General features: G+C 41.4%; 1 protein-coding gene across 2 annotated transcripts; it reads left to right on the top strand.

Moving 5' to 3' along the window:
• The first annotated feature begins 5424 nt into the window (after positions 1-5424).
• Positions 5425-107051, top strand: PAX3 (paired box 3). 2 transcript variants are annotated; one of them, XM_069579483.1, is made up of 9 exons: positions 5425-5509; positions 6803-7038; positions 8385-8511; positions 9676-9810; positions 75962-76167; positions 85649-85814; positions 87196-87410; positions 106276-106522; positions 107017-107051. In XM_069579483.1, the coding sequence occupies exons 1-9, from the start codon at positions 5425-5427 to the stop codon at positions 107049-107051; spliced, it is 1452 nt and encodes a 483-aa protein (XP_069435584.1). The 2 variants fall into 2 exon arrangements, with proteins under 2 accessions (XP_069435584.1, XP_069435583.1); XM_069579482.1 differs by having other exon boundaries at positions 8382-8511.
• Positions 107052-126713: the final 19662 nt, after the last annotated feature.

Genomic DNA, 126713 nt, shown 5'->3' with positions numbered 1-126713 from the left:
AGACTGGCCTCTTCCAGCTCCCCAACCTGTTGCGTTTCCTCTGCCGAGTTGGCAGCACAGTCCCCACCCCTCGATTGGCTTTGAAAACCCAGGGACCGCAGGTCCCAGACTCACTCACAGCCTGCTGCCCTAGGCTCCCGGGGCCTCACTGTGGCTGAGTTTGAACAGCCTGCCGGATCTCTCTTGTTCCTTGTGTCACCCGCCTCACTCTTCTCCCTGTGAAATCCCCCTGGGAGAGAAATTGTTTGTGGACTTGGAAAGGATTCAGGTCGAGAGGCAGTGGTGGCTCACCATGCTGGCTCGGAGTCTGAGAGAGACCTGGCCTGATCAAAGAGAAAGGCCTAATAGTCCACCCTGCTCCATTCCTTTCCTGCCCACCCCTCCTGCTCCTATCCTGCCCCGGACCCCCCACTGGACACTGCACCCCACACCACTCCATCTGAATTCACAGTCCAGACACTCCCTCCAGGCCCCCTGGGGCAGGAGTTCCAGGTGTGGTCATTTGCCTTTCTTTCTGCTCCCAATGTCAAGGAAACCCCAAGACCTCCTGCTTGCCCCAGCGGTCATGGGCACATTCCCAGCTCTGCTCTCGAACCCCACTTCAGACCCCCAATTTGGCCTGCGCACCTCCTCTCTTCCTCAAGACCCAGGCTGCTCCCAATAATACCCCCTTTCCAAGATCCCTCAATCTTTACCTTCAACACCAGGATCCCTTCATACGGGGTCCTTCGTGTTTGCATCTCGTACACACACCAGCAGAGCAGTTACCGGGAATTTCTCTTCTAAATTTCAACAACACCTCCCACCCAGCCCCCAACACATTCACTCTTTCCTATTTGGGCAGGACATTTTTTTAAGGTAGTATTCTATGACTCTTCTCCCGAACTCCCCGCCCCACGCCACCCCCCCCCCCCCCAGCCCCAAACAGGCTCTGGCATCCTGCCTTCCTTATTTGCATAAAAAATAATTTTTGCAGAACCAAATGAACATGAATAGGAGACGAGCTGCTGTGACATTCATTCTCTCCTTCCCTCACCACCTTTCAAAAAATACTTTTTATGTCTCCTTTCTCTCCCTTCTTTTTCCTTTCCTCGTTTTCTTCTTTTCTCACAAACCATATGTTCTTTATTGAGAACCCCTTCTGGGGCGGCTCCCCCAGCTACAGGGGCAAAACCACTGCAGCTGATCCACTCCACATTTCAGTGAGATGCCCACACTTCCGTCTAGTCCCTAAATCCGACCCCATCCCAACCGATTTTCCAGCGCGGGAGAACAGGCGCCACAGCTTTTGACAAAAAACTGCAGGGAGCCTGATGACAGTTGCTAAGTCCGGCTCTGAGATAGGCCTGGGTTTATTTCCGAGCAATCACCAATCTGGTGCCCGGAAGAAATGCATGGTCAGGATCTGGCATTTTGATTTCTTCCTGGGGAACATTTCTCAAGAACTGACGGTTTCCCGTTGCATTTCTCTCAAGCCTTAGGACTGCCTCCTGAGATGCCTGAGACCTGGCGGGAGGTCAGATGCCTCCCTCAGAGGCTACTCCCTCCAGATAAGGCAAAAAAAGATCTGGGTGGCAGGCACCCTCCAGTTCAGGCAAATTATTTCATATAGATCATAATTTCCTCTAAAGGCCTGTGTCCGGATAGAATAAGGTCGTTGTCTCTCAGAGGCCCAAGAAGTCCATAGATCATGAAAGACTGTGGCCTGGGGCCCACAAGTGTGGGAGCTGTGTTCTGGGTGTCACCTGGCCCAGGCAGACTTCACTTAACCTGACTTGACTGTAGTAGACTCCTGCATCCAATCCTGCCAGGAGGGAGAACTTTCTAGGAGCTGGGTTTTGTCCTCCCCTCCCCCAGAACTGGGAGGGGAAGCTGCTGTCTATTGCACCTGAAGGGCTTTTGAAACGGGGTTGTGGGGAGGGGGGTGGAGGAAGCAGTGGTAAGTTATGATCCTGTTTTGGTTGAATTATCCTACTGTTGTCCTCAAGGCTCCAGTTTCATCACAGATAGTGCTGGAGGACATCACCCTCCTTCACAGAATTGAGCTACAGACTCTCCCGGCTGCTTTCTGGGTAATTTGTCAGCAGAAATGATGCTGCCTCCCAAAGCTGGATTCAGGGCTGCAGGGTGCAGGCACTCATCTTCTGAGCCCACTTCAGGGTTACTCCTTTGCCAATGAGTAGAATGCGGACTCGGTGGCTTACAGGTTCCAGGCAGGAGTGGGGCCTGAAAGAGACTCGCTTCCTGCTCCAGGAGTCAGGCGGTGGGCTAGCTTTGGCTTCCAGAGAGACTTTGGAAAGAAATAAGGGGAGGCCGAAGCTTTCGAAGACAGGGAAGGAGTGGCTGGAATGCAGAATCAGGTGCCTTCTTGAGAAACCAGGTGGGAAACCAGTAACCACTCCGTCCTCTGGTGACCAGCTGCTCACGTGATGCGAGACACTCCCCATCCCCCCTGCCTGACTTGGTTGCAGTGGGCACCACCAGCCAGGGAGTCTCAAGCAACATTGCTGTCCTGGCCCTCCTGACTCAGACTTCGGGTCTACCAACCTCAGAGAATTTGGACTCTGGGGAATTTGGAAGTGATCCCACAACTTTATGGGCTCAAGCACCTTAGGATGTCCTCCCATCCATCTCTGGGTCTTCAGGTTCCTCTAGCTGTTGCCAGGGTGGGGAACAGTCGAGTTAACTGGTAGCATATAAATGCCAGAGCAATCTGGCGGGTGGGGGGTGGGGGAGTCCGGGAAAGAGAGGCTCCTGGGCCACAGGTCTCCACTCCACCCTCTATGGTTTCCATTTGTACATTTTCATAGAAAGGGGTGGTCGGTTTATGGATGCGCGTGCTGGCCAGGCACCTATGGGCACTCGAAATCAATTTCAATTGGCAGTATCTCCATTCAAGGGTCCTGCCGGCTCTATGGTTGCAAGGAGGATGCAAAAGCTGGGAGAGTGAGTCTTTGGCTTTGTGTCCCTTCACAGATCCACGGGCCCTGGGGAGAGAGAACGCCCAGGGAGAGAGCATTGGGTCCGCGGGGAGAGCTTGAAGCCCAAGCCCCTCGGCTCTGCAACAAATGAGACACAGCCCTGGCCGTTAAGTTTTTTACACTATCGTTGCTGGCGGTGGGGAGTGGCTCCCAGGTTCCTTTTAACTGCAAGTTGAGTTTGCATTTGCTCCCGTGAAACGCACTTTGGGTACCTCCCTCCTCCAACAAGAGCCAGGGACCCTAGAAGGTGCTCTGGCTCCTCCGCTCAAGCTTTAGTGGCAGAAAACTTGGAAAAAGCCCAGCTCTTGAGAAGTAGCGTAGGAAACAGGACACAGGCTTTGGTGGCCCTCAAGTGTGCAAGAAGGAAATGAGAACGTTTTCCCCCTGACAAACTGAATCATTTTGTGTAAAACCAAGTTAAACAGGGCTGCGTGCTAAGCAGCATCCCTCCAGTGTAATGTGAATGCACGGGGCCTCCCCCCTCGGGTGGGTGAGGGGGTGTCCAGACTTTTTCTGGTGTCTCCATTGCCCATCTCTCAGTCAGCCAAACCTTTTGACTTTGGGCTGAGATGAAAGCTGCCTGCTTTTCCCACTTGCGAGTGGAGTTTTAAAAAGCCGGCTCCCACACAGTTGAGCAGCTATACTCCCCCCAACCCCCCATCTTGCCTTCTTAGTTTGACTTAATTAGGGGGTGGAGAGTTGGGGTTGGGGGGGCTGAGTTCACGTAAAAACTGTCAAATGAGTTGAGGGGGAAAAGGACGAGAGAGGGTGGAGAACTCCAACACAGAAAAAATTCAAAAATCGTAAAAGGAAAAGGGGGAACTTGAAGCCCAGAAGTCATTGTTTCCTTTATTTCAAAGGGAAAAACCTGCCCGATTCTCATCCTTTTGATTGATTAAGGCCCTGAATACCTCGCAGGCCCAGAGTGACAGTCTCTGAATAGACTCGAGCGAATAAAGCGCAGTGCAGAGCGCGGGGCTGGCACTCGGGGGTGTGAAGGAGGCGAGCTCACTGGCACTTACCAAGTTATAAATAAAAGCCTGTGCACAATAGCACCTTCTCGAAGGACAGACAGTCTTTACAACACTCCTGGCGTCATATCCTGCTGGGGACACTTCAGCTCCTAGCCAAGACTTTGCTCCTTTTATTTTTCCAGCAGTTTAGTCTGAATACCATAATAAATTCCTGAGAACAAACGCTGCAGCCGGGCAAAACTTTAACATATAGATGAATCTCTGCCGAAGCATTGGGGGAATCTGTACCTCTAGATTTAGAGCTGGGGCTTCTGAGAGAGGGTTTTTTTTTTTTTTTATCAAGAAGAGGAAATAATTTTCTTTCTTTTCCCCTTCCCAGGCTTCGGGTAACCAGGACTGGGGCCTCCGGCCACTACCTAAGTAAGCTTCAGTGTCCTGGCTGCCAGAGGGTGAAGACAAAAGAACTTATCAGCACATCCTGGACTCTTTCTGGGAGGAACCCCATAGGGAAGACCCTCATAATAAGCCTAGGCCAAGGGGCAGGGGCCAGAGGAAGGAAGACTAAAGGGGTCTGGGGGCTCCAAAGCCTTCTTATTGGAACCGCGCCCCCTTCATTGGCAGTAAGCCAAGAAAAATGGGCGAGAGGGAGAGCCACAGGTAGAAAAACAGACATAGAGACACAGAGAGACAGAATGAGAGGACGAGCCAGAGACAGAGAAGGACATACAGAGACACAGAGAGGGACGAGGGGGCAGACAGAGAAAGTCAAGGAGAGAGGCATACATGGAGTGACAGAGAGGCACGGACCCCTCTTCAGTCTCGACATCTCCTCCGCACTGTCTCTCCGGGCTTCCGTGGGTCTACCCTTCTTTCCCCAGGTTAGAGGCGCAGCGCGGGTCCCTCTCGGGGCCGGTCGAGGCTTGGGCACCGCCGGGGATGGGAAGAGAAAGTGGCCGCTGTCGCCCAATCAGCGCGTATCTCCGCCACCCGGGACGGTCTCGCCGTCGGCCAATCGCAGCTCAGGGCTCCTGACCAAGCTTTGGGTGAAAGAACTAATAAATGCTCCCGAGCCCAGATCCCCGCACTCGGTGTCACGACGGGAGGAGACTCTCAGGCCGGCCACGCTCCCGCCCCCACCCCCCCTCCCCGGCTCGTTGCCGAGCTCCGAGCCCCCTCCCCAGCGCTCCCAGCCGCGGGGCCGCCGGCCCAGACTCGCACTAAACTTTTCCGCCCTGGGCTCGGGATCCTGGACTCCGGGGCCTCCCTGCCCGCCCCCTTTCCCCGGTTCCACCTCGAGCCTCTTTTTGCACTAAGAGCGAGCAAACCCCCTTTTCCGGGTCCCTCCTTTCTCTCCAGCCTTTTCGGGGAGGGACTCTCCACGCTCGGGGGAGTTGCCTGGGGTCACCAGCGCCTGTCTCGTCTATTTCGCCTTCACCTGGATATAATTTCCAAGCGAAGCTGCCCCCAGGATGACCACACTGGCCGGAGCTGTGCCCAGGATGATGCGGCCGGGCCCAGGGCAGAACTACCCGCGCAGCGGGTTCCCGCTGGAAGGTAAGAAAGGGCCTCAGCGCCGCCCAGATCATGGGTCCGCGGCCAGGCTGCTCCACCCAGCCAGGGTCTCCACGGGCTCCTTCGACGCGTCCAGGAGCCTATTCCCGGGGTACCCGCATATCCGGAGGGAACAGTCGGGCGAGATCCCCTCTCGATTTTCTCTGGGTAAACGAAGCGTCCTTTTCACTGTGACTCCTGCTGGAGCTTGGCGGCCAGGCCTGCTCCTGGGTGGGTATGCTTTCCCCTGTTGTTTTGAAAATGCCTTGGTGGGGTAGGGGTCACCCGGCTTTTGAGCACCAGCAAGCAACTTCTCAGCACTTTGTGCCCCCGAAGGCATCTCAAAACTACCTCGGCTGTTCCTGTAGTCGCTAAACTCTTGTTAATAATTCTGGAAGGATTTTCTTAGGGGGTGAGAAGTTGTGGTGGCACATGCTGGTGCAGAATCGTGCTGGGGAATTTTTAGTATTAATTGATTCCTCAATTAGGGCCTCGTTTATCTCCAGCTTCATCTGGAAGTTTCCACAACCCATTTGGAAGACCGCCTTTCAGTTAGTCTGAAGGTTCTGGACTCCAGGGAGGCAGGAGACCTTGCAAGTCCTTTTTCGGACTTTCTAGACAGTTTGCGAGGTTGGGGCGCCTGAGCTGGGATGCTGACCTTGCCGGTGCCTGGGCTTGGCCCTCAGTCTGAAATAGGATGTATTATTAATAATAACCAGAGCACCAGTGGAGCCGAGGGGCCTGTGAGCAGACTGGACTGTCGTCTCTGGCCCAAGGTGTAACAGGTGACTCGCGATGACACCTGCGGCTTGCTTTCAGTACCCTCTTTGACCTTTGGCTGCAGCACTCCTAGCCCCAAACCCAAAGGGTTGTCAACTCCTCCAAGTTTCTTAGAAAGAAAGGCCCCCCCAGTTAGACAGGGTTTAATGCCAGCCGCAGAAGGCCTGGGTGAACGTCTCTCTGCAGGGAGGCCATTCTTTCACCAGCCTCTAGGTCTCCGCACCCCACCCCCTGTCCCTGCAAATTGTCCCCTTTCTTGGGTCCAAAGGGAAGACAGGTTCACTATAGCGAGTTCCTTTCACACAAGATTATGTGCCCTTGAATTGCTTAATAGTTTGAACAAGTGTGGTTGAAGTAGGGTCTCAGGTTGGGAGCCCAAATGGAGCAATTTCAGTGCTAAGGCTGTAACTTACTGATTGGCCAGAAGAGTGTGAAATTGGGGTTCATCTTTTGGGCTGCTCTCCTCTCTCCCCAAATGATCTTCCACTTGCCTCTCTTCTTGACTTCTGTTCCCAGTGTCCACTCCCCTCGGCCAGGGCCGGGTCAACCAGCTTGGAGGTGTTTTTATCAACGGCAGGCCACTACCCAACCACATCCGCCACAAGATCGTGGAGATGGCCCACCATGGCATCCGGCCCTGTGTCATCTCCCGCCAGCTGCGTGTGTCCCACGGCTGCGTCTCTAAGATCCTATGCAGGTATCAGGAGACCGGCTCCATCCGCCCTGGTGCCATTGGTGGCAGCAAGCCCAAGGTGAGCTCGCAGGCCTGGCCCTGGGGGCCTCCTGTCTGGAGTTAGGGCAGAGTGGGCAGTGGGAAAGGACTGCCAGCTGGGACTTTCTGAGGTGTTTTTTTGCAAGTCTGGGAAAGTGTGTGTATGTGTGTGTGTGTTGCGGGGGTGGTGGTGGTGAAGAGAACGGTCTACAGTGCTGTTTGAGCTGGTACTTCTTGATAAGTGCTAAGGAAAACCTCTAGCATTTTTGCAAAGGAGATAAAGCATTTGTTTTATATGCCTCAGAATCCTAGAATTCTCATCAAATTGTTTTAATAGGCAGACACCCAAAGCGTCCAAGCTGTACTCACCTGTTGCTGGTTTCTTCTCCAAGTATCTCCCAAGCTCCCAGCGACTATACTGCCCATTCCAAATTTAATCCAAGGAGCCACTTTGGGTTTTTGAATGGTTTCACTCCCAACTCTTCTCCCCAGTTGCCTCCAGTCCAAATTGTCTTCAAGGAGTCAAAAGCTAGGGTGATTTGCTTTCTTTGTAATGAGCCGATGACTTGGCTTTTAAAAGGCAGTTTGGTGCTATCCTCAAACTATTTTGGTTCTCCTTACAAAAGGAAAGAGAATCACACTGGCTATGGCTGAGTGGGAGGGGATTGCCTACAGCTGCCCTTTTTTCTGGATGTGGGGAAAATCCAGTATAATTTTCTGGTTGCCACAGGGCAAAACCAAAAGGAGGATTCTGGTACACTGAAAATTTCCAGACAACTGCCTTTCCTTGCATGCCAGCCCGCTTTGCAACCTCTCTAAGAATCTCTGGAAACTCTTTTTCTTGGGGAGGGGGGTGGTGGTGGTGGTGGTGGTAGTGGAATAAAGAGCCTGTCTTTCCAATTAATCATATTTGCTACCACTCTGATTTTTAATGGACACTCAACTTTTGCGTTTCATTTTGCTCTTCACTTGAGCTAAAACCTTGAATTCCTTTGAAAAGGCCCAAGTTACAGATCTAACCTGATTTTTTTCTGCTCCTCTTTCAAGCCTTCCTTTTTTAGTTTCGTTTTCCTGTTGATTCAGCGTAAAGGGTTGCCTTTCTTTATTCCCACGGATCAGAAAGTACACCCCTTCCAAGAGGTCATACCTCTTTTTATTTTATCCCAACTGTGAGAGCTGATCTAGGGAGGAGAGGGTTGGGATGGTTTTCTCTCTGCCCTTTTCTAAGGTACACTGCTCAGAGAGTTGGGGTCCTTTTGCTAACCAGGGGAAACTTGCCATGGGGCACAAGAAGGAGAATCCCACCAGGCCTGGAGGCGGTGAGGCCGCCACATCTGGCCCAGAGAACTGGGTACCAACGCCGGTCTGCCGGTTCTCTTAAAGCAGGTGACAACGCCTGACGTGGAGAAGAAAATAGAGGAATACAAAAGAGAGAACCCCGGCATGTTCAGCTGGGAAATTCGAGACAAATTACTCAAGGACGCGGTCTGTGATCGAAACACCGTACCCTCAGGTACCAGGCTCATCTGCGTCTTCCCAAGGCTAGGCGTCAGTCGCTATTACGCGGGCGGGCCATCTGAACCGTAATCACCCCCAGTGATCGATCTGGATGATCGGGAGGCGGTCCCTCCCGGGACTCTGAAATATTTACGAACTAGCCGTTTTATGGAGGGAGTGATCAGCTGCTTGTCCTGGGGTTGAGAGACCGCCTCTCAGGGCTCCCCAAAGAGGGTTTCTGTCGAAGGGGCAGGGCAGGAAACGCGAGGCGGAGGCCAAGCGTTTATTAATATTGATGTTCCCTTTTAAAGAGAAACAAATGTTTTGGTAACCCTAACCGAAGGGAGATGGGGCCGCGCCAGCCGAGGCTTCTCCGTGCGCTCACGGGAGGGGAGGCTTCGGCAATGGCCGGGAGATTTTTTTCCGGGAAAGTCCCAGGGACCATCCGGCGCCCCCGGCGGCCAGGGGGAGGCGAAGGGAGAATAGGGGCGAGAGCAGGGCGAGCACGAGGGCGCACGGGTTTGTTTTTAATTAGAAGGAAACTCCCTTTCCCCCCCCCTGCGAGAACGAGATATTTCAGAGGATGGATTTGTTTACCAGACTGGAATCTGGAAAAAATAAACGGGGAAGAGTGCATTTTCTTTTGATTTTTACAATAGGAAACGATTCTGCAGTTGAAATTTAAACCCTTTATGGTCTCAAAAGAAAAAAGTCGAATTGCAGGAGATGGGGCCGCTCTCCTTCTTCCTGCCATACCGCGAACCGCGGGGCGCAATGCCTTCAGCTTGGGGTGGGGGTGTGCCGGGTGGGCTGGCGGGAGAATTCTCTGAGACTGGCGATCTAGAGACCCGTCTGTGGAGTCAGGAGGGAGGCTTCCTACTGGGGAGAGAGGACCCGTACGGCTGTTCCCAGCCCCTAACCCGGAGGTGTGAGCTTTCCAGGCTGCGGTCTCCGCGATCCTAGAAGAAGATCATACAATGGGGGTGGGGTGGGGGCAGGTTGAGTGGGAGGGTGAGGCGGGGTGTAGAAGGGCAAGGATGCCCAAAGATGCAGGAGGGGACAGAAGCAAACTGCAGGGCAGGCCTTCTTCACTCCCACTCCGATTAGGAGCTGGGAGCCCCTTCCAGCATGATCCTGCAAATCTCAGTCGTTTGCGCCCCCTTCTTCCTCCCGCCCCCAGTGAGTTCCATCAGCCGCATCCTGAGGAGTAAATTCGGGAAAGGCGAAGAGGAGGAGGCCGACCTGGAGAGGAAGGAGGCAGAGGAGAGTGAGAAGAAAGCGAAACACAGCATCGACGGCATCCTGAGCGAGCGAGGTAAGCGGCGGCGCTCTGAGCGGCGCCCTGCGGGCCAGCGCCTCTCGGACTCCGAGCTCTGACCTTGGAGGCTCCAGGGCTGCGCCTCCCCGGCTCATGTCACGGTCCCTCCTCACTCGTATCCACTGCAGCCGGGTAAGAGCATTGAAGAGAAAGACCCGAGATGCACTTTCATTGAAAACAAAAATCTTTTTTCTCTCTCTCTTTTCTGTTTCATAAATCTTTGTTCCGCACCACTCACAGTCTCTCGGAATCTAGAACTACAAAGTGCGGTCTGGCTGAGGGGCTACCCTCTTGCCCGCAGGCTAGCAAGACTGAATCTGAGCAGTTTGGGGCCTGGGGGCCAGTCTTTGAGCCTCCTGAGGTTAAAGGAAATTTTTGCTCCCTTAGGAAGGGCCCAGAGTCTCCAAAGAGTTCCTTGGTTGAGGAGGTGGGTAGACAGGGGAGAGGAAGAGAGACTCAAAACTCTTGAAGGCAGTAGGTTTTCAAAGTTACATCACACTGATTGCCTTATAAATGTATATATGTACGTCGGTGGTTTTTCCTTTGTTTTAAATTGATCTTCAAGTGCGGTAGGGTTTGAACTGTGTGTGCCTGGGAAGAAAAACAAGCCTAAGATCTAGTTACAAGCAAGGGGTTTCTGGGTTCTCGGGTTCACAATGTGGGTGCACTTTCTCTTCCCAGGGGTGTCTTCTCCTTGGCTGTGATCTGTCAGCCTCAAGAGAAAAACCTCCCCTGTGGAGCCTTACATGTGGGCTTGGGGTTATCTTCAGAGCCCCACGGAAAAAGTCAACCCCGTGGGAGCTGAACTGGGAAGGGATCCTGGCACAAGGAGAGTCTCCACAGTTCTGCTTCTCAGCACTTTTTGCTTGGGGGATGGTTGCACCTCTTTTGAGGCCCAAAGGGTCGGGAGTTGCCCGGTGTTCCCACCCATGCATGGCCTTCCCTTGCTGGGGGCTGAGACTCCTGAGGCTGCGTGGACTTTTGAGTTGACCTAGAAGGGCAGACGGCTCTCCAGGTGGGCTTGGAGCGGTCAACTACTTCGACCTACTGGATCTGAGCCCTCCGCCAGTGGTGTCCTGGGCAGGACTGTGGTTCGGGAAACTGGTCGCTTTTTTTACTTTCATTGCTCAACTCCAGCGCAGGCCACTGGCCCTCCGGAGCCGGCAGCTTTACAAATCAATACCAAATCTGTACACAACTTCGAAGAGACACAGACTTAGATGTTACAAATCCAAACCGCAGTTTGTAGGGCTAAACCGATGCCTAGGTGCTCTGGCACACACAGGCAATCAAGACCTAAAAACCCAGGGCAGGTTGAGTGAAGAAGACACATACCCTGTGGCTTCCCTCCTTTGAAGCAGAGGTCTCACACAGACTCAGTGTAAGCCCTTCTTTTTGAAGGGGTGCCTTTCTGCCCTGGTCTCTGAGAGGATGCCTGGCTTTTAGTCCTGGTCTAGATGCTGTATTGGAGATGCTGGGGAGGGAAGAAGGCAAGAAGCCAGCCAACCCCAAACCCAACAGGCCCCTGCAGGCACTGAACCCAGAAGGAGGCTTGGGAAGGAGGGTGGAGGTGGCCAGGCTTTGCTACTTGTTGCTAGAGGCGCCTGCGCTGCAGCTCCATCGCCGCACCAGCAACCGAGGGCCTAGGAGACAAAACGCCCCAAATGAGCTGGTCAAACATTTGTACAACTTTTCCAGCTTTTACAAAGAAGGCCTTCTCTACACAATCTACACTTGGAGATGAACTTGGGAGACAAAGCCGGGAGAGTCCATTGAAACTCACACTTTAGCTCGGCCCAGACAAAGCTCCCGCTCGCAGCAGCTTGATGTGAACAAAGGAAGGCAACCTTTTTATAATTCAAGGAGAAAAGAAGAGAAAACAGCCCCACAAAGGGCCGAGAATAGACATTATGGGCTTGCAATGAGGGATGAATTATTCAATGAGCCCCAAGAGCTGCTGCGCCAGGAAGTTTTATGGACTCTCCAGCCGTGGAAAAAGTGGCCATTTCACCTACAAAATGTTTCTAGTCTTTCGGGCTGTCTAGCTGGGGCTGCTGCCATTCAAGGGCAATTGCTACCATTTTTAAAAGCAGAGTATTCTCCCCAGCGGGGCTGAACCGTTGAAAACACACACACACACACAACTCGGAGGCTGAAGTCTAATTTAATTTGGAGTTGTCAAGCAAGAGGCAGTGTCAGTCTCTTCAGCACCTCTAGCTCCTTTTCCAGATGAGCCCTGGAGGGCAAGAGGGGCCCAGAGAAAGGACAGAGGGGAATGGAGTTGGAAGGGAAGTTTAAAAATCTCAAAAAGGAAAAAAAAAAAAAAAAAGATTCCCGGTCGTTTGGGCAGCAAAAGTCTCAGGCTGTCCGGCTTGGAAAACAGAATGAATGTTGGTAGAGGGGTCTGAGCTCCCAGGCGGGCCTAACGAAGGCCGTTTGGGCGTCCTGAGCAGGGCGGCGCGCGCTTTCTGAAGGTTCCGGATTCCTTTTCGGCCTGCCGGCTGTTGCTGACTGGCTCTTCTCTGGTGCATCTTTCTACTTGTCAGAGACTAGGACGTAGGGTGAGAGGCACCCTAAAAGAGGTCAGAACAGCTCTCGTTTTTCTCCCCAGGGTCGCGTTCTAGATGGCCCCATTCACTTTCCCAACTTTGCCTTGTGTGTCGCCCCATCCAAGAAGACCGTGGCTGACCGACCCGGTGCGCGCAGGCCCGTGCGCCCTGGCACGGAACAGACTGCGCGCCCCTCGTTGGACCTACACGTCTAGCTGTTTTGCCAGGGTGGAAGGAGAGGGTTGGGCGGCCAGGAATCCCCCACCCTTCCCAGGACCTTCTTCACTCCCCTTCGTTTCCCTCCCCATTCGGCACCGAGAGCCGGCCGGGCGCAGCCGCAGAAACCCAGCCCCGGTCGCGGCAACGGGGGGCTGTGGGCACGGCCCGAGCCGCGGCCACTCAATGGGCGCCTCTGTTCCTCCCCCGGCGCGGCGGAGCGGGCCCGCGGGCGCCGCCACAATGGGCACGGCCCCCACTCTCGCGCCCGGAGCCAAAGCGCCGCGCCGCGCCGCCCCCTCCTCTGCGCTCCGGCCGGATCGAAGCTTAGCTCGCCCGGCTGCAGCCGACTCAATTGCCTCCTTTATGTCCCTCTCACTTTCATCTAGACACAACCCGCCTCCCCCTCCTTCTTCTCCTCTTTTTTCCCCTTCCTTGCCCGAGGCTCACATTAGTGAAATTTCTGCACCCTCCCCCCATTTTTCCCCCTCTTATTTTAAAGAAAGCCCTTAACACAAAAGCGGTGACTAATCAATAGAAACTGCTCCTTCATCAGCTCCTCCCCCCAGCCTCCTCCTCCTCCTCCACCAGCGGCAGGGTGACGCTTTTCCTGTTTGTGAGTTTTGGGAAACATTTTTGCTTTGTGCCGTAATGGAATTAGAGGACAGATGAGGACTGTAAATGGACACGCGACTGCAAGACTCTCGCTTAAATATTTAGATGCAAAGTTACAATTACTGACTTGTTGCAGCAGCTTTGAAGTGGCAGCTCGGGGGTGCAGGGGGAAAGAGGCCAGATTGCCAAATTGATGTTTTGATTGGGGCTGGAGATACACTTTCATAGGACCCTAACCCTTTTTAAGAATCACCAGCTAGCGTGGGAGGTTTGCAACAGTTTCAAAGTTTGAGCCAGGAGACCCAACCATAGGTCGGTTGGAGCTTACCCTCCTTTTATATCGATCCCTTTCAATTTGACATTTATGAAAAGCAGTTGTTTTTTGTTTTTGTTTTTGTTTTTTTTTGATTTGAGAAAGTAAAAGTGACAAAAGCTTTGCTCGAGTTTGCAAACTTGTGAGCTTTTCTAAAATTAACGAAGACGACGTCATCTTTTCAGCTGGGCATACGATAAAACAAACACGTACTGACGTTTTAAAGGTTCTGGAAAGATTTCGTTTCCTGTGGGATCATGAACATTTTATCATTAACGGGAGCACTATTGAAATCGAGGGGGAACTGAAGGCAGTTTGTGTCTGCCCCCTCTCTACCCCACCCCACCAGTTAGCAGGGAAGGACTTTTGGGCGCGAGGCAAAGGGCGGGGGTCAGGCGGGGGCGGGGGGGGGGAGGGGGGGAATCTTTCCCACAGATTAAAATCAGGAGCTATAAGATCTTAAGTTTGTGGCATCGGAACCTTTATTAAAGTGGACAGCCAGGTCTCCATTTGTCAGAATCACGAATTTGACCCCAATGCCGTCTCTTGTCTTGGAGGGGTGGGGCGGGTAAATTTAATGTTTTCTATAGCGCTTAAAATACTCAACAAGGAAATATCACCCATTTAAAAATCTATGGGAAATATCAGAACTTGAATTAAAATTGAAATAGCACGCTGTGTTCTTTTCGAGGAGGTAACGGTAAAGATTTTCCCGTTGGACCGATTTGAAAGGAAGCAGATCAGATTGTAGCTTTCTTTTTCGCTGGTTGGTTTTGTCTGGTTGACTGCTGTCGGCTTACTTTATAGCTTTATTGAAAACATGCAGATTTTCTAATTAATGCTTGAAATTGTATGTTTATTTTGAAGTTTGATTTGCTGGGTGATAGCACCGGAACGGGGACGTTGGTGCTTCAAGTGCGTAATAATTACTGAAGGGTCATTTAAGAGTCCCCAGGGCTATGCAATAAAACCCGTCCGCGCGACGAGGTGGAACCAGCAAGTGCGCCTGGGTTCAAGGGGTGGAATATATGGAAATTCATCAGGTGACTAGCAGTGTTGCCACCGAACTCAGGTTCAGCTTTCACGAGTATATGTATTTTTGAGAACAACAACAAAAATCCTTCGTAACCACGAGGTTAAATGTTAACGTACATAAATAGTCAATGAATGTTAAAAGCCTCAACAACAGCAACAAACAAATGGTGAGAGTTTCTCCAGGCTTGGCGGCAGAGAAGGTTCTGTTTGGTGGGGTCCTACCCCAGGTAATTTATTTATGCGGGTAAATAAAGATTAAAGAACCATTAAGAATGTACATATATAACTAACCAGACAGTAAAAGGCAATTAAGCAGTCAGTTTAATGCCTTATCTCACTGGCTGCTCTGGGGTTGTTTTACAACAAGGAATTAAAATCTGAAAAGGAAGTTTTCAGCAGCTCTGGCCAAATATTGATTAAGTAGCTGTTTGTTGATACCATTGTTACGCATTAAAAGGCCAGGATCGCGGCCTCTCAGTGGCCATCTTCCATTGTGAAGGATTCTTAACCACTGAGATCAAAGCGGGATCATTTCAACTTATCTGTCTTGGAAAATCCCCCTTTTCCTCTGAAACCTCTAAGGAGGATTGACCGAATTCTCTTTAAGAAATAGGAACTGAAACCAGTTACATGTCCTAGGTTTGTAGAGAAGAGATTCATGGGGTGTTTTTAATTATCCTATGGTGATTTCTTGTTTAAAACTTAAGCTAAGATGGTGAATTTATCATCAAATAGATTCTCCTTGGCCAGGAGGTGGTGGGAGGCATGGAAGCTAAGATCCCAGTGTCCACTAAATTTCTAAATATGGAAGTTTTACTGAAGTTGCTTTCCAAGCTGGAATGATGTAAAGGCAAGATGTCAGAGTTTTATGTAAAACTAGGTGGGGAATAATTAAATACACAGGAAACTGGGAGTTAGATTAACTGCATTTCCCTACATATGTTTCCACAGTTTTTCTGTTTATGAATGGTTAGATGAGTCCCATGTATATTTTTAAACCTCCTACAGTGTAGGAGCAGATATGTGTTTGTTTGTGTGTGTAGTTTGTGCATCGTTAGAGTTTATTTATAAGTCGGTCACTATGAATTATGCTGTCAGTAAACTATACCCAGTTGCACACACACACAGAAAGGTTTATTTGTCCTGTGGATTACACTTTCTAGAGTCATCAGAATTTTAAGTAACAGCACAGCTTCCCAATTCATACTCAGCACTGCTGTTGAATGCTAGGAAAAATATTTCCCTGAATAATTTTATGACTTTTTTGGACTGTTGATTTTTCGATGAACTGCTAGACTTTTTTTTTTTTTTTGGTTTAAGAATTTAATATATTTGGAAAGATTTTTCTTTTATTATGAGAGCTAAAATTCCTGCAAAGGCTCTTTTGGAAATACCATCTCTGTGCTTAATTTGCAAATTCCAACAAATCACTCTAACTGAGGTTGTGAAATTTATGCCAGATTCGGCTTTGAATTTTCAGCTGAGCATCATGGATCTGCCTGTGGGGGTGGATTTTCTGAAGCCCTTTCTCTGTTCACTTCTCTACTAAATAATTGTGCTTCGAGACTTATTTTTATTTCATTTGATTTTATTTTACTATGTCATTCACCCTTGAGCAAGATGAATCTTGACGTACAGAGTCAGAATCATTAGTGAGTATTTTCTAACATTTTCTATTATAATTCCCAATTAATTAATAATCTGTGCTCAAATGTCCTTTGAAATAGTCCCAATCATTGCGCATTGGGACAACTGCCTGAAATAGATTAAGCTGGAAGTGTGAGTCAGTGCAGATTGATTATGACTGCCTTGTCCTGGGTCCAGATGCAGTGCTAGAGAATTCTTTGCTGCATTTTTCACGTATATGTGTATTTCATGTTTCACATACATGTGGAGTGAAAGTGACTGTCCCCTCTTGGATATCAGGCTATGTGTTCATATACTGCTAGGGGGACACAGAGTCTTACTCTGAGTGGAGCCTGACCTCAGTACCAAGGCAGAATTACTGGCTTTGACAGTGGGCTTATGTTAATTATATCTCAATAAGGTTAGAAAAAATATTTGATGTTATTGTTGAAATAGAAAAGTGCTGGCTACCTTAGCTGGAGAATTGTGATTGAAGAAAGTGAAAGAGAATTTCAGAAGTTGCGATTCTCTTGGAAGATACACACTAAAGTGGGGACAGAGGACCATTCTCTACTCTGCTGGGAAAGGCTTCCTCACCCCATTCGTCCCAGTCTTGGGTGGAGAGTGGCACAGTTCAGCTTTCACCTTTATGTTGTGGTATTGGGCCAAATGCTGAACTCCAATAGTGCTGAACTTTTGCTGGAATGGGGTCGTCTCTTTTCTAAGAAAGCATCCTCTCACATTGTCTATGATGGAATTATGCCCTCAAATGAACAGAATATACTTTCCAGTTTGTATCTGGAACATGCAGTTATCAAAATGCCCATTAGGATTATAAAATCTTTATTTAAAACAGATGAGTTAGAAGTTTCACCATTGTCAAAGGGAATTATGAAAACCATGGAAAATAGTTGTTGAAGACAGTTGAGGAATAAAAGGCTTTATGAATTTTTATTGTCAAAGTCAGTTTTTCTTCCTTCCTGATAAAGACCAAGGAGACTGACATAATTTCTGCCACAGCAATGGCCACTTCCCTTTAAAGAAGTAATTGCATCTTAATAAAGGATAATGGTGTAAAATTTAGAATTTGATTTGGTGTACATTTGTCCTGGAAAAAAATTCCTGAGGAAGAGTTTTACCTTAGATGTTGTGTATAACAAAGTTCGTAACATTTAAATTTTAGCTGCAGGATTTTAAGTTTAAAAAAAAAAACCCAAACAACAAAGAACCCCTTCTCTCTGTGATGAAGCAGCTTGATCAAAATAGGTAGAATGAGTTTTTACTGCAGTGGCTGGGAAACAAATCTTCCTTCATAAAACAAATTGAAACTCATGACAGGCAATAGCAAACCAGCCGTGTTTATCTCCTTAAACCCACTTAGTGATTTCTTGATTCTTATGTACTTTTATTTGGCCAGCTTTACTGTATCTACAATATTATATTAATATAAACTTCTGATTCTAGGAACCAATTTCCCACTCATTCTGGATCTGATTCCATTAGATCTGTTTTAAAATAGCTGATCAAAACGCTTTGTGACAAGAGTGGGAGATTCTTCTTGGCCGGCTAACATAGGTTTGGGGGAGAGGAAATACCACTGACTTTCAGCATTAAAAATTTTCAGGATCATATTGGAATTCAAATAGTACAGCTAAGGAGGCTTAAGTGGAAATTTAAAAAGATTTTATAATCAGATGGTAGGCATATTTCTGGAAACAACTGCAGAATTCGGTGTGCTTGGCCTTATGTCATTAGATGGAAACAATAAGTATGTTAGGATAGAATAGCTAAGAAAGGAAAGTTAATGGCTTTGTGCAATTTACCTTATGGAATTGGTTTTTGTATACTTTCACAGTCAAGGCGTACATGGTCATGTGCAAATTTACATTTTTAATAGAGAGCCTGGCTTATGATTTTTACAAGTACACAGATAAAGGAGAAGTACAGCCACTATACTTATATCTTTTTTTTTGGCAAGCCCTAGTATAAGCATCAACTTACCCAGTCAACAGGCACTTAGGCATTGTCTGGGGGTATTGGCATAGTTTTTGTTTCTTTTATAGGGTTTATCTTTTTTTTTTTGGAAAAAAAATCTTATTTTATATAGACCCATAGAATCTATTTTCAAACACATATTAAAAAATTCTTCCAGTATTCAAATATATTATTATGATTAAGAAAATCTTGGCCACAGGGTGTGTGTGTCTTCCAATTACCATGGTTAAGCTTAACCTGAACTAAAGAAAATTAATTGGTCCAATTCATTTTATTATTAAAAAAAAAAAGCAACAGGTTCCTTCTTTCTGAATCCCCACTTGGCTGGTTTCCTAACTGAGGTTCACTAATACAATTGAGTGTTTCTTGTCTGACTTAAACACACCCCAAAGTCCTTTATCATGTCTTTGCTTGCCTTTAAGAGCATAGCACCCAAGGTAAAAGTAGTCTATCTTACATCACTAATTTTGCTCTAAAATTGAGACCAAGCACATTTTGGGTGTGATCCCTTGAACTTCAGTTTTGACAGCTGGTAAGATGGGGGCATATTATACTGTACCAATTTCCCTGAGAGGTATGAGAATGAAACGAGAAGGTGCAAGTTATACCTATCTCATAGGAAAACTCAAAACCTTGTAGAGGGAAAACCCTCCGAACTTACAGAAAGTGACTAGTCTGCTGGCAGATGGGCTCTGCCCAAGGGCAGATAAAAGCTTAATTCAGGCTTAGGAGCAACAATGAAGACCAACACACATACATGCACACACTCACGCACACCACAAACTCCACTTTCACTGAGTCAGAAAAAATTGAGTTTATAAGAAACTCTTTAATAGAATAGTCTGTATTGATTTAATAGATATGAAAAATAGCAAAATTCAAAAACCATTTGCTGGGATGTCAAAGATATTTCTTAATTACTTTTTTCTCCGGATCTGAAAGGTTATTTTTCTCTCTTAGACTAACTTGGTTGTTGAAAACTCTTCCAAATCAAACTTTGTTTTCTTTGTGTATTTGCACAAGCTTTCCCTCACTCCCCTTACTAACTGACAAATAAGTTGCTTTTTGAAAATGGATCTCGTCTATGTCTATACGTTCTTACTCCTGAAATCTTAGCGCAATCCTTTGTTTGTGTTTGTATAATTCCTCATCGTATCCCTTCTTCAGCCTGCTTCCTTGTTCTAAAATGTCTTTATGGCTCCGCATGTGAGATGGTGTGCATTCTTAAAGCTTTCTGCATGATTCTTCTTAATCTCCCTCCTTTAAAATTTGAGTTCAGAAATATTAAGGAAATTTTCCAAAATAGCATTTGTTAAGCTGGGGCGGGGGTGGGGGTGGAGGTGGAGTGGTGGCATACATTTCAGTGACCTCGCTATTCAGTTTTACTCTGTCTAGTCCGCAAAGCTGGGGACTTCTATGTGACTGGGGTGCTATGTGAGGGTGAAAAGAAAGTAGCCTGGTTTGTAAGACTGGGGTTAGGGGCGCGGCTGGAGAGCTCCTGCCCCGTGGTTCCCCCGCTGGAGCAGCTTGCCAATGCAGCCACTGGAGAGAAGGAAGGTTGTTTTCTTATCCCCGCATGCACTGGGCTGACCTGTCTCTGAAATAGGTCAGGCTGGGGCACCGCCAGTTTATGCAGCTGTCACGGCTTAGGCGTCTCAGCAGGCAGCCTGGCTCCTTGGCCAGTCGGCCCCCAGTGAACTGATAAAAAATTCGCTGGTGAGCCCTGGGCCTTCCTTCTGGACCGTGCTGGCCCCCTGAAGGCTTTTAGAGGCAAGAGGACTCCAGGATTATGGGGGCCAACGCTCAGCCTCAAAAGGGAAGCGATCTTTTATTCCAAGGATTGCCCTCTTGTCCATCTGAACACTCAAGTGAAATACATGCTTTGTCAGATGGCATTTTAATTTTTAATTGTTTATTTTTTGGCTGCACCACGTGGCATGTGGGATCTTTGTTCCCCGACCAAGGATCGAATCCCCGTCCCCTGTATCAGAAGCATGAAATCTTAACCACTGGATTACCAGGGAATTCCCCGGATTTTTAAATCATATTTATTTTTGACTGAGTAAACCTTTCACTCTGTGCATAATTCAAAAGATAGAAATGGGTGTACAGGGACAAGTTTCCTCTCACCCAAGTCACTCAGTAACTTGATTGTCTTTCGAGGCTGTATAAACAAGCAATTGTATTTCTTTCTCTCTTAAAAATATTCTCTCCTCTGTTTGCACAAATGGTAGCCCACTGTAGACACTTTTCTGCGCTTTGCTTCCCCCTCCGCCCCACCTTCGAATATATCTCTGCCATCACTCCACATCAGAGGCTGAGGGTCTCCTCAGCCTGTTTGTATAGCTGCATAGTATTCCATCCTGTTGGCAAATGATTTATTTACCAGCATTTAGAGTGTTTCCAATTCCACAGCACCATTTGGCGCGTGTGTGAGTTTATTTGTAAAATAATTCCTCCATGGTAGGGACAAAGGGTAAGACGTTAGTGATTTGGATAGCTTTAGTGGAGTTTGGGTCCTGGGTTGAGAACAAATGGTGAAGGAATGTTTAGTCAACATGGAGGGTGTGCAGGTTTGGCCGTGGCCACTTGTACGAGAAAAAAGAGACGCTTCCTTCTACCACTGTATGTAGCTAGGAACATAGGTTTTGAAATTTCTGCTTGGAAATTCCTCCAGTATTTTGGTATTTCTCCAAATGGAACATTCTCTAAATCCAAGGAAAGGTTTTTTTCCTTGACTTATTAGTGCCTCTTTTTATTCTATTTTTATCTACTGTTTATTTCACTCTGCCTCCGTCGAAACTAGTACACATATGTTAAGCACTTATTTTTCTTTGTATACTCGAAAAACTATTGGTAGTTTTTAGAACAATTCAGAGACAACTTATTCTGATTGTTTAGTTATAAGAGAAATTGTCTCTCGGGGTTACCAAATTAGATTTGAACTGGTAAGACAGCAGGTTATGAATAGTAAAGCTGTCTTCTATTTCTCATTTTTGAAAAAGTGCTGGCCTGATTCTCTAGGGTTTTCTTGAGTTTGGTAAGGGCTAGTTTTTAATTTTATGAACTTTTACGGGGGTATGTATCCATTCCCTTCTAGGCACAAAAGACTTTTTATATTTTTGCACATACCTTGCCTCCCTCAAATCATTTCAGCCCATTTTCCCTTAAATCTGATGCTCAGGAATTCAGTTGTTGATGCTGCTGAGTACCTGGCTTATTACCTAAGCTGGAAGTTCGAATCTGCAGAATGAGCCAGAAAGTACTGTGTTCCAACTGCATGAGAAAAACAACCCTCTCCAAAGCCCCCAGAGAAAGCTGGAGATGTGAATGCCAATAAATATTTTAAGGTCAATATTTCAAGTCATTCCTTCTTAGGACTGAGCCTTTCAGAAACAGGAGAACAAGTTAAATGTTAAGGATTTATTTTCGAAAATCAAAATCTTGATTCGGTTTTTAAAAATAACAGAAAAACAAACACAGGTCTTCTGTCTTGACTGTTCCTGCAGCCAGCCCCACAGCATGTAGCAGTGTTCTACTAGACAGGAGGCAAGAAAGTGGGTTTTCCTAATGCTAGAGCTTTTGTTTGTGCTTCGATAGAAACGGCTATCTGGGTGCCTTGGTTGTCTTCCTGCTTCCCCTCCAACTGGCTTATGGAACTCCAAAGGAGTCAGTTGGGGATGTAAACAGGCCTGGCATTTAGAGCATCTGCAAAGAGCTGAGAAGAATCAAAAGCAGCTTTTTTCCCCTCTCCCAGCTCTGTGCATAATTTGGATTGAATCAGGCCCATAATTTGTGACATCTGATTACTACCTGCAAAAGTATGCAGGCCTCCATGTAGGAAGGAGGATATTGGGAAGGTTAATCCCAACGAGGAAAATTGTTGACCTGTTTGTCAGCTTGCTGTGACGCTCTCAACAGAAATTTAGACCATATAAAATTAGTGGCTTTTGGGTCCATGTCTGCAGAGTAACCATACTTCAGATTCTCCACATATCCTCACGTTGTTCTGATCACAGAGGTAAAGAAAGTAGCAGGCTGAGGCGTTCTCTGGGGAATTGGCTTACTATTAGGGAGCAGGGGGTTCGTTGGGAGAGCTGCCCCCTCTGAATTTTAGATTTATAACTTTTTAAAAAGAGACCCATGAATTCATCTGGAGAAACGCTTCAACTTTCCATTGCAAGATTCCCAAGTGACTGGGATCTCAGTGCCTGGAATTATTGGATATATTTTGGAAACTTTTAGAACTTATTACATCCTCTCAGACTATTTCTAAAGGGTAATGATAGCCCATGTCAGGAGGTTGAGCAGGTAAATGGGATCTCTCTCAGTGCATCCTGGGAACTTGCAGTCCTGCCTACACAGTGCATCAGGGTCTCCTCGAGGCATCCGGGGAACCTGCAAGACAAGACGCCAGGGCCGAATAGGATGTGGGACGCTAACCAGGATGGAAACTGTCCAGGTAGTAGATTTGCCCTAACTTTATTCCTACAGGACACATCTGGGGCTCGTGTGCACGCAACACGTATTTATCAGGGACCTGTAGAAAAGCAAATTGTGTAGTCTCTTACCAGAAGCCAATGTCTGCTTGTGGTGACTGGCTAGCCCTGCCAAGCTCGGAAATCTTGCTGAAGTTTTGTCTGAAACAAGAAAAGAAATGAAGGACTGCGGACTTAGCATCGGATCAGAAACTGTGAAGAACCCGGCTGGCTAAGAGTGCAGGGGTGAGGCGGGATGCCTGGTTCGGGGAATTTCTCCCATTCTACAGGGAATCAGTTCCAGGTAGAGGGCCCGGATGGTAACTCAAGCCCTGGCTTATTCTGGATTTAGCTCCTGGGCTTTTGTCTGAACTTTTTGAGCCTTAACCTCTGCCTTCGTCCTGCCTGTGGAAAGTGGGTTTTTTTGGGTCGTCATGAGCATAAAGCTCTTTGGGGGCTGGGAAGGCTGCCTCATTTTGTTTTCATCAGAGGTTCAATAAGTGGATGTGGAAACAAACAAATCGTGTTCAGGTCAAGTACTCATTCCCTGGCACACCTTTGTGTCATGTGGTTTGTCTTTCTAGAAAAATTGAAACCAACAGCCACTGCACAAGCTTTTATTCCCAGTGGAGTCCTAGCAGATACCTTGGGCAGATAAGGAGAGGAACAATTTCCTTATTACAAAATACAAATGACAGAGAGAGCCGAATTTGGTCTTCATTTTGCTGGTTGGCGAACTTTCATCATTTTATTGAATTACTATAATTTAATGTTACTTGTTTAAAAGTAACGATTTTTCCCCTGAAATAAATCCTTTTTATTTATTTATTTTTAAAATTGAAAGCTCAAATTAAATTCATTTGGGAAGACAATGACTATCTTTCACATTGACATTTCTGGTTCTTGGCAAATCCTTTTGGAAAAACTTTAGAAGATGGTCACTCAGACCATAGTTTAATAAGAAGTGATGTTACTAGAACAAGTTTGGTTTTTTTTTAAAGACCATTTATTTGGCTGCACCATTTCTTAGTTGTGGCATATGGAATCTAGTTCCTTGACCAGGGATCAAACCTGGATCTCCTGCATTGGGAATTCCGTCTTAGCCACTGGACCACCAGGGAAGTCCCAAGTTTGGGTTTTTCACAGGGATGTTTGATAATCTCCCTGCCCTCAATCCTCTGTTCCCAAACTCCTTGAAAAGATTTTGTCACTTGCCCTTCACAAAGGGCTTTATGGGCTGGCCTTGGGTAACAAGGGGGAGGTCAGTCTTAGCTGCTGTTCCCTCTCCTTTCCTGTCTCCCTACCATACTGCTTCTTTCTGCCTGGTTTACTCTCCCCTTGTGTACCCTGATTCCACGCACACACCTACCATTGCTTCCACTGAACTTTATTTTACCTCATTCACATGAAGACTCAACTGTTACCCTTCCTAAGGATGTTTGCAGTTTCTAAAAGGCCCCTGGGAGCTGGTTTCCTGGCATAGAGGAATGAACTCCCAGTGGCAGAATTCCAGGTACTCATGTAGGACAACTTTTTGATGGAGGCAAGGGGCAGGTTTCTGATGCCCCTCAGGTCACACCCCAGCAGATACCAGCTTCACTGTGGATGGGCAGGATTAGTTCTGCTCCAAGGAAGCTCTTTGCTGGTGAGTGTGGCTTTCCAGGGCATGGTACCCCACTGAGTACTCACGGGGAGGCAGGGCCAGGTGGGGCTCAAGAGCATTCCCCCCTGCAGGTGGATTTCCGATACATCCAGGATGGCAGGGAAGGGCCTTGGCTTGTGTCCTTTGGGCTTTCCGGCAAAAAGCTGGACCAGAGGAAGGACATGCAGCGTCTGTTCTGGCTTGGAGGCAGGGAGGGCACTTTGGAGCCCATCCTGCCTCTGTGCTCACAATCCTCCAAGGAAGCAGATATCTGATTTGGGTATCCGTGCTTCCAGTGGTGCCTGGATAGTTGTCAGTGGTCAGAAGAAGTGAGGTTCTCCTCCTCAAAACAGATAGGGCCCAAGGGGCATTTATGATGGATCCACTGGCTAGGAGAGCTTCTGAAAAGTGTTCTGAAGCACTTCCAGGAGTCTTCCGGAATGCAAGAGTTTCCTAAAGTCTCAGTGCTGGCATTCTGGAGAGCTCAGAAACATGTGGCTTTGGAGGATGTAAGCCACTAGGGTCCCAGAGGGACCCCTGGCATTTGGTCCAACTGTGATATGTGGGGTTCAGAAACAGCTTGCTGGGTTTGTTGACTCTGATGATCTTGGCTTACTGCTGAGCCCCCAAGGTTGACACTTAGACTTGATTAATGTTTTGCAAGTATTAACAACAGTGCATACGAGCACCTAGAAACAGCCCCCATCTCTCCTTGGCCCTCTCAAGTGAAGAATGAGAGAGGAGTCCTGGGCAGAGGTGGGTTTACCACAGAGCTGATGAACCTTCAGTTCCAGAGCCCCTCACCTGTGGGTGTCCCTTCCAGGGGCTCTCTGAATTATAAAATCTTCGGGTCCCATGAAACTGCATCTATCCTTGTCCTTGTTCAGTTTAGTGTGGGAAAGGTAGAGGCGGCCTGTACATACAGTATAGGCCTGGCACAGCTGTGTTTGAGAGCAAAGCAATGATAATAATAATAATTCTGATACTCAGTTACCCTCCACTTGTACCTTTGACTTTAAAAGTGTCCAGGATGCTTCCTTGTTTCTTATGCCCTACCTTGTGTGCTTATGGAGCCAAAGTCTGTGTCTAGCAATCCAAAGGTGCTGAGAATTCACCCACATGGCCCTTCTACTGCACAGTATTCTTCTCAGTCCTTGCGTGGAGACCCTTACAGGGATCATAGAGACCACCAGCTCCATCAATCTGGAGGAACCTCCATCCACTCACTGCGTACAGGTCGGTGGGTATAACTGTAATTCTGGGGGTGGAGGTGGGGGCTTGGTGCCCTCAGCTGTTAAGGTGTATTTGGCAATTTTTAGACATTTCTTGTAGGTATTTAAAACTAGGTAAAGGTGATGGTCTTTCCCAGCCTGGCAGGTTGTGGCAGCTGTGGTCACATGAAGCTCTTGATAGACTTTGGGAAGGCCCGGGCAGCTGTTTGAGGAAACAGTGGGGCCTCAGGCAGTCAGGGAATCAGCCTAAGAATGGAGAGGCCTGTGGCCCCTCAGTGTCTTAGACGGTGAGCAGCTCCTGCCTGTTTTTTGCCTCAGGGGAAGGATAGTGGCAGTGGGGCCTTGCTGTACTGTTGAGCAGGTGGACACAACTGGCTGTTCCCCATCCATGTGGGGAAACGCTTGCTTTCTTGGACCTCCTTTCATAGCTGCAGCTTCCAGATGAGGCTGGAAAGGCCTGGGGGTATTGGTTAGAGAACTTTGCTTTAAGTTAGAGTAGTTTAAGCAGGACGGCAACTTTCCTTCTTTCACATCATCTGTGCCTGGACATTTTCCCTGACACCCAGAGAGGGGCACAGATTTCTGGTAGCCGACAAGGTCAAAGCTAGAAACTGCCTGGGCTTGAGGAGAGAATCAAGACAATGGTGCGTTCACTTCATCGAATTCTGCTGTCATTTCTTAAACTTGAATTAGCTTCCTCACTTGTAGTTCTCAGAAACTCAGTCGGATAAACAAGATTTGTTTTTTTGTTTCTGAGTTATAGTACCGGAGAAGGCAACGGCACCCCACTCCAGTACTCTTGCCTGGAAAATCCCATGGACGGAGCAGCCTAGTGGGCTGTTGTCTATGGGGTCGCACAGAGGCAGACACGACTGAAGTGACTTAGCAGCAGCAGCAGCAGCAGTTCACATCTAAAAATTTTTATTGTTTTTATTTTTTTTGAGAACTTTGCTATGAAGCGTTTGAGAAACTTGGAGAGGATGTAAGAAGCATTTTTTTGTTACATTGAAAACAGTTCAAAACAAGATGTCTTAGCCTAACGAGGGAAGATTTCAATAAAATTTTCCCCCTCACTTTTTAACTTTTATGTTTGTGGAGGATAATTATTTCAGAAGTCAACACATACTACTTATCAACTTTTTAATATATATTCTGAAAATAGACAATGGTTCATTCAAATGCTACAGTCCTTAATTACAAAGACCAAATGACAAAATTAACAATGTAAAATGTGTTGTGAAAAGTCATTTTTTTATTTGAGGAATTTTTAGAGTATATAAAATAGCCAATCTAATATTTGCATTTATAACTTTTCTTATGTGTCTGAAATATGTGGCTCTAATTTTGTTGTAGTTTTATCTTAAGCGAATAGATTTTGTAAGCGAATACTGCTACAACGTATCTACCAATCTTTAAAAATAGAAGCAGAACATTATAAAATTAGAATATCAGGAAGAGAAACTGTACCCCATTATACATTCAGAATAATAAGTACTACTGTTTACCATATGAAAGAGCTTGTTTATATTTTTCTTAGTGATTATCCTGTACTCAGATCAAATGTTTTGCAATTTTGAACTTTGAATCACAAATTAAAATTTTTATTTGATAGGAGAGACAGTCACTACTTGACCTATAGATTAAAGAAGAAATCTGATCTCAACTACTTTTAGTCAACATTAGAATTTTTGTTGAGTAACTCCATACAAATCAAAACAATTCAAATTATTGACTCCTTTTTCTGTATCCATAAGCAAACGTCTGACTTATACTGCCACGTGAATTGAGTTCCATCAGCTTTGAAGAAGTCGAATTTGTGAGTTATGGCATTCATTTGTTTAACATAGCTTGAATAGCCAGATAACTATAACTTTTAAAACGGCAGGCATTTATAATGCCAAGTTTGGGGTGGTGAGCAGTATTTGATCTGAGTATTTGATTTCTTGTACTTATTTTTTTTTCATGTTTTCTTAGGGAAGTGCTAGTTGAGAATCGAAGAAGACTTGTTATTCTATTTAACTATATAAAAACATTAAAACATTTTAGGGAATGCAAAAATACATATGCTTCAGGTTAAAATATTGAGACATCTTGGATATTTTAATAACATTTCCACTCTAGCAAAATCAGACTTTTTAAAACTTTATACATGAGGTTACATTTGCTGATTAAAGTAATTTGAACACTTTGGAAGGACACTCAACTTTCTAGTGGTAAGACTTTTTACTGTTTTCCATGCTACTATTTATTTATAGATAGAGTACCATTATGATCATTTTTGTAATTGTTCAGAGGGACAGTTCTTAAAAGTCAATGTGAATGCAAATGTATATGAATGAAAGAAAACGAAATCAACAAATGCTAAAACTAAACAGTAAGATGACATTCTATAATGTAAATATAACTGCCAAACGATAATATATACATTACGTATTTATATTAATAATACTTATAAAGACTGTTGTACAATTCCGTTGGAATGTTCGAGAGGAAAAATATTCCTTTAGGATTTGGAGAAATTGAAACTGTTGCTATTTGAGAGGAAAGGGACCCACAGAGGAAAAAACGTTCTAGGGAAGTAAAAGGAATATTTAAACTTCAGAGGCCAAGGATTTTGTATCTTTATATACAGAAAGAAGAGTCCTTCCTGAAGTTGATTTCTCACATTAAGATTAAAAAGATAATTTCCCTAGAAAGTGAAAAACAAAACCCCACCAAACTCCACATTCACTTGCAGGATGGATAACAGTTTAGATTTGCTTTTACTCGAATGATGGGAGTTTTTTAATGAAGGGAAGTGAACTGAGGAGCAAATTCAAGAAATTATAGCACCAACTTTGTTATATTGTGGTTGATTTTTTTTTTACTCGATTATAGTCCCAAGAGCTGTCAAATTACCTAAAGAGAACAATGAGTTTCTCAAGAGAAAACAAAAAGGAAAAAGAAAAAGAAATTACCCAGAGATGCTGCAACTTACACAACAGTCACTCCTGCTAGGCTTCGTATAGCTTTAAATGCAATTGACTATTGATTCTATCAGACCTAGTTGACTTAAAAGCTAGGATGGATCAGGAGCTGATTTTTGGCATTCCTTCATTTTCCCACTCTTTTGTTCACTTGACACGCAGCTTTTATACACTAGCTTTGCAGGAACCACTGGCATGATCTCTGAACAATCTGTCGGAGGAGGAAAGGGCTCCTCCAACCAGCAGCCAGAGTTTTAATTAAATACTGTGCATCCCGTCTATCTCAACAGCTGAAGAAATTGCTGTTGGCATAAAGGTACCCATGAACTTATGTTCTCTGGGGTTAATATGGCAAGGAACCTTCTTGGTGGTTAAAAAAAAAAACAAAAAAACAAAAAAAACAGAACTCCAAGCTACCCCCAATCATATGATTATTATTTTTTAACTTAAGAGGACTCTCTGAAGCAACAGTGCCGATCTGTGGAGCTCAACTCAGTATCACGTTGAAAGGGACATGCAGGTTGGAGAAATTATTTTGTTTATTAATTCAGGTTACATGTCCTGCCAGGCTGGCTGGAAGAGAAGGGAAAGAGAGGTGTAACTTTTAAGCACACACTGATTTGTTCTTATTACATAACAAAAGTCTATTTCTTTATCATGTTATCATTCAGTTAATAAAAATTAGCTACAATAACAGCATCAACTTAAAAACCCCTCAAAGTCCAGGGGATTTTCTTTCACAATGAACATGAATACTGTTCAGAAATACAAACAGTCAAAGGATAACTTTAGGTCTGAAAGAGAAACCTGGCAAGGGTAATTGAATAAGCCTGGGTCCCTTGACTGTGTCATGGTGAGGGCAGTCAACATGTCATAATTAGGTTTATTGAGGGCCATTCCAACAATCTGCTTCTATTCTTCCTGCCTTATTGTCCACAGCTAGGCAAATAGCCAAGGGACAAAAGGAATCAAGTGCTGACAAAACATGAAAGAGGAAAAAGATTTAGCTGCTTTTATCAAAGAAACTGAGAAGGACTTTGTGTAAATAAAATAAGTGACTGGCTATCCTGCATTTAGGCAATGCCGTTTTCATTAGAATTAATTCTTGACATATTGGAAGAGTTCCAAGGGAAGGATTTCTACTTCTGACAAGTTTAATTTGTAAATTAAAAACAGTTGGTTAAACATGAGCCTCCATCAACAAAACTTAACCAAAGCCATACATGGCAAAGGGCTAAGCAGGTGAAAAAGAGAATTACTTTGAAAACAAAGTCTTCCCCAAAATTATGCAAATTCTTATTACTTCATAACAAATGTTTCCCATTGAAGACTACAGCAGGATGTCTGCTCAGGGAGGTTTGTTTAGATCACATTTTCTTCCCCTTTAAGCCTCTTTAGTTGACGTAACACTTATTCCTTGCTTGGGCACCGTGCTGCTTCTTGGGAGAAGTGGCAGCAAGAACAGAAGAGGTAGTCTGACATTTTAAAAGAAGTCAAGCTAATACCACTTTTGTAAGTCTCCAGATTTCAGGACAGCCTGCTCTGCTTTTTCTTCAAGGTGAGAGAGTCTTGCAAGTGTGCTTTCAATGCCTAATGGGGATAAACAGTGGAGACTGCTATGTGGTTTTTCATGAACTACTAACAGTCATTTATCCGCTCTCAGGTCCACATTGCCTGCCTAGAAGGTTGCATGCAAAACCAGCAGTGCTGTTGGTTGAGACTTGGTGACGCAGGGAAAATGGAAAACTTCGGGAGAGAGATGTAGCTTGCATCTGGACAAGGCTTTAAGTCTAGAAAGCCCCTTTAATAAAACAGCTGTTTGTGAAGTTGCAGTACCTTTCCTGTTGCATTTTTTCAGCTTGCAAATTAAGCTTCAGATAGGGGTCTTTTCCGTGAACCTGAATTTCAGAAGCTGCAAAAGAGTAGGTGGCTGGAAAGAGAACTCTATCGTGAACGATTTGTCTCTTGGGGATACAAATTTTACTTGAGTACCAAGTGCCCCTTAGTTTTACTGAGAGTAACAGAAAAACGATAAGAAATCTATGACTGGGGTAGCTTCAGTGACTAAGTTGTTTCGATTTAAAAACTTCACATTGCTTTTCTTCACCTGACATATTAGAGACTTACATCACTGTATTCCTTGGCACTTGAGAGTGAAAAAAATTTTTTTTCTCATGCCAAAGAATTATTTAATTCCATCTGATAGTGGATACGAAAGAGTTAAAGCCCTGGAGGAATGCAAGACTTCATTGTGATCATCAGTACCTTTATCATCAGTATCAGTACCATGTTTGAATGGAGCCTCTCAATGGTTGTATTTGTATGACTATAGCATCCTGAGGAAGTATTGAAATACATGGTCCAAACAATTTTCTTGAGGCTCATGAAGCTGGATCTGCAGTGTCTTGAAGTTTATTCCACTTGTGGATTTTGGTAAAAAAAAAAAAAAACACAAAAAAACAAAAACCCACACAGTTGGACTGCTGATCTAGTTCTGCACCAGACGTAACTGTGGTTTTTATGAAGGATTTTCTTTTGTTGTTGTTGTTAAAAGATTTTGCTTTAGGTCCCAGTTCAATCTCCAGCTAGCTGAGTGATGAAGGGAAACTCAGTAGCCATTCCGAGTTGGATTCCTCTGAAGTGAGGCAGACAGTAAGATGCTCTGCTGTCTCCAAGAATTGTTGTGATGTGTTAGTGGCCCTGAATACATTTCAAGTTCTGGGCAAGTATAAAGAATTACTTGTTTATAATCTACCCATCACTTTTGTGTTCAGCGAAACAAGATTTGGTGTCCCGTTTGCCTTAATGTCCTTTCTTAGAGTACAGTTTAATAAGAATTAAGTGGGTCTTCCTGTGGTCAGTCCAGAATACCCTGAAATAATTCTATATCCAGGACATGTGGGACCTGGTTGCTGGGATGATACCGCTTTATTGCAGAGCGGCACACTGGTGTACATCTAGTGGAAAAATGGTATGGGAGAAGCTGCTTTAAAGGCTTGGATTTGTGCAAAATAAGTCTTTTTGATTTCCGTATTGTTCCGATGCCCGTTGGCTCATGTCACAAAATTGGAAGGCCCAGCAGGCCAGGAAGGAGTCTTTCTGGAAGGAGTTGGAGATTTATGCAGATTGGCTGCCTCTCTGACATTTATTTGCTGCCCTTTTCTCACTCTGTTTTGGCAACTCTGAACCAGATGGACAAGCCCATGGAAATGAAGGCCAGTGAAGAGAAGATGCTTTTGATTTCTTCAAAGATAAGGGAGAACACTTTCTTTCTCTCTTTCTTTTAACATAGCCATGGCAATCTTTTTTTTTTTTTTGTGCACAGATCAAAACTGGCAAATCACTTTTGGAGACTGATTGGAACATTTGAACAAGGACTTTCCTTGTTACGTCATTGAGAGTAACATAAACTCTGTTTACCAAGGCATCCATGGAAGAGAAATGTCCAGGCAATGGTCCAAATGTTATGTCTACCAGAAGCCAGCCATGTACTTTGTAGCTGGGCACCAAGAATGTTGTCTGAGTTTCAGCTAGGATGATAATTCACCAGGACTGAAATCCTTCCTTAATCACCAAGCTCTCCAAAAGGCGAGTGATGACGAGGGGAAGCATAGCTTACTGTTTCACTCTGTAATCATTTATGATTTGAGCTGTATTTTACCTTACAATGACCTCTGGTTCTGTTAGTGGATCATTCTAGACTTGCTGCTACAGTATTACAGGGGCCACCATGAAGACAATGGCCACTAAATGGTGATTTATCTGGGAGAGTTGGAAAATATGACCTTCATGAATAAAAAGATACACAGAGGTATTTTCCTATTTTAAATGCAAACGACAGTCTCTGTACTGAAAGTGTTCATGAAGAATCAATTATTTAAGCACAAATATTCACTTTGAAAGTAATTATGTCTTGAGCACTGGGACGTATTTTTGAAAGATAAAAATACATATATTTTAAAGTCATACACTTGCCCCTCTGTGTTACCCATGGTGCAAAATTTCAGACTGAAACTATTTCATCTCAGGCATGTGACTGAACCTCGTCCTTGGAATTTCAATGTTGAAATATGGGATTAAAAATGGTGAATGGATTTGCTAATTTGGTGCAGCTTTTTTTTTTTTTTAAGGGAAGTACGGGAGGGGGATGTGCAGCTCCTGATTTTCTTCTTATTATTTATTGTATGTTGTCTCTGTCTGTAGACTTTTTCTTTTATTTGTTTACTCTTGTTTGTTTGAACTAATCACTACTTAAGAAACAGTCCTCTCAGGACGGACAGCCTCCTCTTCCTGAAGCCTGTAGCTTCGGTGACCGTTCAGGCATAAAAACGTGCTTATCTGCAAATGAATGGTAGCTCTTTGCTTCATTAAAGCCCCTTTCTCTTTTGGCACTCGCATTGTGACCCTTTGATATTAATTCAAAGGGCAATTAAAGAATGCGGCCCATCTTTGAAGTAAGGCATTCAGGGCAGGGGTAGGGATGAACCTGGGCCTCTGATGGACTGTGTGTATTCAACAGGCCTTTTCAAGACAGTTTGAAGTGAGTCAAAGAAAATGGGCAGGAGAAGGTCAAAGAGAAAAAAAGGGCTAAAGAAACAGTCTGTATTTGTTCGGAGTATTAGCCAAGCAAACTGCAAATAGCAACAAAATGAAACAGTTAATAGAGCAGCCAGACAGAGCCATGTCAATCACTTAACTTGAACAGCGTTCGGTGATCGGAGCTCCCTCCACTGTGTTACCTAATTATCTTGGGAAAGGCAGTAACTGGAAGTAATGGTATTGTATTTCTTTCTGCTTACTGCCCAGAAAAGGTGATAAATACTCACTGCTCCATAATTATGCAACATATATACATAAAGGAGTAGGAGGGGGTGGGAGGAGGTGGAAGGGGGCTGCATGGGGGAGGAGGTCGCATTGAAGTTGTGTTCCTAGTCAAAGGACCAAATATGGCACAAATATGGCATTTTCAAACATTAGCATGCTGGAGAATCACTTAACTCATTTCATCTGGAGCTGGCTGAAATATGCATGATTTCTCCTTTCACAGCCCTTAAAGACAAACACGTTGAGCCATCCAAGAAAACTTCTTTTGGGGTGGGGGTGGGGGGACAAAAACAAAAAACAACCAAAAAACTTAACCTGCAAAAGCTGTGCTCAAATTATATGAAGGACTGGGCTGAGCATTCCCGCTGCCTCCGTGGAAATTGAGTGAAGCCGCCACTGGGACCCTAGCTCTTCCCACCGTGCCTGGCTGTTGAGACACTTTCTTGCAAAAAAAGTCCAGAATAAGCCCCTAACCTTAGTAGACGGTCGAGGGGAGGAGGCAGGACTGGAGGACTGATCGGAGGCAGAATGGGTTTCTGTTCCTAGGGTTAGGAAGGGTATTTTTGGATTCCACTTTTATGGGGTCATTGTAAAAAACAAAAGAGCATCAACCGCACACTTCTTTGAATGGTGTGAGCAAACTTGATTTTAGAAAGATTTCCAACTCTGTCAGGGGTGTCTAGGTGAGATGGGGGAAACTCCAAGCCCCGGTTGGAATGTCTGCAGATAGGTCGAACTGATCTCCGAATTGTAAAACGCGGCCGCCTTTTAAAGGGGCCGCTGAGGACTGTATTCGGATCCTTTGTAACAGGGGCTGTTTGATGTTGGCTTTGTGCATAATGGGTTTTGTTTGGAGGGACAGTAATAGATCTGAAGGGTCTGTTATGCAGCTTTTTGACATATTGTTCCAGAATGTATCTATTAATATAAAAGTTTCTGCCTTTGTAAAAAGTCCATTACTGAACTAAGTACTCAATTGCTCGGCATTTTAACACACCAGTCCTGGCACTTGAAAACTGCCTTCTTAAAATCTGATTTGAAGGTCACCCAGGGTGAATTGTAAACAGAGCTAGGAGAACGAATTATATGATCAGTTTTTTAATATATTAATAACTTCAGCTATTTAGTAGTGTCAACACAAATTGTCTCTTGCCCTGTGTAATGCTACATAGGGTGGAACAATGTTTGGGAGCCTAAGGGGTATTTCTACTTGGAAACAAAGTTCAAATGGAGAGCAATAGCTGCTTAAGAAACTGGAATTCAGTGAATTTACAAATTTCCTTAGGTGACCTGCTTGCAGATTCTTTACCCTCTGGCCCACCAGCGAAGCCAGAAGGGGAAACTCAGGCAATAGAAATAGAATAATCTAGGACATTTTCACCAATAAGAAACTGTGGAAACTTTTCCACTAGAGAAATTTTTTTCAGACAGATTTGGAAAATTTGTTTTATTTTAGTTTTAAAATTACTCAATTTAGAACTCAATTTTATGTTTTTCAGGATGATTTAAAAAATCACAGTATCTGGAAATATTAGGAAATGTCCATCATCTTAGAATGCTAAAAACTGATATAACTTTCAGATCAAAATCACCTCAAAGTGGGAAGAAAGACTGGGGGCATCTTTGTTATTCTTTGTCTTTTTCCTAATCCTGGGTGATTTGTAGATTTTCACAAACTTTTACCCTTCTAGCCTCTTTTCCCCACGCAAATCCCCAGTTTTGTTACCAGAAGTGAGGGCTGGGGAATAGCGGTGAAGAAGAACAATTTGGGTTCCCTTTTGTCTCCTATGTTAAGCTTGCCCACCCTTCCTGAACTCAGAATCCTGTGCAGTCTCTAGGAGACTGGTTCTGAAGACAAGACACATTTAAACATTTTTTTATTTTTAATTGGAGGACAATCAATTTACAATATTGTGTTGGCTTCTGCCATACAACACTGTGAATCTACCATAAGTATACATATATCCCCTCCCTCTTGAACCTCCCCCCCAAGCCCCCACCCCATCCCACCCCTCTGGGTTGTCACAGAGCATTTGGATTGAGCTCCCTGTGTTATACAACAACTTCTTATTAGCTATCTGTTTTACATATGGTAATTATACCTAGCTGTCCATTGACAGATGAATGGATAAAGAAGTTATGGTACATATATACAGTGAGATATTACTTAGCCATAAAAAGGAACACATTTGAGTCAGTTCTAGTGAGGTAGATGAACCTAGAACCTGTTACACAGAGTGAAGTCAGAAAAACAAATTTCATGTTTTAATGCATATATATGGAATCTAGAAAAATGGTACTGCTGAACCTGTTTACAGGACAGGAATAGAAATGTGGAGACAGACATAGAGAACAGACTTTTGACACAGCGAGATGGAAGGAGAGGGTGGGAGGAATTGAGAGAAGATACATTTTATCATTTGCTCTTATACCTGTGGAGACTTTGAATTGAAATGGATGAGTCTAGCTTACAGAGCATCAGTTGCAGTTACTGCACTTATAGCTTCTGCTACATTCAGGTTCAATTCCACATCCTTTCATTGGTCTGTAATGCAAGGAACTCCATTCTGTCACCCCCTCGGCTGCTTCCTAGAGATACATGAGGAATTCCTAGTATCTGTATGATCTTTTGGATCTCGTGGTTTTAATGATTTTCCCCAAATCAGAATTTATCCCTATCCTTGGATCAACAGTCAGTTCTCCAGGGGCCAGACAGGTAATGAGAAAGCAGCAATATAAATGTATTCCTATTTTCTGTCTAAGGATACAGAGGTGGGAGAGTAACACCGCTTGTAAAGGCAGAGCTGGGCTTGGACCAGCTGGTCTAGGTTCGCTGGACTCCAGAACTGCCACTGTGTAACTGGCTTGTGGCTTCTGGGAAGGCAGGTGACAATAAAAAAGTGCTGAGAAGGGGGTCTGTTTTCAGGGAGCATGCTTAGCAACTCTGGCAGCTGGTAAGTCTATGAAGTGCAGCCAGTAATAATATTTGCCTTACAAAATTGTGATAAAAATTATATGAGAAAAAAAATTATATGAGAGACTACACAGGGATACAAGTGCCCCTCAAAAAGTGTCAAGTACTGTCTTTGTTAATCTCATTTGTGGGATATGGCTCAGAGGTGAGTTCCCAGGAAGCAAATAAAGCTTCAAATATAGGGCTTTTAGGTCTATGAGCCCCTGAGGGTGCTAGAGTCCTGGGTGGGGACAGGAAATCAGGATGACTTTTTGTGTAAGAATTCCTACTAAACTGCCTTGAGAGGTAAACACACAGGTAACTCCAGGAATAACTTACTGAAATTTTTCTCCCATTCAAAATAAATACTCACTTTGTACCTGGCTTTTGTAGTTGTAAATTTATATTCTTAAGAAGGTCCTGCCAAACCTGGATCAGCTACTGGGTATGGCCGTACTATTGGGCTGGCCCTTGGAGAGAGATCCTCTCCAGGCACCAGTGAGCCAGGTTATAGCATGAGTGGGAAATGGTTACTTTACTGATGGATTAGTTAAGAGTTTGATTGATTCAGAGGCATTAACTGAGAATTCTATCTGTTCCATCAGATTCTATGTACATGCACTAAGATGTCAAAACCACCGTCCTACTCTGGAATTGTTTGAAGTATAGTTAGCTTAATGTTCTAGTTCCCAGTATCCTGAGAGAGATGGAGGAAAAATCTTGCTGTCGGTATTAAGACACCATAGGAGGCTAACTCAAAACAACTGGGAAAGTATAAAACCTAGGGAATTAGAAGTCATTTTAAAGCAAGAGTAACAGATCCTGTGTGAATAAGGAGATAACAGCACTTGTTCAGAAACCAATTCAGACTATTTTATGAGAAATATACAACAATCAGCACCAATCAACTACACTTTTAAAGTCCAGGGCACCAAGGAAATGCGGGGAAGGTTCATCTGGCCATCTCCAGGTTCAGAGATGCTTCCTGGAAGAGAAGATGTGAGAGCTGAGCATTAGAGGATGACCAGGAGTTGATCAGCGCACGAACTAGAGGAAAGGTGTTACAGGCAGAGGGAACAGCATGGACGACAAAGGCATGGAGCAGTCAGACCCAGGGAGGACCTGGGGACTGGGGAGCCCCTGAAGGCAACAAGGGGTCCTGTTGCCAGACTCACTCAGTCTTAAAAGGCAAAATAAGCACCCCCTTTCATCTTTCCACTGTTGAAAGTGAACAAGTGATACTCTATAGCACAACCTCATTCTCAAAAGGCTAGATAGATTGCTTTGTCCCTACCCACAGCTTTACTGAGATATAATTCACATATAACATGGTGTGAGTGTAACATGTTCCGTGTGTTGATTTGATACACTTGTATATTGCAAAGTGACTACCACAACATACACTTGTAACTGCACGTTAGCTAGCTAATACCTGCATCATATCACATGATGAGTATTTCTTCTTTTGCGGTGAGAACATTGAAGATCTACTCTCTTAGCAAAGATGGGCTCGATAAAGGACAGAAATGGTATGGAACTAACAGAAGCAGACGATATTAAGAAAAGGTGGCAAGAATACACAAAAGAACTGTACAAAAAAGAGCTTCTGCTGCTGCTACTAAGTCGCTTCAGTCGTGTCCGACTCTGTGCGACCCCAAAGATGGCAGCCCACCAGGCTCTGCTGTCCCTGGGATTCTCCAGGCAAGAACACTGGAGTGGGTTGCCATTTCCTTCTCCAACGTGTGAAAGTGAAAAGTGAAAGTGAAGTCGCTCAGTCGTGTCTGACCCTCAGCGACCCCATGGACTGCAGCCTTCCAGGCTCCTCCGTCCATCGGATTTTCCAAGCAAGAGTACTGGAGTGGGGTGCCATTGCCTTCTCTGAAAAAGAGCTTCATGACCCAAATAATCATGATGGTGTGATCACTCACCTAGAGCCAGACATCCTGGAATGTGAAGTCAAGTGGGCCTTAGAAAGCATCAGTATGAACAAAGCTAGTGGAGGTGATAGAATTCCAGTTGAGCTATTTCAAATTCTGAAAGATGATGCTGTGAAAGTGCTGCACTCAATGTGCCAGCAAATTTGGAAAACTCAGCAGTGGCCACAGGACTGGAAAAGGTCCGTTTTCATTCCAATTCCAAAGAAAGGCAATGCCAAAGAATGCTCAAACTACCACACAATTGCACTCATCTCACACGCTAGTAAAGTAATGTTCAAAATTCTCCAAGCCAGGCTTCAGCGATACATGAACCGTGAACTTCTAGATGTTCAAGCTGGTTTTAGAAAAGGCAGAGGAACCAGAGATCAAATTGCCAACGTCCACTGGATCATGGAAAAAGCAAGAGAGTTCCAGAAAAGCATATACTTCTGCTTTATTGACTATGCCAAATCCTTTGACTGTGTGGATCATAAGAAACTGTGGAAAATTCTGAAAGAGATGGGAATATCAGATCACCTGACCTGCATCTTGAGAAACCTATATGCAGATCAGGAAGCAACAGTTAGAACTGGACATGGAACAACAGACTGGTTCCAAATAGGAAAAGGAGTGCGTCAAGGCTGTATATTGTCATCCTGCTTATTTAACTTCTATGCAGAGTACATCATGAGAAACGCTGGCTGAAAGAGGCATAAGCTGGAATCAGGATTGCCAGGAGAAATACCAATCACCTCAGATATGCAGATGACACCACCCTTATGGCAGAAAGTGAAGAGGAACTAAAAAGCCTCTTGATGAAAGTGAAAGAGGAGAGTGAAAAAGTTAGCTTAAAGCTCAACATTCAGAAAACGAAGATCATGGCATCTGGTCCCGTCACTTCATGGGAAATAGATGGGGAAACAGTGGATACAGTGTCAGACTTTATTTTTTTGGGCTTCAAAATCACTGCAGATGGTGATTGCAGCCATGAAATTAAAAGACACTTACTCCTTGGAAGGAAAGTTATGACCAACCTAAATAGCATATGGAAAAGCAGAGATATTACTTTGCCAGCAAAGGTCCATCTAGTCAAGGCTATGGTTTTTCTAGTGGTCATGTATGGATGTGAGAGTTGGACTGTGAAGAAAGCTGAGCGCCAAAGAATTGATGCTTTAGAACTGTGGTGTTGGAGAAGACTCTTGAGAGTCCCTTGGACTGCAAGGAGATCCAACCAGTCCATTCTAAAGGAGATCAGTCCTGAATGTTCATTGGAAGGACTGATGCTGAAGCAGAAACTCCAATACTTTGGCCACCTGATGCGAAGAATTGACTCATTTGAAAAGACCCTGATGCTGGGAAGGATTGGGGGCAGGAGGAGAAGGGGACACCTGAGGATGAGATGGCTGGATAGTATCACCGACTCGATGGAGTTTGAGTGAACTCCAGGAGTTGGTGATGGACAGGGAGGCCTGGAGTGCTGCGATTCATGGGGTTGCAAAGAGTCGGACACGACTGAGCAACTGAAATGAACTATAATCACTGTGCTGTACATTAGGTTTCCAGAGCTTATTCTTATAAATGGAAGTTTGTACCCTTTAACCAAGATCTCCCTTTTCCACCCACATTACAGCCCCTGCTAACTACCATTTGGGTCTCTCTTTCTATAAGTTTGTTTTTTTTTAGGTTCCACATATAAAGGAGAGTTTAAACTTGTCTTTCTCTGTCTGACTTATTTCACTTAGCATGAATCTTTCATGTGTCCATCCATATAAAAATATGTCTCTTTAACATTTATTGTTAAGTGTTGTTTGAAAATAAAATGGATTTCATATACTTCAGTTCTTCTTTTATTTTAAATGGGACAAAAATTTTCTCACTAAAACTGACCACTTTGAGGAGCATTTTTTTTTCCAATGGAACCAAAAAATTCTCCCACTCCGAGTGACCACTTTGACAAGCATTTTTGGGAAGAACAGAGCCTGATGTACAGAAGTGAGGTCCTTGGGAATGTAACAGCCTAACTCAAACTCTTCCTTTATACTTTGTTCAAGGAGGTGATCTGAGCTTGGAGTTATAAATTCTATGGTTTTCTAGATTCCTTCTTTTTGTGACTTAAATTTATAGTTTGAAATGGTCATATAGTAAAATAGACTTCAGTTTTTTCTGCATTGAGGTGAAATTCATACAAACCATTTTAAAGTGAACAATTCAGTGGCATTTAGTACAGTCACAATGTAATGCAACCACCGGTTCTGCCTCATTGTAGAATATTTCATCACCCCGAAAAGAGACCCTATACCCAGTAAGTAGTTGCTCCCCATTTCCTTCATCCCCCAGCAGCTACCAGTCTGTGTTCTGTCTCTGTAGATTTAAATATTCTGATTATTTAATGCAAACAGAATCATATGACCTTTTGTGTCTGTCTTCTGTCACTTAGCATCATGTTTCAGGGGTTCATTCACACTGTAGCGTGTGTCAGAGCTTCATTCCTTTTTACGGCTGAATAATACTCCATGTGTATGCATAAACCACTGCTTGTTTATCCAAGCATCCACTGGTTGGTGGGCCTTTGGGCTGTTTCCACCTTTCGACCATTATGAATAGTACTTCTGTGAACTTGTATATACATATGTTTATTCTTTTTAAAAATTTTAACACATGTATATATTCATGTAACGACCATCACAATCAGCATACAGTAGAGTTCCTTCATCCTCCAAGATCCCTTCATGCTCTCCCTTTGAATGGACACCCTCCTTCCACCCCCAGCTCCTGGCAACCACTGGTACGTTCTCCAGTTTTGTCCTTTTAAGAATATCCTATGAATGGAATCATACAGTATTTAAGTCTTTCAGACTGGTTTCCTTTACTCAGTATAATTATTCTGAGATTCATCAAAGCCATTGAATGTGTCAATATTTCATTTCTTTTTAAAAAATGGACATATTTATTTTATTTTAGTTTGGAATTAGTATTTAGTTTGAAGTATTTATTTTGTTTAGTTTGGAGTTGATTAACAGTGTTGTGTTAGTTTCAGATATGTAGCTAAAGTGATTCAGTTATACATATACATGTATGTATTCTTTTTCAAATTTTTTCCTGTTTAGGTTATTACAGAATATTGAGCTGAGTTCCCTGTGCCATACAGTAGGTCTTAGTTGGTTATTTTTAATATAGCAGTGCATACATGTCTATCCCAAATTCCCAATTTATCCCTCCCCTTTCCCTCCTAATACTCATAAGTTTGTTCTGTAAGTCTGTGAATCTGTTTCTGTTTTGTAAATACGTTCATTTATATCATTTTTAAGACTCTGCATATAAGCAATATCATATAATGTTTGTCATTCTCTTTCTCTGTCTGTCTCTGACTTACTTCACTTATTATGCGTAACTGCCAGGGCCATCCATGGTGCTGCAAATGGCGTTATTTCATTCTTTTTAATGGCTGAGTAGTACCCCATTGTATATACGTATCACATCTTCCTTATCCAGTCACCTGTCAGGGGACATTGAGGTTGCTTTTATGTCTTGGCTACCGCTGTAGCCAAGCACTGTAATGAACATGCGGGTGCGTGTGTCCTTTCGAACCATATTGATGAATCGTATCCTACTGACTGGTTGTGCTTGTTTGTTTATTTATTTACCTGTTGAGGAACATTTAGATTATGTCCAGTTTTTGTTCGTTATACATAGAGCTGGCATACGTGTTGGTGTAAAAGTTTTGTTCGAACACAGAATTTCATTTCTCTTGAGTAAATGCCTGGGTGTGGGATTGCTAGGTTATATATTACATGTATAAGAAACTGCCAAACCATTTTCTGCAATGGCTATACCATTCTGCATTCCACCAGCAATGGATAAGAGGTCTGGCTGCTCTGTGTTGGTGCTAGCCTTAATATTGTCAGTATTTAAAAATTTACCTATTCTGAATAGATGTCTAGAGATATCTGATCATGGTTTAATTCACATTTCCCTAATGCCTAATGATACTGAACACCTTTGAATGTGTTTATTTATCATCCATATATTCTCTTGGGTGAAATATCTGTTCAAGTGTTTTGCTCATTTTAAAATTACATTGTTTTCTTATTGTTAAATTTTGAGAGTTCTTGTTATTCTGGATTCAACTCCTTTGTCAAATATGTGATTTGCTCTTCATCTTAGCTTGTTTGTTCATTCTTCCAACAGTGTCTTTTACAGAGCAGAATACTTTGATTTCAGTGAAGTCCAGTTTGTCGATTTAAAATTTTGTAGTTGTGCTTTTTAGTATCATGTGTAAGAACCTTGTGCCTAGCCCTGGTTATGAAGATTTTCTCCTATATACCAGATTTTGCATTTAGGCCTGTGGTCCATTTTCAGTTGATTTTTGCATGTGGTTTTATGTTTAGGGCAAAGTTTATTTGTTTTTGCATATGGATGTCCAAATGTTTCAACACCATTTATTGAAAAGATTATTCTTTCTCTGTTGAATTGTGCTTGCGCTTTTGTCAAAATCAACTGGTGGTGTTTGTGTGGGTCTCTTTCTGAACTCTCTATTCGGTTCCATTGATTTATAAGCCAGTTCCTTTGCCAGTACCACAATGTCTTCATCACTATAGCTTTGTAGTAATTCTTTAAATTCAGTGATATGATTCCTCCAAACTTTTCAAAATTGCTTTTAGCTGTTCTAATGATTTTCCACATACACGTTCACTATTGCTAATCTTATAGCTATGAGAATTCCTCCTGGGAGCAAATTAACTTTTTGAAAGGCATTTGTTTTGGTTTTGAATAGTTTTGGAAAGGAGAGAGTGAAAATAAAATAAGTCTATTTTTGTTTCACGCAAAATTAATGAAATTATCAGATTGGAGGTTTCATTCTATTACAAATTCTTCCTCTGTGTGAAGTGCTCAGTTTTAGTGAAATGGTTGGCTGTAAGTCAGAGAAATTGAGCAGAGTCATGTCTACATGAGAGATAAACTTTGAAACACCACATATGTTTAGCCTGCTTTTTGAATTGGTCACGCAACACTCAGAATCAGTTTCAGTCTCAAGGAAGGCATACGTAAAACATTTAATGTATGTTCATGAAGAACAGGTCAACCTGCCCTTGGCTTGTGTATCATTTATTTAATTTATACAGTTTTAGGCCTTTGGGTCCTTTCAAAACATTTGCAAATGTGCAGCATCATAGGGTTTCCAGGCAAGTGTTCTTCCCGTGAATTAAAAACTAGAACACCAGGAACTCAGGAAGGGAAGTAGAAGCTAGGAAGTTTTGTTTTCTTTTTCTGCTTTGAAGGAAGAAAGAAATTCACCCCCTGCCCCACTTTACAAGAGGATTCTTAGGAAGATGTCACAATCTTGCAACTTTTCCTTAGAGTCTAGAACTTCATTGCAAAATTCCAGTGAACTTTGACGCCATGTCCTTATGTTTTATACAGAATGATATGTATGCCAGGTATTAGGGTGTTTGCCCTATCCATTTTCTAACACTTAGAATAAAATGAACATTTAACACTTATAAAGTCAATGTGAGCATTATGAAAGTGAGCTTAAATATAATTAAGGACTCAACACCCTAATACCTGGCATACAGGTAGAAGGTTGGTTTTTTGAGGGATGCTGTTAAAATCAATTATCTTGAAACTCTTGACAGCTCATTATGTGCATACCAGGTCTGCCAAAATAGTTGTTTGTTGTTCTAAATTTTGGAAGCTTTGGGTTAAAGTCTGCTTATTTCAAGTTACTCTTTAAAAACTGTATATTGAGATGAATATCCAATTTGTTTGTTTGTTTAATCCAAGGTTAAAGTTTATCAGTTAAGTAATCTTAGAAATTTTACATTGAGAAGTGAGGGATGTGGCTACTTGTGTCATTCTAATCATACCAAGTCTAGGTGGCTCTTGCTAATGCTCTCTTACATTGAGAGCATCATTTTTAAATTTTGTGTTTCCAGAAATTCTTTTTTCGTTCCTCAATCAAGACCCTATGGTGTTGAAACATAGCTACAGGTAAATGAACATTAGTTCTTCGATTTCTTAGTTAAAGACTAGATAGGCATGTAGTTCAGTGAAACTAACACAGTTCAGCAAATAATTATAATGCTTTATTTCTCTGCGGTTCTTTTACGTGTAGTTTTTGTTTGCTACTTCATATTGTGACGTGCTGCAGAATGGCATGGCTTTCCCCACCTCAGACATGAAAGTGAGCCTCAGAGAAGCGGTTGATCTGAAGTCATTGAGCTAGGAGTACGTAGCAGAATCAGTCTGAAAACTTCATTCTCCTGAGGCCATTTTACTTTTAGATAAAACAGATTCTTATCATATATCTGTGAGAAAAGGGAGAGAATGATACCAGAATACTGCAGTTCAGATTCTATGGCAAAAGTTATTTGATATCTTTTGAGTTTTTCCATTAAAACTAAAAGGACAAAAATGCTGAATTCTGTAGCACCAGCTCTGGCTTTGAAGTATTTTAAAAAACATAGGCGTTTGTATTTTTCTTTCTCTAAACACAATCAGTGTTACTTCCCAGGGGAATTTCTCTGTTTGGACTAGTAGTTATAAACCCTTGTATTTTGATATTCTTAATAGATGTTGATTGGTATAATGCTATGCCAGGTCTTTATATTTGATATATCACATAGTACCTGCAAAGTGCTTATTTGTTTTGTACAATCTTTTGGTCTTAACCTTTTGATTTAGATATAAAACAGGCAGAAGCAATGTAATTCCTGCCTTTAATGTAATATGATGACAGGAATCAGGAATGTCCATTTTAGAATGTATCAGGAAGTGGGGAATGGGCTTATTCAACAATGATGCTGTGTTGGATACATTGTGTTGGTTGCTACCCTGTGTGTGTGCTTGTGCACAAGTGTGAGTGTTCATTTAGAAACAGTAAGAATAGGTTCTTCCTTTCCCAATAAGCCATTCTTGGAAGGTAGATCTCAGCAGCTGTAGATGAGATAAAATATAGAATAAATTAGGTTTAGGAAAATTTAAAACTTTAAGATTAATTTTTTAAAAAAGGAACTCATTGAGGTGCAAATCTGCAGGAAGAATTTTTCTCATTCTAGTTTCCTTGTTGAGGTCAGTCTAGTGGCTCACTTCACGGAATGCCTCAGGGTTCGAGATTTTTATAGTGTGTATAAAATCAGTGCCATGCACTCTATCCCAGATCTGACCCAAGAGAATAAGACCCAGGGGGAAAATATCTCAACATTACCAATAAGAGAACTACTTTTTTTTTTTGAAGAACTAAATTGCAGATCCACACTTCAGAAAGATAGGGTTGGTACCCAGTAAAACTCAGATTAAAAAGAATCCTCCATCTGCCCCAAATATTCTCTAATTGCAAACAATATGCAAGGGTTAGGAATCAAGTCCAAAGGTTAAAGGTTCTTGCTGGCAAGTGAAAGAGGGAGGAAAGAGGTATATTGATGCATGTCAGTTTCCAGATTCTGGGGTCAAGCTATTGTACCTAAAAGGAACAAGGCATCTTAAGAAGTGTGATTATCAAACAACAGGTCAAAGTTTATCTCTAGGTCAATGAAAAGGGTATGGGGAGGGCCATCATTCAGATTCTGAATATAAGCTTTGTATTTAAATTTGTGACAAGCTATTTTACAAAATTAACCTATTTGGTTTATTAAATGTCATTTAATAATGAAATCAGAAAAATTGTTCTCACTTATAATAAATGTGAAGTAATAATAATAAGCCTCACGTACATTATATAATTTAATCCTCAAAAGAATGCTGTGAGATATATATTATTATTCCCACTTTGTAGATGAAATAATTGAAACACTTCTTCTAAGGTCATTTATGTTAAGAGTCACTCAGTTGTGTCCGATTCTTTTCGACCCCATGGACTGTAGCCTGCCAGGTTCCTCTGCCTATGGGATTCTCCAGGCAAGAATCCTGGAGTGGGTAACCATTCCCTTCTCCAGGGGATCTTCCCAAGCTCAGGGATCAAACCCAGGTTTCCTGCATTGCAGGCAGATTCTTTACTGTCTGAGCCACCAGGAAAGCCCCAAGGTCATAGGGGCATGTAAATACACTGTTCTTTCCGCCACTGTAGTTCTCCCCCCAAAACTGAATGGTGTGATATTGATTTGGTCCTAATTTGATTCATCATAAAATACAAATTCTTGAGTGCACTTGGTTTTAGGAGGGAAAATGTCTCTCAAATATTCCTCTTCCTTGAAGCGGTTCTTTTTTTCTTCTCATTTCTCTAGAAGGGTTTGCTGTCCATATCAGTCCAAAACCCCTTTTGCCCTCTGCCTGCACATTGCCCGGCCAGTTCTGGTGGTGACTCTGAGCTGGACCGCACAGGAATGCCGGCAGTGGCGGCGGCCGGCACCGGCAGCAATGCAAGGAGGCCCCACGGACACAAAAGCCCTCTGGAGGCCCGGCCTCCCAACGTCTGTGCTGCTCGCAGATGCTAATGGCCCTTGGCTCCTCAGCAGCCCTTCTTGTTTGGTTTAGAAAAATATTTCGGGAGGGTATTTGGACCAGTGACTACAGGCAATCTGATCAGCATTCAAAAAGATCAATCAAGACAGTTAGTTGATAATTATTTTTTTTCTTCACTAAAGGAAGGATGTTTTTGAACCAATGTCTGGGAAACAGTTTCCCAGTGGAAGCTACTGAGAGCAGAAGTCTCCGTAATTAGGGTGGTAAAACCTCCAATAGTAATTAAAACAATTCACAAACTAAGCTGGTTTTAATTTTTCTGGTAGCTGTGGATGCGGAAAGCAATTGTTCTAGCAAATTACTAATGCTTAAAACATAAAAGCCTATTATTAATTGGCTGTTTAGTTGTATAAGTAAAAAGTAAAGGGAAACAGTGTACACCTTGAATTACCATGACCTCATAGCATCAATAGTCAGGCAGAGAGTGTGAGGAATTAGATATTGCCTGAAGGTCTAAAAATGCTGAGCCCTTTAGTCAACAAACTTTTTTGTGTTTCCTTGTTAAGAGAAAGCACCTGTAGATAGATGAAGCAAAATATATATCTACATGGAAGTTTTTTTTCCCCCCATTTGGCAGTTTTTGCGCACCAAAAAAAGGAGGCTGTGTTACGGTGTACCTGTGTGTGTTCATTCTGTGAATATTTTCTAGATTTAACCAGCAGGCCATACCTAATATTCAACTATCAGTAGTTATTTATACTGCTCCCAGTTTGCCTCATTAAACAAAACTACCTCACAATTGCAGAGTCCACTTCTCCCTTTCAGACTGAACTGGAGTTTAGAGCTGTGTGGCCACATCTGTACCTTTCAAGGTGGAGTCCATCTAGGGATCGTGCAGCATTTTACAATGGAGAGAGAACCAATCCATCAAATTCCACGCCTGTTTTCCGAGGTGGAGTCAAGTTATGTTCCCTGAAACAAGTTACCTCGTTGAAGCCCAGCTTAAAGAGTTCCATATTCATATTCACTTTATAATTTTTTAGGAAAAGGAAATTTAAAAGATAATTCGTTTAAACAGCGCCGTTGCATACAGTATTTAATTTTGTATTCATGAGAAAACTGAGACTTTCAGGCTACTAGAAAAGAAAAGTTAATTCCTTGCAGTAGAGAAATCAAAGCGCAGTTTCCGATTCTCCCCGGGCGGAGGGCCTGGAGGAGGTTAGGGGGTCTTTGTGCCCGGGGGATTGTCTCAGTGGGAGTAGAGGGGGTGAGGGAGAGATCAGGAAGTGCCTGCCTCGGTGCGAGCCCGAGGGATCAAGGAGGGACCGCAGGGGGCTCTGAGAAGGAGGATGGTATTAGCTGCGCGAGGAGGTCCTGCTTGGATCAAGGCATCTTCCAGGCAACGATGAGCAAAGTCCTCCGGGGCTGGCTGAAGGGAAAGAATGGTTTTCTGTGAGCAGAGAAAAGTACTTCGTGGAAACTCCGAAAACACTTAAGAGCACTGCCTCCTGGAATGTGATTGATTCCAGCACACTCCTAATCCCAGAAAAGAAAAAAAAAAAAAGAAAGCCCAGGAGCTCAGAGGCTTCCCAGGGCAGGGTCGGGCTCAAACCATGGAGAAGTTGCTCATTCTCAAGGTAGGATCTCACAGCCACCAGCAAAGAGTGCAACAGACTGGCCTTGTTATTGCTGCTCAAGGCTGGAACTTTCCTTAAGGGTACTTGTGCGTCTTGGGAGACCCCACGCTCCCCGATCAGCTCTCGGCAGAGTTCTAGGGCGCTCCTGTTGGGTGCTTTATGTGTAATTAGAAATTCCATCATCACAACACCATGCAAAATAGGAATTATTGCCCCTGTTTTACACTTGAGTTCCCTGGGGTGGCGGCTGGGGAGGTTAAATAACTGCTGGCAGCCACACTGCTGGGAAAATGGCAGTTCCAGGATTTAACTCCATGTGCGTTTTACTCTGAAACCTAGCCTGGTGGTCTAACTTCACAGAAACTAAGAGTCATACATAGAGAACATGAGTTAATACTTAAAAAAAAATTCTCAGAACTTTGACTGGTACGGTAAGTGCTAGAAAGTGTTAATATTATTATAATTGATTTCTGGGCTTCTTGCATAAGAGAATATTTCTGGGACCATCTTCAAGTGATTTTGATTTTGCATGTGTGGAGTGGAGCTCAGAAATCATCATTTTTAACAAACATGTTGGGTGATTCTGATGCTTATACTGGTAGATGACTTGCATGATGTCCCCATTTAATAGCAGTGCTAAGACTTTATCTGGAGTAGGAAGAGGCAACCCACTCCAGTATTCTTGCCTGGAAAATGCCATGGACAGAGGAGCCTGGTGGGCCACAGTCCGTGGGGCTGCAGAGTCAGACACAACTGAGCGACTGGACATTAAGGCTTAATTACCTAATGGGGCCTCTCCAGCTAGGAGGTCCTCCTTCTATCTTCCTTGACCATATTTAGGCAGGGCAGGCACTTCCTAACTCATAACCTCAAGAGTAGGTTCCCATCATACAAGCTAACTCATTTTCAGTATTAAAATCAGATCCCATGACTTACATGTTTGAACACCACACATTCCCTCTTTCCTCAGTGAAATTTGTGAGTTTGGCTGTTGAACAAAACCTCTAATTCTGTTAATGTTGCAATTTGCCCAACTGGCTAAATTGAGATTAGGAAGTTTAATAGTAAATCTTAAGTATATGATAAATGCATGTTGATATAAACTGAGATGTTTGACATGCATACACTGTAAAGTGACATGAAAATAATGTGAAAAAAGATCTCAGAGAGCTCCAAGTGGTCTCAGCCAGCCACAATACTTTCTTACATCCTAAATAAACATGGCCTTGATGGAGACATGTTTGAGGGCAGACCCTGAGATGCGTCTCAGAGATGCCTTCATGATAAAATAATTCACTGAGACTATGGGAAACCTAGATTTCCAAAGGTCTTCTGGGATATCTAAGAGACCCTGACTTTCAGACCTTCTGAGTAACCATATATGTCTGAAGTATTGACAGTACTTATGGTGGGGCGATGTATGTCAGAAGAAAAAACATATTTCAGTACAACAAAATTGAAATGTAAGATGAGAAAAGACTGACAAAATATAAAGTGAAAAAAGACCGTGACAGCTACTTACACCACCACCCCCAACCAGGCAAATAATATATCCACTGAACACAAAGTGGGATTAGAAGTCCAACTATTATTTCGTAAACCATCTAATATATCTGACTGAAAACTTAGAGTAAACTCCAATAAAAAGGAATTGCAATTGACATTTCCTGGAGGTTGGATGTCAGATTCTTAAAAATTTGATATTTGCTAAACTCTGAGATTTTTTCTGTTCACTTTTCTGCATGTACTGCTTTGCATAGACCTGGACCTAGAGTAGGCAATAAATAAACATTTGGTGAATAAATAAATGAGGAATTAGAGAAAAATTTTGTGATGAGGTTATTTAAAATTTCAGTCTCTTTTTACAGGAAAGGAAAACATATGTGCAAACGTGTGTATGGGTAGATTATGTCCTGTTGTCTGGACTCTGGTCATACCTTGCCAACTTGTTTTATTGCTATTTCTGGTGGTGTATCATTTAGGGTTATTTGTATAAATAAGGCCTTGATTAGCATTAAAATTTGGATCCTGAATCACAGCCTAGAATGTCTTTAGTGTTTGAGAAAGTTAGCACACTAATGTAAACCAGGATACATAGTTTATACTTGAAAATGATAACTTTTATTTTACATTTCTACAGTCCTCTACATTTTTCAAGGTTTATTCATGCTTCTGTAAATCTGTTCTTTTTTTATTCATACTTCTGTAAATCTGTGGACTTTTTGAAGTGAAGTGAAGTCGCTCAGTCGTGTCCAACTCTGCGACCTTTGGACTGTAGCCCACCAAGCTCCTCCATCCATGGGATTCTCCAGGCAAGAATACTGGAGTGGGTTGCCATTTCCTTCTCCAGGGGATCTTCCCAACCCAGGGATCAAACCCAGGTCCCCCGCATTGCAGGCAGACGCTTTATCCTCCGCACCACCATGGAAGCCCCTGTGGACGTTTTATGACTGCCTAACAGATAGCATGTCTAAGAAGGATACAATTTAGGCAACTGTTTGTCCAACTGAAGGTCTGGGTTGAGAATACAATCCTAGAGGTAGAATACTCTTTCTTTTATGTTATTTGAACTTCCTTGTTTACCAACTAGGTAAATTTGCTGCCGTGGTGGTGGCCGCTTAGATAAAAAGGATAAGAGTGGTGTGTGGGGCATCAGGGTATAGGACTGAGGAGTCAGGCGACAAGTATGGTTCTAGCATTTCTGCCGGTATAGCCAGTGGCTTGTGTCAGAGGTCACTGAGTTCATGGCACAAATCTAAAGTCAAAGCCAAGGCGAACATTAAGCTAAAGTAACCACAGCAGCAAGACTTGAGACCACCTGGGAAACTCTTGTCCAATTAAAAGAATTTCTCCGTTTTCTATCTCCTTGTAAATGGAGTAATAACTTTGGTTTTGGGTGTAATTAATTCATTAATTAGGTTTGGCACTCAACGCTGTAAAGCTGAGTAACATCACATGAGACCTGGGCTCTCAACGGGAAAAAAAATCTGCTGCCACTCTGGCTTCATTCATGCCTGGAGACAGGGGAATGACAGCAGTGGGAGACAGGATGAGAAGCCCCCCACCCACAGTGCAGAGGGAGTGGGACTTGAATCAGGCTACGGAAAAATGAGAGTGTGGGCTTTGTATTTTGCCTACCCCTGGGTAATGAGAGTGGTGGTGGGCTTGGATGGTAATAGGGCACGTGAAGAAGAAATTTGGCACAGAATTCATAAATATGAGCATCTGTATGAGAAAATTATTATATCAAACCTACTTCTACTCCATACTACTTAAGTAACTCTTCCTGTGCTTCAGCAGATTTTTCACCCATAAAGTGCAGAATAGTCTTAATTTGCAGATTAGATGAACAAAAGCAAGTAAAAATGTTTCACACAGTATACTTGGAGCATAGTAAGTACTCATAAAATGTTGGCTATTGCCTAGATCAGGTACAGTTGTATAGACCTTTATCTAATAAAGGATTGTATAGTGAATATTTTTGATTCTGTGGACTACTGGTCTCTGTCACAACTTTGTAGCATGTAGCCATGTGCTCTGTGCTAAGTCACTTCAGTCATGTCTGACCCTTTGTGACCCCACTGTAGCCCTCCAGGCTCCTCTGTCCATGGGAACCACTTTCTTCTCCAAGCATGTAGCCATAAAAATACATAAATGAATAGATGTGGGTATGTGCCAAAGAAGAGAGGTGAAAAACAAAGGAGAAAAGGAAAGATAAAAGCATCTGAATGCGGAGTTCCAAAGAATAGCAAGAAGAGATACGAAAGCCTTCTTCAGCGATCAATGCAAAGAAATAGAGGAAAAGAAAAAAAAAAAGAAATAGAGGAAAAGAACAGAATGGGAAAGACTAGAGATCTCTTCAAGAAAATTAGAGATACCAAGGGAACATTTCATGCAAAGATGGGCTCGATAAAGGACAGAAATGGTCTGGACCTAACAGAAGCAGAAGATATTAAGAAGAGGTGGCAAGAATACACAGAACTGTACAACAAAGATCTTCACGACCCAGATAATCACGATGGTGTGATCACTCACATAGAGCCAGACATCCTGGAATGTGAGGTCAAGTGGGCCTTAGAAAGCATCACTACAAACAAAGCTAGTGGAGGTGATGGAATTCCAGTTGAGCTATTTCAAATCCTGAAAGATGATGCTGTGAAAGTGCTGCACTCAATATGCCAGCAAATGCGGAAAACTCAGCAGCGGCCACAGGACTGAAAAAGGTCAGTTTTCACTTCAATCCCAAAGAAAGGCAATGCCAAAGAATGCTCAAACTACCGCACAATTGCACTCACCTCACATGCTGGTAAAGTAATCCTTAAAATTCTCCAAGCCAGGCTTCAGCAATACATGAACTGTGAACTTCCAGATGTTCAAGCTGGTTTTTAAAAAGGCAGAGGAACCAGAGATCAAGTTGCCAACATCCACTGGATCATGGAAAAAGCAAGAGAGTTCCAGAAAAACATATACTTCTGCTTTATTGACTATGCCAAAGCATTTGACTGTGTGGATCACAATAAACTGTAGAAAATTCTGAAAGAGATGGGAATACCAGACCACCTGACCTGCCTCTTGAGAAATCTGTATGCAGGTCAGGAAGCAACAGTTAGAACTGGACATGGAACAACAGACTGGTTCCAAATAGGAAATGGAGAACGTCAAGGCTGTATATTGTCACCCTGCTTATTTAACTTATATGCAGAGAACATCATGAGAAATGCTAGACTAGAAGAAACACAAGCCAGAATCAAGATTGCTGGGAGAAATATCAATAACCTCAGATATGCAGATGACACCACCCTTATGGAAGAAAGTGAAGAGGAACTAAAAAGCCTCTTGATGAAAGTGGAGAGTGAAAAAATTGGCTTAAAGCTCAACATTCGGAAAACGAAGATCATGGCATCCGGTCCCATCACTTCATGGGAAATAGATGGGGAAACAGTAGAAACAGTGTCACACTTTATTTTTGGGGGCTCCAAAATCACTGCAGATGGTGATTGCAGCCATGAAATTAAAAGATGCTTACTCCTTGGAAGAAAAGTTACGAGCAACCTAGATAGTATATTCAAAAGCAGAGACATTACTTTGCCGACTAAGGTCCGTCTAGTCAAGGCTATGGTTTTTCCTGTGGTCATGTATGGATGTGAGAGTTGGACTGTGAAGAAAGCTGAGCACTGAAGAATTGATGCTTTTGAACTGTGGTGTTGGAGAGACTCTTGAGAGTCCCTTGGAGTGCAAGGAGATCTAACCAATCCATTCTGAAGGAGATCAGCCCTGGGATTTCTTTGGAAGGAGTGATGCTAAAGCTGAAACTCCAGAACTTTGGCCACCTGATGCGAAGAGTTGACTCATTGGAAAAGACTGATGCTGGGAAGGATTGGGGGAAGGAGGAGAAGGGAACGACAGAGGATGAGATGGCTGGGTGGTATCACTGACTCGATGGACGTGAGTCTGAGTGAACTCCAGGAGTTGGTGATGGACAGGGAGGCCTGGCGTGCTGCGATTCATGGGGTCGCAAAGAGTCGGACATGTCTGAGCGACTGAACTGAACTGAACTTATGTGCCAATAAACTTTATTTATGGACACTAATATTTCATTTATTTTCTTGGTCTCCAAAGTCACTGTAGATGGTGACTGCAGCCATGAAATTAAAAGACACTTGGTCCTTGGAAGAAAAGCTATGACAAACTTAGACAGCATATTAAAAAGCAGAGACATTACTTTGCAGACAAGGTTCACATAGTCAAAGATATGGTTCTTCCAGTAGTCATATATGGATGTGAGTTGGACTATAAAGAAGGCTGAGTGCTGAAGGACTGATGCTTTTGAACTGTGGTGTTGAAGACTCTTGAGAGTCCCTGGGACTGCAAGGAGATTCAACCAGTCCATCCTAAAGGAGATCAGTCCTGGGTGTTCATTGGAAGGACTGATGTTGAAGCTGAAGCTCTAATACTTTTGGTTACCTGATGGGGAAAACTGACTCATTAGAAAAGACCCTGATGCTGGGAAACATTGAAGGCAGGAGGAGAAGGGTATGACAGAGAATGAGGTGGTTGGATGGCATCACTGACTTGTTGGACATAAGTTTGAGCAAGCTTTGGGAGTTGGTGATGGACAGGGAAGGCTGGTGTGCTGCAGTCCATGGGGTCTCAAAGTGTCAGACACGACTGAACAACTGAACTGAATATTTCATTTAGTTTTCATGCACTGATGTTATTCATTGTATAATTTTTTCAACTATTTAAAAGTGTAAACACCATCCTCAGGTCACAGACATGCAAGGACAGGCAGTGGGTCATGTTTGGCTGACCTCTGCTATAGACCTTCACATCTTCAGTTTGGAAGTCTTATTTGCCTACTAAGCTTCCCTGGTGGCTCAGATGGTAAAGAACCTGCTTGTGATGCAGGATACCTGAGTTTGATCACTGGGTTGGGAAGATCCCTTGGAGGAGAGCATGGCAACTCCCTTCAGTATTCTTGCTTGGAGAATCCCCATGGACAGAGGAGCCTGGCGGGCTATAGTCCATGGGGTTGCACAGGGTTGGACATGACTGAGCGACTGAGCACAGCACAGCACAGGGCCACCTCTGTGCTTGTGGAGATGCCCATTATTAGAGTTCTGTTGGCCGCTTCTGGTTCTGCTGCAAATCATGTGATGGGGTGTCAACAGTACTTCCTCATTCACTGGAGACTGGTTATAGCCACCATGTGGAATACTTCTAAGAGACAATTGAAGTGATGGACTAAGTGGTCTTTTAAATGCAAACATGCATTTCTTGGGTAGGGACATGTCCCAGGTTCCCAAGATATTTCTTTAAGGTTTGAAAACAAAGCAAAATGGCATTCTCTATTTGCCATGAGTTTCTCTGCATTCTCTGTGACCTTATAACTCAGTTATCATAGTTTATAGAATGGGTTTTGCTCATAGGTGGGGGAAGTGGCTGCCCCTGAAGGGTGATTTTACTGGGATTGAGGAAGAAACCCTATGTCCCTGTGAAAGACTCAAGGAAGTTCACAGTCATGAGTATTGGTTGACTTGTCTGTCCCTGCTGTTTTGGGGGGTAAACTGGGCTTCATTGCTGTTGTTTAGGGATGTTTGCACCATATTCATGGTAAGAAGTGTGGAAAGAGAGGGTCTTTCTTTGTTCATTGCACTTAAGGACTCTGGTTTCATCAGGGGTTCATGAGCAAAAGTAGATTTACAGTGAAGCTAACTTCAGAACCCCTCTTCCAAATCCTTGCAAAGGGCCCCCAAACTGTGTCATGTGGTCTTGCAATTTTGTGAAATATGCAAAATAACCTCATTTTGTGGGTTATTTTTAAAGAACTCCGCCCTTCTAAGCTGTAAAAGCTTTAGACCCCATGAAACATGGATCTGTATTTGCAGGCTGGGACTGACTTACACTTTTTTGGAAGGTGAGAAGAAAAACACCTTTGTTGGTAGATAAGGAGGATTCTGGGATTTGTGAGTAAATCTTCCTTAAGGCCTCAGACTGAAGAAAACGTAAAAGATTTTCTTAGGGAAGAGGGCATGAAACTGAGAGAGGAATGACATTGTTGGTGTTTTCCTGTGCTCCTCACGCCACCACCTCCAGAAAAAAAGAAAAATCAGGATGTTTGAGAAGAAGACGGGCAGGTATCTGAAGCTGATCGAAAAGAACCTCATATACTCAACATTTTAAAATGCTTCATATATTGTCTAATTTGATCCTGGCTGATAATGTTTAATGCTGCATTATCTGCTATAATAATGATGATGAAATGCTGGTAATGATGATGATAAAAATACATATGCTACATGAATGTTACCATTTATAAAACACTTTCACATACTTTCTCTCATTGGTAACCACTGAAGCCAAGAAAGCATCTCTTTATTTATGGTCTTTGGATGCCTCCAGAATTAACTGGGATCCTGTGAAAGATTGAGATGGAATGTTCTCTATGGGCTTTTTAATTATTTTCTGCTTGTATGCATGTGTGCCCAGGCGCTCAGCTGTGTTCAACTCTCTGCGACCCCATGGACTGCAGCCCACCGGGCTCCTGTCTCAGTGGAGACTACCGGAGTCCCTGGTGAGACTACTGGAGCGGGTTGCCATTTCCTTCTCCAGGGATCTTCCTGACCCAGGGACTGAATCCACATCTCCTCCATTACAGGCAGATTATTTACCACTGAGCCACTAGGCAGGCACCTATTCTTTCCTTATTTTGTGATAAAAACCATGACACCTGTCAGTTTCTCTTCTTTTGTGAATTCTTCAGCATTGGGACAGTCAAAATAACCATTGAACTTTGACACACAAAGCTGCTTCTCTTCAAGTGGCTTCTAATTTTTGCTTGCAAAACTACTCAGCTGGCAAGCAAAGAACTCAGTTCCCTCAAAACCTACTCTTAGTAAGGCAATATTTGCATTCGTCAGCTTTGTCTGTAAAAACATACTGCTGACCTCTGACTGTTTGACCTTTTAAATGAAAAAGCACCACTGGGACACATAATTATACACATTCAAGGGTGTGCTCAATCAGAGAAATGTGTGATTGTGAAAGAGTTGATCTGGAAGTTTAGTCAGTAGTTCAGTTAAGAAGGAAAAGTGCTGGCAGAATGGAAAAGATGAAGTGCTCTTGAGTGCAGAGAGAGGAGGGGTGTATAGGATTGGAAGGTTCAGGGAAGGTTTGTGGAATGGGGTTTTGAGTCCTTTGACATGGGCAGAAAGGGCATTCTAGGTAGAACAGATAGTGGGTTAAGGTAGAAAGGTCAAGATATGGCCAATCTTTGGTCCATTTTGGCAAGTACATGGGATTCGGGGAAGTAGGTTTGTTTCAGTCGAATGAAACCTTTAAACTCCACTCAGTGAACTCTTCACAGATACTCATGTACACATTCAATTTCATGTTAATGAATAGTTTTCTAATTTTTAAAGCTGATTTACTCAGGAATATATGAATCATTATTTCTTATAAAAATTGGTTATTAGTGCTTGGTATTTGAATAATCACATTACTTGAGCAAAGAAATTTGAGAATGATACTAAGAAATAGATGATTTAGAAATCACTTAAGTGCCTTTTTAGAGTGAAGACTGGTGATTATCTTCTTAGTTCTGACCCTTCATTGGCTTCCTGAGACTTTGGGTCCTTTTAAACACCGTGAATATCTTCTTCATTTGAAAAACAAGAATAATTTAGAATTTGAAGATCTAGATTTGAGATTTAACTCTGCCACTAAAAAGGCAGATGATAGATGGATCATTTCATCCATTTGAAGCTCAGTTTATTATTTTATATGTAAGGTAAAGCATGGTCTGATGATTTTTAAAGTGATTTCCAGCTTTTAAATTTCTGTGTTCAGCAGCACATTTTAATACAAAACAGGAGCATCTCTGGGCTTCCCATGTGGCTCTGTGGTAAAGAATCCACCTGCCAAGCCGGAGATGCAGGTTTGATCCCTGGGTTGGGAAGATCCCTGGAGAAGGAAATGCCAAACCACTCTAGTATCCTTATCTGGAAAATCCCATGGAGAGAGGAGCCTGGTGGGCTACAGTCCTTGAGATCATAAAGAGTCAGACGTGACTGGGTGATTGAGCATGCACATGACAAACACATGAACGTTTCTAGCAAATAATTGAAAACATAAACAATATTCCTGATACTTTCCTCCTGTAGTTTACATGATTAGTTACTTGGAACATCACCTTCCTGTATCAGCTGGTTTTCTTCTGTAGCCACTGTCTTTCTTTATGCCCATCTTATACTCAGACATTCACACACGATCCTGCTCTGGCTTCTTCTACCAGGAAGAAGAAAGCATTTTAAGGGCCTTCTCTTACTCAATTGAATCATGATTAGAAATGAGGATTTGGGAGGATGGTTAGTAAGGACAACCATCTCTGATATCTCAGACTTTCTTAAAACTGTGGCTTATTTATTATGAGAGTAGAGAGATGTATGAGAGTGGCTTCTGTGCTTGTTTGAATTAATTATATCACTGCTTTATGTGAATGCAATGTGAGTACATGCCATTTATCTTGATCTTCATATATAGAGATGGGCAGATGCTTGTATTTGTTCATTCAAATATATATACAAGTATAGATGAGCAATGGAGAAGGCGATGGCACCCCACTCCTTGCCTGGAAAATCTCATGGACAGAGGAGCCTGGTAGGCTGCGGTCCATGGGGTTACGAAGAGTCGGACATGACTGAGCAACTTCCCTTTCCCTTTTCACTTTCATGCATTGGAGAAGGAAATGGAAACCCACTCCAGTGTTCTTGCCTGTAGAATCCCAGGGACAGGGGAGCCTGGTGGGCTTCCATCTGTGGGGTCACACAGAGTCGGACACGACTGAAGTGACTTAGCAGCAGTAGCAGCATAGATGAGCAAATTGGAAGAACCCTATGTAATCTCAGAGCTGAATTGAAATTTTCATGTATCAGCAATACTACCAAACAGTTTTGTTGTTATTACTAAAACAACAGAGACAAATTCACTTGAATACTTGCTGGAGGAAAGAATTTTATTTACTTTTTAATTGTGTAGCTAATCAAGAGAAAGGTTTTTAACAACTTATATTTTGTTAATAGTATACATGGGACAAAAGAATGGAAAGAAACACCATAAAGGAGTTTGACTAATTCATCTCTCTCTCTTGATCCATCTATCCATCCATGCATCCATGCATCCATTCATCCATTTATATAATCTATTCCCTAATTTAAAGTCAATAGTGATTATTTTGAATTCTGGAATTATAGTTGTTTTTTATTTTTATATACTGCTCAAATTTTAGTTTGTAATGTGTTTTTATAATGTAAAGACAAAAATATACAACAAAATAAGAAATGTATTTTGTCCAGGAAACACTTCTTAAGAATAAACTTAGAATTGGGTGATGAGGAGTAGGGCTTCAGTTCAGTTCAGTTCAGTTCAATCGCTTAGTCGTGTCTGACTCTTTGCGACCCCATGAACTGCAGCACACCAGGCTTCCCTGTCCATCACCAACTCCTGGAGTTCACTCAGACTCACGTCCATCGAGTCGGTGGTGCCATCCAGCCATCTCATCCTCTGTCGTCCCCTTTTCCTCCTGCCCCTAATCCCTCCCAGCATCAGAGTCTTTTCACATGAGGTGGCCAAAGTACTGGAGTTTCAGCTTTAGCATCATTCCTTCCAAAGAACACCCAGGACTGATCTCCTTTAGGATGGACTGGTTGGATCTCCTTGCAGTCCAAGGGACTTTCAAGAGTCTTCTCCAACACCACAGTTCAAAAGCATCAATTCTTCAGCACTCAGCTTTCTTCACAGTCCAACTCTCACATCCATACATGACCACTGGAAAAACCATAGCCTTGACTAGATGGACCTTTGTTGGCAAAGTAATGTCTCTGCTTTTTAATATGCTATCTAGGTTCAGTTTGAACTAAATTGGCTACATAGTTTTTAGATGTTGGCATTATACTGACATGTCAATGGGATGATTTCTGGTTACATTATTGGTTGGTGTGGGTGGGAAGGATGAGTAGGACTTCATCTTTGGTCCATCCAGGTCATGCAGGATCCTTAATTTATTCAAAGCTGCCAAAGATAAAGACACATATTTAGACCCTTAACACTGAACCCCTCAGATCAGGCATTCCTAACTCAACAAGACTTGTCATCAGAGCCATTGGAGAAAGGAGTTCCTGGGGTCAGCCCTCTAATTCTAAAATCACTTATTGTGTTATTACTCTTCTTTGTAAGAAAGGGGACCCTGTTCTGTTCTTTCCTCTTCTCTCCTCCCCTCCCTTACTCTGTCCTACCTAGTACTTCCATTCTTTCCCTTTCAGCTCTGCAAGATAGTTCCTGGAAAGAGAATGTCGAGAGGAAATACAGTTGCCCAAAAATTCACCTGGAAGCCTGCTTTTGAAGGAGTTCTTCATTTTATTTCTCCTGGAGATGGGAGCCTGACCTATTTCACATTGGCGAGGGACACTAAAATGAGCAGATAGAGAATTGCTCAAAGCTATACTTCCTTTTACCTATGTTGATTCATATCAATAGACAAAAATGAAGAAGAGAATTTGCCTGTGGAAATTCTTCCCCATGGAGACCAAAATTGTTGGCACAGAGTAGAGGCCAAGTGTCCTTCATTTATTTTAGGCTGTTTGCTGGATGTTTATTAAGATCAGCCCTCTTGCTTAAGCCCTGAGGTATTTGGGGGAGCACAGAATTTATTTACTGTCCTAGCTACCTTAATCGTCGATTCCACAGCACAGATGCATGTCCTGGGCCAGGAGGAGTAGAGTGCATTGGGTTACATTTTAGATATTTTAAAAATTAATTTTTACCAGAGTACAGTTGTGTTACAGTGTTGTATTAGTTTCTACTGTATCGCAAAATGAATGGGCCATACCTATACATATATGCCCTCTCTTCTGGATTTCCATCCCATTCAGGTCACTTGTAGTGCATTAAGTAGAGTTACCTGTACTACATAGTAGGTTCTCATTCAGAGCTGAACATCCTTTTAAAGCAGACACATATATACTAGCTGATTGTGGGCAGGATCTTCAGAAGAGAAGCAAATGGGAGATTGGATGATGATCTTATATCATAAACTCAGGAAATTCTACAAACATCTTCGAAGTTTTGGTGATCATTTTTCTCCTTCAGTCTTAGAACATAGCATTTTTCTCATGCTAATTTTTTTTTTTTTTTTAATGCCCGGTGGGGGTTGGATAATATGAAGGTGAAGGTATGCAGAGGGCTACATGTTTGGAGGATCTATTGTGCATTGGGAGCTGCTGTGTGCTTTGCAAACTCTTCTTTCCTTTGAAGCAGGCGTTTAAAAACCACATTTACTAATGAAAGAACTGAATCAGAGGCTTAAGCAGCTGGCCCCAAATCAGAGAGGAAGTGGCCAGGTGGGCGTTTGAAGCAGACTGACTTTTCTCTAGAACTGGAGGTCTTTTACCATAGCTTTTTTTTTTCTTTTTTTGCCCACTTTGTTTGCTCAAACCTTTGGTATCATCTCTTCTGAACTCAGTGCTGACTGTTGCTTAGATGTAAAGAGAAAATTTCATAAACCAGCCATCCCTATCTAACTAAGGATAGTGATAAATCATTCACATTATCTACTTAATCATCTTGACTGCTTTGCCAGTTCCTCCTGGGGTTTTGGTGGGATAGGACACCAATCTGGAAACCAACCTTCCAAGGCTGAGCATCATACCTTTGCAGGATGAAGGAGAGAAACCCCACTCTCTTCTTTATTATCCCTTTCGTCCCAGCCTCTGGCAAAGTACTGCTTGCACAGTAGGTTTCCCATGAGTGCTTTCTGATGGTGACCTTGATGTTGCTACTAATGCTTTTGCCAGCGAGAATTAAGCTCAGCCTCCCTCTTTTGCCTCCAGGAAAAGTTTCCTCTTTCATTTATATTCAGTTATTACCTCTTCCTATCTTCCAACAAGCAGTAATTGACCCAGATAAGATTTGGATTTTCTAAACAAGCTTCCTTCGCTGTCTCTTTTCTTCATTGTGGAAGCCGGCAGAAAATGAAAAGCAAAGAAACAATCTTGAAATGCCATATGGGAGGTGTCACTTAAAGCATTTATGTATTAATTTGATCTCTATATTAAAGATCACAGGCACACAGAGTCTATGGCTCTGTTATTTAGTAAATAATGTATCTGGGTTTTTCAGCCTTGAGAGACCATTTAATCTTTCTGTTGCCTCGGGGCATGGCTGAATTACCTTCCGTATATACTGATACAGGACGTGGATTCAGTGGAAAGAGCACTGGAGCGGGAGTTAGGTGATTTAAGTTTTACTTTCTGAGTTTAAGCACCATACTTGCATCCCCAATGCCAAGGACAATATCAGCCAAATCTTAGGCTTTCAGTAAATGTTTATTGAAAGATGTGTGATTTGAGGCAACCCCCATGCTCTTTCTGAGCTTCAGCTGCAGAATGAAAGGATTGTCCTTAAGTTTCTTCCGATGATTCTGTAATTCTGTAAGTGTTTTGTTCTGTATTTCAAATCTCTTAGTCATTTATCTTCTTATACCTCCTTTGGTAGGTTTCTGGCACCAAAAATGCAGCATTTAACTTTCTTCTTAAACCTGCCTTTCTTCTCTTTTCCCAACATCTCCAGTCATGCTAATCCTGACAAAGTGTGGTTGTTTAGGTTTTGTGTATCTCTAGGTTGTCTTGTCTTAATAAGAGTGGCAAAAGCATTCTTTTGTTTTCTGCCCTCTGAAAGGCTCTCTGTGTAACTTGTCACCTCTTTTATATATTCAACCTTAGTTTATTTGTTGACTTTTAAATGACCAATGCACATTATAGCAAAAATATTCAATCGTGGAAAATAAAGGCAGGGTGATTCTTTGTCAGTTGTGCTTTATTTAAAGCTCTGTAAATATGCCTAAGGTTTGGGTTTCATAGGCAGAATTCTTTCTTAGTGACTGCACGTAACATAATTTCACATACACCAACCACCATGGAAAATATCACTCACCTTTTATGGTCATGTTTTCACAACGAATTTATAGAGTTGACTGTGACCAGGAAGGAAAAAATGTGTCGATAGTGGCCAGTCTTTTTCTCAGCCCACCTCACTGGTTGAACCAACGTACTCCTCAAAAGACAATGCTAATAAAACCGTATATTTGATATATAAGATCTAACATTTAGGCAGCTTCTCTTAGTTCTCATGGATCAGGTAGGTTACAGGACTCTTGAGATGTCGTTTTTTCTCATCTATAGCATGGGGATGACAGTACTTATATGGGGTTTCGGGAAGTTTGAAAGAATATGCATATAAAGAATGCCAGAAGCAGAGGTGTCAGCAAATCAGTGAATAACAGCTTTAAAAAAAATCCTTATTATTATTATTATTATTATTGAGTTGGTTTTGCCCAGAACGTTGAAGAAACGATCACAAGAAGGTCTTTGAGAGATCCATGTTCTGCCTCTAGTTAACCAGTTTACGCAGAAATGATTTCAGAATTAAATTGTTCTACATTGCAGTGGATGAACCACACTTGGACCAAAAAATGTGGTTTCAATTCAGATACAGGAAAAGAAACATAAGCTAAATCTCCTCATAAAGAGAGTGTTTTGTGACATGGTTTTTCTTTCCCTATTAAAGAAATATTTTTCCATAGGAGGAAAGGAAGGTGAGTATGTTTGGGATAGTAAAGGGGCTTGACACAATTATTTCTTAAACTGATATCACTGGTGATATTAATAGTAAGCAACCCAGAATGACAGCATTTCTAATATTTTACAATTCTGAATGAATAAGGTGTAAGTGGAAGAAAGAGATATAATTACCATAGGGAACACAATCTTCTGTTTCATTGGGTTTATTTATTTTTTTTCCATTCATGACATCTTAGAAATGCATAGTTAACCCTGAGAGATGAAAAATGCCTATTGTTCTTTCGAATTGTTTGCTGTGTCCAGCTTTTCTTTCCTGACTCAATTCTGTTGAATACCTACGAGTTGTCACATTTTTAGTAATAACTGTGTCAAGCTGTGATGACAAAATATCCCAACATAACTGTTAATAAGCATTGTCATTTTAAGCATGAAACAGTTTAGCCAATGATTTATCTCTTATAATGCAGCACTTGGGGCAGCTGTATGATTTGTCTCTTTAGCAAGTCAAGTAATTTCTTTAACAAAATGTTAAGCACAGATGGGCCATAAGCTGTCAGTTAACTATTATTGTGTCTGCATCTGCTTGCTTTCAATGCACTGTTTTATGTATTCAGTCAGCTACTTAGCTGCGGCTCTGTGAAAAGCTGAACCTACTCTGATTGGCAAATAAAATGTTCATTTGTCTCTTCTTCCTATTGTTTTGTTTTGGTAACACATGTCAGCAGCTCAATTACCCAGTTCATTAACAGCTCCCAAAGGACATGATGGCCAGCCCGTGATAAGAGGGCAATTGTGGCACATATGGTCAATAATGGCCTCTCTCTTGGCAATTGTAAATAAAAGTCACTTGGCCCTTTTCCTTTCACCAGAACTACTGTTTTCCTGTTCCCCTTCAGTGTGCAAATTACCTTTCTTTGCTCCCTGCAATCCAATCCCAGTAAAGCAAAACCTAGTTTACTGTTTTTTGAGACTCAGAGACTTCAGCAGAGAGGGAGCTCTGGCTCTTAATTTTAATTATGACTGACTTTTAAGCTCTTGAGGGAGGAAAGTTCTTATCAAGGGAGACTATTCTTAGAAAGCTGTTAGCTGATTAATTAGTTAACTAATCAGTTTTCCTAATTGAATAGCAACACATTTTCTTGGGGCTTTTATCTCTTTTCCTCTTTGAAATACTCTGGTGGCTGAAATACTCTGGTTACCACAGAATTTAAAGAAGCAATTTATTAATAAAACAAAAATGTGCCAGTAGAAATCATTTGCAGGGGCAGATAGGTGTGACTTCATCTTTGTTCCATGAGAGAGATTCCAGAATTCTTGTTCCAGGTAAATCTCAAAATAAAGTGTTTAAGAAGCCCACTGGGTTCATTTGAGTCACTGTCAGAGTCCCCCCAAACCAGTTAAGGATTCCTTCTTCCTTTTTATACCTTTGGAAGGAGATGCCGAAACAGTTCCTTTGGGGTTTTGTGGCTCCCTTAAACAAAATGTTGCTTGTGTCAGGGGAAAAGAAAGGGCAGAAGCCTGTTTTTACTTCAACATATCAAGGAATACAAAATAATCATTTCTAAAGCTCCTAGAAATAATCACTAGCAGGGCTGAGATGGATGAGAGAGAAATAAACCTGTGTTTTTACAAAAGAGGCCTTTCAAGCGACTCATGGTCAGGTAGTGGCTGTGAGAAGAGAGCTCCAGCCCCAATACGTTTCCTTAGTGTAAAGTGGATGGAGACCTCACGCGCACGTGAAATTCAGTGTCACTGGAACCTCAGGATGGGTGGGGAGGGGGTCTTGGGGGCCATGCAGGTCAATGTTTCGGAGGCAACTAGGCTGTACAGCCAGCCTCTGCTTCGCAGTCCTTATCTTACACAAACACCCAATGGTGCACGTTGTCCTTTTCAAGTCACTCCCGGGTCCGGAGCACACGCGGCCCTTCCGGGCTGCCCCCGCGGCCGGCCATATTCATAACCAATCTGTACTCTCCTCCCAGGGCAGCGGGGACTCCGGGAGTTGTTGAGTGTCAGGGTTTATTTGTGCTATTTTGATTAGCACCAACCTGGCAGGAGCTTATTTTCCTTCTAATGACCCCGTGCTGTGAGAAGGCAGCTTCCGAGGGAAGGGCTTGGGTCAGAGGGGAGGGGACCGGCATTACGTTTCTGCAGCCCCCAAGAGGGGGTGGGGGGCGCTGCTCTGCGGGAACAAGGGTAGGTGAAGGGCTGGAGGGTCTTAATTATATTGAGAGTTTCTAAAAGAACCTTTCCGAGAGAGCCCAGAATATCCTTCCCATAAACTGTCCTGCCTTTTTTTTTTTTTTTTTTGGTATTTGCTAAAGATTTTTGGGCTGGCTGGCACATTTTGCGGGAGAAACTGTAGTGGCTATAAAACCAAAACAAGACCCCTACCCGCCCATCTCCCCCTCGAGGCCGCTGATCAGGTTATAAACCAAACCGTCTCTCCTAGTTTATCAACGAACACAGTCAGAATTACTCAAATTCTAGTTCTGAATTAGGAATTCTGGAAAGTTCGAGAATTTGTTAGGTCACATACACTGGCTAGATCTTAGATACCTTAGGATTTTGTTGTAAAACTTTGGTTCTTTTCAGCGGAGTTTTTCTCTCGACGTATATACAATTTTAAAAATTAAATAAAATCGCCGATTACTTTTTAGCTTGTGAATTAATGTGGAAGAGAAGCTTCCAGGTGCTGAAGTCTCTCAACTGGCTTGGATTAACCCCTACTGTGCGTCCATTTCAACCTCCCCCTCCTCCCGCCTCTGGAAAAAAAAAAAAAAAGTACCCAACCTCCCCTTTCTCATCCACTCCGGCTTTCTTTGTGTCTGCTGCTCCCTGCCAGGCAGGTGTCAGAGCCCTGAATGAGGGTAAACGCTCTGCTGATGGATTCCACAGATGGAGCGTGGAAATCGGTAGAATAGGCCTCGGCCACAGGCCATTTCTGGGGATCCAACAAAAGCGTCCAAATAAGTCAACAAAAATCCCAAAGATCACAAAGGGAAAATGTCATTTGTCATTTACTCTGGGGCTGTGAGGGAATATCAGACTCTTCCTGGCTTTCACCCGAGTAAACACGAGAGAGGTCATTCACATCTCTCAGTGTAAAAGGACCACTTCAGATCAGAAAACAGTTAGTTGTCCCATTGTCTCCTCCTGTGTTGAATAGTGAAACTCACAAACACACGAGAGGTCCTACGATTGGATGCCAAGTAAGTGCATCCAACTTCAAGTTGACCCGTTAAAGACCTCATGGGATATACCTCTGAAATACCCGTTCAGTGTCGAACACAGGGTGAAACCACCTCGTGGGGCTTTCAGGAACCATTTTTATTTTTCTCTTGTTCTTTCGTCAGTGAAACACAGATTTGAGGACCGGTGCTGACAGGTTTAGCTCCAAAAGGTTAGTACAGATACTGGGACTGTGTGATTCAGTCTGAGGCCGTCTAGGAAGAAATGACCAATGACCAATGACCAAGAAGTTCAGCCTCAAAACCTGCAGGGCCTCCTCCCATGTCTGTAAATCGCGTTGTATTATATCAGGGCAAACACAGAGTTTAAATGGTTGTCATGTTTTGATTCCTTAATTATTCCAATGAAAGGTCTTGCTGAGAAGAAAGACAGTGTGCCAAACGCATTCTTGTGAGTTATTTAGTTTCTCCAGTTTTTGCCTGTCTCCCATCTCTGAATTATACTGGTGTGGAAACCAGTAATTATAGAACGCCACGTGACTAAATCCCTGTAAAATTGAGGTAAGATCTCATGTATAATAGCGTTAACTAGGATGAAATATTTCCTGAGGCTACAGAAGAGGTCACAAGGGGTTAACGGACAAAGACATACTCTCTAATTCTGTAATTCCTTCTTTAATTAAACTTCATGGTCCGTCCGCTGGTGGTAAGACTTTTGCCTTCTCCTCCCAGTTTGTTTCTGAAGGAAGAATTTGTAATCCTGTGGGGTATGATTGTTGCCTATGCTTGACCTTTTTAATTTTTTTAAGCTGAAAATACACATTTTCCCAAGGTTGTTTTTGGGAGTTAGTGTGAGATCGTTGGGATAACAGATTTTTGCTCCTAACACTTAGAATTAGCTTGACATAGAAAAAGAAGAAATGAACTTCTTTCAAAATTAAGAATAAAACACAAGGTTGAAATACGTAGGCACCTGGTGAAAGGTGATATTTTCCCAGCAATCACACTGAGGTTTCTGCTGAATAACTTGTGAATATCCCAACAGATTTCAAATTTTTATTCCTGTCCTTTTTATCTTAAAGGAATTTGAGGTTACCTTATAGCTCTTGATATCCTTTCATCAGGGTGCCTTTAATATAAAAAAAAGAAGGCTTTAATACAGATATAAACTGAGTGATCAGTTCAACTGCTTGTAATCAATAATATTTTCCAGCTTGATCCTGGATCTTAGGACCAAGGGTCTATGATGATTATTAATGGAGACTGCAAATGGTCAGACAATTTTAATTTCTTAAATTGATTCAATATCTTGGAAAATTGATTAGTTTTTTTAGTGCTTTATTTGAATATACAAAGAACTCAATGAATATTTGTTGAATTAAATTCAATTGATATATCAATTTCCCAATTGAATTTAATTCAACAAATATTTATTGAATTCTTTGTATATTCAATGTATGGGGGCTTCCCTGGTAGCTCAGATGGGAAAGAATCTGCCTGCAGTGCAGATGATTTGCTTTCACTCCCTGGGTTGGGAAGATCCCCTGGATAAGGGAATGGCAACCCACTCCGGTATTCTTGCCTGCGGAATTCCATGGACAGAGGAGCCTGGCAGGCTGTATATAGTCCATGGGGTCGCAAAGAGTCAGGCATGACTGAATGACTAAGATTTTCACACCTTCACTTTCAAACTATTGCATTTCTGTCGATTTTTGCTTGAGTCTCAGTTTTGAAAATTTGAGACAAATGAGGATAGTGGTGGCAATCAGCTAAATGATTTATATTGGAATTCCTGACTTCATGTGTTTGTGGTATTCCTCTTCAAAAGGACTGTGTGTGTGTGTGCGCGTGCGTGCGTGTGTGTGTGTGTGTGTGTGTGTGTGTGTGAGAGAGAGAGAGAGAGAGAGAGAGAAAGGAACTCAACACCTATTTAGGACGTTCCAGGCTACAAGGGCGAGTTCTCTGAAATCCTATAAACCTGGGTCAAGTCCTAGTTTCCCAGCTGTGTGACCTGAATAACCTCTCTGAGTCTTTCCATTTCCTGTGCAATGGGGTGAGTATTTACTTTACAGGATGTTTGTCTAGTTACATAAGGAAAGGAGAGAAATTCTCAGCCTCTTGGTAAGATTTGTTCCAGGTTCATTGGTGACATTGAGTTAAACTAATGTATAAATCAGAGAATGGATTGTGAAGAGGTTTTGGTAATAGGGTCAAAACTTTCAAAGTCTGATAACATGGATTGGGATAAAATCGGAGAATTTTTATGCAATTTAAAATAATAAAATTTCCACTTAAAAAACTACATGATGTATCGATAATGGATTTTCTTATGAGAACAATTGTGGAATTTCAAACTGGGGGACAGTATCTCTAATGAATGATAAACTGTGTGAAGGCAGGTGTAGAATGTGATAGAGCAACTTAAATGTCTGAACATCTTTCCATATTAAGGCCAGACAGTAGAAGTAGACTGAAGAAATTATATTTAATCTAGTTGCTATATCCTGGCAATTTATGAACATTTAGATAAACATCTTGTTAATGCTGCTTGTAGTTTCAAAGTCATAGCTTAAGTATTCTACACAGAAAAAATATATATAATTTCTTTCTGTCCAGCTGTCTGAAAAAAGTCTGATTTTTACTTTGCTGTAATATTTAGCAAGGTTAGAAACTTGGTGTCTAGTATCTAATTTGTTCCAGTTTTGAACAAAGTTAAATATGTAAACTAGAACTTCAATGGAATGATTTAACTTGTGCTATCAAAATGGGATTTAAGTTTTAGACTTGTTTTTGGTAAAAACTGATTCAAATTCAGGACATTGTTGTGAACCATGTCCTATGAGACTAATACATTTTAATTCTGTTGAGTGATACAAAAAATTGTAGTATTTCTGTCTTTAGAAAGAGCTAGTATTTCCTAGCTTGTAGATTAATCTAGGGTGGTTCACTGAACATTTTTTAAAGCCCACATCCCTCTGGAATTCACAGATGGGGAAAAGTTAGAATTAGCTTGTAAGACTGTGGCTTCACAGTGTCAAAAATGATCAGTTTGTTCGGATAATTTTCCAGCAGAAAAATCAGGCAAATTGTTTCCTCAGTGCCTTTGAAATTATACTGTTTGGAGTTTTTCCTAGTTAGATGGAACCTTTCTATTGCTTTTGAATAACTAGCCTAGAAATAAAAGTAGTCATTTGCTAACTTGTTAAAGAAAAATTTATTTTTGGTGGTGAAGGCTGTCCTATTGAACTCTTAGATATTCTGAGTCTTTTTCATCACTGGTGGTTGATAGTTCCTCACCTTTTTTTAAAAAAAAATCCTCTCTGAATTGATAATTATTTCTCAGAAAAAAATTCAATTGCATTCAAATGCTTGCAACAATTTTCAAGTACTTTTTAAGGATTCAAAACCTCCACCCTCAAAGCTCATCTAAATGGTGGGTGACTCATAAGAACAGAATTTCCATTTTAAAGATCTAAAATGATGGCAGAGAAGTAAATTTTAGTTCAAAACTTAATTTTTCTTCTGTACTTCTAGCCATTCAGCATGTATTTATTGAGCACATATTATGTTTCAGCAGTAGTTCTAGCAATGAACAAGGCAAAGGAAGGGACTTCAGCTCACAGAGTTTATATTCGGGGAGGGGTAGAGGTGGGCGGGTATTAACTGTTAAGTTGAAACAGTGGTCTTGACCCTCACAATTAACTCTGGCTGGTTCTCATACATCTAAGCAGCCATTTTTCTCCAGAAACTAGCGATGATTTTGATTAATTGACCTGACAGTGCATGGCACATCATATTTACTTGGGAGGATTTAATAGCCCCAGAGACTCCCAAAGGAAACATGAAAATTTCCACATACTATTATCCTAATGGGATCAGAGTAAGAGAAAGTGCAAGCAAAGATTTAAAGTTCTCACAGGCAGAGGAGAGATTTAGGTCAGTTCTTAAATGCTGTCGAGTTTTTTACTTGAATTCACGTTAGACAAAAAAGTCAAGGCAACAAAAACTGAAAGCATGGAAGGAATGCATTTTATAAAAATTTATTTTCTTCTTAGGGGGATGAGTAATTTGTTTCTTGAGTATATTATTTATAATTGAAGAGGCAAGTAGGGGCATTTTGGGATAAATTGTGGTGGAAAATATTTTCTATACTCGGGAATTTTGCCGGGGAAGCAAATAACTAGTCTGGAATATTCTATAGAGATGGTTCTCAAAGTGTGAGTCCAGGATCAGTAAAATCAGCATCAGTCACCAGGGAATGTATTAGAAATGTGACTTCTCAGAGCCCATTCTGTACCAATGAAATCAGAGGAAGGGACAGCCATCTGAGTTTTAATAAGTTTATCCAGTGGTTCTCATGCTCCAGAGGTTTGAGAACCACTGCCCTACAATTTGGAGAAGGAAATGGCAACCCACTCCAGTGTTCTTGCCTGGAGAATCCCAGGGACGGGGGAGCCTGGTGGGCTGCTGTCTATGGGACTGCACAGAGTCGGACACGACTGAAGCGACTTAGCAGCAGCAGCCCTACAATTATGCACAAATTATTATTCTTTTAATTTGATTCACATTTATTAAAGGTAGACACGTGTAAGTTGTACTGGCTGCTTTTAAAGTTTAGCACACAACGCACAACATATTTTTTAGCAAGTTGATGTTTGTTGTTTAGTTGCTAAGTTGAGTCCGACTCTTTGCAACCCCATGGACTGCGGCATGCAGTCAGCATGTTAATACTCCTGTAAAATATTCCCATACTTAAAGAAAGTCTATGTTTCTTTCTTTCAGTTAATGCGAAAATATCCTAAAATAAGATTTATATTAAATTAAACCATTTTATATTAAATTAGATAACATAATTGAAAAACCAAGCATAATGGCCAACATACAGTACAGCATTATATAATTACCTTTTGCTTTTATATACCAGAATTGGTTTTCTTTAATTTGTCATATATATTATTGATTTACTTTCTTAATTTCACAGTATTTGAATGTGAATAAAATGTAGAAGTATTAAAATAAAAGAAAGCTTAGAATTATATTTATCAGTTCTTTTGTATGGGTACTGTTTTGGGGCAAATTATAGCTTCTTCTAAAGTTGAATGAAATTTAAAATTTCCATGGGGCAGAATTAAGTTTTGAGCTCAAGAGAAAAGAAAATTGGTATTGTCGGAGATAGTACATTTTAAGATCGCTTCTAGCGCCCCTTGCATTTCCCCAGGTCCTCTGGCCTGAGGGGGCAAATGAATTACCTTGACATTGTGTATGTCTACTCAGTCACGTCCAGCTGTTTGCAACTCCATGAACTGTAGCCCACCAGGCTGCTCTGTCCATGGGATTTTCCAGTCTAGAATACTGGAGTGGGTTGCCATTTCCTTCTCCAGGGAGTCTTCCTGACCCAGGGATCAAATCCACGTCTTTTTCATCTCCTGCACTGGCAGGTGGATTCTTTACCACTGTGCCACCTGGAAAGCCCATTAGTAATCTACAATTTTCTGGCTGGCAGCAAACATAGGCCCTTTCCCCAGAGGATCCCCCAGTTGTTAGGGGCATTTTCTGAGTGCATTTGGATATGTTCAGGAGCACGGTGGCTCCAGCTCCTGCGCTGTGCTCAGAGTTTATGGCCTGACAGCCCCCTGACGGCCTCTGCCACTGCCCTGAGGCCCAGGACTCTGAAAGAGGACTGCTCTCCTACTGAGAACCGCTCTGTGATGCGTCCTCAAACTGCAGAACCTGCTGTTGGTCAACAGGTGCTCGGTTACTGTTACATGTCACACACACCAAATTGCATCACGAATACGAATTTATACTTAATTTCCCAGCTCCTGCTCCTCTTTCTTAGGCATCTGCATACTCAGTTTGGAAGGTCTTCCCTGAACATGCTCATACACAGACAAATTCAAGCTTTGGTGGAGGGGGCTGCAGCAAGGCTGGCTTCAGGGCCATGTGACCTATTCAGTCACCCAGGGCCCCCTGTGCAGAGAGGGGCCCTGTGCTTAGTTTTATGCTCTGTTGTTGCCATCTTGAAATTCATGATTAACTTTTGAACTTCGGAGAAGGCAATGGCACCCCACTCCAGTACTCTTGCCTGGAAAATCCCATGGGCAGAGGAGCCTGGTGGGCTACAGTCCATGGGGTCGTGAATAGTCGGACACAACTGAGTGACTTCACTTTCACTTTTCACTTTCACGCACTGGAGAAGGAAATGGCAACCCACTCCAGTGTTCTTGCCAGGAGAATCCCAGGGACGGGGGAGCCTGGTGGGCTGCTGTCTATGGGGTCGCACAGAGTCGGACACAACTGATGTGACTTTAGGGTCCTGCATTTTCATTTTTGCACTGGATTCCTCAAGTTAGAGTACTGGTATCACTCTATTTTTTTTAACTTTTTTAACTTGGCTGGTGGATTGTTTACTGGTTTATCCAGTAAGTCTCTCAGTCATATCCGACTTTTTGTGACCCCGTGGGCAGTATAGGCTGCCAGGCTCCTCTGTTCATGGGGTTCTCCAGGCAAGAATACTGGACTGGGTTGCCGTTCCCTTCTCCAGGGGATCTTCCTGACCCAGGGATAGAACCCATCCTCTGCACTACAGGCAGATTCTTTACTGTCAGTTTATGCCTCAAATTAGGCAGCTGTTCTGAGCAGCTGCCTATCCATTAGCAGAGATCCAGATTCTGAATCTCTGTTTAGAAACAATTCACTAGACTATGCCTGTTTCTTCCTGCGTCTGTTCTTGAGACTTACATTAAGAATATCTAGACTCCCCTTAAAGCATTTCTTAATATCTGGTAATGAGATAGTAAATTTAACATGGTTTTTCTTATAAGGAGTGGTCAGTTCAGTTCAGTTCAGTCACTCAGTTGTGTCCGACTCTTTACGACCCCATGAACTGCAGCACACCAGGCCTCCCTGTCCATCACCAACTCCTGGAGTCCACCCAAACACATGTCCATCGAGTCGGGGATGCCATCCAGCCATCTCATCCTCTGGCGTCCCCTTCTCCTCCTGCCTTCAATCTTTCCCAGCATCAGGGTCTTTTCAAATGAGTCAGCTCTTTGCATGAGGTGGCCAAAGTATTGAAGTTTCAGCTTCAATATCAGTCCTTCCAATGAACACCCAGGACTGATCTCCTTTAGGATGGACTGGTTGCATCTCCTTGCAGTCCAAGGGACTCTCAAGAGTCTTCTCCAACACCACAGTTCAAAAGCATCAATTCCTTGGCACTCAGCTTGCTTTGTAGTCCAACTCTCACATCCATACATGACCACAGGAAAAACCATAGCCTTGACTAGACAGACCTTTGTTGGCAAAGTAATGTCTCTGCTTTTGAATATGCTATCTAGGTTGGTCATAACTTTCCTTCCAAGGAGTAAGTGTCTTTCAATTTCATGGCTGCAATCACCATCTGCAGTGATTTTGGAGCCCCCCAAAATAAAGTCTGACACTGTTTCCAATGTTTCCCCATCTATTTGCCATGAAGTGATGGGAACAGATGCCATGATATTCGTTTTCTGAATGTTGAACTTTAGGCCAACTTTTTCACTCTCCTCTTTCATCTTCATCAAGAGGATCTTTAGTTCTTCTTCATTTTCTGTCATAAGGGTGGTGTCATCTGCATATCTGAAGTTATTGATATTTCTCCTGGCAATCTTGATTCCAGCTTGTGCTTCCTCCAGTCCAGCGTTTCTCATGATGTACTTACTCTGCATATAAGTTAAATAAACCGGGTGACAATATACAGCCTTGACGTACTCCTTTTCCTATTTGGAACCAGTCTGTTTTTCCATGTCCAGTCCTAACTCTTGCTTCCTGACCTGCATACAGATTTCTCAGGAGGCAGGTCAGGTGGTCTGGTATTCCCACCTCTTTCAGAATTTTTCACAGTTTATTGTGATCCACACAGTCAAAGGCTTTGGCATAGTCAATAAAGCAGAAATAGATGTTTTTCTGGAACTCTCTTGCTTTCTCGATAATCCAGCAGATGTTGGCAATTTGATCTCTGGTTCCTCTGCCTTTTCTAAAACCAGCTTGAACATCTGGAAGTTCATGGTTCACATATTGCTAAAGCCTGGCTTGGAGAATTTTAAGCATTACTTTACTAGTGTGTGAGATGAGTGTAATTGTGTGGTAGTTTGAGCATTCTTTGGCATTGCCTTTCTTTGGGATTGGAATGAAAACTAACCTTTTTCAGTCCTGTGGCCACTGCTGAGTTTTCCAAATGTGCTGGCATATTGAGTGCAGCACTTTCACAGCATCATCTTTCAGGATTTGAAATAGCTCAACTGGAATTCCATCACCTCCACTAGCTTTGTTCACAGTGATGCTTTCTAAGGCCCACTTGACTTCGCATTCCAGGATGTCTGGCTCTAGGTGAGTGATCACACCATCATTATTATCTGGGTCATGAAGATCTTTTTTGTACAGTTCTTCTGTGTAATCTTGCCACCTCTTCTTAATATCTTCTTCTTATGTTAGGTCCCTATGATTTCTGTCCTTTATTGAGCCCGTCTTTGCATAAAATATTCCCTTGGTATCTCTAATTTTCTTGAAGACAGCCCTAGTCTTTCCCATTCTGTTCTTTTCCTCTATTTGCATTGATCTCTGAGGAAGGCTTTCTTATCTCTTCTTGCTATTCTTTGGAACTGTGCATTCAGATGGATATATCTTTCCTTTTCCCCTTTGCTTTTTGCTTCCCTTCTTTTCACAGCTATTTGTAAGGCCTCCTCAGACAGCGATTTTTCTTTTTTGTATTTCTTTTTCTTGGGGATGGTCTTGATTCCTGTCTCCTGTACAATGTCAACAAGACTGGTACAGTCCACAAATTTATAAGATTCTTATGATAGTTTACTGTTATTGCCTTTTTAGATACAAAGTCAGTTTTGGAATATTTATTTTTAAAAATCACTCTTTGACAAATTTTCTCCTGGTCTAAAAGCTGGTGAAAATTTATCAGGAACCAAATTAAATGTGATTCATATTGGACAAGAACCAAGTATCCATTAAATGCTAAGGCTGAGGGGCAGAAAAAATGGAGGCAGCCTCTCCTTGCTTTTTAAGAGCTTGTAATGCACTTAGAATGACAGATGCAGAGAGCAATTATTTCTGCCTGGGGGAGCCTGGAGATGGGGTTGGAAAAGAGATTAAATACTTTTTAATGTACTTCTGTAAGGAGGGGCTTGGTGTCCATGGATTGACTTTGGCAGTGTACTTTAGGATTTGAGTCATTATATTTTGGTCATACTTCCCCCCGCCCCCCACCCATGTTTTGGCCCCAGCAAGTGGCTTTCAGGATCTCAGTTGCCTGACCAGGGATCAAACCTGGGCCCTGGCAGTAACAGTCCAGAATCCTAACCATTAGGCTAGCAGGGAACTCCATTGACTTGTTTGTTGACACACATTAGATCACCTCTTTTCTCCTGTGCTTTTTAGCCTCGGCACCCCAATCAGATGAAGGCTCTGACATCGACTCTGAACCAGACTTGCCCCTCAAGAGGAAACAGCGCCGGAGCCGCACCACCTTCACAGCAGAACAGCTGGAAGAACTGGAGCGGGCTTTTGAGAGAACCCACTATCCTGATATTTACACCAGGGAGGAACTGGCCCAGAGGGCAAAGCTTACGGAGGCCCGAGTACAGGTACCAATGTCCCAACATCCCGTGCTGCGTAAACCCAGACAGGGAGCAAGAGCATCTTCCTCTCTAAGGTGTACTTCAAACCAAGAAAGTAACTATGTTAGGAATGGTCCTTCATTGTGAATGGTAGCCTCTCACATTCTGAAGTTCTCCCTTTCTGATTTCTTTCCTTTACATTTTGCCTTGTCATGATAACAATATCATGATCTCTTTTTTCTTTTTATTTGCACTTGTGTGGTCCAACCACCTCCCACCACTGCTCCTCCCCCCCTCCCCCCGCCTCTGCCCCCTCACCCGCCCCTGCCCCTTTCCTCAAGGTATGTCTGTGGGATACAGCAACATTTTACTATGCTAACCAGTAAGTCAGAAAATGTTCTTTTTCCTCTTACTAGTTCGGTAAGTCCAGTTATTGATATGATGGCTATATTTGGCTTTTCTGTCACATTGTTTGATATGAGTATTTTATATGCATTGATTTAAAACTGTGACCTATTTAATTAGCTTTCCTTCTATTCTTAGTATATTTTGTATTTATGAAAATGTATGTTCTTATTTTAGACTTTGGACGTCATTATGAGGAGAATGTGTTAATAATCGTATCAGATGTAATACAGAGAAGAATGTCAATTCATGTTACTCACGCATCATTTCAGATATCCTTGTTATGTACCAGGGAATGCATAGATTTGGAGGGTGGTACATGGACGACAACGAAGTTTTGAGTGGTTGTTGTGTGGGCACTGTGCTAAATGCTTTGTGTGGATTAATTCATTTACTTATCATTAAGACCCTAGGTTGGTACTATGAATATCCCCAATTTATAGATGAGGAAACAGACTCAGAGCATTGAAGTAACTACCCAAAGTCATGTAGCTAGTAAGTGATCACGGTAATTGGATCCCATATATTTCCTCTCTGTAGCCATTTAGTCATGAAGAAGTGCAAAGTTGTATAAGGTAAAATCCTTTTCTTTAAGTCTAGAAGCTTTTCAAGTAACTGTATTATTTTAAGAACATGTAAAATTACCTTTTCAACTTAGAAGTGTTCTGAACCCTGGAGAAAGGCTACTTTGGTGTAATTTGTTTCTATTGGGTGATCAAGTAATATTTCATTATGAATGATGAACAGTCTCCCCAAGGGAGAAAAGCACTGCTGGAAAGATTACAAGTGCTTCAGGGTATCCTGGAATTCTTTACTGGCCCAGGAGTTAAAGTCACCTTATCCGGAAATGTCATGTTATTCCCAGATACTTGACTTTCATAGTCAGAGTGAGACTGAGGACTCAGCAGCGAACTTGGCAGTTGATGTGATCTCTAGATTGATTGACACCTTCCCCTATGCATCTAACTATCTCTCCCATCACAGATTGTTCTGGAATAGCCTCTTATAGTCTGCAGAGCCAAGTCAGATTGCTTTTCTCAGCTTGACTTTCTATCTGATCATCACAGTGCTGGAAAGTCAAGGAACACCAAGAAGAATGAGGACAAATTTCTCAAGGAACTAGTGTTTAATGGGGTAATAAAAACACACAAATAATTTGAAAGCAAAGCTGATATGATAAGTATATTAGAGATGAAGTGCAGTGAGAGCTGAGAGGAGGAAAGGTGTGAGATCTTGTTGGGGTGAAAAAGGGGAGCTCATGAAGAAGGGAGGGTTCAGATGGACTTCTGGGTCTAGATAGATATTCAATGGGCAGGGCAGGTGCGAGAGCATTTTGGTAACACAGAATAATGAGCAGAAGCACAGAGGGCTGGACGCACACAAGTTACATGTCAGATGAACTTTCATTTTCACTCTAGTCATGTTGAAGAAACAGTGAATAGTTCAGTTTGGTTAAATAGAGGGAGTGGTAGGGTGGCAGGAAGGAAGCTGATTGGAAATCTGTTTGCTTTCTTTGTATTCTTGCTGTTTTTGTTCAGTCACTGAGTCTTGTCTGACTCTTTGCAACCCCATGAACTACAGCCTGCCATTTCTTCACTAGCTCCTGGAGTTTGCTCAAATTCACGTTCATTGAATCAGAGATGCCATCCAACCATTTCATCCTCTGTCGCCCCCTTCTCCTCTTGCCTTCAATTTTCCCCAGCATCAGGGTCATTTCTTAGTGCTTATTTTTTGGTACTTAGGAAATGTGCATTCTTAACTTCAGTTATCATTCTGGGCAGAATATGATTCTATCAGACATAACATATGGAGAGGTGTGTCAATTCTTGTTATACACTCACCACTTCAGGGATCCTTGTTATGTACCAGGCACTCTGTGGACTGTAGGGGTGGTCCATAAAAAACAGTTAAATTTTGAGTGCTTACATACATTTTGTGGAGAGCTTGGGTTTCAGGCAAGGCAGCTAAACTTAATGCAAAGGGCATTGAAGGTGGTGGACATGAAATAGATCAGCGGTAATGGGAATGGAAAGGAGAGAACTGCTCTGAAAGGTGGAATGTAGGCATCTGATTGTGTGAGCTGGAGGTACATGCAGCGAAGAGTCCCAGATATGCTGGGATTTATAGCACAAATGTTTTACAGCTGGACCTATTCAATCCCTGTATTTAATACATTGGGATATAGTGCTCCTTCCCAGAAATGACCACTTCTAACCACAAACTGGGCTTCCCTGGTGGCTCAGATGGTAAAGAATCTGCCTGCTATACAGGAGACCTGAATTCGATTCCTGGGTTGGGAAGATCCCCTGGAGAAAGGAATGGTAACCCACTCCAGTACTCTTGCCTGGAGAATCCCATGGACAGAGGAGCCTGGCAGATTACAGTACATGGTGTCTCAAAGAGTCATATACGACTGAATGACTAACACTTTTTCAGCCACAAATCATGATGTATGTATATATCACATATTATTTATAGTAACATATACTCATGTATCATATTTATATAGCATATATAATGTATGATCATAATATATTATTTATAGTAACATATACAGTATACATATTATAATTATAAAACAATGCTACATGTATTATTTATATCAAATCTGCTTGCTTTTATTATAGTTCTGTGATCACCCAGTTTAAATGTGAAGTTGAGGTCCATTCATTCTTCCTTTCTTTTGGCAAACCTTTATTGAGTGCCCTGGTCCCTATCTCCCTAGGCTGGCCAAGCCCACATACTGGGTCTGCCCTTAAGACAGACTGGAGATCAGTTCTGAACTCAGAGTCAAAAAATAAACTTTGGATTTAAAGAAATCAAACAAAGAGAGTGATAGAAAACTGAGAAGAGTGTTCCCTGTTTCTCTGTCTGCTTGTTGCATTCGCCAAAGACAAGTATGTGGGGACAGAATTCATCTCAACCTCGTGCAGCTTGTACAGCGCCGGACACTCGCATCTGGTTCAGGAAATGTGGAGGAGAGCAAGAATGGCTCATTAACTTCCAGAGGACAGGGGATCAAACCAATAAAGAGTGGTTCATATTTTTCTGTACAGTGACCCCCTCTCCAAAGCAGGGCCCTCATTAACCTAACAGCTGTCCTAATGTGGCTTTAACCCGGTGACTCTTTACATTCCTTATGGTTTCATTAGTTCCCTTGAGACGCATCATGTCTTGCACCACAGCTATGATCTACAGCCTAACAAATTCCCTACAACACCCGGCATATGGATCTTTTACTTAACCCAGCAGGAAAAAGAAGGGAGTAGTTAATCACTGATTAAAATGCCAGAACAAAATCCTTTAGTTTTTAGAAGGATCTGGGAAAGCAGTAGCAGCGTCAGTTCAGGTTGAGTGATAGCCAGAGAGTGTGTTAGTTTAATTTGGGGCACCTGGGAAAACCCAACACCAAATCAAAAAAAAAAAAAAAAAAACAAACCCCAAATGTGTCTACATTCCCCTCCCTCCATGGAAGAAAATTTCTAAGCTCTTGTGGATAAAGATGAGATTAAAGCTTTAATAACGTAGACCTTTGTCAGTATTTGAAAAAAATTTGTTTGAACAATAACTATGTTATGTTTATCAGGGCTGAATCTGAGGACACAATCTAAGAATTACTGTACAGCAAAGGCCTAATTCGCTTAATTCATCTCCCTGGTAGCTGTTATTATGAAAATAATGGCAAAAACTACAATTTTGTAAGAAATGACTTGCAAACACTTATGATGTGTGAAAGTTTTAGTAAATATTCCATCCAAGAACTGTACGAAGCAGGCAAGTATTCTTGCCACCCAGGTAATGGAAGACAGGAAAGGAAGCTGCTTGTGGAAAAAAGGATTTAACTAGGAGTCAGAAGATGTGGGTTTTGGTCTCAGCTTTATCCAAAGGGTTTTGTCAAGCAAGTCACTTAATTTTGCTCTAATCCTACTGGGCTTCATTTTCTTAAATTTTATTTTTAAAATATGGGATTTAGATCAGATGGCCTTAGGCTGGGTCCATGAATGACTGGGATAATCATGAATGGACTTCAGGAGACCTGGGAAACTTGACATTTGTACACAGGTGTTCTGCTTTTGCCTGTGTGTGTATGCACACGAGTGTGAGGTAGGGAGAGGGCCGCTAGCTTTCCTCATATTCTTACAAATTATCACCCCTTGATCATTTCATTAATTAAAAGCCCCTAAGATGCATGGTCTCTCAGGACCCTTCTAACACTGATAATTTGGGATTCTCATGGAAGCCCAGTGATGGTTTAAAGCCATCTAACAGATCTTTGTAGTTCAGAAGTTAAGATAGGTATAAATATTTGGCCCTGAACTCCATAAGGAAGCAAAAATGCGGTCATCCTACCATTCTCTGCCACAGTTTGCTCTTGTGATGTATAAAGTTGTGTATGCCCTCATGTGTGATATTCACGGCAGCATGGCATTTCTTCTTGTCAGCCTGGACCATCCTCTCCCCAACCTGCTCTCTACATGGTGGTCAAGGCTGGGTAGCAGCTGTGGTAGGAGGGCTGGGCGGGTGGAGTGTGAGTAAGAAGTTCCAGGGAACAAGCAGATTGACAGGACACTGAATTTACTTACTTGGAAAGTACTGTAATTGACACTTTAGTATCACCTCTTGTAGTTAAAGAAACATTTTGTAATCTTGTTGTAAATTCTAAGGGTTAACCATTACACTCTCTTCCCATTTTTCAAACTGTATTTGAAATAACCCATCTGGAATAATGTAGGTTAGATTGCTTTTGAGGACCACACCAAAAATGTGAACCAGTAATTTATTGAGAGCAAAATTAGGCTTACACCATGGGACAATTAGCACTAATCCATGAAACTTGGAAACAATTTGGACCTAAGCCTCCGTTCAAGCCAGACTGGCTTTCAATTATTTGAGGTGTTATTTGGGCACTTTCCTGCTTGCTCAGGGGCATGAAAGGCTTTGGCTATAGACAGAACTCAGAAAACAAAGGCTTTAATTCTTGTATTTCTCAATGTGACATTTTTACTTAATAACTAACATTTACTGAACACACTTTTTTTTTTTTACAGTATTCTTTTACAAGCTTTGTTTGTATTGTCTCATTTAATTGTTCATGTTGTCTCATTTAATCCTGTGAAGGAGTTTTTTTTTTTCTCCCATTTAGTAGATGAGAAAACAGAGGCCCACAGATGTTAAGCAAATTTTTCAAGGTTACAGAGGTAGTGAGGGACAGGAAAAGCTGGGATTCAACTCTTGCCTGCATTGGTCCCATGTGAATGTAAAGGATGACTGTATTTTTTAAAATACTGAGTTTTTATCCAGCTTTTATTGCTGAGAACAAATTGGTCACTTATTTTATTCAGGAAGAGGAAAATTTATAAAAACCTATTCTTTTGTGATTATCTTTTCCCCCTAGTTATTGTGATATAATAGTAATCTTTCAATCAATTTCAATTTTGCTTCAAAAAATCATCGGATGTTATGTTACTCCAGAATGGACCTGAAGATCTTTTCCAAAAGCATGAAGAGAGACGTACAAGCATGGAAAGATTCAGGGAGCAGGTGAAACTGAACCAGGCTGCAGTTCATCAAACGAAATAAAAACTTGCTTCAAGGGAAGGTTCTGATGTTGTGTGATATTGCACAGACAATTATAAACAACTGTGCCTGATAGTAGTTATCCACTGGTATATGCCTCCTGCCCCACTTTCTTACTATGCGAAATGTGATGTGGAAGGCCAGGTAATGCTGGGGAGAGTGAAATCACACTGAATTAGAGATTGTAAAGTGACATTTAACAGGAAGGTAGCAGACTCTGAGATGGAAAAGACTGAAGGCAGAAGGAGATGAGGGCAGCGGAGTATGAGATTGTTAGATAGCATCACCAACTTAATGCACATAAATTTGAGCAAACCCTGGCAGATAGTGAAGGACAGAGGAGCCTGGCAGGCTACAGTCCATGGGGTCGCAGAGTCAGACATGACTTACTGGCTAAACAACAACAAGCACAAGCTGACTTTGTAAACTTGTTCCTTCTGCCCTACTGGCTAAGAAATTGGTGGAACCCTCATACTCTCCTCTAGAACCTCAAAGGCCAGATTGTTGCTATTGTTATTCTTTTCAAAACAGAAAAGTTTCTAGTCATTGTAAAAACCAAATCATAAATACCTTCTACCGATTTTGGGACTTCCCTGGTGGCTCAGGTGGTAAAGAATCTCCCTGCAATGCTGGAGACCTAGGTTCAATCCCTGGGTTGGGAAGATCCCCTGGAGAAGGGAATGGCAACCCACTCCAGTATTCTTGCCTGGAGAATTCCATGGACAGAGCACCCTGGTGTTCTATAGTCCATGGGGTTGCAAAGAGTCAGACATGACTGAGCGACTCACACTTTCACTTTCCACCCATTTTAAGTGATTTTTTCAGTCCTATGCACTTGCACGTGTCATTCAGTAGATTATTCCTTGATTGTCTGTTAGGAATTAGGTGATAGAATATTGGAAGGGTTAGGTAGAACTTCTGAGTGCTGGGGAATGTCTTTCAGTCGCAGATGGGGTAATAACAGCACCCCAGAATCATTGTGCTTCGCTTGGGTACTTAAAATGAAGGTGATTTCAAGGGCACCTTTTTCCTATAAAAAATAGATGTGTGTTTTATGAGTTTCAAAGCCTAAAGAAGGCAAGGACCATTTCCCAGTTTGCAACTTCAGTGTATTTTTACTTCAGTTCTGCTTCTGGCAGTTTCAGCTGCTTCTTGGAGATGCAGAGGCTGCCAGGGGCAAGATGATAGAAAACTCTAGTTAACTGAGTTAACCAGAGACAGGCAGCTCAGTCCTCAAGAAGCCCTGGTTCTCTCAGAAATAGCCCTCTGGATTTATTTAGCCTGAATTTAAACAACATTTAAATTCCTTCCTTTGGGAAACTCTTAAACCTCCTGTTAAAGGTTTGTTTTTCAGTAAAGATTTGCTTTCCAACTATTCCCTGTCTCTTACAGTAGTTATAATATATACTGTATGGTAAATATAAGAACTTATAAATCCACCTCCTGGTGGGTTTATTCCATGTCATCAGTGTTTACTTGTATCGTTGTGGAAAAATGAAACAAAGCAAAACTACCTTGTACACCTAGCCTTTGGGTTTATCTTTTGAAGTGATTTGTAGAAAGTCATGATGTTCCTTCTAATTTATGATCTGAATGAAGACATTTTTTATTTAAAAAATTGGGTTATGGAGGAGTTACCATGATCATAAATCAAAAGTAGGTTGGGATTGATGGAGTAACCAGGCCGAGCCCACCCACTGGATAAATCAAATTTGGTTTACTTATCTAAAGGTTACAGCAGGAAGTTGGCACAGAGAGATTGGAGACATGCTCTGATAATGTCAGAAGGGCAAGCTTCTGAGATCTTCATAATGAATCTCACCAGTAGGTTTTGTGACAGTAAGTCTGAATGAGTGAAGTCACATCGTAACTTTTGGAAATTCAACTTTCCTCCCTGCCTAGGCAGCTGAAGATGCATTTCACATGGGTTGGTCAAGATAAGGGTGAGGACCCTTCACTTGAGCCAGGTGTGCCTCATTGATCTTGAGGTTATATACTATGAAATATGACCACGGTGCATGGGATAGTACCGTACACTCAGGCATGAACACAACCCTCATTCCTTACCCTCAGCCTCCTCAGGCTAACCAGCTTGTTCCAAACACTTCCCTGAAAACAGGTTTTTTGCCCTGATGCCTCTGGGAGTCATGGTAACAGACACTTAGACTTTCAGTGAGAAAACACAATTGATCCAGAACCGAAATTGAATGCCGTTCCTGGTTCTATTATCCCAGGTGGCAATTTATTAAGTTAAGTAAAACTCTAATTCAATTATGTATCAACTTGAGAAAATATTGACTTACCTTCTTTTCCTGTGGGATACTTAAGGAGTATTAAATGTTAGTGTTCTGAGGAAGTTCAAACAGTTTTCCCTACTAGTATCTTGCAGCATGGGTAGAGAAGACCAGACTCCTTTTCAGACAGATGCTTGAGTGAATAGCAAAAGTTTAAGCAGATGCCTTGGTAAAATGTTTATTAAACTGGGCTTTCTTGTTTAAGAAAGGAGGGAGGGAGACATTCCTCTCTCCACTCTTTTAAAAATTTTGTGACGTAAAATTTAGAATTAAGTTTTTTAAGTGTTAACTTTGTTCTGTGGGGAAATCAAGTCATCTTTTCTTAAGCATGCTGGTCTCTTGTATCATCTCTTCCATCTGGACTGACCGCTTTTTGAAATCATATTCAAACTTAAAATGAGTTGACATTCTGTCTCTTATCTAAAGTTTTCCTGATTCTCTGCATTTCCAAAATGGAACTTCTACTTCTAGTGAGCAATTAGTTTGGTGACCTTGACCACTCTGTGAATTCCTTGAAGAAAAGACAGTAAGCTCCTTGAGCTCAGGGATCCTATCTTATCTACTCCTTTTTTCCTCTGATAAAAAGATAGGTGCTTACAGCTGTTATGGAAAGAAATAATAAAACAAACTCATTTTGTAAGGGATCTTCATAGATAAAATGCTTTCTTTCCTTGAAGTACCTCTTCAACATTAATTTCTATTAAGATCAGTATAATGTCTCACATTTTGGAAGAGATGGTAAAAAATAGCTCCACTTATCCTTCTGGTCAATTTTATAAGACTCTCTAGGAGCTGTGCACATAATGTCCATAGAAATACAGACACATTGATAAGACTATGAAATACAAGGGTTAGTGCAGTAGGCAAGGCCAAATTAGGACACATGTCATGGAGGGGGCCATAGAGACTCCTGGATCCCCCCTGAAGTGCTGTAGTACATGATGGTGGGAGGGTGCCAATGGCACCTCTGCTCAGCCATCCCTCCCCATAGTCACCCCAGAGTTCATGTGGGGGCTCTTGCCAGACCTTGAAAAGCCCTTGAAGTCCCTCTACTGACCCCTGACATCTAACTTTCCTTTCTCCCCTGACAATGCAAGCCAGAAGGTAGAGGACTCTTGTGTCTGTTTGCCCTTTCAGTAAGGGGCCTTTAATCTGTTTTAGCATGAAAAATTCATTAAGAATGTACTATTATTTCATCAGTGAAATTCTCAAATTTTAAATTAAATCCATAGGTCTGGTTTAGCAACCGCCGTGCAAGATGGAGGAAGCAGGCTGGGGCCAATCAACTGATGGCTTTCAACCATCTCATTCCGGGGGGATTCCCTCCCACAGCCATGCCGACCCTGCCAACGTACCAGCTGTCAGAGACCTCTTACCAGCCCACAGCTATTCCACAAGGTATGGAGGAAGGCAGTCAAGGGGTTAAAATGTAATTCCCAGTCTTGTTCCCTGCTGCTTGCTTTATATGGTGAAATCTTCTGTGATGTCCCTGTGGCTGTCTGTATGTTTGTTACATTATATCGGGCTGTCCTGAAAGTACCTGTCACCTTTCAGAAACATAGTTTGTTCTATGACATGTCTGAATCTCTCTAGTTAAACTGTGTTGTAATATAATATTGTTTCAGGATTTTAAAACAAAACCAAACAATGAACCAAAACAATCTCCCAAAATAAGCACGCAATTGGCTTCTCCTTTGTTAAAACCTCTACCTTTGTACTCTAGTCTGCAATTAACTGAAGTTCTGATGGCTCCTCACTGGGGTAGGAATTGAGAGTAGGTAAACAGAGAAGGCAATGGTGCCCCACTCCAGTACTCTTGCCTGGAAAAATCCCATGGATGGAGGAGCCTGGTAGGCTGCAGTCCATAGGGTCGCTAAGAGTCGGACACGACTGAGTGACTTCACTTTCACTTTTCACTTTCATGCATTGGAGAAGGAAATGGCAACCCACTCCAGTGTTCTTGCCTGGAGAATCCCAGGGACAGGGGAGCCTGGTGGGCTGCCGTCTATGGGGTCTCACAGAGTCGGACACGACTGAAGCGACTTAGCAGCAGCAGCAGCAAACTTTGATAAAGTCCTTCTATATTAGAGCATGGGCTTTCCAGGTGGCTCAGTGCTAAAGAATCTGCCTGCCATGTAGGAGACGTGGGTTCGATCCCTGGGTTAGGAAGATCCCCTGGAGAAGGAAGTGGCAACCCACTCCAGTATTCTTGCCTGGGAAATCCCATGGACAGAGGAGCCTGGCAGGCTACAGTCCACAGGGTTGCAAAGAGTCAGACACAGCTTAGCAACAGCAAAAAAGTGTTACTGCATAGAGGTGAACGGGATAAATAAGAAGACTAAATTATTTTGGATTACAAAAGATAGCATTGTGGGCATTTTAAACTATATTATCACACTAATATTTAGGTGTTTTGGAAGTTTATTTGATAAGAAATTTAAGATGCAATTCTTACTTGGTTAATCTTTATGTTGGTTAGTAACATTCACTACTAATACAGGTTTGTTCTTACTGTTAAAGTGATTTCTGAATTTCTATTCTGGTTAAGTGTTCCTTGAAAGTATATAAATAAACTATGTACTTGTACATATGTGCGGAAGAGATGTGGCTCTATTTGTTAGGAGTGGTTTTGTACTTACATATCAAGAAGTACAGTATGAAATTTACATTTATTTTACCAGTGGATATACTGATGGGTCGGTGACTACGAACTTTTGCACTGAACCTTCTCTGCCAGCCTTCAAAGGAGATTTATGGCTGATAACCTTCTTCCTTGCAGCCGTGTCGGACCCCAGCAGCACCGTCCACAGACCTCAGCCGCTTCCTCCGAGCACTGTACACCAAAGCACTCTTCCTTCCAACCCGGACAGCAGCTCTGCCTACTGCCTCCCCAGCACCAGGCATGGATTTTCCAGCTATACAGACAGCTTTGTGCCTCCATCCGGGCCCTCCAACCCCATGAACCCCGCCATTGGCAATGGCCTTTCACCTCAGGTCAGTCCCCTGTTTCCAGACAGGCGAGTTGCTGTATACCAGAACCAAATAGTCAATTCCCTGAGGCAGTCATATAATGAATTGCCAAATTTAAACCATAATGTATTCTTTATACAAGCCACATGATTTCAGTTTTCTGGTTTCCTTTCTCTCCACCCTTCTTATGGGCTGTATCAAAAGTTAGAGCTTAGACTTAAAATTCAAGCCACTTTTATCATAATCAGGGAGATTTTCTGTTTATACTTAGTTGTCAAGGTGTCATCTGCTCAACACGTAGTAGTTCTGGGTTTTGGGTAAGAAGTTCACACATATTTTTTAAAATGGTATTTGGTCAGCTGATAGGGTTGTGAGCAAGAATGCTTAATAAGAAAACACCACAGCTTTTCTATAATTTTCAGAGAGAAGGGTAACAAGTTATGTGGAGAATGACCCATCTGATGGCTGCAGAACTCTGGGATAAATGAGTTATAAATGCAAAATATAGGAGAATTTCTGCTCCTTGGGAATATATAGAAATTTGAATGTTGTAATTGTTTTTCTAATTTGCATTGGACTATGAGCTTTTCTTGAGAGATTATATTAATAAATTGCCTTGATAATTGCATGTCAGAGGGTTGGTTAAATTTCCTACATGTGGCATCTGTCTGGGGTTGACATTATTAGCAGTTGTTTAAATACAGATCACTTGATTTTATTAGAGAGCACTTGGCCCAGGTGGCGAGGAGAGCTGCCCACTAAATTTGGAGAAATGTCACGAAGGGGTTGCAATCTATAATTGCAATCAAGAATCTCTTCAGGGCTGAGAGTGAGAGTTTTAACAGCTTTATCTTTTCTTAACCCCCCTTTTCCTCTTGGTGGTTAGAAAAACAGAGAGAAGCTCAGAATGACACAAATGAAAAGTGAAAAGACAATTATACTCAATTACACACTAATCACTGACTATCACCACTGCCTAAGCACCAAGAGGGCATTCTAATAGGCAGAAAATGAGATTTTAATGGCACAAAGGGTGGCCAAAATAAGGACTCATATATCTTTGCCTTCTTCGTTTTCTTCAACTTGTGGTTTGCGTCTTGGGAGTGGAGTTCCTGGGCTCTGCATAACGGTGATAACTCTGAGCAGCTGAAAAGTTCAAAGCTGTTGCAGTTGAAAAGAATGAATAGCAAAGGCAATGAAATAAACATTTCTGCCTAAAGGCAAAAGTTCATAAATCCTTTTTTGTAACAGTAAATGTAATTAAGTTTCATAGATTCCTATAGCACATCCTGGGATAAAAACTAAGAGGTGGCTTTAAACCTTGGCTGCAAAATAGCAACATGAAAACAATGGATGTGCTTCCTACAGGACTTTAATAGACTTAATTTCCAAGTACTGGCATTTGTGAATGTGGTTTTGCATGAAAATCATGGACTTATATTAATAGATTCATGTTTAAAGGCCTGCATTTCGAGCATAGAAGCTTCTCCCACAGTTTACAAGTAACTTCAGAAGTAGTTGTTGTCTCTGCAGTTTAAAACATTAAGTAGTTTGAGGCCACAGAAAAGTTTTTTATGAACACAATTCCGTTGAGAGTTTGCATATAAGTAAACTTCAACTCTGTAAGGTGAGACCCAGGATTCTCTTGGCATGTGTCAGCGGTCGAGTATTATAACACACGTATTATACTTTGTTATTTAAGTGGAAGTACTAGCACTTGACTTTGAGACTGTTAGTCCTTGATTTCAAGAAGACTGGCTATGATTCTAGAGTTGGCAGTAGGGCAGGAATGATTCCATTATCAAGCAATGGAAAATTCCTTGGGCAACTTCTCCTGTGTTTCTTTACAATGCTCTTATAACATTATGTTAACTCCTTACTTGTTATATTGTGGATATCCAGAATATTTTGCATTTCTACCATATATTTCCTCCTCAAACCACCAGTTGTAGCATCTCTAGTGAGTTAGAAGAGAGATGAATAATGTGAAGTTCCTCCTTATTTCCTTAGACAAAATTGGAGAAAAATAGCTGAGTGAATCAACATCTTGCCAGACGTATCTACGAAATAGATGGAATAGGAGCATTAGGCGAATTGGGAATTAGGACTTACATTTCTATAGTCTTTGAGACTGACCGCTTCTCAGGAATGCCTCTATTTAAGCAAAGAGGGATGTGTTCACTGTTTTTGGTTGTTTGTCTTGATTAAAAATATCATAGGGATTTCCCTGGGAGTCCAGTGGTGAAGACTCTGCCTTCCAGTGCTAGGGGGTGTGGGTTTGATCCCTGGCAGGGAGGCTAGGTCTGCCATGACACAGGGTGTGGCCAGAGGTCCAAGAGGGAGGGGATATTGTATCCATAGAGCCAATTCATTTCGTTTTACAGCAGAAACTAACACATTGTAATACAATTATACTCCAATAAAAAAGTTTAAGAAAATATTGTAAAGAAAATTGAAGAAAAGAATCCACATTTAACAGCTAGTTTACCTGTTATCTAAAGAAAAAGGCAAAGAATGGTGATGGCTGAGTCTTTTTGCTTGCTATAGGGAAGTGCTTATTGATATACTGGATCATATAATATTAAATATGGGGAACTTCCCTGGTGGTGCCATGGTTAAGACTTTGCCTTCCAATGCAGGAGGTGCGAGTTAATCCGTGGTTGCTAAGATCCCACATGCCTCAGGGCCAAAAAATCAAAACAGAAGCAATATTGTAACAAATTCACTAAAAATAGTCCACATTAAAAAAAAAAAAAGATCTTAAAGGAACTAATCCTACAACTGCCATTTCTCCTCTTCTCTCCAACTCTTGCACTTCCTATCTCCGGCTGAAAGTCTGATACGCAGACAAATCAACTGAGGCTCAGAGAACTTGGGGCCATATCGCTGATAGTGAGAGAGCTGGGACTAGACAGAATTCCTGGCTCCTCATCTAGAACCTCATTACTTACAGCACCCAGCTGGGTGGAGAGAAGACAGATTAAAAAAAAAAAAAAAGGTGGGGACTTTATTCATATTTTAAAATAATTTTATAGAAGGTAGTTTTCTAAACTTTTGGATTTGGGTTAATTAACACTCTTTTCTAAAGCACTCTTTATATGCTTTTTTGCTTTATGCATTTTTCTTATCAATCTTTTAACTTCCCCTAGTAATAAAAAGTACTTCTTGGTTATTGAAGAAAATGGGGAAAAATTTTTTTTTTAGGATTTCCTTTCTCTGGAGTAGGAAAAAAATTCCCCTAGGCAGCCACTGCTAATATTTTTGCATTTTACCTTCCAGCTCTTTTTGGGTGTTATGCTTTAAAAATACATACATAATTGAGATAGTATATGTATATACTATATCATAAAATATGTAAGCTTCCACCTTGCCTTTTCCCTGCCTTTGTACTTCATCATAGGTCTTTTCTTATCTACTAATTTAAATGAAATTGGATCTAAAGTTTTTTGAGTCCTTATGATCAGTTCATTGTAGATCTCTTTAGTAGATGCCATTTTATTTGTGCATCTTATTTGATTTTTTTCCTACTGGCATTGATGTTGATGTATCATTTGACCTTCAGACTTGGAAATCACGCGTTAGAATGTGTGTGAACTATTGTAAAATCAGCTTTCTAGTTAATGGAATTAATAGACATCATTATGATAAGCAAATTATTCCTTACGTTTGTGTGTGTGATTTAGTTGATTTTCCTCCGGGGCCTCTAACGTATCTATCTGCCCCCTCAAACAAAGATTCTTTTAAGGCTTGGTATCAGAGCCATGAGTCAAAGGGTGTTTCTCAGATGCCCTTAGTGCTTTCCTCAGAGAAATTCTCAGCTTTCGGAGGGATGGGTATGAAGCAGTGACCGAGGAAAAGGTCACTCTCCAGTTGGTCAGATGAGAGTAGCAACAGACTGACAAACGTGTGACATTCTGAATCTCAGAATCCTGATGAAAACTTTTAGAGACATTGATCATATCCTTCCTCAAATTGCTGAAAGTGTCTGTGCATTCCTGAATTGTTGGCAGGTGTATTTTGTTTTGCGGTACTCCATAACTGTATCCATCTTATTTATGGAAGAGCTGAGGCCGGTGCAACACAGTTAGAGTCACTGGCAGAGGTAAAAGCCATGTCTGTCTCTCTTCCAGGCTTCTTTGGCTGTGCTGGGTCTTCATTACAGCACACAGGCTTTCCTAGTTGCGGTGTGTGGGCCTCACTAGTTTCAGGGCATGGCATTCTCCAGTTGTGCCGTGCAGGCTTCTCGGGTTATGGCTTGCAGTGTTAGTTGCCCTGTGGTGCAGGATCTTAGTTCCCTGAACAGTGATTGAACCCACGTTCCCTGCATTGGATGGCAGATTCTTTACCACTGGACTGCTAGAGAAGTCTCTCTTCCAGTTTCAGTAGGTTCTTTAATAAACCAAATTACACATTTAATTTGCCAAAGAGGCATGATGTCCTAGAAAGTTTTCCATGGGCTCCAGCACTGATATTCAACCTGGTTTTCCAGCGGGGAGAATGGAAAGGCTTCACAGATGAACGACTGGGCTTCACGACTGGGCTCCCTCCAAAGCTGGATTTGTTAAGACATCTTGAGATTGTCAGTGTTGGGTGGAAGGAGAATAGGATAATTTCCTTGAAATTTTCTGCTGTCTCTGAATTTCTACATCACCATTCTAGGAGATGAGGCTTTTATAACAAATGACAAAACACCCCTTGAGAAGAAAACCGTTCAACTCACTATACCCTGCAGTAGCGCCCTCTTTTGAAAAGTTGTGTGTTCTTGGTGTGGGGACATCACAGAAAGAAAACAGGGAAATAGAGACCATGTATTTTCCCTCCAAACCCAGCTGGTATGTTCCCAGCACCTTCCTGCATGTGCAGTGGAGAAAAAGGAACGCCGACTTGGAATATGGAGCCAAGGAAATACAACCAGATGCTTGAGACGTGAGACTAATTAACATTTGGCCCATGCTCTTCTAATTAACTTTCCTTTGCAAGAAATACTACCCTGACTGCTCCCCCACCTCCAAAACACACATAGCTAAACCTCCAAAACAAGGACAATAAAATGAACAAACATATCATTTCAACCCCCCCGACCCAAATCCTACAAAACTCCACAGTTTTTGGTGACAGCTTCTAATGATTTCTTGAGTGAAATACAGTATCAGTGGGTTACAGGTTTCTAGGAAGCTTTTTTGTTGTTGTTATGTAGTGTGCAAAAATGGGCCAACTTGGCTGCATTTAGAGTTCATCAACCATTGCAAATGATTCTTCAAATGTTTTGGGTTTGGTAAAACCTAAAACACATTTTGCCAAGCACTTTTCCTCCTTAATTTTTCAAACTGTGTATTTTAGGGAAAATTTGATCCATATGGTTTTGATTCATTTACTCTTATATCATTGACATTTTTTTTTCCTGTGGAGCCATTTGATACCCAAGAAGCTTTCTGAGCCTTTGCTGTGTTCATTTTAAGCATTTTCTTCCTTAAAAAGAGGAAGTCCTCTTTGCAACCTCAGAGGCTATAAATTTTGAGTACTCTCTCAATTCAGCAATACTTAAAAATACATTTGGTATAAATCTGGATTATTATGAACACATTTTATGTTTAGAACAGATGGAGTGATTTTTGTTTCTGGTTTTATGAGTGAAACCAATGATAAAATAAGAAAATAGGCTTAAATTACAGAAAAAGTTTTGTTTTAGACAACGTTTAACTGTTATTAATAAATCCCCACGGTAAGATCTATGCTCACAGACCTCACTGCAAATTTTGTCCAGGTCTTGGGTAAGATGTAATTGAATAACCAGTACACCTGTCCTATTTCATGGGTAATCTACTGAGGAAAGAAAAAAAATTCTCATAAAGATTTGTGTACCAGGCTTCAACATGCTTGAATGTTTGCTCACCACTCAGCACCTCAGGAACAAAGAGTAGGTCTGCAGATCTCATCAAGTTTATGGACCATACCTCTCTTAAGTCTGGTTGAATCATCACAGCTTTGTGGGGATGAGATGCTGTCTCTGAAACAGACACAAGAAAGAGCAGATAGATCTTTATACTAACAAGATTGCGGTTAATGGCAGAAGACGCCAGGATCAACTTTTGTTCTTATTCATATTTTACAAAAGGAACCCTTTAACTGCACCACCCATCCAGTTGCTTTTAAAGAATAATATTAAAATTGAGATTATTAGTGTGTAATGTATGTAAATTGCATATTTGGTGTCAGCTACGCCTGTTAGGCAGCTTCTCCATTTCATGCATATATGTATTAGACTGTCGTGGTTCCATTTCAAATCAGATTTCAATTGCTCAGCACAGTTTCTTTTGACAAACATTTGTTAATCCTGAAACTTATTAGGGAGATGCATTTTAGTGTTAATATGTATACACCAAACTCAAGACTGCTTTTGATTTTGCTTGTCATTTCTTGGACCACAGTGTTCCTAATTATCTCAAATTCCTTAGCTGCAAGGCAAGATGAAGGATCTGTGTCCATCGAAGGTGTAAGGGTTTACTACAGATCAGTTTGTTATGTGAATGGGGTACCATCCTTAAGAATGCTTGTGATGGATACTCTTCTGTTTCCTATAGAAAGAATGTCCCTTTCATTGTGGCACGGCAATTTCTTGACCTTCTTTTGTACTGTTGATGCATGTGAAAGCAGGAAGACTTCCCCTCGTGGCAGCTCCTGTTTCAGGAGAGCTATTTTTCTGGACATTTTGGGCACACATCCAGAAGCTACTTGATGCCAGGCCATTTGTTCTGTCCATTTCACACACAAGTTTGCAGATCCTCTGCCGTCAACTTACCTTTATCATCGTGAAGGAGCAGGCAAGCAGGTGGCCTGCCACCAACTCATTTCCCAACAGAGGCACTTCTTTGCTTTTCTTTTTTTTTTTTTTTTACAATTTCCAGAGATTCATCGGTGGATAGAAAAGAGTGCTTTTCATTAAAGAGATTGGTTGGGTGTCAAACAAAGCCTGGAGAGAGAAAGTGGCAGCCTCTCTGAAGCTTCAGCCTCTTTCTGCTTCATTTCTAAAGCAATTCATGAGGTGCAGAAGCCTTACATGTTTATGAAGGCTCAAGGATATTTATGATCATCAATAAGCCCATTTCAGCTATACCAGAGTAGCCGCTGACCATTTGCAGATTTCCATTTTGCCATATTAAGTTTTCAAGATGTCCTGCTTGGTGGTGAAAACATTGCTGCTAATCCATTTGTTGAATCAAGGCAGGCTGTAATTGACATGGTGCCTTTGGTTTTTCTCCGAAATCTGTGGTTGCTACCCTTAAAGAGTATGAGGAGAGCACTGGTTTATATCAATTCTAGCCACAGCCTCTTGTGTTAGTTATCCAGAGTTAAAGAATTGTGAGAGAAACAAGTCCTTGGCCAAAATCTCCCTTTTTAAGAGAAGAAAGGAGCAGCAGCCTCCAATGACTAAATCTTAACTCATGTCACTGAAATGAGCCACGAGAAAACCTTTCTTGCTGAATTAAATTTGTATGTGTATGTGAATTATATTGATTTAAATAGAAATTCTATCAGCTGCTTTCTCTTGTACATTGAACAAATCAAATGTAACAACCCCATGGTTTTTAGGTCCATTTGAATTCCGTTAGCCATCAAGGAGAAAAAATTGAGTGTGATTGCTTGGTTTATAATTAAGCTACTAGAGTAAAAAGTTTTTCTTTGTAATCAGTAAAACATAGGAAAGCCGTGCTGGATTCTAGTGTGAGGCCAATGGCCTGAATCAACCCTTTATATGTGGTTGGAATGCAACGTAAAGCTTTTAATTTATTACTGCATTCGCAAAACGGCAATATCTACAGAAATCTGAATACTTGCATATTTATTCAATTAGAGGCTGAATGTGTGCTTTGTACTGCAGACGCAGAAGACTGGATTCAGTCATTAGTTGTGTACTATTTTTTGTTGTTTTTTCTTTTTTTTTTAAAAAGAATCTGTCTCTGCAAAACAGTCTGGGTTCCATCAGAGGCGTATATTTTTCAATGTGTAGTATAATATTTAAAAATTACTCTTGACATTTAGCTAGAGTTCAGAGAACTAGAGTTTCTGAGATTAGTGATTGCGTTGTCTCCACTGATCAATGGAAAAGATGATAAATTCGGGAGACCCTTTGAAACAGTGCATTTTGTAGAATCAAAGGGTTGTTCCTACTTTGTAGGGAGTATTTCTTAGCTGTGAGAGGACTGCAGGTATTATTTAAAGAAATAACCGTCTTTTTTTCCCCCCATGAAATACTGACGTCTCATTTTGCCCTGCTTGCATTAAAATGTCTAATTAGATAAATACAGATTAAAGGTATCACTTCTCGGCCTTTTGGCGAAGATGAAATGTAAAAATCCTCAAAAGAAATGACCCTCTGTATGTACAATTCCACGGGAAAATTTCGAGTTCAATGTCATCCCTTTTGTGATGCTTCTAGGCAGAATTCCTTTAGTCTCTGTTGATGCCACAGTAGTGTGTTTATACCTTGTTAAAACACATACCACACTGTATTATAATATATCCATCCCTCCTCGGACCATGAGCTTCTAGAGGCATGATACTAGGTTGTAATCATCTTTGAATGCCTAGAAACCAAACAGTGTCTCATAATAAAGGCTTGTTCCCAAAGTGGGCTCTGTGGAATGGTGGTTTGAGGAAAAAAGATTTTGAATCAAAAATCTGGTAAATATTTCAAATTATATCCCTTTATCTTTCAGAGTCCCCGTGCATATTAGCCTACTAAAGGCTCTGACAAATCTTGCAGTATAAAAACATGTTTAACTTGGCATTCTCTAATTTGACTATGGATCCCTTTTGCTGAGTATCAGACTACTAAGTTTTGAGGAACATTTTCTAGGAAGTGCTGAATGAAAGCAGTGGAGAGTAGAGACCCAACTCATGATTTGTCCATTTCTAGAATTGTTCTTTATATTTTTCACTAGTGAATGTTTCTTCTGATAATGTCTGATGTTATCTTCTGCTTGAATACATTATCATCCTCTGTAGGTGACCTTAGGGGAAAAAGGGGTAATTTTAGAAAAGAAGCTATAAACTGCTAAATAATATCGATAGGTATGAAAATGAGTGAAAACAGAGAATTCCTGTTTAGTGAATTGATGGCGATGTGGGTGTAACTCATTGATCTCAGCAGGAACGCCAAAGTCAAAAGCACTAGATTGCAATACTTGACAGCCAGTTATAAGCTGTGTGTCTTGAGGCAAGCTGCTTAAACTGTCTCATCTTCTGTTCCATTCTCTTGTTAAACTTGGAAGGTATTGAAAAAGAATCACCCTATAGAACTATGCTGAGAAACATAGTACTTAAAAGAACTAAATGCATTTTGGTAAAGAGATAATACTGTTTGTTGCAATAGAGCTTTCATTATTGTTTACTTAAAAAAAAATCATGTGGGCCTCTGACAAAAAACCATGCTTTTGTTTGTCTCTGATGAAGAAGGCAAATGTGGAAGCTGAATACCATCAAAGGAAAAGCAGTTTCTTGGTGACTGGGGTATTTTCAGTTATTCTACTTAGACATTTTAAAGGCCCAAGGACTCATAGTGGTATCCATTCAGATTGCAGTCATTGTAATTAATATACCTGGGATCTGATACTGCCCCAACATGCATTGTACAAAAATTAGTTTTGTTTGAGTAATTCAGATCACCTGTGGCTTCCCAGGTGGCTCAGTGGTAAAGAATCTGCCTGCCAATGCAAGAGACACAGGAGACTTGGATTCGATCCCTGGGTTGGGAAGATCCCCTGGAGGAGGAAGTGGCAGCCCACTCCAGTATTCTTGTCAGGAATTCCATGGACAGAGGAGCCTGGCAGGCTATAGTCCATGGGGTCTCAAAGAGTTGGACATGACTCAGTGACAGCATGCACTATAATGAAAACAAGAGGCAACCATCCTTCGTTGCATGGGGCTAAGAGTAGGGATGGGACAGGGTTGTCTTATTGTTTCCTATTCTTATTCTTGTTTTGATTTATTGAAATGTAATACTGACATTCCCAGGTGGTGCTAGTGGTAAAGAACCTGCCTGCAAATGTAGGAGACCCAAGAGACACAGGTTCAATCCCTGGGGTGGGGGTGGGGGGTGGGGGGAAGAATCCCTGGAGAAGGAAATGGCAATCCACTCCAGTATTCTTGCCTTGAGACTCCCATGAACAGAGGAGCCTGGTGGGCTACAGTCCATAGGGTTGCAAAGAGTTGGACATGACTGAAGTGACTTAGTAAGCAAGCAATAGTGACATGAACTCATTTTTCAAAAATCAGTGGTTCTGCTTCTGTGATACTAGATAACCTCAAAGGCGGGAGAATCTGATGAACTATACTTCTCTCTCACCAACAAAGGAGAAAGTTAGCTAAAACAACAGGTACAATAGAAAGATTTTAGAAAGCAAAGGACAATCTTAAGTAATTCTGAGTTAACTGACTGGGGAGTACTCTTTTATCACTAAATTACAAAGATTCTATTTTGTCAAGATCTGTAGGAGCAGAGTTCATTTCTGTAGATAAAAGAACTATCTATGTACATGGGCTCTGAATCTTGCCAGCTACTTCAGGTTGCCTGGGCAATAGGAGACAGAGCCCCTGCCTATTATAATCAAGGACACAAATAAGTTTAGAGGTGAAAAAAGCATCACCATGTCTTTATTGGTCCAGTGTCTCTGGCATTGTGAAGGTGGGGGGATTAAAGTCGGTAGGATTTTAACTTACTGGAATAGTAGCTTCTGATTCTTAGAAGACTGCATTCTCAGATGTTGTCCCATATGTATACAGTTGTTACAAGTTTCCAAGCATTTTAAATGAAAGTTTATTCTGCCTTAACACAAAACCCTGTGAAACAGGCCAGAAAACCCTTCTTGAAGGGTAGGTTCATTCTCAGACTTTTGTGAGGCTGTGATCTGTTAACCATTTCCCATGGTTAATAGGAAGAGTTTCCCTGATAGCTACTTGTTAAATCAGTATCACTTGATCTTTTCACTTGGCTCTTTTCTCTGTCCTGAGGCCAAATCGGAAGGTCCGTTTCTGTAGTCTTTAGGCTTTTAGTAGATGGAGTCTTATGACATGGGCTTTGGGCAACCACAAAAATATTTGTCTACATCACACATGGTCTGGAAGAAAGAAGAAATTTCATTGTTGAGCTGGGCAACTTTTTCCTCCCTTAGTAGAAAATGGAATGTCTGCCTTCCAAGTTTGTGGGGGCATTGGAGATGTAGTATAACCGAGCATCCTTCTGCTTCAGAGGGGGCAGTGTTGAGGCCCTTCTTTCTAAAAGGTAATGTGGATGCTAGGTTATTGTAAGGTTGTACGAGAATCTCAAACAGAACTGGGCAGTTAGGATTCAGTAAGGTGTGCATTTTATGAATGGTTATTAGGGTGAATCAGCCCTGCATGTCCTTGAATGCAGGCATAGTTTATAGGCAATTAGAATTTTAAATGCCATTTCATTGAAGGACTGTGGAATGCCCAGGTGTAGAGCTTTTCCCTGTCTATATTTGGTTTCTTAGGTCTCAAAAGGTCAATTAATATTTAGCAAACGTGTCCAGAAGTAGTCATGAAATTAAACCAAGATATATGCTTGATTTTCCACAGTCATGTTTTTTAGACAGGTTTTTGAAACAATGATAGGTTTGAGTACTTACTCTTCAGAGGGCTACTGTGGTGGTGAGAAATTTCCTGAAAGGAGAAGAGTTAACAGCAGGTAATGTCATTCCTCCCAGAAAGAGTTGGAGACTCTCTGTGCTAAGTGATGAATGAGGGTATCTGACCCACATGTGTTTTACATTAGAATGGAACATTGCCCTGACATCGTTAGGAGCATTTGTCAAGATTCCCTGGACAGAGCTTCTGTAAATTACATGCTGCAAATGTGTCAGGGTCAGATAAGAGGATATCATTAACTCCCTCAAGTTTACTCAGGGCTCTGTCAGTCCATCTTAATATGCTAACGGCCCACAATTTTCCTTGAGCCGTTTTGCTGTATTTTTCATTCATAGAAGAAAAAATATGTATGCTATCCCCTGCCCCCCCCCCCAATATCACACATGTTCTTTTCTCATAAATCATATTAATTGTAGACATGGTCACAAAGCATATTAAATGCAGGCATGCGTAAATGAATTAAAACATATGAGAATTTTATTACAGCCCATGGTGGGTCTAACATAGTCAAATAGCAATTGTATTAACCATAAGTGTTCATTTAGGTGAAATGAGCTTTGTCTTAATGGGCTTTATTTTATTGATAATAGATGGACACGATATGATTGTCCATCATTGTCTAGAAATACACTCTATATGTATGTGTATATGTATATATGTCTCTTGCAAGCCGTTGCTATGTTAATTTTCTGCCTGCTGCTGCTGCCAGGTCGCTTCAGTCATGTCCGACTCTGTGCGACCCCATAGACGGCAGCCCACCGTCCCTGGGATTCTCCAGGCAAGAACACTGGAGTGGGTTGCTATTTCCTTCTCCAATGCATGAAAGTGAAAAGCGAAAGTGAAGTCGCTCAGTCGTGTCTGACCCTCAGCGACCCCATGGACTGCAGCCCACGAGGCTGATTCCGTCCATGGGATTTTCCAGGCAAGAGTACTGGAGCGGGGTGCCATTGCCTTCTCTGAATTTTCTGCCTAGATTTATAGTCATCAGTGTCTAAAGAAGTCTCTGTTGCTATCCATTTGACAGTTTAGGTCTATTGAGAAAGAGATATTGTAAAGAACTGATAAAGTAAAAATCATTCTGTAACTGATCACAGACTTGGAGATTAAAGCACATGTAACACTTAAAAGTTTAGCTTATACAGTACTTACAGTGCTTTTTTCAAATAAATCTTGGAAATGTATGTACCATATGAACCACACTTGTCTGGCACTCTTACTTTTTCATCATGCATGAAACAGCTACTTAAAAATGTTAGCTAAGGATTAACATTAAAGAAAAATTTGAGTTGGCTAAAAATTTCATTTGAGTTTTTCTGTTTGGGTTTTTAAATGTACAGAACAACCTGAACAAACTTTTTGGCCAACAGACTAAGTATGTATTTGGCTGGATATGTTACATGTACTAGTTTTCTTTCTGGTTAGGCAGAGGTCAGCCATGCCCTTCCCTAACTCTGGGTGGGTGAGAAGGTCATCATCCTTACCTTAAGAGAAACTTCTGCCTTAAGGCAACTTCCTTCTTACAGCTTTCAAACAGAGAGGGCAAAAAAAATCTAATTATTTAGATGCTAATCAACTGCAGGATAATTCCTAAGGCATTTGAATCTGAAGACAACATTTTCAGAAAAGTCTCCACTGTTTAAGTTTAGGTTTAGGTAATGCCTTAAAAATATAGTTGCTGAAATTTAACTATCAGATAAGTTCAGTAGCACCCGTATTGAAAAATACACTTGCATAAACATTTGGAATTTTTGTTTGGTTCTGGAAATAAATTATATCCAGATTTTAAAAGTTTAAAATCATTAGATTTTTAAGAAAAGTGTAGAAGCTATTAAAATAAAACCTCTGTATCATACAAAGCTGTAACTCACAGTGGTTTTCCAAAATGCAACTAAATGTGTATTAGTAAATGTTAAGTTAGAAGAACATCTGATTACTTAAGAGCAAAAAAGAAAATAAAGACATGAACCAGGATTCCTGCTAAGGAAAAAAGAAGTGCTTAGACGTACACCATAATATGCTAAATCATTTTAGATTTCTGATAAGCTCTAAGCACTTTTAACTGATGGCAAAATCATAACACGTAAGCCAAGACAAATATTTTCCAGACACATTGTTTTAAATGTAAATCTTAATTTGGCTCACAGTTTTTTTTTTTTTTTAATCTTTTATATTTAATCTTACAATAGGAAAATTAATTCAAGAAATACGGCATGAAGCAATTGTAAAGTTAGTTTTTCCTGAACCATATAATCTTCCAACCAAGATATAAACAACCTATTTGGAATTCTGAAACTTGAGAATGAGTTTAAAAGGATCTTCAAAAAAGCTTCTAATAATAATGGGAATGACTAAGGAACCGGCAGAAGTCCCGGTTGATGATTCTAAGGTTTGAATTTATTTTTAAAGGTTGTCCATAAAACAATTTAGAAATGACATCTGGGAAATATTTACCAGTATATTTAATAGATTTTTTGTTTATATGCTTCTCCTTAGAGTTGTACTCAACTAAAAGTTAAAAAAAAATCCTCCTCCTATCTCCCTTCCCAAGGAGACAGACAGATATCTTTAGAAAAGGAATAATTTTCTTGTTCATTGCTGTTCCTGGACTTATCTGACATTTAATAAGAATGTGACTGGTGTTCAGTTGACAGAACTGAGCAGCCCTGAGTATTTTTTTTTTTATTTGAAATTATTTGTGAAAACCAGGCGATTGTGTTTTCTTCTATCTCAAATTAAAAAATAAAATCAGGGAAAAATGGCCTGTAGTAGAAATACCTTACTGATAGCTTATGAGGAAAAAGCCCCACTTTGCAACCAGTGAAGATTTTATTTTAGGCTTTGAATTACAATTTGCTATAGGAAAAGCATTTATGAAAAAGATCCTGACAATATTCTTTAAAATATGACTGGAAGACATTCTGTGACCATATTGGGGGAGTTCTAAGAAGTTCGTTTCCCAACTTAGTGCAGCAAAAAGAAATTTCCATAGCTTCCCTTGAACCACATGGAATAGTAAAATTGCTTTCAAAGAAACGTACATAAAAGTGTAATAGGACCCTTCCACAGAGAATTGAGGTTTTAAATTATGTTAGGGGAAAGTAATACATTTTGTATTGATATAGTTATTTTTCTTTCCTAACACAGATTTCCTTTTTGATTTTTAAATAAGAAGTTAGTAAAATGATGTATATACATACGTTTTCTCAGCATGAAACATTGAAATTAATTGTGTTAGTTATCATCATTCATTAGCTTCCATTTCAGAGCAAATGTAGGGTCGTATTAGTGCTTCTTTCTCCATCTTTATACAATTCCTGAGAAAGAAGTCATGGTTACAATGTGTGACTATCTCAATGGAAAGAAAAACTCATGGGAGACTATCTGTCTCTTGGGCTTGCTCAGGGAAGTCAAAGGGATAATGGGTCTCTGGTCCTCTTTATTTCCTCACATTAGCCTCTGGAAATATTGGGCTGCTGAGCTAAGGGCAGCTGCTGATATAGGAGCTGTCACTAGTTTCCGGTGTGTGACATTGGTAATAGTGACAGGAGGACCTAACAAGCATCCTTCTTGTTCCTCCTGATTGGATCAGGACCCAGGATGTCTTCAGGATACTGTGCCCTGGCACCTTTAAGGAACTCTCTTTCCTTTGCCCTAGAATATGGCCTTGGAGATAATACCGTATCTTCTCCATCCATCAGTAGATAATGTTTCAAGGTCTTCCTGTCCTAAGGTATTTTCTAATTCAGCAACTCCAATAAGTTGCTACAAAAACAGCATAAGTTGAATTTTGCTTCTCGGAGGGACTCATTTCTTCTCTTTTAGGGTCTTCATGTATTTTTCCCCACGGACAAAGTTATTACTGCCTTCAAAGTTTTGTAAACAAAAGATATATGGCAGAGGATTAAAAAGCTTATCACAAAAATGTACATATAGCTCATGGGAGAGTGGGCACGTTTTGAATAAAATTTTGCTCTTACTCTTCACCTGTAATGGTGCATAGAGTGTACCATTTCTTCCTTAAAGTGATATACCGTTAACAGAATTTCAAGTAGTAGCTTCATGAAGAACACTATTAAAAATATATTTCTTTTTTATCCAGTAACACTATATTTTTCTTCTCTGATTTGATATAGTTACAAAGTTGCTTTTCCTAAGTGCTTTTTGCAAAAAACTTAGCACAGATTATTTACACAGTAAATTATTTGTGTCCTGTGTTAAAATCCCCTTTCATTAAAACTATCATACTTAAAATTTTATTTTTTATTTTTTATTGGGGTGTAGTTGATTAACAATGTTGTGTTAGTTTTAGATGTATAGCAAAATTATTCAGGTATACCTATAGCTATATTTATTCTTTTCCTATTTAGGTTATTACAGTGTATTGATCTCTACAGCAGGTCTGTGTTGGTTATATATTTTAAATATAGCAGTGTGTATATATCAATCTCAAACTTTCAGTCTATCCCTCCCTGCCCACACTTCCCTTCTTATAGCTGTAAATTCATTCTCTAAGTCTGTAAGTCTATTTTTATTTTGTAAATAAGTTCACTGTATCATTTTTTAAGATTCTTCATATCATCTGATGCTTGTCTTTCTCTGACTTACTTCACTTAGTATGATAATCTCCAGGTCTATCCATGTTGCTGCAAATGGCATTATTTCATTCTTTTTAACAGTTGAGTAATATTCCTTTGTATATATGTACCACATTTTCTTTAGTTGTTCATCTGTCCATGCACATTTAGGTTGCTTTCATATCTTGGCTATTGTAAATAGTACTGCAATGAACACTGGGGTGCATGTATCTTCTTGAACTATGGTTTTCTCTGGATATATGTCCAGGAGTGGGATTGTTTTTTTTTTAAGGAATCTCCATACTGTTTTCCATAGTGGCTGTACCAATTTACATCCCCATCAACAGTGTAGGAGGGTTCCCCCAAATGGTACATTTTTAATATTTTTATTAAATATTTTCCTTATCCACTCTTGTCCATTAGGCTGGCATACAAGGAGGTACTCCTGATTTGAAAGGATTGTGTTTGGTACTGAGCAACTTCTGTTTTAAAGACTTTTTTCTTCTAATAGACATTTGTAATTTGGGCTAAAAGAAAATTTTTAATAAATTAGTATATCAACTGACCTTTACAAAATTTCCCAACATATCATAAAATCACCTATATGAGCTCAAAGAAAGGCAAACAAACAAACAAACAAACAAACACAAACCTAGTATAGGTGGAAGAACATTCAGGAAATAAATGCCTTTTGCATTATGTTTAGGTTTTTTTAAATGAGAAAATGAAGTGATCAACTTACTGTAGATAGTATTATATGAGAGCCCAAGTTCTGGTGACTTTCATCCTCCTAGAGCTGGGAATACTATTGATTCTTCCCTTACTTTGTGACTCTCATTTTCCTTAATCCCCAAGAAAACAGAACTATGCTCTGAAACATGTAATTATTTTTTTTGAATATAATTTTAGAGATTTTGAAAATTTTCAAGCTCAAGAAAATTTAGATCCCTTGGAATGTCTTTTAAAATTTGGGAACCACTGTGTTGCTTGCCCTACACTGGCCCCCCTTCCCATCGGCTCACACATCTTACACGAGAACTCAAGTGAAGGGAGACAAGGAAAAGGAGCACAGAGACTTGGGTGTGTGGCGAAGGGGGAGCTGAGGACGACTAGAGGAGGAAAGCGTGATCCATAGAAGGTGGTGAACAGATTCTCTTTTGTTTTCTTACCCCTTCCCCCCCTTTTTTTGGTCTTTTGGGGCTAATTGAAGATGGATCAGTTTAAAGCTTTGTTTCAAGAAGATTTTGTTTAGCTCTGAGGATTATGCAAACCCTTCCCAAAGGGGATTGTGGCCTCACTGGTTTTGGAATCTAATTTAGGAAGCTTTCTGGAATGCAAGATTCACCCCTCCCTCCTGCACCTCCATCCAGGATTCTGTGTCCTGAATTACCTTAGTGGGTAACAGAGGCCTCTAGTCAAGGTAGAATTCCATTACTGCCCTCTCGTCTTGCTTTTATTTGTGCGTTTTCATCTCCATATGCTTCAGACTTCCTAAAATACAGAGGGACTAGGATGGAAGTATTGTGCCGTGGTGGGCCCCTGCATTGAAATACTTTGTGAGCCGGTGAAGCTCTTTACCCAGCAGTCTATTTCTTCTGCGATTGCTTTTTGAGCCCTGCCACCGACTTGTACGAAGCTGAGAAAAATCACTTCCGTTCTTGGGTGGCAGTTTTCCAGCTGCAAAATTAATTATCCACTTGCTTCCATCACAGTGTGTTGTAAGGGTCAGTGAGCCTGAGTTTGCGAAACTCGTCACCGTGCTAATCAGAAAGTTGTTCTGTTATTACAGTTTTGTTTTTTTAAAAGTTCGCTTGCTCTCCAGGGTTATTTAAAAAGCCAAACGGACTTCTTATAATATGTTTGCATTTCAGGCTTTTTTTTTTTTGACACTTCTTATGAAAATGTTAGTTTGGAGAAGAAATGAAAGGATTAGGTAAATGGAGGAAGTTATTTGAAGAATCATCTGCCTGATAAGTGCTAAGAACTGTTAGGGGCTGAGAATATAAGAATCAGTAGTTCACTCCTCTCAGAACACTCACAATTCAAAGTAGGCGACCAAGTGTTAATTGCACAGTAAGAAGGATGGGGAAAACACAAGGGAATGTCAGAGGAGTACTTTATTTCTAACTACTGAAGGATGGCCAACATAAGGAAAGTAATTTTCTTGAGAGGGAACGCTATGAAAAAAGACAAAGATCTCAAAATACACAAAAAGAATTTGATTTAGATTCATGTCACTTAAAAACAATATAAGCAAATGCCTGTTTAAAATGACACGTGACATTCCCAGTTATAACATGGTTAAACATGATTCAAAATGAACAGTTACAATTTCTCCCTTCTTCCATCCTTCTGTCCCTGTGTCCCTCCTTCCTTGAATTTCCAGCCTGATCTTATCACTAGGGGCATGGTGTCCGCTCTCTTCCACCCTCTCTCCTTCTTTCTGAAACTGCAGTCCGATGTTATCACTGGGCATGATGTAATAGCTCTGCCACTTTGAATTGAGGTTACCCTCTTCGGGACGGCCCTCTCACAGCAGATTTCCAAAGAAATCATACTTGGCCTTTTCCAGTTATCCCTTCAGCTACAGGCTAGGGTCTGGTCCTCCCTGCATTCTCACTTCTTCCCCATCTGCCTGTTTATTTTAGGTAATGGGACTTCTGACCAACCACGGCGGGGTACCCCATCAACCCCAGACTGACTACGCGCTCTCGCCTCTCACTGGGGGCCTGGAACCTACCACCACGGTGTCGGCCAGCTGCAGTCAGAGACTAGATCATATGAAGAGCTTGGACAGTCTGCCGACTTCCCAGTCTTATTGTCCACCCACCTATAGCACCACGGGCTACAGTATGGACCCTGTCACGGGCTATCAATATGGGCAGTATGGACAAAGTAAGCCTTGGACTTTCTAGGGAGTGATTATTCCTGGAAGAGTGAAACACTTTAACTCTTCCTGGAGAAAGGGGAGCTGCCAACATGATTAAGCCTTCCATCCCGGTATCAATTTTGTGGCAAAGCCAGCTGGTTGTTCCAGCAAGGGCTTCCTTGTATAATTATTTTCTTAACTGATGTCAACAACCTCTTGCGGTTATTAATTGCTGAGACGTGAAAGCTGATTGCCACTAGGTAAAACACAAGTGTTGGCCCAAACGAAATAACCCCTGGCATTAGAAACACATGTTCTTAATGAGGTCAGCTCAAGGATCATATGGGGTATAATCCCCAGGACACAGAGTTCTGTCAAACTTGTCTCAGGAATAAAAATATTAGTCTCGATCCTTTGATACCCCGGTATTAAATATGACATTGTCAGCCTGTAGCTGATTTTGCCCCTTGCTGTGAATTGTCCCAGCCTGACCTGAAAAGCTGCGTGTGTTTCCTTACAGGTGCCTTTCATTATCTCAAGCCAGATATCGCATAAGTGAACTGTCCACTTGGAGCGTAAACTGGCCCTGTTTCCGGTCTCCACAGCCTAGACATGAAGAATCTTCTCAGAAAAAAAAAAAATTACCCTCTTGGGGGGGCAGTCTCGACAGGAGACAAAGGAGAATGATTGATTTTCTTTCTCCAGTAGTTGGTTTCAAATTCTTTTGAACGTGTCGAACAAAAGCAGTGGAGAAAAGGAAGATCCGGAACAATAAAAGACAAATGCAACATTTTAAGGCAATGATTTAACATGGCTACATATCAAATATCCCAACTCTAGTGCAGATGATCAAGGAGCTAAAACATTCCATTTGTGTGTGTGTGTGTGTGTGTGTATGTGTGTGTGTGTGATTTATTTTAACTGGTTGGATAAGCAGAACATTCTGAAAATATAGTCGGAGAAGAAAGTAGAACAAGTTTGACGTCGATGCTGACACTTCGACAACTTTAAAACTGCTCGCTCCATGAAGCAGGAACGGAGGAGTCTTTGACACACTGGAAATGGATATAAGAATAAGTGCCACCGTTTTTAGGAAGTTAGACTAGATGTAAAGGACGTCCCCAATAAATTATTTGTTATCTTACCCTCATCTGTAATTCGGTTGTCAATATACGTCCTGGGTGGACACGTTGCTAACAGGATGGGAGGGTGGGGAAATCCAGGCGGAAAGCTTGTTTTCTTTCTCAGTGTGGAAGAGGTGTGTGACATTTGCCCAGTTTATTTTCATTCGGAAGCCAGCCTTGGGTGGGGGTGGGGGGTGGGGTGAAGAAGTGGTGCGCATTCCCATAGCTGCTTATCAGAGTGCAATACTGTGTACCTCACGGATGCTTTGGCAAAGTCCAGGGCCCTAGAAACAGAAGCAGAATTCTATTTTTGCAGGTGCTTTATTTTTCGCAGCCCATGATTCATTGTGGTAGAATGCAGTGACGTTTGCCATTTGCTGGACAACCAACACCCGGCTTGCCCCTTTTGATGAGAGAACATGTTCGAGAATAATCCTTTTTAAATGACTACGTTTACATTCTTCTCTTTTCTATGAAAGGCAGGGCAGCAATACTGATGTCTATGTTGGCTCTCATGTACTTTTAAATTATACAATAATATCCAATACAGAAAGGTGATAGGAACTGAGGTTTACATATGTTTGTGTGGTGACATTTTAGAATGTCAATAAATTTGTTTTTTGAGATGTTCAGAGGAACAGGATGGTGGAAGGCAGTGTTATTTATTTCTTTCTATTCTTGGAACCATGAATGAGGTAGGCACAAATACATTCCTTTTAGAGTTAAGAACTATGATGTAGTGAGTTAGTGAGACTAGACATAGTACTGAGTTTAGTTCCTACGTTGGTCTTAGGGGGTGATGGATCGAGAGAAGAGCTATCTTCGTGTTGCAGCCTCAACCAACAACGATGTGTTGTAAAAATGTCTTTCCTGTAAAAAAGTGCAGTAAATATTTACTATTTATAATGAATAAACAGTTATGAAAAACTTGCCCAACATTGATTTTTTGGGGGGGAACTGGTGAATGCAGTATTAATAACAACGTGGAAATGTGGAATCATCAAAGCTTATGCTTCACTTCTAATTTAATTCCTTTTAGATTAAACCAGCAGTCCCCACTCTTTTTGGCATCAGGGATTGGTTTCATGGAAGACAATTTTTCCACGGGCCGTGTAGGCAGAGGGCATGGTTTTGGGATCATTCTCTTGAGGAGCGCACACCTAGATCCCTTGCATGCTCAGTTCACAGTTGGGTCCATGCTCCTATGAGAATCCAATGCCATCACTGATCTGACAGGAGGTGGAACTTAGACAGTCTTGTGAGCCATGGGGAGTGGCTATAATACAGAGAAGCTTCGCTTGCTAGTCTACCATTCACCTCCCACCATGAGGCCTGGATCTTAAAAGTCCATGGTCTGGAGGATTCCCTGGAGAAGGAAATGGCAACCTTCTCCAGTATTCCTGCCTGCAGAATCCCATGGACAGTAGCGGGCTCCACTGTCCATGGGATTCTCCAGGCAGGCATACTGGAGTGGGTCTCCATTTCCTTCTCCAGGGAATCTTCCTGACCCAGGGATCGAACCCATGCCTCTTATACCTCCTGCATTGACAGGCAGGTTCTTTACCACTAGTGCCACCTGAAAACAAATCATCTGAGATCATTGTTAAAAACTCCAAGGACTCACAGTACCGTAGATAAAAATGTCCAAATTCTTTAAATACCTTAAGGTCTTTTAAGCACGGACACTCATCCTTCCAAGTCAATATGTTTCCCCTTTTCTGACAATTATTTATTCCAAAAATAATACAAGGAGAGGAAGGTAATCCTTACTGGATGCCTACTCCTGTAATCTAGCTTAATCTTCACAAAATCCTGTGAGATGGCCATTATAAGCCCCAATTTATAGATAAACGGACTGAGGTCCAGAATTGTGCATTAGTTTGGGTGAGGTCACACACCATCAGAAACAGCAGAAGCAGACTTTGACTTCCATTCAATCTGGTGGTGGAACTGTTTGTTACTATATCTCTGCAAATCCTGCTTGCAGTACTCACTTCATTATGTCAACCTATCCTCATGCCAAACTCAAGTTGAAAACAAAGTATTTAAAGGAAAAATCATTCACTCCCAACACACGAGAGAAATGCTACCAGGCCGTGGGATTACTCAATAGGAACTGATCTTACATATCACTTTCCCTTCCTTCCTGATCTCAGAACTTGCCGTATGTGGCTCATACCTCTTTTTGATACTGCTTTATGCCCTTCTCTTATTTCTACATGTCTCTGAGATCTGTTACTCTGCTTGTATTTCTTACGTTGAAAGTCTCTATAGATCATTTTCCCCTGACTTCTTTTGGCATCTAATCCATCTCCAGGGTATCGGGGCTCTGATTTCCTCCAGTCCTAACCCTAGTTGGGGTCCCTACTCACCCTCTGGGACAGGCAGCCCTCAGGACTTTGAACTCTCAGCATTCAACTGAGTTCACACTTGGCTTTGTGTGAAGCGCTTCCCCTTTGTCCATGTAGATATACACTTTGATCTAAAAACCTTAACTGTAAAAACAGAAATTTAGAGCTTAAAATTATTAAACAGTGGAATATGAATATTAACTGCTGAGTCGTTCCTTGACCGCAATTTTCCTAGAAACTGACACATTTTGCTCTTGTGATGGAAACAAACATATTGCTTTAGGCTTTTAATTAGCCCAGTTTGAAAATGCATGTTCACACTTAGATATTTGGAGAACATCCTTTGTTAGAAGGGATCTTCATTAGTGTTGGCATACAGAACCACTGTAATTGACCAGGTCACTGCTTGTGAATTTAGAAAGAGACTTAAATGGGGGCAGGATGGATTAATTAATGCCCTTTGTGTGGACATGCCATGGATGAATCACTCCTCAAACTACATAATTGCTGTATGGAACCAGAACCGAGAACTCTTTGGAAGGAAATCCATTTTGGCGGTGAAGATTTGGGCCTCAATCATTCTGAGAATCTGGTTTTTTGGTGTCTAATCATTTATGAGTAAGGAACATGAAGTCGCTTCAGTTGTGTCAGATTCTTTGCGACCCTATAGGCTGTAGCCCACCAGGTTCCTCTGCCCATGGGATTCCCCAGGCAGAAATATTGGAGAAGGTTGCCATGCCCTCCTCCAGGGGAACTTTCTGACCCAGAGATATAACGTGCATTTCTTGAGCCTTCTGCATTGGCAAGCAAGGTCTTTACCACTAGCGCCACCTGGGAGTAAGGAGAGCGGGCCTCAGACATCAACAAATGACAAGTGGCAATATTTACGCAAGGAGATCCAGAGGTCTTGGACAAGCCTTGGCCTTGGGCAAGCACTCATGGACCTTCAGTCAGTGTTAGATGATATACGAGAAGATAGGAATAAAGAACTCGATTTAGGGTTCTTGCCAAATGCCAGTGATATAAGCTAGTTCTATCTTTTTCATAGACCCACTCCTTGGTATTCCTGATATAAGCTAGTTCTATCTTTTTCATAGACCCACTCCTTGGTATTCCTGATAGGTACCCAAGTACCTAGTCCCACGTGTGTCCCCAAATAGGTACTCAGTGCCTGCCTGTTGAATAAATAAATGAATGAAGAGTGTCTCAAACTATCCCAACGTGATCTTCTGAAGGAGGATCTCCCCCTCAAGGGTGTGTGAATTATAGTAGGAATGGAATCAGTTAGGGACAGGCTTTATTCAGGACAAAGAGCAGCTCTTAAAACATTTTCTACTTAAGTAAGGAAAGTAAGGAAGAATATAGACATATTGGTGGGTGGATGAGGAGACCACGAAGATGCAGGAGTTCACCTCTGCTGCTTCTGTGTTTCCTGAAGCTGAGCACAGTGGGAGGAGGCAGACATTTAAAACAGCTTCGTGGAGCAGTGAGGGACCTGTCATGGGACACAGGATGTGGAGCACCCAGGAGAGGGCAGGATGACTTTGTTCAGCTGTGCTTGGTGGCTCATGCACGGGGACTGAGTGGACGGGAGACTGGACTGGTTCTTTTAGGGGGATTTGCAGCATTGCCCGTTAGGAAAGTCTGCCGGAGAGGATGGAAGAGGCTAAGTCTTGCAGGGCCCTGAAGGGGCCTGCATTCTAAGAGCTTCCTCCTTAGTACCTATGAGACTGCTAGACTCGGATTTTTTTTAAATTGAGGTATAATTGCTTTGCAGTGTGTTAGTTTCTGCTGTACAATGAAGTAAATCGCCATGTGTATATTTATCTCCCCTCCCTCATGAACCTCCCTCCCCTAGGTGATCACAGAGCACCGAGCACGAGCTCCCTGTGCAAGTTCCCTGTCAAATAGCTATCTTACACATGGTAGTGTTTTAAAGCAGGGGGAAATACAATCAGACATACATGGTTGGAAAGGTCATTTTGGAAAGCTGTCTTTTGGTGCTGGGGATGAGAACTGAAATGGGATCCACTGCACACCGGAGAAGAGATGACATCTCTGCCTAGAGATTTCAGAGATAATGGACCCCAAGCCCCTAGACTTGACAGGGTTACAAAGTATAGGGGACAATCTTCTGAGAAAACCATTCTCCCATACCTTTGCATCCTCACGTCTTTAAGAATGACATACTGCTCTGAAAGTAGTTTTCTGAAGGCAGTGTAGCCTAATGCTATAGATTTGAAGAATGCTAGACCTAGGTTTTGAATTCTCCATTGGTAATTTAAAAATTTGTGCTGCTAATAAGTCATCTAATTTCTCTAAACTAATTTAAATTACCCTAAAGAACAAAAAATGGTGATGATTTCTTTATTGGACTCTATAGAGGGTTAAATGGTATCTTGAATATGCCTGGCAGATGGTGGGCAATGAATAAATCTTAGCTATTGATTTTATTAGTTAATCACCTTGGTCATAATATGTAGATCATAAAATGTGCTCCTGGACTTTTAACTTCCACAATAACCTAGCCAAGTTGCTAAAATAATGAGGAATTATTTTTAATGACTATGAATAGAGAAGTCAAAAAATAGCTCTTTTATGTGAATATAACTTATTGAGAAGACATATTCATAGTTTCTTTTTTTCTTTGACATGTATGGTCATGGTTTTTAAATGATTCTCTCTTATCACTGAGAGTTCCCAAAATAATGAGACTGAAGTCACACACAAGAAAATAATAAGCTGACCTCTGCTCCAAAAAATTCTTACTGATGATGGCTCATTTATCAGGGCAATTTTTGTCAGGGTGAAACAGGTATGTTTCTAAGATGCAAAGAAAGTACAGTAAAGGTCAGTCAGAGACAGTGGTCTCTAATACATGTTTATACACAGAGGGCTATCTCATTGCAAGATTGACACTTAACAGTGTATGATGGCAGTAAGGAGCAGTTATTGGGGATATCAGGGTTTTGGGAGGAGAAGCATTTCTAGTTCTTTTGGGTTTAGATTTTATAGGAACGTGTATTTGTCAGGGGAGAAAGAGTGAGTGAATTTTTGCAGGCACAAGTCTGGGGACTTTTAACCTCATGATCCAGGGCAGGAGGTGGTTTACTGTTTGACGACCTAAATGGTGGTTCCCATCTCTCTTCTTTGCTGAAAGAGCCCCAAATTCTTTCAGTTGTGTTGCAGTCAGATACTGGGGTCAGTAGAACCCAGTGAAATCCAGGGCATAGATAGGGAGGGAAGAATCACTGGGTTCTAGCAATACCACTGACACACTCTTGAGATGACAGTGAGGCAAATGCTCAATATTATGCTAACAGTTAGAATGTGAACTGGGAGCCATTGAGATCTGAGTTCTAACCCTTTTATTCATTTATTTGGTAAACACTCCTTGAGAGTCTTCTGCCAGCCAGGAATTGTTTTATTGTCTATGATGTTTTGTTCAACAAATAGTGGTTCCTGACTTCAGAAGCTCATGTAGGGAAGGTAGATGTACATGAATAAAGAAGCAAGCGCATAGGGCTTCCCTTGTAGTCCGGTGGTTAAGAATCCATTTCTGTCAATGCAGGGGACACTGCTCGGGGAAGATCCCACATACCACAGAGCAATGGAGCCCAATCGCTGCAACTCCTGAAGCCCACGCACCCTAGAGCCCACGCTCTGAAACAAGAAACGCCACCACAATGGGAAGCCCGCACACCACAACTAGAGAGTAGCCCCTTCTTGCCACAACTAGAGAAAGCCCACATGCAGCAACAAAGACCAAGTGCAGCCAAAATAAATAAATAAATGAAAGAAGAAGCAAACATATAATTAGAAATTGTGCTGAGTGTTGGGAAGGAAAAGAATAAGATGCAAAGAGAGATTAACAGGACCGACTTAGACTGAGCCTTTAGGGAAGGTCTGGCAGAAAATGAGAAACAGTGACTCTTGGGAAGGGAATAGCGAAATTTTCTAAACAGAGGGCGCAGCAATTGTGATAGCCTGGGTTTGAGAATGAAGTTTACTTGTTTGAAGTACTGAAATTAGGTCCTTGCATATGGTATGCAGAGTGGAAAAATGAGGCTGGCCTGGGCTGGGTCATGCCAGGGCCCCTACTGGCCACAGTAAGGAGCTTGGATTTGATTCTGTATGCAGTGGGAAGGGACTGAGGACTTTCAAGCAGAGGAAGGACAGTATCTAATTTTCATCCTTCATGGAGGACGTGTTGGAGGGATGCAGGACTGGAGATCCTGGGAGGTAACATAGTGAGACTTGACTCGTACGTGTTGTCCTGGAAAGAGTATGGCTGTGAATACCTAGATGTGGATTTCAATACTGATTCAATCTCCTATAATTATTTGCTTATTCCCTCCAAGCAATAGCTTGTCTGAGCTGCCATTCTCAAAATTAAGTGAATAAGAATTCATAGGATAGTGAGATTAATTGAGTTAATTCTATGTGTTTCAACACAGACTTGCATAAAGTGAACTTCTAAGAAATGTTAATTCTCTTTCCATCCCCACTGGGAGTAGATAAAGGACCTGATACTCTACTTAGTGAAGATGTGTGTGTGTGTGTGTGTGTGTGTGTGTGTGTGTGTGTGTGACTGAGGCCAGTGGGTTGATGAAAGTAAAACAAAGAAAAGATATTACTGCTTTCCTTACTTGGTCTATTGTATGTGTGTGTTCTCAGTTGCTCAGCTGTGTCCAACATTTGTGTGGGCCCATGGACTGCAGCCCACCAGACTTTTCTGTCCATGGAATTTTCCAGGCAAGAATACTAGAGTGGGTTGCCATTTCCTCCTCCAGGAGATCTTCCCAATCCTGAGATCAAACCTGTGTCTCTTGGGTCTCCTATATTGGCAGATAGATTCTTTACCACTGTGCCACCTGGGAAGCCCCCGGTCTATTATAGGGGTAGCAATGTCTATTAGTATTCACAACATTAAAAATTATGTTTTCATTGTAAAAATACTAATGGACCATTAAAAAAAATTAGAAACCATAGAAAAGTAGAAAGATTCTTAAAAACAGCTCATCTAAATTAACAGAAAGTAAAAGTTGCTCAGTTGTGTCTGACTCTTTGCAACTCCACAGACTATACAGTCAATGGGATTCTCCAGGCCAGAATACTGGAGTAGGTAGTTGTTCCCTTCTCCAGGGGATCTTCCCAACCCAGGGACTGAACCCAAGTCTCCCACATTGTAAGCAGATTGTTTACCAGATGAGCTACCAGGGAAGCCTGAAGCCCAAAGAATTGATGCTTTTGAACTGTGGTGTTGGAGAAGACTCTTGAGAGTCCCTTGGACTGCAAGGAGATCCAACCAGTCAATGGTAAAGGAAATGAGTCCTGAATATTCATTGGAAGGGCTAATGCTGAAGCTGAAGCTCCAATACTTGGCCACCTGATATGAAGAACTGACACGTTGGAAAAGACCCTGATGCTGGGTAAGATTTTGAAGGCAGGAGGAGAAGGGGACAACAGAAGACGAGATGGTAGGATGGTGTCAACGACTCAGTGGACATAAGTTTGAGCAAGCTTCGGGAGTTGGTGATGGATGGGGACTGGCATGCTGTAGTCCATGGGGTCACAGAGAGTCGGGTATGACTGAGCAACTGAACTGAACTGAGAGAAACAGAAGCCAAACATAATCACTGGTAATATTTTGGTTTTCTTAGTCTCTTTGCACTGAGGATAATATGGCAGACAGTGTCTACTTCTTAGGGAGGCTGAAAGAAAATTGAGATATTTGTGAAAATTTCAAAAATTTTGGATGAATGATTCTACACAAATATAATGCCCTGTTGTTTAATTGCCACTTTCAGAATTATTGTAAAGATTTAAATTTTGGGGTTCTCTTTTGGACTGGTCAGTATTTCAGGGCTTCAAGCCTTGTTTCAATATCAGGGAAAAGCAGACATCTTGAGGAAGAGAACTCTGATATCTCATAAATTATTATCCTAGCAGCTAAATGGATATTATGCCTTGTAAATCATTTATTTCATTTAAGAAAAAGTGTTAACTATGGCAACCTGAGGATCTGATGCCCTCCTGCTGCAGAGATGAATTGGAATTAATTCATTTTTGTAATGATAAGCAGTTAAATTGTGTTTCTGACAGCTGGTAACTGGAAGATTTTCAAGCACAAAAAAGGAATTGGCTGAGTTACTACACACACACAACATTGCATAAAACCCTACTGTCTAAGTGACAAATATCACACCACAGGAAATCACCACTTGGGCGTCAATGTCTTCCAGTCTTTGGAAATACAGTGTATGTTACCCAGTTTCTCAGTCTGTGTCATGAAATATGAAAATAGTTCAGGAAAGACACACCCCACTTGACCTTTGCAGAATGATTTAATAAAGTTAGCTTGATACAAAAATATGAAAGAGTAATTGCTGATGAAAGCAGACTTGTGGCTTCCTTCTTTCAGATCCTCCTTTCTTTGGAAACACTTCACAGGCTTTATTAACTCTTTAATGTTGTTGTAATTGGTGGCATTTGTCCCTGAGGCCATGTTACGAGCCCTGGAGTTGGGTTCCATTAGAGCAGAGATTCCGCGTCTCCTACGTTTTCATCTCCTTTCAGCACTCATCTTGATATCTTTGTCTACATAATTAGGCAAATATGTTTTCAATTGTTTTTACGTGTGTAGACATTTCACCCCTTTTACTGCTATCTTGATTGATGTTTTATGGGATACATTTTCATTGGTGGCCTCTTCCGCTTAGAGAGGTGCCAACGTTGGCTTCTGCATCCACTTAGGACTCGATCGCTTCCATCTGCAGGTGTAACCGAATCTGGTCCTTCACTTTCCCAATAAGGGCTGTCCTTCCCAGGCTTCCTCACTGACGTCTGTATCACCCCATCCTTCCGTTTCCTGTTATTTATTTATTTTATGGTGTTATTCTGATTTGAAATGAAATGCAGAGAAAATTTGGAGACTATGAAGACGTTGAAAAGAAAACTTCCTTGCGGGTTGAGAACTGTCATCACAACGGCAACCATCAGCTGACGTGGTTTCTTCCCAGAGGCCTCTTGGACCTCCCAGTAACACTATGCAGTTTATTTTCATCCAAGGGCACCCCATTACCTGATATTTTTTTGCTCACTCGTTTGTTTGTGTAAATTGTGACAGCAGGGATTTTGTCTCTCCTACTTAATGGTATTTCTCCTGTGCCTATGATGGCCTGGGATATATTTGGTCCTCAATAAATATTTGCCTAGTTTAATAAATGAACTGATTTATAATTTTCAAATGCATCTTTTTTTCTCTTAAACATCTAAAAATACTAAAAAGAACTAATGTAATTATTAGGTTTACATGAGGATTTCTTTCTGATGTTGTATCAGCCAGGAGAAGCTGGACAATGCTGCCCATACAGTCTCAAATCTTCATGACTGAAGACAATGAAGATTTATTTCTAACTTTCTCTACATGTCCAATGAGCTCTGCTCATCCTGATCACTCAGGAGCTCTGACTGATGGAAGCTTTATCTGTGCACATACTTTCTACAAACCTGGGGCAGGAGAAGGGCCAAGATAAGTTGAACATTGGCTGTTAAAACTTCTGCTCAGTTGAGACACGTTTTATATCTGCTCACATTTAATTGACCAAAGCAAGCCATGCAACCTAACCTCAAAAAAGATGGAGGAAAGAAATAACTCTAACTAGAGCTCTTGTGATGATAATATAGGTTAATATCACACTTGGTAGATGATGAAAAGTAATTCCGTGTCTTACCCTAGACTCCCAATCCTTCATTCCAGCCTCTCCACTATTTACAGGCTCTGGTATATCATGCTCAAAAATTTTCTCTTCATATAAAAATATATGCAATGTGTATATAGATGTATGCATGCATCCTTTTTTGGGTACTCAATATTCAATAAATGCTATTCTGTGTTTTCTTTCCTTGGTTATTGGATTGTTTTATTTCTACATATTTTTAAAGATCTTTCTCTATACATCATATAGTTCTCCTGCATTAGCGGCCATTGCTGTATGTACCATACTTCACTTAGTTCAGTTCAGATCAGTTGCTCAGTCATGTCTGACTCTTTGCGATCCCGTGGACTACAGCACACCAGGCTTCCCTGTCCATTACCAACTCCCGGAGCTTGCTCAAACTCATGTCCATTGAGTCAGTGATACCATCCAACCATTTCATTTAACCACTTCCCTTTTGATGGTAGGAGATTTCCAATCGCCTCCTTTGACAACAGTGCTCACAGTGCACTTCGATCAAACTACTGTGAGGTAATAAGAACAAGCCTGTCTTGGCTTCAGAAAGATCTTGTTTGCAACCCCAAATCCCACTGATTACCTGACTAGGCAACTCAAGCCTCATGCATCTTGGTTTTTTCAGCTATGAAAAGGAGATAGCAACGCATCCTTTACAGCACTCTTGTGAGAAGTAAATGAGATAATTTCTTGAAACCTAATGGCCTTTCAATAAAAATTTCGTGTGACAGTTTCATCATTGAACTTGAATTTAAAGGATTATTCATACAGAATCATACTATAATAGTAGGTAGCAGTTAGTAAGCACTCAAATGTATAAATACTGTGGAGGTTTTCTCATTCATTTTTTCTATTTTATTGTATAAAACCTGAATTTTTTTTGCCCAATCTTAAATAGTTTTCATTTATTTTGTTAAAAATGTATCAATTAACTTAAGTCCATTTCTGATCAAGAATAAACAGAATTGCATAGTTTGTTATATGAACTCATAATTATCTAGCACGTCCATGTTATGTAATCTGGGGTTTCAGTCCATTAATAAGTATGTCTTATAACTGTGTAGTCCACGTGGTTTCAATAGAAATGTACACTCATTTTATGGCCACAATTAACAATTCAGAAAATCCTGCCCTCAAAGTTTTCCTTCCGTTTCATAGCATTACTGCTAGCATGGGGTCACAAAGAGTCAGACACAGCTGAGAGAATAACACACACACTGCCAACCATGTAAATTGTGATGCCACCTGAATTTACACATTCATCAGAGTGACACATTTCACTTCTGGTCATATTTCATTAGCCAAAGCAAGTCACATGGTCCTTCTCATTTCAAACATAATGTATCTGAAGGAGAACTTTTTATTCTCCTTTGGTTCCAGTCTGAGTCCATCTATAGTTACTGCTCCTCATCTAAGTAAACAGCAACACTATTTACCTGGTTGATCATGCCCCCAAATTGGGAGTCATTTTGGCTTCTCTTTTTCTCTCATGCTGCACATCCAAATTATCAGCACATTGTAGTAGCTTTAAAAGTATATCTCAAATCTAATCACCTCTTATTATTTCTGTTGTTAACAGTCGAATGCGGTCATTGCTCTCTCTCAGTACCTGGACCTCTACCTCAATACCTTTCAAATGTGATCTTTGATCACATTTGATCTTAGCACTCCGCCCTTGTCTGTTTTCCAAACAGCAGCCACAGTGATTATTTTAAATGCAGGTCAAATCTAGTGACATTCTCTCATACCTAGAACAAAGTTCAGTGTTTTTCAGACTGGTTTGTAATCTCTCTGTGTGTGTGTGTCTGTTTCTGTGTGATACATATATCTAAACCTATGCTATTTTTTGATGCAGATTCTTTTTTCTTACTTTGAGTTGCAATAGAAAAAAAAATAAACTCAATTTTATAATCTGGCTTCTGGATCTCTTTGCAACCTCTTGTTCTAATTCTCCCATTAATTCAGCCCTAATCACACTGCCTTTCTTGCTCTTTCTTAGCACTTCAAGCACCCATTACCTCAGGACATTTGCACTTCCTGTTTATTTGTGTTGGATCATTAATCATCCAGATATTCAGCAGCTTCAGTTTCCTTTACCTACTTAGAAACCCTCCTTAGAAACCTTCCTTTTTCTTTGTCATTTTCAGAAGCCTAAAGGCTGGTTCAAAAAGTTAGATTCTAGGACAAAGGATCTAAAAAAATGGATGAAGAGCAAAGCTAATATATTTTTCTTATGATCATCTATTACTATATGTATATAAGATTCTATACCTTTTATAACCAAACTAGAAAGAGGTGTCTCTATAAAAAGTCTAGAATCTGCTTAGCTCCCTCCAGCTCCCCAAATTAACAGTATCTTTCCACTTTTTCCTTCAGTTCAGTTCAGTTCAATTCAGCTGCTCAGTTGTGTCCAACTCTTTGCAACCCCTCGGACTGCGGCACGCCAGGCCTCCCTGTCCATCACCAACTCCCAGAGTTTACCCAAACTCATGTCCATCGAGTCGGTGATGCCATCCAACCATCTCATCCTCTGTTGTCTCCTTCTCCTCCCGCATTCAGTCTTTCCCAGCATCAGGGTCTTTTCCAATGAGTCAGCTCTTCGCATCAGGTGGCCAAAGTATTGGAGTTTTGGCTTCAGCATCAGTCCTTCCAATGAACACCCAGGCCTGGTCTCCTTCAGCTTCTTTTCTTGGCTTGGTCATGGCTCCCACCACAACAGCCCCACTGAAGGGCACACAAGTGGTGACAGCGGGAGGTCAAGTAGCTATTGCGGCTCCTGACCTGAGCTGTGTGTTTATAGTGACCCCACCTCAGAAGCAGCGTGCTTCTTTTGACTACTGGCAAAGAGGGCAATTAATATAAAATTCATGTGCTTTTCTGGATGGTAATTCTGTACTACCTGCCTTTAAGAGAACTTTGAATAAAATTAAACATATGGGGAAGTTTGGAAAATTTTTACATAGTTCATTCATAAAAGAGGAGGGGAAAGTGCTGCTGCTTCAAGTCCTATTCAGCTGTGTTGCTGGAATATATGCTTCTCGAGTGTTTGAGAAAGAATATATGAAGTACATCATTAGAGCACCTAAATGCCATAAACAGTGGTTTAAATAATTCTACCAAATGATTTAGAATTTAAATCTGTATTTTTATTGGAATTCAGTTGGCATTAGGGTAATAGAATAACCTTTTTGATTTTGTCTCTTTATCCTGGCTTCTCTTTCATGATTTACTAGTTCTTAGTTTTATCTTTTAGAGCTTCTAAGTTACTTAGCTTTTGTATTTTTCAAGCAAGTAGTATTTGGCAATTAGGATTTGGTGGTTAAAAAATCTTTAGTTTTGGGTTAACAGAAGCTAAAGGAGCAGCAACAGCAACCACCAAAAAAGCCAAAGGAAATATGTGGACCAGGAAAAACATAATGAAAAAACTGCCAGTGAATTCACCAGGACTAAAATCAACTAGTCTAATACCTACAGATATTTCAAGATAAACTAAATACTCCATTTTAAGATATTCAAATCAATTTGATAAAATTAATGCAATCTGAAACACTTTCTATATTTTAAAGTAAATTTAATTGATTAACTCCTGATATCAAAATGACATAATAAAAAAGCCAAAAGGTAATAATACACGAAGACCACTATTAAATGACTCTACATGGCAGTGTTGGCTACCTGGTTTCACTGTATCAGAGATTTCAACTCAGAACCTAGGGCACTGATCAAATAAAAATCAAGAAATGAAAGGGGATTTCATGACATTATTGTTGACTGTGTTCTCTTTGCCTGAGATTTTTTTTGTTTGTTTGTTTGATGAGAAAATAAAGAACTTGATTCTTGAAGGCAGTGGGAGTGTTGCACAAAACATGGAACTACAGTGCTATCGCTTCTATTCTGATCTTGCTCAAGTTCATCAGGGAAAATTAACGTTGGCAGCTTATTCAGTGACTAAATCTTGATATTTTTCTGGCTTAATTCATAACATAACTGTAAGCTATTGCTCCATGTTTATATTTCCCATCCATTTCTCACATTTCCAAAGCATGCTGATATGTGATCCAGGCAGTTTAGCTACCATAATTGGCATTTTTCTTGGGCCAAAAGGAAACAAATTCCTTATCCACCATACTTTTTTAATTTCTGAAAAACAACAAGTAACATGGTTAATCCTCTTTTTGATCTTTTTCCCTTTTGAATTTTCCTTATATTCTTTCTCTCTTTTAATCTTTTACTCTCTTTTTAATCTTCTCATTTTGCCCCACCCCTTTTATTTGACTTCTCGTTATGTACTCCTTTAAAAGAACTGGTCCAGTCTATGGAAATGGTTCTTCAGAGGCTGTTCAAAGAGCCATTATCCACAGTTAGAGGCCCTACTATTTCTCTAAAGAATTTCATTGCAACACTTGCCAAGATATCTCAACAGACTATCTTTCACAGTATTAATAGCACATAAATCTTGTAGACAAAGTGATGCTTAATGAAATTATTTTCTTGTGATGAAACTTTAAAATATATTCTGTTTTTCACCTTCCAAATACACATGTAAGACAAAAGGTTATCCTAACAACTCAGGAAAATTGGTAATTCACAAGTCACTTAGCTTTTTCAATCAGGAGCATCCATATACATCTTTAATTTTGTTAGACTACTTTGGTGACAACAAACAGAGCAGAAGGGCAGTTTAGTTTCAAATGCAAGCACTATTGAATTAATCTTTACTTTCTTACACAATTTTGAAACTCACATAGCAGTGACACTGTTTATGCATAAGGTACACTTTTAACAGTAGCCAAGAGTTTGGAAAGAAAGGAATGAAAATTTGGGACCTTAAAAATATATAGGCCTTCCTTCTAACTTGAAAGACATATTTACAATGAGTTGCCTATTTCTCTTATAAGTCACATTTTCAAAACACACTCATAAGATGTTTGGCTGCTGGTCTAATATTACACCTTTCCCTTTCATCTTTCTTTTTACTACAAACCCTTAATGACAAATGCAGGCAGACCAGTGATACTGATATACCGCGAGCTTAGCATGTGAATTAGTCATCAGACAATCAGTTCAGGGGTCAGGCTTAGAGAAACAGTGCAAAGTTTGCAAAATGCAGGTCAGCAGAGGTGCTCTCCACTTCAAAGGGGGCGTGCTTGGCCACGAGAACTCGGATCCCAGGCAGAAACAGCTGGGATTGTCGTTTGTCCAGAGATGGAAGGCTTGTGTGTGTTTGAGCGTGTTTGTAGCCAAGATTGGGTTTCACTACTTTGTAGAACAACAATTTACTTTAGGAGGCTGTGCTGATAAAACACAATAGGAAGCTGGTGTGCACAGAAGCCCAGGTCACTAATATCAAGCAAGGGGACTGATCTGGGACAAACCACACAAAAAGATATCTGAAACGTCCCCATGTGGTTGACTTGCTCAGGATTTCAGTTTCCGAGAAATTTATAAAAGCATTTCCTTTTCTCGGGAGTAAAGTGAGAACCCCGTTTTGTTTGTATAGGAACTGAAGAGAAAATATGAAAATTTGAACCTATTCTGAAGATTTTAGAATTTGCTTTTTCTACCTTATTTTGTTCACAGGGAAATATAAGAAAGAAAAAATTTGATTTAGACTTTTGTTTGAAGAAAATATGTAAGGAAATATATAAGAAAATATATAAGGAAAACCAGTGTGTCCTTTCCCACTTCAGTTTATTTTTCTTAGGAAAAATAAAAAAAGGGAAGTCAAGTCTGCATGTTACCCTAATATTAAAACTTATTTTAATTAAATTTGTAACGAATATTTACATTTGTATTCAGTCTGTAAATGCCTTTTAGTTTCAGTTTTAAAAATGAGATCTCTTCTTAGGACACCCTAAGGACACTTAGGGTTTTAGGGCAACTCATCCAGAACTCAGAAAGTAGAGAAGTCACTACCTTCAAAGAAGTAAATGTACAGGAGGCTAGTTTGACCTCAAGCTGATGTTACCGTTTTTCATTTTTGAGAAAAACTACAGCGTGAATCAAGAGAATTGGGTTCTTGCATCTCTCAGGGTTTTTCAACTACTGGAAAGAAAACTGGAACGCGAAGTAAAAACTGCTAAAGAAGAGAAAAAAAAAATCCAAAATCCAAACCATATGACAATGCCTATTTCTTCATTTTCTTTGTCATGTTGGTTTACTCTTTCTTGGCATTAACTGTCTTGTTGGGTTATAGTTGCTCCAAGAAAGCCATTTCAAAGAAAGATCTTTACCAGGAGTTCAATGAGAGTGAGCCCTGAAACAAGAATGTGACCCATCGATGGTGGAGAAGCATTACTTGAAGACGAAAAGTCTTCTTTGAACACTGAAATCAAGATACTGTGCTAAATACTCATAGAAGGCTCCTATCATAGCGGGGCTGTAGACACCTTATTCAGCTAATTCCAGCCTGATAAGCCAAATTATCGCCTGAATGTGGAAAAAGACCGACTTTCTAAAAAACAAACAAACAAACAAAAAAAAGCCCTGATTTATTTGCAAAAGAATTTTCAAGAGGAGGAATAACTTATAATGCTTTTCTGTCTTTTTATAAATCAGTATTAACATGCCACTAATTCATCACGGAGCATCAGTAATGGAATGCTTTGGACTGTATTCTTTTAAGTGGTAGGCAGAAAAAGAAGGAAAACCAACTCGACTCAAGTATGGTGAATAGTTTGGAGGAATTTGTTACTTATGATATTATCTGGTGATAAAGCCCATGAATTTCTGGTTTCATTGGAAATTAACTCTGGGAGTACAAGCAGTATTACAGAACATGCTTTACCCTTCTTTATGAACTAAGACCACTGAATATGGGAATATATCAATTCCCTCCATGCCCCCGCCCCCACTACTCAGCTGAGTTCATATGCAATGGGAAAATTATTAGCACAACATCTGCAAAACATAATTACACTGCTGTTTTATATCCTTTTACTGGAAAGCTAGGAGTTGAAAGCTGACATTTTTTCTTTCCATGACTTGAAAACATTCATAAATCTTGTAACACAAGTGTGCCTCTGATTTTCATTGGTAGCCACTAATGGTCATTTATTTCTGCAGGGCTATTCCCATGAATTTTTTAAAAATATGTTTTTAATACTGATTAAGTTAATGCAAAATACAGTATATTTAATACACATTTATTTTCAATGTATCAGATTATCTAACTCTTTTTGTCAATTTCTTTGACATTGTAGATTGATTTATAAACTTTTTGTATTTGTTCTGAACATCTGAAATTTTGGACTTCCCAGCTGGCACAGTGGTGAAGAATCAACCTGCCAATGCAGGTGATACAGGAGATTCCTGGGTTGGTCAGGGAAAGCCACTCTTAGGAGAATTATAAGAATAATAATAACATCATCTATATTAACAAACATTGTGTTGCAAACATTTAAGTAAATAAGGATGGTTACCACTGTCTGCAAGTGCATCACAATGATTGCGTTGTGGTCAACTGAGTGTTTGCTATGTGACAGACACACATCGAGGAGCTGGGGATGTAGGGAGGATTACCTTTTAGAAGAGACAGACAATAAATAAATGAGAGGTTAAGTAAAACTGGAAAGGAGAAAAATAAAGCAAGATAGATGATTAAGGTTGGGGGTGCTATTTTAGGGAAGGGGTTAGACCCAGTGTGTCTGAACAGGTGATATTTGAGATTTGGTGATATTGAGATTTGAATGACAAGAAAGAGTTAGCTATGTGATGATCTGGGGGAAGAAGATTGTAGGCAAAGGGACCAGAAAGTGTGAAGGCAATGTTAAGAGGAAGAGCTGGGCATGTTGTTTTAGTTTTGTTTTGTTAAAATGTTTTTATTAAAAAAATTAAAGATGTTCCTGTCCCCACTTCTTCCCAGCACAGTTAATTTTTATTTATACCAATTACAATACAATTACAACCAGTAAATCAAGAAGGGTAGGGTGGGTACTTATGGCTTCAAATTTAAAAGGGGAGGAGGGGGCACTTCAAACAAAGTAAAAAACTACCCAAATTTTAAGAGTAATTGCCAGCACAACTGTCAGACTGGCATTCTATTTCCTGCCATCTAATCAGTAATCACTGCAGACACAGGTGATGAAGGGTTCCAAAACCAGGTACACAGAGGAAGTAATTTACAACCACAGAAGTTGTTACTCTGTAAACCCTTGCCCCTCACCCAACTGGGTCTTTTTTAAAAGGTTGTTTTTTTTTGTTTTTGTTTTTTTTTGATATGGGCCATTTTTAAAGCCTTTATTGAATGTGCTACAATATTGCTCCTTCCCAACCAGGGATGGAACCCACACCCCCATCACTGGAAGGTGAAGTGTTAACCATGGTCCGGTAGGGAAGTCCTGGGTCTTTTTTTTTTTTTTCATGCTTTCACAGTGACTCCCTATGTAGCATTTTAAAAACTTCTATTTCTTTTAAAAGGCTTTTGGGTGGTTCAAGTCTTCTGCATTCACCTTCAGTTTCTCGCAAGGTCTGATGCGTATTAGGAGGTTCAGCTGTTTGCAGCTTCCCACATCAGCCTCAATTACACCTAGGTTCTCTGAGCTACAGGGGTGGGATGTGAAGTCTTGATTTACAATCCTCCTCACCATCTCAAAAGAAAGAATACATTTGTCATAAGTGGCCTGTTCAAATCCCAACCAGTGCAAAAGTAATCACAGATTGCTTCTCTGGCACATCCGGTGCTTAGACCTTCTGCACAGATTCAACATGGTATCCTCCTCCCCTGCAGCATTCTATGGCATGAAAGGGTCAAGAAAGATAAATACCCACTGTAAGTGGTCACCAAAAGGCAGGATGGTTGTCTGAGGAGGCCTTACAAAGAGCTGAGAAAAGAAGAGAAGCGAAAGGTAAAGGAGGAAAGGAAAGATATACCTATTTGAATGCAGAGTGCCTAAGAATAGCAAGGAGTGATAAGAAAGCCTTCCTCAGTGATCAGTGCCAATAGAGAAAAACAATAGAATGGGAAAGACTAGAGCTCTCTCCAAGAAAATTAGAGATACCAAGGGA

Source organism: Ovis canadensis, chromosome 2 (assembly GCF_042477335.2).
Source record: "Ovis canadensis isolate MfBH-ARS-UI-01 breed Bighorn chromosome 2, ARS-UI_OviCan_v2, whole genome shotgun sequence".
NCBI lineage: Eukaryota > Metazoa > Chordata > Mammalia > Artiodactyla > Bovidae > Ovis > Ovis canadensis.
Note: the sequence above shows the minus strand (reverse complement) of the source record. Positions and strands in the feature narration are given on the sequence as shown.

Coding starts and splice junctions, on each gene's coding strand:
- PAX3 (XM_069579482.1), top strand. CDS start 5,425: ATGACCACACTGGCCGGAGCTGTGCCCAGGATGATGCGGCCGGGCCCA. Junction 7,039..8,381: donor TTGGTGGCAGCAAGCCCAAG/GTGAGCTCGCAG, acceptor GTTCTCTTAAAG/CAGGTGACAACGCCTGACGT. Junction 87,411..106,275: donor GCAATGGCCTTTCACCTCAG/GTCAGTCCCCTG, acceptor TGTTTATTTTAG/GTAATGGGACTTCTGACCAA.